Genomic DNA, 144,179 nt, shown 5'->3' with positions numbered 1-144,179 from the left:
GATGGGCGAACAGGCTTTGCATACACACATGCATGGTGCAGTGAACTCCACTCACAGCCAAACAGCTGCAGTGTCTTCACTGATGAATTGATGGCCATTAAACTAGTCCTTAGCCATGTTTGTTCTTGGACTGGTAAAAGTATCCTAATCTGCAGTGACTCCCTTAGTAGCCTTCAGCTAATAGACCAGTGCTACTCTCCTCATTCACTGTTTATGGCTGTCCAGCATGTCACCTCTGACCTCCATCAAGCTGGATGGTCAGTCATTTTCACTTGGACTCCCATTCATGTTAGGATTTCAGGAGAAAGAGAGTCCCAGAACCAGACCTTTGTTTATTTATATGCCATCAATTGTTGGAAGTCTGGAACTCAGAATAGTCTGCCTTGGTCCCCCCAAACAAACTGAGGACACTTAAGAAGTCACGATCATGTGGCAGTCTTCCTCTGCACGCTTCTCGCAGGGAATCCACCGTCCTCTGTTAACTTCACATTGGCCACACTTAGCTGACCTGTGGGTACATTCCACTTACTTATTGACTGCCCTAATTTGGCTGTTTTGAGGTGGCCTCTTAATCTTCCTGACACACTAGCTTTGGTGTTAGCAAATGACACCAAAGCAGCTGACCTGGTGTTACGATTTGCCCCGCGAAGGTGGTTTCTATTCATCCCTGTAAGATGGGGCTTTTTGGCCTCATTGATTGCCTGAGGGATTGGTGGGGTAACTCTCTCCTGCTTCTCCCCCCAAGGTCCCCTGGGAGTTCTTGCTTGGTGGCCCAGGCTGGCCTTTACCCTTCCCACCTTTCGTTTCTCTTTATTATTTCTCATTTCTCAGTTTTAATGCCTTGTATTAACTGATCATTTAATGAATTGTCTGTGCTGTTTTTCTCTGGGCTTTTATCTTTTTATTTTTATGTATTTATTTCTTGAGCTAGTTCCACAAAGGCTTCCCAGGATTTGCATTTCACCTTGTTTAACACTTAACTGATGAAAGGACTGATGGTCTAGCAATTTAGTCCCTTTCACTCCAAACCTCCCAGCCACATCGTGTGATGAAAATTGGTTTTGCACTAACAGGGGTGACCACCATTGCTGAGTATTGTGGGACCTAGACAGAACCCATTCCTCCAATGCTTAGGAGAGCCACAGCATTTAGCTGAGCCACAGCAGTGTTACACTTCGAATGATATAGTGGGAAGCCATCGGTTCTGACTTCAGGCCGAGGCTAGTAGTGACTGACAGAACTCTGATGGCACAACAGACATCCTGCATCCACATGTGTCATCTCTCATGTAACAGTATAGTAGTGCCATTTATCAACAGGATATGTTCACCCACACATGGCACATGCCTCTGTAACCTGTTTTCTCGATGTTGAGGTACTTCTGTGGACAGCAAAATCCCAAGATCTGTTTGTGAAAGAACATGTATGGGACCAGCTTGGACATCAACTCCACCCCAGTGCCAGTATCCGTGATAATGAGTACTGTTTCCCATATTTGTGTGTCATGATGCCTCAGGAGAGGATAAAACACCTGTATGACACACTTCCCAACTGTATCACTGCAGGCATCCAGGCCTGAGGGAGTGCAAATGATCCATGGAACAAGAACCCAACAAACAAATAATTTGCATATATACACTACTGGCCATAAAAACTGCTACACCAAGAAGAAATGCAGATGATAAACGGGTACTGATTGGACAAATATATTATACTAGAACTGACATGTGATTACATTTTTGCACAATTTGGGTGCATAGATCCTCAGAAATCTCTACCCAGAACAACCACCTCTGGCCATAATAACGGCCATGATGTGCCTGGGCATTGAGTCAAACAGAGCTTGGATGGTGTGTACAGGTACAGCTGCCCATGCAGCTTCAACATGATACCACAGTTCATCAAGAGTATTAACTGCTATACACATATTATTATAAAATAATACTTTGAGACATGAAGGAGCTAACTGGGCAGTTCAATGACCGCAACTGACCTCAGAAAGTGGGTTTAACAATCGACACACAAAAGAATATTACATCAGAAATCTCATTATCAAAATTACAATACATATGTTTTTCAAATTTGTAGTTATATGAACTGGCCATTTGAAAATCCCCAAACAAAATATTTACATACAGTTATATATAAACATGTTTGTGTTTGTTTGTGTGTCTATCGACCTGCCAGTGCTTTCGTTCGGTAAGTCACCTCATCTTTGTTTTTATATATAATTTTTCCCACGTGGAATGTTTCCCTCTATTATATTGATATTTACATACAGTGTTATACAATGGCACAAAATATCCATTAGTTATATTTTTAATAAAAATTAGAGGTCTTCATTGTAAGTGATGTCCTTTTTGGATAAACAAAGTTTACATTCTAAAACACATATCACTTTGTACAAGTTCAGTCCTGCTTCAAACAATAAATCATCATGGGTTGCCAAAAGTCAAATTGCACTGCACATTGCAGTTAATTTTCAGACAGAAAATTTCAATGTTTAGTATTTTGCAAAAGCACTTTCTCTCTTTTACTGAGTTTTAACACGTTTTTTCACCAAGATGTTCATTCCTTCATCAGGTCCAAGTGGCACTTATTAAGGAAATGCACTGCTATCAGTTTCCTTGGAGGTGGTTCTTCTCAGCCACAGTACACAAAAAAGTAAGACAAAATACCATATTTTAGTACACTCACTTTTACTTCTAATTAAGTATAAGGAAAAAATGTTTCACACTTATAGAAAATAATGCTCATTACTTTGTAAATAAATACATTACATAGTTCTCATAACGTCGCAATAATTTGGCACTAAAATTGACTGTAGTACAAAAGGTGGGGACTAGTAAAAATTTTAAAATCAAGTACACATTACACTGCAAAATGTTACTCTAGTTTATAACTCTGTCTGAAACTGGTTAAACTTGAAAGCTTTGGGTTTCTTTCCCATTTACAAAATGCCAAGTCCTGGTTTGAAATTCGCTTCACTTGTGGACTCCTATCACCTTAATCTCCAAAATATGGACATTACCTCTAGCTAAAACTCAAGATTTGCAGTAGTGTAGATTTACTAATCATTACATTATGAAAAAAAATAGTCACCATCACGTAACTTAATTACTACTCAATTCAAAATTAAGGGAATAGAAGTTGTACCAAATCATTGTCCTACTTCTCCACTCAACTATGAGAACTACTCTGATTCAGCCAGAAAAATAAATCCTCACAAAATGTTATCAAATAGTTGGCCCGTCAGGATATTCACATCACTTTAGCACCACAGTAATCAGTTAACCAGCAAAATTACTTTTCTTCATTCCAGTATTACCCCTTTAAGCTCATAGTTCTTCAGAACACAAATAGAAGTTTTCAGATAACATACAGACCCAATAGTGCAGCATTATATGAACTGTACCTCACTGAAATACTGCTCTTTCTGCTAAGCTCTCATTGCTAGCTGCAGCATCATGAATTTCACAATATACATAGTTTCCAATGTTGCCTAGTTCAAAATTAGATTGTCAATATAGTTACACACATTTGTTTTTATACAGTTATCTTTTTCATTAATCAATAATGTCTGTCAGCTCCATTATTTTACTGTGGAAATCTTATCTACTAACTATCCAACAGAAAGTGTGCGATAGACTGAGAGTACTAATTGGCCAAACATGGAGATTGCAGCCCTCCACTGTCCTTCACACATACAAAACCCAAATCCAACCTATCCTTTACCAAGCAAATGTTACACAGGTACTTGCTGCCCGAGTTCTGTAAGTTCCTTCATACCCTCGAACTCCGTGCCCTCAACCTTGCTTCTTTCTGCCTTCTCTGACACGGATCCCTTACCAACTCATCAAATTCCCACCTCTTCTCACTCACACAGATCAACCCTGAACAAACTACACCATCTGCAAACTTTACTCAAATAATCCTATAGTTTCTCATACACTTTCCAACCATAGTGTGCTGCTGCACCTCTACCAACACATCCCACCAACCCTACCCTACACACCCTCCACATACTTCCCCAGAGTAACTTCAACTGTTTTACCCTCCCAAATTATGAACTGTGTCCAGATAGTTACCCCTCCTACCAACTTTAAACCCACCCTACCCATTCCACATCATCAAGGCTACCTCTCCTCCCTTTCTCATACTTCTCCTACCCCCTTCTTCCCCTTCCACCCATCCTCACCAAGACCCTTTGCCTCATCAAATTTTAGCCTCAGTAGTACCTCCTGCTGTGGCTTGTCTTGATGAAGGAGACGGAGTGTGTGGAGGTGAAGAGAGGTAGGGATACAGCAACAGAGGTGCGGCAATGCGCGGGGGGTGGAGGGGACGGAGGACACCAGGGGGTAGGGGGCATCGAGCCTGCGGACAGTGTAAAGGATGCAGAGATGTTGGAGGAAAAGGAGGAGGTGTGGGAAGGGGATGAAGTCATACAGGAGTTGTATGGGGACAGAAGGCAGATACGGAAGGCAAGGCAGAGCGTGTGGTGTTCTAGAATTTCGAGGGCCTTACAAAAGTGGGAGGATAGGAGATCCAGGTAGCGCTGGGATGACAGGGGATAGCACGGATGAGGGATTTGTAGGTGTGGGGGATGGTGGAAGGGTGAAACAGCATTTCCGGCCAGACAGCAGTTTCAGGAGACAGAGGTGGGAATGGGCTTTCTGCTGGACGTTCGGGAGATGGGGGGTCTAGGTGAGGTGGTGGTCAAGGGTGAGGCCAAGCTATCTCAGGGTGAGGCTGAGCTGGATGAGATGACCATGAATGATTAGGATGAAGTCGTGGAGATGGAAGTAGCGAGTGGTGCGGCCTGGGTTTTGGAGGGGATGATACGATAGAAACACTGGTTGCACCAGGTGGTGAATTGGTCAGTGTGGGTTTGGAGGGTGTGTTGTTACCATTGAAGGGTGGGATAGAGAGCCAGGAAGGTGGTGTCATCAGCATATTGGAGCAGGTGAACAGGTGGGGGTGGCTTGGGCATATCTGCGGTGTGCTAGAGATAGAGGAGAGGGGAGAGGACTGAGCCATGGGGGATGCCAGCAGTGGGGTAAAAGATATGGGTGTTGGTATCATGGAGGGTGACATAGGCAGGATGGCATGAGAGGAAGGTAGTGACCAGACAAACAAAATTGATAGGCAGGGCATAGGTCTGGAGTGGATGTCATACCCAGCCGAAAGGAAATGTGATAAATAGTCCTATATATAGAAGACTCTACCACAAATACTGCTAGCTCTGAAGTATTCTCGTCATAAATAATTGGAAGAAATATGCATTTATAGCAGCAGACCAAAAACACTTGGAGCGAAGGTATTGTTTATTACTTGCAGCGTCTGCCTGCAGAATGAATTGCAAACAGAAATTGAATTTTTTAGCATGCAGCTCTGGAACACAGTGTTGCAAGATGTCACCGACATATGGTAGCAAGATACTATTCCTGAGGAAGTGCGGCGGGTCCCTCATTTGTTTTGCTTACAGCACGCAGCAGTCGGCAGCACCCCAATATTTCTAGCCACGCGAGTCTTATACTTTGCTTGTTTAAAACTCAGAGATGTGAAGTATTTTGGTAAGTTTCATGTTCGCTAAACCAAAGGAACTGCGCTTTTGACACTATGTGCCTCAGCTCTCTGAAAGTGAGAAATGCCTTAAGTTATAGTCTGGCCGACAGAAATATGCCTCTCCTCAACAATCCTGCAGAGCATCTCACCCTCAGCCTCTTCTTCCCCACCCTTACCGTCACATGTGCCACCATCTACATCCGCCCTTGTAACCCCCCCCCCCACACACACACACGATTTCCTGGCCCACATTTACCGCACCTTCTCCACCTGTGTGATTGCTGCAGACCTCAATATCCACAGCCGTGTTCCTGCCGAACTTCAGCGGTTCCATCGGTTTCTCACCACCCTACAGGGACACCCCATCACACCCGACCAGAGTCCCACACTCCAGCTGACGTGATCCTAGTCTCTCCCAACCTCCTTGGGCGTATCACTGCAGAAGTCCCTGACATAACTGGCAGCAACCACGCCCCGGTCCTCCTCACTATCTGTGACGATCGCCGTCCCCGTCCCGTTCCTCCCCTGACGTTCCTCCTAAACTTGTCCACGATTACTCCCACACCAGCTGGGATGCCTACCGATACTCTGTACACACCCAGGTCAAACGCGATGACCCTACCCTCCAATCTCCCGATGACATCTCACGATCTGCTGTCCTCCACTGGACCTCGTCTGACGCTGTAACCACCTGTATCCCTACCAAAGCCATTCAAACTCACCGGCCAGCCCTGCCCTCACAGGCCATCCTTCTCCTTTGTAAATCTCGTCGCCTCTACCGATCCTTCCTCCGCACACTCGTGACCGAGACACACTCACCCGCCACTGGCAATTACGATGTATCTGCAACGTGCTCACTGCGAAGAAACGCCGTGCCTGGCGACAGACCTGTGTACAACTCAATGCCGTGCTCTCAATAATCTCTTCCAAGTACTGGTCTGATTTCCACTGCCTTACTGGGAACCGCTCTATCCCGCACTACCTTCTCCTCCGTGATGACCGTCCCTTTCCTGACAACCTCAGTAAGGCCAACCACTTTGCCTCTCACGTATCCGAATGATTTTCGGTTCCTGTTGTTCCACAATTTGGTTTTCCCCCCTCCCCAACATCATCAAATGTCTGGATACCACCGCTCCTCCCCTTGCTCCTACCTTCCAGTACTTGGGACACACACCACCATCAGAACTTAACACCCCATCAGCCTCACACTCCACACTAAATGCAACACCACCCCTGGCCGTGACCACATTACCTACTGCCATGTCAAACACTGCCCTCCCTCCATCCTTGCAGTCCTCGCCACACTCTACAACGTAATCCTTGCCACCAGCTTCTACCCCGACCTGTGGAAAACCTCCCATATCCTAATGTTCTCCAAACCCAAAAAGCCTTTATCTGATGCCTTTTCCTGTCACCCTAAATGTCTCACCTCCATATTCAGCAAGCTCTCAGAATCCATCCTTACCCGGCACAGCCGTCACCACCTCCACCGACATCACCTCCTCCCCGACACCCAGTTTGTCTTTTGACCTACCACCTCTGCCGACGACCGAGTTCTACGTCTCACTCGTCACCTCTCCCTCCAGTTTAATTCGCGTCGCACTGTCATTTCTGTCTCTCCAGAGCTCGAAAATGCCTACAACTCTGTTTGGCCTCCCACTCTCCCATTTAAACTCCAGACCTACACCCTTCTTATCATCTGTATCCATCTGAATGCCTCCTTCCTCTCCTGCCGCCCCTCCTACATTACCATCCACAACAGATTCCTGCACCTTCTGCCCCTCTGCGGGTGTACCCCAGGGCTGTGTTCTCTCCCCTCTCCTCAACCTCGTGTACACAGCAGATATGCTGCAACCCCCCCCTCCCCCCCCAGTACACTTCCTGCAGTATGCCAATGACACTGCCTTCCTTGCCTCGCTCCTACCCTTCAACTGTCCAAACATCTTCTCCAGAATCACCTTGACCTTTTTGCCACATAGTGTAGCCAGTGGCTCCTCTAAATCAATCCTTGCATGGCTTAGGCAATCATTGTAGGTCAAACCACTCACTCCTTCCGGCTCCTTGATTTTCCCCTTACCATTTCTGTCCATCCTGTCCGTCTCTACACCCCCTCCCCCCCCACTCACCTACCTTGGACTCACCATTGACCATCTTCTTACCTGGATCCCTCATCTCTGCCCTATCCAATCCAAAGCCCACAACAGCCTTAAACTCCTCTCTGGTTGGATGTGGGCGTGGGCGTTGAACCCTCCACACGTACAAATCCTTAATCCGTCCCATTCTCTGTTATGCCAGTCCCGCCTGAATAACCCCCCTCCCCCCAAAAAAAATCTATAAGTCCCCTCCAGATCCTCGAGCACCATGCACTTTGCCTCGCCTTCCGTATACGCCTCCCATCCTCCACGTGGATCCTCTATGACTTGATTCTTTTCCCCCATCTGCTGCTTTTACTTGACCATATCCAAGGCCTCTTTACCTCCCACTGACTTGATGTCCCCCATCCCCTGGTTGCTCCTCTCCTCTCCAACCTCTGCCCGCTGCTGCACCTCCACCCTTGTGTCCCCCCTACCCTTCACCCCTACATCTCTTTTCCCAAAGTGGCTTCTGTAAACTCCCCCTCCCGGATGATGCTCTCTCTTCCTCCATTTGTCCCTCCTATCAACTCTGGCTGTCCCCTCCCCCCTCCCTCTATCCTTTTCCTTGTCTCCCTCACCCCTCCATTTCCATCCTGTTCCCTTTTTCCCCACCTACCCTCTCTCTGACTCCTTTCTCTCCCCTGACTACTTTTGGTTTCCCCTTCACTGCTTTCCCCACTCCTTCTCGCATCTGCCATGCCCCCTCCCCCCCTCTTTTACTGTGTCCTCTCCATCCATTGGCTCCCCCCTTTTTGCTATTCCAACCCTTCTGCCTTCTCTTTTGAAAGGGTCCACCCCCCCCCCCCCCCCCACAATCAGCCTTCGTCTCTGCTTTATAGTGCAGTGTTGAAGTGTTGTAGGTGCCGGTTTTTTTTATGTGCTGTGTACAGACAACATACTGTCACTAGATGTGTTTTTTAACTCTTCCGAACAGAAACAAGACTGTCGCCAGGTTTTTGAATTTTGCCTGTCTAATTACAATGTGGTTTAATCAGCCGGTTTATCGCCTGTTTTTATTGTTTATACTGTACTCTGTACTCATTATGTTTTTAAGACTCTTCTGTAGGCCGCAAAGCGGCATATTGCACTGCTGCCAGTCCCCCCCCCCTCCCCCCCCCCCCCCCATCCCACTGAGGGTGAATAAAAATAAAAAAAATGTAAATACGGGGAACATACAACAGAAGCTGCATCAACGAAGAATTTTTAACTTGAACTAATATGTGATGAAAATTGCCGCATAGTGTTGTGTTGATGAGTCGTCGCATTTAGTCGCGAGAAGTTGTTGGAATGATACTAACAGTAACGCATATGACTGGACCAACAGATAGTAAAGTATCTAGTCCCTGAAATATGCTTTTATTATTTGTTTATTTGCGTGTACTGTATTATTACAGGACACGTGGAATTGTAACAAGACATGAAAACTATAACAGACATGCAAATGTAATGTGAATAATATTATCGATTTTTTTTTTAATTTCTCGTTATTTTATAGCTGTTTTCATACTACAGTAAAATGCGTCAAGTGCAAATAGTAGTACAACACGCATGTACAATGTTCATGAAACGTATCAAAATGCATCACATCTCCTATTTTAAACAAGCGAAGTATACGACTTGTGCGGCTACAAATATTAGGTAACTGCCGATTGCTGTGTTAGTAAAGCAAATGAGAACCGCCACACTTTCTCAGCCAGCGTATCAGGGTGCCATCTGTCGGTGGTGTCTAGCAACACTGCTGTCGAGAGCTTGACTCTAAATCATTTGAATAATTCTTCATATTTGATTTCAGTTCACAGTTAGAAGCTCTACAGGCAGGTGTTGGATAAGCAATTAACTCGTTTCATCTGTTTTTATTCTGCTCTTATAAACGCATTTATCTTCCAATTCTTTATGACGAGAATCATCATCTCTCTCTATTCGTTTAGTCGGTTCCGACTCTTCGTGACCCCATGAACCAAATCACGCCACTTTTTCCTGTCTTGCACTTTCTCCCGTAGACCTTCCAGGTTGGAACACATTGCTTCTGTGATGCCATCGATCCATCTCATCCTCTGACGTCCTCTTCTTCTAGTTCCTTCAATCTTCCCCAGCATTAATGTTTTTTCCAGCGAGGCATGCCTTCGCATTGTGTGTCCAAAGTAGGTCAGCTTTTGTTTTAAGATTAGACCTTCCAGGGAGAAATCTGGTTTAATTTGCTCCAAAATTGATCTGTTGGTTCTCTTTGCACTCCATGGAACTCTAAGAAGTTTCCTCCAACACCACAATTCGAAGGAGTCAATTCTTCGCCGTTCAGCCTTTCTAATGGTCCAGGTCTCACATCCATACATCACAACTGGAAAGACCATAGCCCTCACAATACGGATCTTTGTTGCTAGTGTTATATCTCTGGACCTTATAACCTTGTCAAGGTTTGACATCGCCTGTCTACCGAGCAACAGGCGTCTCCGGATTTCATGGCTGCAGTCACCGTCAGCAGAGAACTGGGAACCGAGATAACTGAATATGGTCACTACTTCCATGGTTTCTCCTGCTATATCCCACGAATTGGTAGGTGTAGTTGCCATAATTTTCGTTTTCTTCACATTCAGCATAAGACCAGCCTTTTCACTTTCGTCTTTCACCTTCAGTAAGAGTGTTCTCAAATCTTCTTCACTTTCTGCCAATAGGATCGTATCATCCGCGTACCTGAGGTTGTTTACATTTATTCCAGCTATTTTAATTCCTGTTTCTCCTTCATCTAGCCTTGCATTCCTCATGACATGTTCTGCATACAGATTGAATAAGTACGGTGACAGTATGCAGCCTTGCCGGACCCCTTTCTGAATCCTTATCCATTTCGTTGTTCCATACATAGTTCTCACCGTGGCTTCTTGGTCAAGGTATAAACTCCGTATCAGATGAATGAGGTGATCTGGTACACCCATGTTTTTCAGTACGTTCCATAATTTGTTGTGATCGACGCAGTCAAAGGCTTTGGCGTAGTCAATAAAGCAGAGGTACACATCTTTCTGGAATTCTCTCGCTTTTTCCATAATCCACCGAATGTTAGCAATTTGATCTCTAGTTCCTCTTCCTTTCCTAAATCCAGCTTGTTCTTCTGGCAGCTCTCGATCTAGATATTGGCGAAGTCTATTTTGTAAGATTTTCAACATAACTTTGCTAGCATGTGAAATAAGTGCGATTGTTCGATAATCTGAGCATTCTTTAGAACTTTTCTTCTTTGGAATGGGGATGAATACTGATCTTTTCCAGTCTTCTGGCCACTGCTGCGTGATCCATATTTTTTGACATATTGAGTGCAGCACTTTCACTGCATCCTTTCCAGTGACTTTAAACAATTCTGCTGGTATTTCATCATGTCCACTAGTTTTGTTATCAGCCATATTTTCAAGGGCCCACTGGATTTCGCTCTCCAAAATATCTGGCTCTAGTTCTAAATTAACATTAACATCAGCAGTAGGAGCCCTGTCATGATGCAGTTCTCTCTTGTATAGGTCTTCTACATATTCTGCCCATCTTTCCTTAACATCCTCCGCTTCACTCAGATCTTTCCCGTTTCTATCTTTTATCATTCCAATTTTTGCCTGGAATTTTCCTTTAATTTCTCTAATTTTCTTATAAAGATCTCTTGTCTTCCCCATTACGTTACTATCTTCAACTTCCTTGCACTGTTCATTAAAGAATATATTTTTATCTCTTCTAGCTAATTTCTGAAAATCTTTATTTAATTCAAACATAGCTGATCTATCTCCCTTGATTTTTGCTTTCCTTCGTTCTTCTGCAACTTGCAGTGCCTCAACTGATAGCCATCTAGCCTTCTTACTGTTCCTTTTCTTGGGAATGTGTTTCTCTGCTGCCTCCTTGACAGTATTAGCTACTTCTGTCCACATCTCTTGCGAGCTTTTGTCCTCCAGCTGTAATACATTAAATCTGTTTTGTACCTCTGCAGCATAGTCGGAGGGTATAGAGTTAAGGTCGTATCTGCAAGTTGGGATACTTTTTGGTACATTCTGAAGTTTCATCCGAAATTTTGCAATCAGGAGCTCATGATCTGATCCGCAGTCAGCACCAGGTCTTGTTGTAGCTGACTGAACCGCGCTCTTCCACCTCTGATTACAAAGTATGTAATCAATTTGGTTCCGGTGTTGGCCATCTGGCGAAGTCCAGGTATATAGGCGTCGTTTTGGTAGTTGAAACAGTGTATTAGTAATTATCAATGAATTTTCTTGGCAGAATTCTAGGAGTCTCTGTCCAGCTTCATTTGTTGTACCAAGACCATATTTCCCTGTTATACCTTCTACAGCTTCATTTCCCACTTTTGCATTCCAATCTCCAACTATGAAGACGATATCCTTTTTTGGTGTTGACAGTAGTAATTCTTGTAAATCTCCATAGAACTGGTCAATAATTTCCTTTTCAGCATCGGTTGTTGGTGCATAAACTTGAATTACTGTGATGTTGAGGGGCTGACCTTGAAGTCTGATGGACATCATTCTATCATTTTTATATTTGCATCCCATCACAGCTTTTCTCACTTTATCACTAACTATGAAGGCTACTCCATTACTTCTGTTGTTATCGTGCCCAGAATAATACACCATATGGCCATCCGAAGCAAATTCACCCATGCCAGTCCACCTCATTTCACTTATTCCCAATATGTCGATGTTAATTTTCTCCATTTCTCTTTTCACTATGTCTAGTTTTCCTTGATACATGGATCTTACATTCCATGTTCCTATGCAGTGCTTCTCTTTGCACCATCTTACTCTTCGTGAAGCTCCTCTCAACCTGGTTCCCCCCGGAGATCCGATCGGGGAACTTGAAACTCCGGAACATTTTGAGCTGAGCGAAGCCATGGGGTTTTCTTGGGATAGTTCAGTGGTGGTTTCCCGTTGCCTTCCACTGTCCTCCAACTCCTATCTGCTCACCGACTCAGTTTCCCGCTGGGGTTGGTTACCCAACCTTCCGCTGAGTTGCTCGGCTTAACAGGGGCACCACGTGTAGGTAGGAAGTTGGAGAATTGAGGTGACAGAGGCTGTGAGAACTCTCTTGCTGAGTTCTTGTAATCGCATATCACCCCCATTTTATGCCAGAGTCTCATGATGTCTGCAGAGACCCCCCAGGTCATTTCCTGGGCCCGAGAATCATCATACTTAACAATATTTGTGGTAAAATGTTCTACATAGTAAACCATTCGCGCTGTTGATTCGTGTGTGAGTCATATTTAATAAAAATTAAGGCTAAGTGTATGTTCATCAAAGGAGTGTAATGATTGGTGTTGCAGTTCACGAATTCGCTAGCAACTTTTATCCCTGACGCTCTCTTATTTCGGCGATTTCTGCTATTAATCACCGTAGATGTTACACGGTCATTTGTCGCAAATGAGACTTGTCCACAGGCAAAATTTCAACGAAACAATCAGTATGAAGTATGTATTACTTACGTCCTTCCTTTGGCTTTACTTTAAATTGTTAGTTTAGTTTAAATTAATAGTGTTATGTCGAGAATCATAACAGCAATTACCACACTGGTCCATAGGAGTTCATGTTTAGAATGTGTTCTGAACACGTTTTTACGCCTTCACAAGTACCTGAACCACAATGTAAGTCAGTCGATGTAGCGATAATTCAAAATATCAGTGATAACAGAACTGGAAAAGTTGTCACGTCGGCCTTACACCGTCTTCGACAGAAGTAAGGTTAGTTTCTGTGTTTGTGAATGAACTTACACATCATTTGTGCAAAGTGTGAAACCTCCCCACACTAAAGTGCTTTCATTACCAGAAATATTAGCAGTTGAATAATGTGAATTATATTGCTAGTGATTAGTAGAAGTTTAATAATCCTCGTGATTTTCCAGACACAGTTCCCATTTCGATTAGTGGATGCTTTATGTACCCAGCCACATCTAAAAGAGATAATCACGAAGATTGAAAATGACTCTTCAAGAATTACCAGCCTAAAAGAGCCATAGTTGATAATAAACTGTGCAAAATGAGTATTGGTCCAGTGCGTAACTGAAGACGTTATGTGATGAGAAAGGGGTGCTAAATAAATGTGAACTATACTGTAATTGAATAACAAAAATTCCATTCTGATCTTTCATCCTATTCCCCAAAATTTTCTGCCATATATTTAATGATAAAGGCCTGCTAGATTCTCATACTCATCACTGTATCCCTCCCACCTTTAATGTTGGTTGTGATGACAGACTGACCTGTAGCTAAGCCCAAGGTCTAGGTTAGGTCGGAAACTTGCTTGTTTTAAGATTGATGATGTGCACGTCAAAACAGTGGAATGTACTGATCTTACTGTTACAGGTTGAAATTGGAAATTGTACTAACGGAAAATTTTGAGATACAGACAAAAGTTTAGCTGAGTATTGTACTGTTGCAAAAAATATCCGCCTTTTGAATACAGCTGTTAAACATTTGGTAAAAGTTACGTAGTAGAGACCAGATTGAATATTTTTGTAGTTAATGGATGATATATGTGTGTAATACGCATGAAAATACTCGTAAGAGGCTTATCTATAATCTGTTTTCGAAATGACCGTGCAATTTTAGCCTTTATGATGGAGTGTGTTTAAATATCTGTCTATAACCACAACCTTTTTATTTTTCTTTTATTCGGTTTCAAATCCCCCCGGAATGGGTCGGGCTGGCAGTAGCTTTGTACGCTGCTCTACAACCTACAGAATTTGTAAAACATAATAAGAAGATAATAAGTAATAAAAGCAGGCGATTAAAACAGGTGACTTTTCAATTGTAAAATGGCAGAAAGTTGTGGAAGTTAAAATATAAAACAAAGGGTTGGTGCTGCTAATTAAATACACTGGAAGAAGACAGGTACACTAGTAGACAGACAGTTGAGAAACACTGTGACAGTCTGGTTTCTGTTCGCAAGAGAGAGAAAAATCACACCCAGCAACAGTACGGTTTCTGTTCGCAACACTTCGGAAAAGACACACAACAGTTATCACCCGTTTAAAACACTGCACTAAAAATTAGGCACGAAGAAGACACTGCACAGTCTCGGGCAGATGGGGTTGGCATGGACAGAAGAGGGGCGGGGGGATGAAGCAGCTGATGGAGGGAGAGTACTCATAAGGGGTGGGGCGGCAATGTCTTTGCAGAACTAGCTAATCATATTAATTGTAAATATATTCTTAGACAACTTACATGCGAGTGTGTCAACATGTGTGTCCCACTTTAGATTGCTTTGAATTGTTAAATCAAGGAATTTTACACTAAAGTCTTTTTTACTAATTCATTCCCTTTGTATACTTTAATTTCATCATTAAAACTACTGTTGTTAAACTCCATGAGTCATGTTTTACTACCACTTACATTTGATGGATTTCATTAAAGTACTGTGCAATTTCATTTGTCACGTTATTACAATGGGTCTCTAGTTTATTAAATGATCCCTTTTTCCACACAATGGACGTATAATCTGCATACAGAACTATTTTGGAATTCTGAGTGCAACATCTTATGTCATTTACATAAATTAAAAACAGAAGAGGACGCAATACTGAGCCCTGGGCACTCCATTTTTTATATTAGTTATTTTGGATTTGTGAACACCTCTTTCAGCTTTGAGCAGTACAAACTGTTTTCGGTTACTCATGTAAGATTTTATTATGTAATGAGAAGTGCCTCTGACTCCAATATTCCACGCTTTTCTAACAGGATTGTGACGCTCACACAGTTGAAAGCTTTCTCAACATGGAGGTATATACCTGCAACATGTTGCTTGTTCTCTGTGTCACTTGTTATCTCTTCAATTAATTGAGCAGGTACTCTGCTGGTTGATTTACATATTAAGAAACCATTTTGATTTACAAACATTGGGTAGTGCATCCGGAGAGAGCTCATAATTCTGCTGTATATGACTTTTTCAACTATTTTGGAAAAGACTGGAAGTATTGAGGTGGGTCTGTAGTTTTGAATTTTGAGTTTGTCCCCTTTTTAAAGATTGGTGTTACTTGAGCTATTTTTAGTCTGTCTGGGAAGGTGCCTGATTCTGTTACATTATTTACTGCTACAGACACAGTTTGTCTGCACGCTTTTAATACATTAATACTGAGGTCATCATGCCTGTGAAATGGGAAGATTTTAGAGAGCTAATGATGTTAATTATTTCTTTGCAGTTTGTGGGGCTAGATGTGTGTTATGCTCAGATGGATTTCCTTTAAAATTATACTGCAGGTTATTATGTTTGTCATTGATAGCTTCCCCCGCCGAAGAAGCATGTTCATTGAATATTTTAGCAATTCCAAGTTCGTCTTTTGTTACCATCCCATTGTGGTCAATATTAAAGTCGATACACCTTTTGCCTTGCCTGTTATAAAATAGATACTCGCTCCCAAGACACCAGTAGTAACACTGTGTGAAGCCTGAAGCTTGTTTGCAACATAGCTGCTCCTGGTCTGTATCAATAAATTTTTATAGTATTCTTGGTAAGTTTTGAAAGCCTCCTTTAGCTTGAAATTTAGTCTGTTATTCAACATTGCTCTCTGGAATAATTTTAATTTTTCCCTTGCTTCAATGACATCATTATTTTTCCATATACTTCTGTTTATAGTTTTAGTTTGTTCAACTTCTGTGGCTGCAAGGGGGCATGTTGCATCAAAACAATAGTAGAACTCAGCAGCAAAGCCATCACAGGCAAACCTATTGTTCTAAAAATCATGATATGTGTGCTAATATGCAGTTCAGTCTATTGATGTTTTCATTGTACATTATTCTTTTTCTGACATATAGTTTCCTTTTAGTGGCAAACGGCATCTAATTTGCCTCCAGTTGAAGCTGTACTGCGTTTTGATCAGAGATGGCTAGTTTTTAGAACAGCTGTTCTGTAGGTAATATAGGTCACATTTATTATTATACACTACTGCCAATTAACATTGCTACACCAAGAAGAAATGCAGATGATATACGGGTGTTCATTGGACAAATATATTGTACTAGAACTGACGTGTGATTACATTTTCACACAATTTGGGTGCATAGATCCTGAGAAATCAGTACCCAGAACAACCACCTCTGGCCGTAATGAAGGCCTTGATACACCTGGGCATTGAGTCAGAGCGTGGGTGGCGTGTACATGTACAGCTGCCCATGCAGCTTCAACACGATACCACAGTTCATCAAGAGTAGTGACTGGCATATCGTGACGAGCCAGTTGCTCGGGCACCATTGACCAGACGTTTTCAATTGGTGAGAGATCTGGAGAATGTGCTGGCCAGGGCAGCGGAAGAACATTTTCTGTTTCCAGAAAGGCCTGTACATGACCAACATGCGGTCGTGCATTGTCCTGCTGAAATGTAGGGTTTCCCAGGGATCGAATGAAGGGTAGAGCCACATGTCGTAACATATCTGAAATGTAATGTCCACTCTCAAAAGTGGGGTCAGTCCGAACAAGAGGTGTAACCAATGGCACCACATACCATCACGCTGGATGATACGCCAGTATGGCAATGACGAATACACGCTTCCAATGTGCATTCACTGCGATGACGCCAAACACGGACTCTACCATCACGATGCTGTAAACAGAACCTGGATTCATCCAAAAAAATGACGTTTTGCCATTCGTGCACCCAGGTTTGTCGTCGAGTACTCCATTCCAGGTGCTCCTGCCTGTCATGCAGCGTCAAGGGTAACCGCAGCCACGGTCTCTGAGCTGATAGTACGTGCTGCTGCAAGCATCGTCGAACTGTTCGTGCAGATGGTTGTTGTCTTGCAAATGTCCCCATCTGTTGATTCAGGGATCGAGACGTGGCTGCACGATCCATTACAGCCATGTGGATAAGATGCCTGTCATCTCGACTACTAGAGATACGAGGCCTTTGGGATCCAGTACGGCGTTCCGTATTACCCTCCTGAACCCACCGATTCCATATTCTGCTGACAGTCGTTGGATCTCAACTAACGTGAGCAGCAATGTAGCGATATGATAAACTGCAATCGCATTAGGCTACAAAGTCAGAAACATGATGGTACGCATTTCTCTTCCTTAACGAGGCATCTTAACAACGTTTCATCAGGCAATGCCGGTCAACTGCTGTTTGTGTATGAGAAATCGGTTGGAAAGTTTCCTCATGTCAGCACGTTGTAGGTGTCGTGACCGGCGCCAACCTTATGTGAATGCTCTGAAAAGCTAATTATTTGCATATCACAGCATCTTCTTCCTGTCAGTTAAATTTCTCATCTGTAGAACGTCATCTTCATCGTGTAGCTATTTTAATGGCCAGTAGCGTATTATCCAGACATGTTTTACTGTTGGTAATCTCTCTAGTTGGTTCATGGATAACTCTCGTCAAACTGAAACTGTCGAGTAGGGGGTGTAGCTTTTTGGTGTTGGCATCATTAGTTAATAAGTCTGTATTAATATCCCCTTCTATCATAGTATTTATATGGCCATTTAATACAAAAAATGTACTGTCTGTGTATATCAGCAAGTTAGAGAGATTCTTGAAAAATGTATCCATACATGCCCCAGGTGGCCTATAGACACCGAAAATTGCTGTATTTTCTCTGGCAACCCATTTTAGATTCATTGCGGCAAATTCTGCGATTACTTTTGCACAGAATGTACAGGGTGACACAGAAAAATGGGAACATTTCCATATTCCAATAAAACAAGAAGTGATGAATGAAAGGAATTGCATTCATAGTAGTTGAAAGCTTGCAACTTTGCCATTTACAAAACACTGATGGCATTTATCATTTTTTAGAAATTATGTCCTTTAGATTGTGTCATTCTGTATGAATATGTTCGTGAAATCTGCTGTTGAAATTACTCATTGACCTCTGCAATAACACAGCTGGGATACTGTGAATAGCATCCCGAATACTCTGTTTTAACTCACAAGGGCTCTTGGTAAGTTGTATAGACGTTGTTCTTGAGGTAGCCACAAAAGAAAAAAATCACAAATCGGTAAATCTGGCCATCTAGGTGGCCAGAGAATGTTACCAAATCGTAAGATCACACGGTTGCCAAACAATTCTTGCCCATATGCCATTGATTGCCGTGCAATGTGTGATGTCACTCCGTCCTGTTGAAACCATATATGAAAGCATATGTTTCTTAAAAGAACACGAGGAATTTTCTACATTAAACAGAGAATTTCACAACTACGAAACAAGGAATAGGAATGATTTCCACAGAGAAATTCATAAAACAGCTATGTATCACAAAAGTGTACTATACCAACCCAAAATCCTCTACAATGCTCTCCCCAAAGAACTAAAAATAATACCAAAACTGTACATATTTAAAAGAGAATTAAAAAACATGTTATTGAGCAATAGTTTTTACAGTATCGAAGAGTTTGTGAATCGTTGACAATAAAAGCGCAGTTAATATTTCCCTGACATAATGAAAATGTGTAATTGCTCACATTTAAATACTTGCTGTTTCTATGAAAGTGTGAAACTGTTAATGTAAGAATGTAAATAATCTTTGATGTGAGAATCACTAACCTTTTTTTTTTTTTTTTTTTTTTTTTTTACGTTGTTATCCTACTTGTATATTTTTATGTTAATGTTCTAAAAGTACTATTAAAATTGTAATGTCTAAGTGACAAGTAAATTCAATTCCAAATTTTCATGTAATTGTATTTTAAATTGTAATGTTTATTGACAAGTCCTATATCATTTCAATGATACTACAAGGACGCTAATAAATTGAATTGAATTGAACCAGGCATCTTGAACGTTTGGAAAGTAATTCAATGCAGGTGTAATGAAAGTTAATGTCATTCCACGTAACGGTAATGGAATCAGTATCCAGATAAACCACCAAAACATGCCTTATTTGCCTCTTGACATTCCCTGTTGGCTTCCTCTGGTGGAACGTCGTCATCCATGGAGTCACTACTAACGTCGATATTAAAGCCATTTCAGATAATTCTAGATGAGTAAAATTTACACTAAATTTTTTACTTACCTTCTTTTCTCACACAGTTTGCTCCAGTTCTTCATGTCTAGGGTTCTGATTCTTGAAGCAGAAATTTTCACATTTTAGGTTCTCATGGTTCCAATTGGTGTAAAAGATTTAGAAAAATGCCTGCACAGAATTTTGTTTCTTTTTGGAATTTATTTGCTCCACATTTTACTAGATCACACTGTCTTTTGAATTTTAACATTAACAAAGCTGAAATTACATTGTTCCTCCAAAATACAGAAACATGTCTGATCACATTAGAGGCATGCCCACTACTATCTTCTCACCCTGTGGTAATAACAATACTACAAATGGTTTATAAATTTTCTTGGCAAATGAATTTCTATTAATGTATAAATGAATTATAAAATAAACATAATAAACAGTACCAAATTGCGTAATTAACAATAGAAATTTTAACTGAGCCAAATATTTCATAATTTCAAATGTGTCTAAAAAAATAATTTTAACTTTAAATGCAGAGCTAGTACATATTGATTGTAACAATGAACAGAATTTTACATGGAGGAAACTCAACATTCTCAGAAATAAATGAGGGCTTGTCTAGTATTAAACATGATTTCAAATTGTGAAAAACCTGTTGAAGAATGTTGTAAGCTCTTCATAATATCCCCAAAATCACTGACATAATTTATGCAACTGGTATGATTCTTACAACAATATGTTCTAAACTGTCTACCAATCTCTCTGGTGTATCTTTCTGCAAGATTACTCGAAGGACGGTACAATGAGGTTAGAATATGGCTTACTTTTGTGTGATCAATAAAATCTTTCCAAGCTTGTGATGTAAACTGTGACCTGTTGTCAGATAAAATAGTTTTAGGAATACCCAACTGAAGAAAACATGTTTTCAAACTTAGAGATGATTTGCTTACTTGTAGCTTTCTTAAGAGGAAATGCTTTTATGAACTTTGAAAATACATCAACCACCATAAAGACATAACAAAATTCATTTTTAGAATTAGACAAAAGTCCATAAAAGTCCACAGACACGGTATCTAAGATAAGATAGATAAGATACTGTATTGTCACATAACATTTTTATACAGTCATTCGATTGAGAACATTGGTGACTTGTCAGTCTTTAACATCAGTTGTTAAGAGTATTTTATATGCTACAGGAAATATGTAATACATTCATTGCTTATTATAATAAATATACAACATTAAAATTTGAATCTTTTCGTAACTCATTGAAACATTCCCATAGCCTTCACACACCTATATGACGTATGGATGTACTGGACGGACTACAAAACACCATTCAAACTATAATTCTATTTATAAACATGAATATACAGTGAACGTGTATACTTTGTATCTATAAGGCTTTGAAAGTATACCATTTGTACTTGTATCCTTACTCCCTATTCCTATTTATAAATTCTTCTAAATCATAATATTTGATTTTTATTCATATAGAAAGTCTTCTAGACTATAACAACATTTGCTTTTTAGGTTTGTGCCAATGGTCTCCATTGTGGATTCCCCAGATGTTGACCTTACCTTATTTCTGACCTTCAGAGCCATGTAATATGGAGTATTTTCATATAGTGTGAGTCTGTGACAAGGTAGGATGTATTTCAATTTATGTCTAGTTTCATAGGCATGTGTGAATGGATTTCCTTCAGACAGATGCAAGTTTTTCTGATCAAAGAGAAGTATTTCATAGATGGAGATGGAAGGGATTGTCATGAAGTCCAGGCTTTCGAATAATGGTTTGCATGAATGTCTACTATTAGTTCTTGTCATTGCTCTTTTTTTGTAGAAGATTCGAAGGAAGTTTGTCTTTTCAACACCCCAAAAAGTTATTCCATATCTTATAACTGTTATGAAATACGTGTGGTATACAATTTGCTTCACTGTTAAATCTATTACTCTGTGTAGTACCCTCATTGTATAAACTAAATTATTTAATCTCTTCAGTAAACTGTCCACATGGTCGGTTCACTGCAACTTTTTATTTAAAGTTGTCCCAAGAAATTTTACAGAATCAACTGTGGTTAGTTCTTTTCCTCAATATTCTATTTGCGATATACATTCAGTAGTTTGTTTGGTCCTCAAGTGTATGATTTGGGTTTTTTCAAGATTTAATTTCACAGCATTATTTTTTATCCATTGTTAAATTTCTTGTAGAGTTTGTTTCGTGGTCCATACTAATTATTCAGTGTTTTTACAACAGACTACAGCAGTTGAGTCATCTGCGTAAAGTATTGTATCTGTATTTACTTTGATAGGCATGTCATTTATGTAATATAAGAACAGAAGTGATCCTAATATTGAGGCCTGGGGCACGCCTGCTTGTATTTCTCTCCAGCTAGAGCAAGTTTCCTCTCCCTTTTGATGTATCACCCCCCTTTGGTGTCTGTTTTTGAGATAAGATGAAAACCATCTTATAGATTTTCCATGGAAGCCATAGGTACCCAATTTTTGGAGCAGTAGCTTATGGTGACCTTTGAGAGCTCACAAAAAATACCAGATACACTTTGTTTCTTGTTGAGGCATTTACTTACTTTAGAGATTAGTTCATTTACAGCTTGTAAAGTGGTTTGTCACTTCCAAAACCCATATTGGTTATTGAGAATAATATTACCTTCTTTATTGTACTTTTCTAATTGATTACATACTATTCGTTCAACTATTTTAAAGAAAACTGGGAGTATAGACACTGGGTGGAAATTTACTAAATCATCTTGTTTTTTCCCTTTTTGTAGATTGGACAAACTTCAGCATATTTCAGTCTGTCTGGAAAGCAGCCCTCATCAAATGATTGGTTTATTATTTTACAGAGTTGAGGTGCAATGCTGTCACTTCCTGCCTTTATGATATTTGTTGGAATTTCATCCCAGCCCACAGATTTAAGATTTTGTAGGGATTGTATGATATTAGCTACTTCCTGACATGATACTGCAGTAAATTTAAACTCTCTTGATTCCTGCAGTACTGCATCAGGTCTTATTTGTGGAAACAAGAAGCTATGAATTTTGTTTGTGGTTATGATGTACCTATTAAATTCTTCACAGATGTGCCGAGCATTAGTAACAGTATTCCCACCAATTTCTAGTTTGTAACTAAAATGTTTGGTTTCTTCAGTACCTGTTTCTTTCTTGACAACCTGCCATACTACTTTTGATTTATTTGAGGCATTAGCTATATATTTACTGTTTGCCATTTGTTTTGCTTGTTTAACTACCCGATCAAATATTTTTTGTACTTGATTTTGTACCTAATAAAGTCAGCATCATGGTTAGTTTTCGCTTCCTTATGCATTTCTCTCTTTCTAATACTAGAGATCCTGATACCTTCTATAATCCATGTCTTACTTTTATTGTATTTATCATGTGTTAATACGAGGGGAAAGAATTTGTTGAAAATGTTCTTGAATTCAGATATGAAAGGGTTGTAATTATTGTTTACTGAACACTGGTTGCTGAAGGTCCAGTGGGTTTCCTTTAATTTCAAGATAAATGTTTTTATATTTGGCTGGCTGAAATTTCTGACCAATTATACTATGGGCCTATATGTTTTGTCTATGTATGGCAATGACATAAAAAGTGCTGAGTGATCAGAGATTCCTAATACTAAATACATGTTTTTCTGTATTTCCATAATTTTTCCTGCTCACTATATTAACAATGATTGTGGCAGAAGTGGCTATTACCCTGGTGTACTCAGTAAAATTTATTGTTAAGCCATTGGTAGCCAACAAATCCTTCAGAGTGGTAACAAATCTGTTTTCGTCTCTTATATCTATATTAAAATCAGAACAAATTACAATCTTTTTATATAGTTTCCCTGCCTGCAACCTACTTAGCAATGTTTCAAATTTCTCTAGAAATGCCCTCGTAGCCCAATATTCCGGGATGTGATATATGCTTGTGATTAGTAAACCGTATTCAGACAGCTCAATGCAACAGCTTTCGAATACCTGTTCCTCATTTAAACAATCAAAAGTTGTTTTAGCTTTGAAGTTTTGTGTCTGTTCAACTAATATACATGATCCCCCATACCCCTTTTTTCTGCAAAAACTCGATGCTAACTTGTATCCTGAGAGTGAATTTAGTAGCTTGACATTGTCCGATTTAAGCCAATGTTCATTCAAACATATGACTTTTACAGAGTTTATTTGCCTAAGAGTATTTCGAAGTCATATAGTTTGTTCTTCATTTCTCCTGACACACCACCTACATTTATGCGCATTATGAAGCAATTTTTACTGACTACAGAACTTACAGTATCTATTAAACTGTCGGCAAAGTTCACACGTATGTGGATTTTTACTGCAAATTTACAGTCCCTCGCTTCATTAGTTCTTTTGGACCTAATTCCATAGGCATTGGTCCACCATCTTAGTTTCCTATGAAGGAGCTTCCATTGCAATAACAGGTCTGTTATCGTTATCGTGAGATATCTCTTCACGTACATCGTTAATGCACGCAGCTAATCTTTTCCTACCCTGTTTGTTGTGATGCATTCCATGGCGTGTAAAACAGTTTCTTTCATAAGTTTCAATATCCATGAGCTTTACATTTACAAATTTGGCACAAAAGATTTTTAACTTGGAATTCATTCATCGAATTTCTCTGTTAACACAGGACCAGTCCGGAAGATCGTACCTTTGTGGGAGTGTTCTTACAATTACGTTTGTGAAATGCAGGAACCGCAGCACTGCGATCAGCTTCTTAACAAAAGCAGTGGCTTCATTTCTGTAAACATTGTTTGCACTTCCTATTATCACCACACTGTCTTTTTTTTGTGAGTTCTGAGCAATCTTCATTAACACTTTTAACCAAGAGGACGGCATCGTCATTTATCTATACAGTAAAGCTGCATGCCCTCGGGGAAAAATTAATGCCGTAGTTTCCCCTTGCTTTCAGCCGTTTGCAGTACCGGCACAGAAAGGCCATTTTGGTTAGTGTTACAAGTCCAGATCAGTCAATCATGTAGACAGTGGCCCCTGCAGCTACTGAAAAGGCTGCTGCCCCTCTTCAGGAACCACACGTTTGTCTGGCCTCTCAACAGATACCCCTCCGTTGTGGATGCAGCTACGGTACGGCTACCTGTATCACTGAGGCACACAACCCTCCCCACCAATGGCAAGGTCCATGGTTGATGGGGGGGGGGGGGTGAGTAGTATTAACAAAAGCAAATGATGTGTGGCATTATCACTAACTGGATATTGCGAACACACTGTAAATGAAGTGACATAAGTTTTCCACATGTAACAATTGCTGGTGAGCCATTCATATTTACAGAAAGCTGCTGTGTGGATAGTAGGACTACATGGAACTGTTTCAACAATGTGTTGTGGGTTACTGAACTGCACAATCAGAAGAAAAATGGGAATTTGGAAGAATACCTGTTTTGCACAGTTTCCTGAAAACTCTGGCACACACACTATACAATCGGGAATTTGAAGTGTCGGAAAGCCACAATTGTATCCTTAGACTGCAGCAGGAGCACTACAATCGCAGAAGCTGTAAATATATACCACATCTGTGCATTCATTGTCTGTGTAGATACGTTGTATTTTAGCAAGCGTGTGACCGACAATTGTCCCTCACACTACTTCACACACATCACACCGTGGATAATTGCATTGTTTGACGCTTTGTTTAATGGCAGAAAGACATCGTGTGCAGAGAGGTTGAAAGCAGTGAGATACATTGGGCTAGAATGTAATGTCAAGGAGGCCAGCTGGGTAAGGCATGTATGTGCGCACAACTCGCCTAAAAACAAAGGTACATTAAGTGTGCTATTCTGAGTAGAGAAAATGCCAGTATGAAGTTTTTTGTTTCAAATAAACATTGCTGTCATATCCCTGAAAACTGACACTCTTCCTCATGAGACACACTATACATATTAGGCTATTGAAGATGTTTCTATAAATTGATGCCACAACCTTATAGCATTTCAGGTGTTTTCAATGTAACTGTTTCTTCAAACGTGGGGTTATTATATCTGTATGAAAACTGACCATGTACTTTCTATGCTACTATTCTAGACTTTGTCACCAAAACTGTAAGAACTCTCTTAATTCAAAAGACATTATCTCATTTACATCACATTTTAGAAATAGATTTGCACATCATTTACTATTGGTTTTGTGTGATATATTTACTTCTTCTCTCAACACTTCAGTAATTAAAACTAATTTACTGTGTCAAGCTTCCACATGCAATATCAATATGCATCTTAAAAATTCATTAGCTTCAATTCCACCACTTTTCTTTTATTGTTACAACTGTTCTGTGCACGGAGAGGGCAGTACGGTGAATGCTCTGAATACTTATTGTCACGTCCAACCAGGTATTTCCTCTCGCTAAGTCACCGGATCAGTGTCCTGTGGTAGATGTGTGTATCATTCTTCAGTACACTTCACCACACGCACAGCAGAAATAAAACCACCACATAGAACCTGCCGATTCACATTAGGCATATTATTTTATATTATTATATACTCACTATATGAATTACTTTCGTTGCAAGTGTCATTTGTCAGTAAGGAGAGGTAGGTATACCCACCACTCACCTGGAGTGGTACGTGTGCTCTTATGTAACCAGTTTACAAAGATTCAATGACTGTAACCACAATGGACGTTGTCGATGGGAGACAAAACTCAGCAAATCATCCGTTGGAAAATGGAGGGAGTAAATATCAAGGCTGCGGGCAATAACATAACTAAACGCAACAGTTTTCTTGATGATATCTGTCTGAATTACAAGAAAATGAAATGTAAAAAGTAAATAAGTACATGGAACACTGATACATTTGGAATTTCAGGAAGAAGTTCAATAGTTTGGCACAAAACTCTGTACCAAGCAAGGTGGCTTATTGTTTAGGACACTGTGTTCATATTCTGAAGGTCAACAGTTCAAATCTGTGTCTGGCCATCCCTGTTTAGGTATTTTGTGATTTTCCTAAATTGCTCCGACAAATGCTGGGATGCTTCCTTTGACAGGACACAGCTGATTTCTTTTCCGTAGTTCAAACGAGCTCAACTTATGCTCTGTCTATACTGATCTCATTACTGATGGGATACTAAAACTAAATCTTCCTTCCTTTTTAACTTTTACAAAACACCGTAGATGAGAATAGAACACCAATGAGAAATGAAACAGACAATTGGGAATAACAGTGTGTCTGGCTGTGTGGAAGTTATAAATGTCGTGTAAATGCTTCCTTGTGTGGTTGATCAGAGCTTATAATGATATGCAGATTGAAATTTGAGACATAAAACTATTAGCAATATCTGCTTAAACTACAGCCGAGAAAGCACTGGAGCTGACATTGGCTCAAATTTGAAAACATACAGCCATCATGTTGTTTATGAGCAGCAGTTACCCATTAGGTTACTCCACTGAGCACATGAGCAAATGCTGTAGGGCAGTGGTCAAAATGTGCACAAAAGTGGAATTGTCAAGTGGGTAAGTCACCCGGTAACACACGGAGACTTGTATGTGTTTTTATCACTACACACCTGTAACTAACTAGAACGTTTGCCAGACAAAATTGAGAATTATGGAATATTATGAATTCCATGTCATACAACTAAAATCTGTGCAGGATTTTTACTCTGTGACTTGAGGTGTTCATATTATACTTGGCCCATCATTTCCCTCCGTGCAGTCATTTTACAAAAGTCAATTTTTTTATGCCTTGCTTTTACCTCTCTCTGTTGTAGATTATTGCTGAAATTCTGTATACCTACCCTTTCACATTATATTGGGAATGGACTTAGTTTTAGTTGGAGATGTTACTTTACTCATCCACAGGAGTATTTTCTATTATCATATCAGTTAATGCATTAAAACCATACGAGTGGTGCTTCCCGAACTGCTCCAACTTACTGCCCTTTTGTCTGACGGAAAACTGCTCAGCACCAGTTGGGAGTAGGATACAGAGTTTTAAAGGGTATACATTTGTTGAAAATAATAACCTTCTCATAACAACTGAACCTTGTAAATTTATCATTTTTCTCCATATGAAAAGCACACTTTCTAAATCACGTTACACTAGAGTGATAAGATTGAATGTTAGGGAAAAAAGATCTGCATCCTAGTGGTCACATTTTCAGACTATGTTTCTCACACGGAGCACATCATGTTTTATTATTATTATTGTTATTATTATTATTTCCTTCACTTTCTCAGACGTTAAGTCCGGTTAAAAATGGAGTGACGCGGACCTTGATCAAGCGTCACTTCCTTTTAACTGTGTTATATTGCATTTAGGAACTTTCGGGTAATTGAACATGTATCAATAATTACGGGTTTCTGTAGTTGTATATATATGTTTGGATGTAGCTGTATTGCATTGATGTACTGGTGGATATTGTGTGGTATGACTCCTGTAGTTGATAGTATAATTGGTATGATGTCAACTTTATCCTGATGCCACATGTCTTTGACTTCCTCAGCCAGTTGGATGTATTTTTCAATTTTTTCTCCTGTTTTCTTTTGTATATTTGTTGTATTGGGTATGGATATTTCGATTAGTTGTGTTAATTTCTTCTTTTTATTGGTGAGTATGATGCCAGGTTTGTTATGTGGCGTTGTTTTATCTGTTATAATGGTTCTGTTCCAGTATAATTTGTATTCATCATTCTCCAGTACATATTGTGGTGTATACTTGTATGTAGGAACGTGTTGTTTTAAAAGTTTATGTTGTAAGGCAAGCTGTTGATGTATTATTTTTGCGACATTGTCATGTCTTCTGGGGTATTCTGTATTTGCTAGTATTGTACATCCGCTTGTGATGTGATCTACTGTTTCTATTTGTTGTTTACAAAGTCTGCATTTATCCGTTGTGGTATTGGGATCTTTAATAATGTGCTTGCTGTAATACCTGGTGTTTATTGTTTGATCTTGTATTGCAATCATGAATCCTTCTGTCTCACTGTATGTATTGCCTTTTCTTAGCCGTGTGTTGGATGCGTCTTGATCGATGTGTGGCTGTGTTAGATGATACGGGTGCTTGCCATGAAGTGTTTTCTTTTTCCAATTTACTTTCTTCGTATCTGTTGATGTTATGTGATCTAAAGGGTTGTAGAAGTGGTTATGAAATTGCAGTGGTGTAGCCGATGTATTTATATGAGTGATTGCCTTGTGTATTTTGCCAGTTTCTGCTCGTTCTAGAAAGAATTTTCTTAAATTGTCTACCTGTCCATAATGTAGGTTTTTTATGTCGATAAATCCCCTTCCTCCTTCCTTTCTGCTTAATGTGAATCTTTCTGTTGCTGAATGTATGTGATGTATTCTATATTTGTGGCATTGTGATCGTGTAAGTGTATTGAGTGCTTCTAGGTCTGTGTTACTCCATTTCACTACTCCAAATGAGTAGGTCAATATTGGAATGGCATAAGTATTTATAGCTTTTGTCTTGTTTCTTGCTGTCAATTCTGTTTTCAGTATTTTTGTTAGTCTTTGTCTATATTTTTCTTTTAGTTCTTCTTTAATATTTGTATTATCTATTCCTATTTTTTGTCTGTATCCTAGATATTTATAGGCATCCGTTTTTTCCATCGCTTCTATGCAGTCGCTGTGGTTATCCAATATGTAATCTTCTTGTTTAGTGTGTTTTCCCTTGACTATGCTATTTTTCTTACATTTGTCTGTTCCAAAAGCCATACTTATATCATTGCTGAATCCTTCTGTTATCTTTAGTAATTGGTTGAGTTGTTGATTTGTTGCTGCCAGTAGTTTTATATCATCCACGTATAGCAAATGTGTGATTTTGTGTGGGTATGTTCCAGTAATATTGTATCCATAATTTGTATTATTTAGCATGTTGGATAGTGGGTTCAGAGCAAGGCAGAACCAGAAAGGACTTAATGAGTCTCCTTGGTGTATTCCACTCTTAATCTGTATTGGCTGTGATGTGATATTATTTGAATTTGTTTGGATATTAAGTGTGGTTTTCCAATTTTTCATTACTATGTTTAGGAACTGTATCAATTTAGGATCTACTTTGTATATTTCCAATATTTGTAGTAACCATGAGTGGGGTACACTATCAAAAGCTTTTTGGTAATCAATGTATGCGTAGTGTAGCGACCTTTGTTTAGTTTTAGCTTGATATGTCACCTCTGCATCTATTATCAGTTGCTCTTTACATCCTCGTGCTCCTTTGCAACAGCCTTTTTGTTCTTCATTTATAATTTTGTTCTGTGTTGTATGTGTCATTAATTTCTGTTTAATGACTGAAGTTAATATTTTGTATACTGTTGGTAGGCATGTTATGGGGCGATATTTAGCTGGGTTCGCTGTGTCTGCTTGATCTTGAGGTTTCAGATATGTTATTCTGTGTGTAAGTGTATCATGGAATGTGTATGGGTCTGCAATGTAACTGTTAAATAATTTAGTTAGATGTGAATGTGTTGAGGTGAACTTCTTTAATCAGAAATTTGCTATTTTATCATTTCCAGGGGCTTTCCAATTGTGAGTAGAATTAATTGCTTGGGTGACTTCATGTTGCAAAATTATCACTTCAGGCATTTGTGGTATCATCTTGTATGTGTCTGTTTCTGCTTGTATCCACCGTGCATGCCTGTTATGTTGTACCGGGTTTGACATATGTTGCTCCAGAAGTGTTCCATGTCTGTAATTTTTGGTGGATTGTTTATTTTAATATGTGTGTTATCTATCGTCTGGTAAAATTTCTTTTGGTTTGTGTTGAATGTTTGGTTTTGTTTCCTTCTATTTTCACTTTTTTTTTTGTATCTTCTGAGTTGTTTGGCTAATGCTTGTAATTTCTGCTTCTTTTCGTCTACTTGCTCTGTCGCCTCTTGTCGTGAGATTTTACCTAACCTTTTTCGTTTTTTTTTCCGAGATTTCATTTCTTATAAATTGTGTTAGCTGTCCGATGTCTTTTCTCAGTTTTTCTATTTTGATCTGTAGCCTGTGTTGCCATGCTGGTTTTGTGGGTTTCTTCTGTGTGTTGGTTGGTTCTGATCTCTGCCTAGTGTGTATATTTAGTGTAGTGAGTGTTCCTATATAAACCAGTAGTTGTAACTCTTCCATAGTTGTGTTTTCATTTATTTTGTTGTGTATGATTGTGTTGATAGTTTTTATTGTTGTTTCGACTTGTGGGTTATTTGGTGGTCTATGCAAGAATGGTCTAATGTCTGTATTTGTGTCTTTGTATTCTATATATGTTAGCTGAAATTTTTCTTCTATATCTAACATCTGTGTCACTTCGTGTTCTATTTGTGCTTGTTCTGGTGGCTGTCTTAAGATTTCGTTTTCCTCTGATTGTTTAATTGGTGCGTGTTGTTCTTTGTTTGTTTGCTCTGGGATGTTTGAGTCCATTACTGTATTTTCCTCTTCTTCTGATTGCACATTATTTTGTTCCAGTATTTGTTGTACTTGTTGTTTGATGTTTTCTAATTCTGACTGGGGTATCCTGTTATTTTTTTATTATTACACGAATCTGATCAGCTAGTCGTTGTTCTGTTAAAAATTTTAATTCTGGGTATCTGGTAATAAATGTTGTGTATACTTGTGATCTGTATCCAGTTGTGTTGGTTCCTAGGTTTGTTGCTTGGTAATAACAGAACATGAGGTGTCGATTAACTTCATCTGACCATCTCATCCTCTCTCTTTGTTTTCCTTCTAGGGTGGTTGCAGGAAGCATATCCTGCAAAACACCTCTATTTGAATTTAAATCATTTTCCAGTTGGCTAGCAGTGTCGTTACGATTGTGGGCGGGCATAGGGTTCAAGTGTCGTCCCCGACCATGACGGCGCTTGTCCGAGGCTTCTTTAGTTCTGTCCTGAACCAACTAATCACACTAAAAGGGGGGTTAGCCCTATTAGTGGTTTGTTCTTTTCGTCGCCTTTTACGACTGGCGGAACACACCGGAGGCCTATTCTTTTCCCGGGCCTCCACGGGGATTATTGTTATTATTATTATTATTATTATTATTATTATTATTATTACTACTACTACTACTAGCTTAGCGCCGCTGCTTTGCCCATGTAGACTGTATGGCCTGCAGAGAATTTTAGTTTTTATTTAATCAAATTTTTATGTTGTTCGGAAATTGCAACAATTTCTAAGCTTTCTTTCCACACTAATGAAGACTATATAAGCATGCTCTTTTCCAAATGTAATGGTGACGAAAACGTGATTCTGGTAGCTGGAGTCCAAATTTTTTTGTTAATCGTGCCTTTTACTTTGTTGTGGACGTATGTCTGTAGCATTTATAATCCCCTAACAGATATTTACTTTCATCTAACTGAGAAGTGAAACACCAATTTTCATAAAACTGACTTAATATTTTTTTTATTGTAAAAACATATTTTCTTAAAAATATTCACCCCCTGTTGTATTCCCTTAAGGAGTTAAATTTCCAGAAACAATGAAAACTTTATTTTTTTAATTTCTAACCAGTTGTCACAGATATAGCCTTAAAAAATCTGTTAGTAGTTATTTATTTTCAAAAATAACTTTCACCCACTATATTACCCCGATAGTGGTTGAATTCCCATAGAGTTGAAATATGATTTTTTTTTTTGCAACAGAGAAATCATAGTCCCTTAATAGTGACGTACTTTCAAAAATGCTTTCATCCCCCATTTCACCTCCTTAGAGTCGAATTTTGGACAGTCCATTCTTCAACGGTGTCAACAGTAAAAGATCCACATCCTCTTCCCTTTTCTACTCTTGGCAGTTTGGGTTGGGCAATGAGTAGTTAGTCATGACATTGCCTTTTGTGTATAGAGATTATTATTAATTGAAAGAAGCTTTTTAGCATTCTTTAACAAACTTTATTGTTATTGTATGACTTAGGTTTTGGCTTATAATGCATTTTTTTAGTGCACAATTAATCACACTTTGGAATCAGTGGGGTACCACAAAAGGCATCCAATAAGTAAGTTTCCTTGTTTTATATTAAAAAAACCTTACTGATTTTGTCATGTTGAAACAATTTTAGTGACATAATGGAAAGCATTTGCAACTTTTCTACATAATTGCCATTTTTCTATAAGCATTGTTGGTAACGTGACACAAACCAGTGGATGCTGGGTCGAGTCCTGTGCTCGTAAGTAGCTGTTCACTGGTGATGTGACTTCAGATTTCAGTGTTGGCTCTGAAGGACTTTGCTCCAAAATGACCTTTGAAGGGGTGGAACAAGTAAAACTCACTTGGGACAATATTTGGTGAATATGGAGAATGCAGGAAGACTTCACAGCTGAATTTTCCAAGCCAGCATTGAACCATCTGAATGCTCATTCAGCCTTCCGCATAGACAGAGGTGAACTCCTGGTGGACATCAGCAGTAGACAGCTCTTTTGGTGCAAAAAGATGGATGTGAGAGCCGAACCCGCAAGTGGACACATTTTGTAGCAGTATCACCGTGCTAGCTGGCAATAGTGTGTATTCGACTGACCCTAAACCACCGCCAGTTTTGACGCGAGTGGTGTCGAGTGAAAACTCGCTGGAGGGCGGGGTGAATCACTGTTGTGTTCTTGATGGAGGCCGGCTGTGCCTCGGGGCCAGCGATAGCCACTTGTTTGTTATGAGGACAGTCGGGCGTCTGCAACCAGTGTGTCTGTGTGCTAGACCCAGATTTCTTGTGACAGCAGGAGCACTCTCTCTCTTATCCCGGGCACCATGGCTGCAAAATATTATGTCAGCCTAGTGATTCCATCTGTTGTGCTGCCATCGGTGGACTGCATTCCAGGACATGTTTTCCAACAGTATAACACTTGCCCACATACTGGTGTGGTAACGCAACATTCTCGATGACAAGATCTGTCTGCAGTTGAGCACATTTATGACGACAATTCAGGCATCGTCCACAAACATCGTTAACCATCCCTGTACTGACCGACCGAGTGCAACAGGCACAAACTGACATATGGCACCAGTGCAAGACAATCGTGCACTGTGCAGTGGAGGACCAAACTAGTAGGAACGTGCAGGACTGAGACGAGTCCGCTCTGCACCTCGCACTTGCCCTCTGTCGGCCACTGCCCTTACTACGTGCGGCTACGGTGCTCACCACTGTTAGCAGCTGCTGCCCTCTCATGTCACTCTCTTTCACTACGTGGAGATGGTGGAGTGTCCCCACCATTAAAGCTGGTTCACAGTAGAGCGCGGCAACGGCAGTGGCAAGCATTTTCCGCTTTGACGCGGCAGCTCCCGGAATTGGCGTTGCCATCTGGAAGCGGCAGACCCTCGCAGTAGCCAATGACGGACAGCCACTGAGGTACGAGGCAGGACCAACTGAAATGCCCGGTGTGTTTGATTAACTATATCTTACAACTACATGAAGGAAAGACGAATCTGGGTAAAGACATACCAATTTTTCATTTTCTGTCATCTCTGGCAGTAATTCACAAGAATACCACCCTTCGATTGTGACATTTGGTCACTAATCAAAGCGATAGGTTTTTGCAGGTGCCAGCCAGCCAGCCAGCCAGCCAGCCAGCCAGCCAGCCAGTGTTCCTGCCTGCCAGCCAGGCGGGTCACCCCCCGCCAGCAGCAGCAGAGTGGGGCTTCAGCCCCAGTCTTCTTTGTTGCTCTACATACTTTTTCTTCTGTTTTTGGACTGCTTGCCCATCTCTCGTTTGCCTCTGTCCTTTTGTCCTGTCCTGTGTCTTTCTCCTTGTCACAATGTCGACCCCCACCATGACTACTACAGCCACCACCACTGCCATCATCTACACATCTCCCTCCCCGCTGCCACCACTATCACGTGGTGTGCCCAATCACCCCCACTCCTCAGTCCATCCTCCCACTCCTCATTCTCCCGTCTCCCTCACTTTTTTTGCCCCATCCCCGGCTCCTCCCTGCCGCGCCCCCTCTGATCCCTTCCCTCCACTCCCCCCCTCTGCTCCTTCCGTTTCCGCGGCCCACGGCACACGCTCCACTTTCACCTTCGCCCTCTTTGTCGTCTACGTCGTCGCCACCACCCTCACCCTCGCCGTCTCCGGCTCCGACTCCAGCACCGGAACCTGCCACTCCACGCCACCTTCTAGTTGCTCCCATCCCCCACACCTCCTCCGCCATCGTCAAACGCCCCAGTGGCACCCGTGCCCCCTCTGCACCTAAAAAGGCTCCGCCTCGTTCCCCTTCCACTGCCCAGGATGTCACGGATGTCTCCCCGCCTGTCCCTGCCCCCTCCTCCCCCCCCCCCCTCTACCTGCCTCTACCTCCTCTCCCGTCCTGATCCCTCCCTTCTCGAGGCCTGGAACCTCACCCTCTTCATTTGCCAGGTTTTCCTGGTGTCCCCATCTCCCTCCTCACTCCTTGCCGTGACTCGGTCCTTCTCTCTTCCACCAGCCCTACCCTTCACACCGATGTCCTTTCCCGCATCCCCGTCACACCGCTTTGGCCCTAACGCCTCCCTCACCCCTGCCCCTTCCCCGCCTCCCTCCCTGCCAACCCCAGCCCCCGCCTCGCCTGCGGGCCCTCACTGCCGTTATCACTCAGCTCAGTCCGACGATCACGGAGGGGGAGGTGTTGGCGGAGCTCGAGGCGCATCCCTATCTGGAGGTGCGTGCAGTTCGCCGCATTCAAAACTCCGCCAACCCCACCTTCCTTATGTGGGTTTTTTCCGAACACTCCCCCTCCATAGACCGCCTCCTGAAGGAAGGTGCCCTCCACTTTAACCGATGTTACAAGGTTGACTCCTCTTGTTCCCCTCCTCAATACTTCTGCTGCCAGAGGTGTTTGCAGTACAACGCACTCCCAACATCTGAGTGCCGCGAGGCCCCCACCTGCCCGCACTGTAGGCAAGCCCACTTTTTACGGCAGTGCCCCAATCTCCAATCCCTCCCCCCCCCCCCTCCCCCCTCATGTAATACCTGTAACCTCCCTCATCCTATGTACTCCCAGAAATGTAAGGCCCGACCCCCTCCTACCACTCCTGAACTCACCATCCCTGTCTGCCCTCTTGACGCCCCCACCCCTCCTGGCAATTCCCTTCGTCCCCCCCCCCTCCCCCCCTACCGCTGAGGACACCATCAGATTCCTTACCATCGTACTCCATCATCAGATTCCTTACCATTGTACTCCAAAATGTTCACCCTTTCCAGCGCCCCCACACCCTATAACAGATAGCCCTCGCTGCCCGTTCCGTCTTCCACCTTAAAATGTATGCCACCTACTCCCACAACCAGGCCCATTTCACCTTTTCCCATCTCGACACAATTGTTTAAACCCTTGTCATGGCGCGACAGCACCGGATCCTATTCAACAACATCCGCTCCCTCCCCGCCAACAAGACCCTCTTCCTGCACACCCTTGCCACCCATTGCATGGATGCCTTCCTCCTAAATGAAACCTTCCTCCAACCCCACCACACCATCCACACTTCGCCCTACCTCCTTCACAACTCTGATAATCCCTTCCCGATCGCACGTGGCAGAGTTGCCATTGGTCACCACCGCCAGATCCCGGTTCAGCGCCAACCTCTCCTTTCCGACCCCACCGAACACCTGATCCTTAGTATCTTCTTCCCCGGCCTTACCGTCACCTGCGCCACCATCTATGTCCATCCCTAACGCCCCTATTCCTTTCGACTTCCTCTCCCACATTGACCGTACCTTCTCCTCCTATGTGATCGCCGCCGACCTCAACATCCTTAGTCGTTCCGCCGCCCAGTTATGGCGGTGGCATCGGTTCCTCTCCTCCCTCCGAGGCGACCTCATTCCCATTCCGCAGCACACCCGCCCCGAATCCAACTCCACTCCCGATGTCATACTCTCCTCCCCTAACCTCCTTGGCGGCATAGCGGTGGATGTCCTGGACCCCATTGGTAGCGACCACCTCCCTGTCCTCCTCACCGTTTCAGACGGTCGTCGGCCCGCCCTGACCCTTGTAATGACCCTCCCCCGAAGTACGTCCATGATTATTCCCGTGCTGACAGGAATGCCTACAGAGATATCCTCTCCACACAGGTTGATAGCCACCCCTTCACCTAACACCACCCTGAAGATATTACCCATGCCGCCTGCTTTCTCCAGCAGACCTTGTCTGAGGCCGTGGAGGCCCACGTCCCTACTGTTGCCATCCACCCCCACCGTCCTACCTTGCCCCCACAGGCCGTCCTCCTCTTCCGTGAATCCCGCCGTCTTTACCGTGCCTTCCTCCACACGCGTGACCCGGACACACTACGACGCCTCCGGCAACTCCAGCGACACATCCGAAACTCGCTCACGGCTAAGAAACGCCAGGACTGGCGACAGACGTGCACCCGTTTAAATGCTACCCTACCTATAAACACGTCCAAGTTCTGGTCAGCCTTCTGTCGCCTTACCGGAACTAAACCCTCCCCCTACTATCCTCTTCTCCATGATGATCACCCCTTCCCTGACAACCTTAGTAAGGCCAATCACTTTGCCTCCTACCTCTCCAATGTCCTTACCATTCCTGACGATCCCCAGTTCGATTACGCCCTCTTCCCGGATGTTTGCGATCAAACTGACACCTCTGTCCCCCCCCCCCCCCCCCCCCCCTTGCACCTAGTTTCCAGTACTTGGACAACATGGTACACACAGAACTCAATGCCCCTATCACTACACAGGATCTCATTGCTACACTCCACACAAACCGCAACACCACTCCTGGTCACGATCAAGTCACCTACCGCCACCTTTGTGAAGCTCCTGTCTCTTTCCTCTCCACCCTGGCCAGGCTCACCAATGTCGTCCTGCCCACCGGCTACTACCCCGACCTACGGGAAACCTCCTGTATCCTGATGTTCCTTAAACCCAGTAAACCGCCGTCCGCCGTCTCCTCCTACCATCCCATCAGCCTTACCTTGGTCTTCAGCAAGGTCCTGGAATCCATCCTCACCCGCCGCATGCACCAGCATCTCCACCACCACCACCACCTCCTTCCCGTTACCCAGTGTGGCTTTCGGCTGTCCTTCTCTTCCGATGACCTTCTCCTTCACATCACTCATCTCCGTTCCAAACAGCTTAATTCCCGTCGCTCCGCTATCTTCCTCTCCCTGGACCTCGAAAGTGCCTATGACCGCATATGGCATTCCAGTCTCCTCTTCAAGCTCCAAACCTTCGCCCTTCCTATTAACTATGTCCGTCTGATCGACTCCTTTCTCTCCTAACGTCCTTCCTACACCTTTTTTCCCTTCGACAGTGTGCCCCAAGGCTCCGTCCTCTTCCCCCCTTCTGCACCTTTTATATACGTCTGACATGCCGCCGCCATCACCCCCCGTCCACCTCCTCCAGTTTGCCGATGACACAGCCTTCCTTGCCCTCGCCCCCACCCTGCAGTGTTCCCAACACCTTCTCCAATCCCATCTTGACCAGTTCACCGCTTGGTGCAACCAGTGGTTGCTTAAGGTCAATCCCTCCAAAACCCAGGCGATCATTGTAGGCAAAACAACCCCTTCCTTCCACCTCCTCGATTTCTATCTAACCATCTATCTAACCATCCTATCGCCCTCACCCCCACCCTTAAGTACCTTAGCGTCACCCTCGACCATCGCCTCTCCTGGACCCCCCATCTCCGGACAATCCGAGCCAAGGCGAGCTTCCGACTCCGTCTCCTCAAGCTCCTTTCCGGCCGTACGTGGGGCCTGGACCCCTCCACCATACTCCACACCTATAAATCCCTCATCTGCCCTATCCTCTGTTACACCCATCCTGCCTGGACCTCCGCCCCCCCCCCCCCCCCCTACCTTTTACAAATCCCTTCAGATCCTTGAACGCCATCCTCTCTGCCTCACCTATCGCATCTGTCTCCCCTCCCCCACACGGATCCTGTATGACCTCATTCCGTTCCCCCACCTCCCTCTTTTCCTCGAACTGATACGGATCCTCTACACCTCCTGTAAACTCGATCCTCCTCACCCGCTTGTCTCACCCATCCTCTCCCAACCCTGCCCGCAGCCGTACCTGTATCTCCACATCCCACCTGCGCTCCATCTCTCCACCCTCCTTACGCTCTCCCAAGGTGGCTTCCGCCAGCTGCCCCTTCCTGATGATGCCCTCCTCCCCTCCATCTACCCCTCCTACCAACTTTGATCCTCCCTCCCTATTCCTGTGTTTGTCCCTTTGGGCACCCTCCCTCCCTTCTCTCCCCCTTCCCTCCCTCCTCCCTTTCTCCCCACCCCTCCCCCGGGCTTCCCCTACCTGTGTCCCTCCACTCCTTCTTCCATCTCCTCTGCCATTTGGCATCTTTGCTCTCCCCTCTCCCTCCCCCTCTTGGCAGGTCCCCGGACTTGCACACGTTACATGGAAATTCACGCGCCGGAGATTATCGCCACCCGTTTCTAGTGTGTGCCGTCGTGTTTTGTGTTTAGTGTTCACCGTTCCGCTCCATCGTTCACATGTGCCATTGACATCGTCCGTGTTTGTGCGTCGTGTCAACAGTTTGTAGTGTAGATTGTCGTCGAGTGTGAACGGCTTCCTGTTTTTTATGTTCCTGTGTCTACTATTTTTTACCTGCCAATTGTTCAAACTCATGTGTCTTCTATATGTTTTATCATTGTTCATTCTTGGGCTGAAGAGCGGCATAAGGTGCTGCTCCCAGTCTACCTGTTGTAGTATGGGTATCAAAATCACAATAAAGGAAAAGAAAAAAAAATCATTTTCTGTAAAATGTACTTTTTCACATATTTCATTATCGTGTTTTCTCATTTCATCATAAACAGATTTCACGACTACCGTTCATGATTGTTCACTATCTCCTAACACACTGAAACAATGTACGACAAAAGAGATTATTCAGATAGTTAAGCGAGACAAAAATTTAAAATGTGATTTGGTAGCAGGTACAGGAAAACCGTAAGAATGCAAAGGCTTGGGGGGGAAGTGAAGAAAGTGGAAGTCACCTGATAGAATTTCGCACAGAGCATAATGTAATCATCGTCAGCACCTTGCTTAAGAATCATGAAAGACTAATACATATTTGGAACAAAGTTTTCGAAACCAGATTTTAAATTATAAGACATTTCCCAGTGCAGACACAAACCTACAATACCTTATTGGTTACGAGCTGCAGTTTACAACTAAAGAGACAGTAAATGGTAGCAAATTAAGGAAATGGAACTTGAATAAGTCAAGACCCACAGTGTTTTGATAATCTAAAGTTACCGTAGTGCAATGACTGATTGAAACAGAGGAAGGAATCCGCTAGAATACGAATGGATATCTTTGAGAGAAGATGTGGTGAATGCAACAAAGTATGTGAACGGGAAGAAGGTAGAGTAGAAATCGTTAGATAAAACGTGATATATTAAATTTGACAACAGGGAAAAATATAAAAATGCAGCAAATAAAGTAGGACATGGGAAATAGAAATGTTTAAACATGACGTTGACAGAAAGTCGAAAACTGCAACGCGATTTTGCACTTGGAAAACATAGGGGAATGAAAATGAGAAAGAACAAAGAAAACTTTGCTCAAAGGAGAAGCAACTGTCAAAAACTCATTTGGCAAGCCAGAACTAAGCAAATAAGAGAAGGCTAGAAAGTGGAAGGAATATGTAGAGGGGGAGGGGTTGTACAAACTAACATAAGCACAATGTTAGATTCCTGTGAGATGTCTGAACACTCAAGGCAATACTGATCCTACCACTTAGCTAAGTAGACACACTGAAGAACTGCGAGAATGTGTTCATAGAATTTCCATGTTTAGAGAAAGGTTTTGACAATCTTAATTAAAACATTCTTTGAAGCTCTGGAGATGTCATCCATAAAACACAGAGCCATAAGATTATCTACAACTTGTACGGAAACCAAACTGCATTTCTAAGACTTCAATGACTTGAAAGGGAAGCAATAATTGAGAAGGCAGAAGTAGAGAGGATATAAAATGAAGAATGTGAATAGCAAGAAAATCGTTCTGAAAAAGAAAATTTGCTCACATCGAATATAAATTCTAATGATTGGGTACTATTTTACAAAGGTATTTGTGTGGAGTGCAGCCTTGTATGTAAGTGAAATGTTGGCGATGAACAGTTCTGTCAAGAAGACAATGGACACTTTTAAAACGTGGTGATCAATAAGAATGCTGAAGATTAGATATGAGGATCTTGTAACTAAAGAAGAGGAACGGAATTAAATAGAGGAAGAGCAAATTACGGCACAACTTTGACTACAAGAGGGGTAAGTTGAAAGGACATATTATGAGGCGTGAAAGAGTGAGGACAAAGGGGTTGGGTGATAGTATTCTGATAATAATCATCTGTTAAAATGCTATTCTACTATTTTATCTATTAATGTAAGCAGTGAAATTACTCTTCCATGCACTCCTCCACAGAACATTTAAACTAAAACTGAAATCAGCTGAACACCAAATCTTTGAACCACTGTCTGACTACTACTGCATTCATTTTCAACTTTCTATAACTATCAATGGCTAGCCACACACACATACAGATATAAGGAGAACAGAAATAAACAAACATTAGTTTTCAGCACATAATTATTTAGGTTGGCAACATGTACATAAACAAACCAAACAGGAAGGAACATGCGGTGAACACACTGTAGTTACGACTTCAAATCAGTGTTTTCGGTAAAATGTCTACAGCTAGTGACAAAAGAAAAAAGAGCGAATATGAAATTGTTCTTATGTTCCATAATCTAAGTTTTAGTTCAACCTCCAGCATGTGACCAGGTGAGGGGAAATGCAGATGTCCGCCAAAAACTCGATTCACTGTAAGTAATCAGTTATTCACGTAAAAAAAGATGTGAACTGTTTTATAATCTGCAAGTATCACATATCAAAACAAAACTGAATCATTGAAGATTCCACCGACGATGCCTTAAAGTAAAAGGCGAAACGCGTCTTGAAACAATAAAGTACAGTGGATAAAGAAAAAAACGTTTGTTACTTCCAAAGGAAATAGTCAATAGCTGTAGATACTTAGCAAATTACATCTTATGACATACCAGCAAATTAGTCTCGGTTTAACTTCTCATTCCACACGCTGTTAAATGCCGTTTAAAAAGATTCATCTATCCCTTCCGAAAAACTGTAGTTTCTTTCATATCTCGGTAGATAAACGGATTTTGGATATTTATCATGTGACGAAATACATGACTTTTTTCAAGTTATCGTTAGGAAAAAAACACGTTTCGATTTCTTGAACCGTTTGCGAAATTTGCACACGGTTTACGACGAGCAGGACGAAAGTATCGTCCGCCGACATATCATTCAGTATCTCGAGAACGGTGATAGCTATCGTTCTGCTCTCAGCTTTAAAAACAATTTCGATATGTCGACTAAATTTCATACGCAATCATGTATTACCTAAAGTGAACTGTACGCAAAGTTCAGGCAATGAGTTTTTACCTCTGCACACTAATTAAAATTTCGTGTAAAGATTTACGTAAGTGCGATACAGCAAGTAACCACGACGAATAACGAAAAGAAATTCGGTCCTTTATCGAGAGAAGATATCAGGCTGTAACATACCCAAAAATCAAGTTTTTCTACCGAATAGTTTCCTCGGAATCGGATGATAAGTATTTTATAGCTGCCGCCGCGCCAGCGGTTCGGCGAAAGTTGGTGTGGCCCGGGGTTCCGTTCCCGACGTCACGCTCAGCGCGTTCTGTGATTGGCGGCGCGCACCTGGAGCGCGGCGCGCGCCAGCGGAAGTGGTTCGACATGGGCAAACCGCGACGCAGAGCCCGTCGCGCCGCGCCGCTGACGACGTTTCCATGGCAACCACACTGCTGCCGCGATCCCCGTAATTCTATAATCTTAAGTAGCCAGCATTACCAAGTTGCCAATAACAACTGGCAGGTGAGCAGTCTGGATTAATAGCTTCAAAAAGCAAGCAGAGAATACACCCACTTGAGAAATAGTATTAACTATTTCACTCTTCCTTTCGTTCACCGACAGCATTATTATTGAAAGCAATGAATTTCAACGCTAAAAAAAAAAAAAAAAAAAAAACACATTAAGTGCAGAAAATTCATACTAAATATGGTACTTACAAATACTTCAGCCTTTCGCTCGTCCACAACACAGTACGAGGACACGTTGACACAGGACATGCATACACATACAAACACAATAGTCAGTAGTGACTAACAAAATTTCGCGCGCGCCTGATGCACAGCACTTTTACATTAGTAGTCATCTGGTGGCTCCTTATTGGTCGCTAGCTACAGTGCTCAGACAGTGTGGAGGGGAGATGGCTAGACCCTGGGTCAAGTCAGTACTCGCCGCGGCAGCCCTAGTGGGAACCGGCCTTTACACCTCCTGCGCTGTTCTTCCCGCCTGGGTCTTCACTGCTAAACGCGACGACCGCACTGCTATGACTGTGCATAATAAATAATAATAATAATATAAAAATTACCTTCTTGTCATCATAGCAGGAGCGAGGGAAGACTGACTCCAACCAGTTCGAGTAAAAATAGAAATTAATTACACTTGACATCATTAGCTGACAGCGAGTTTCATTCGGTGAGACGAAACAGGTGAAATAATTTTATGCCAAGCAGCTTCCTTTCCACTGTGTTGTTTGCAATCTAGAGCACAAAAAAACATGGAAATCGAGGTATGAATCTAAGCTACTAAGTTTGAAAGTATGCTTGTAATGCAGTTTCACCGAGACCAAAAGCAATGTACAATGCTCAAATTGATGTATGTCATAGAGGATAAGGCCATTTTTATTTATTTATGGTAACTGAAGATGATGAATGTTTTCTAATTTAACACGCACTTGCTAACATCACGTTTATTTTAACTATTGGCATGGATCACATGATCCTCGCCCTCCAAAAATTGCTGTTTCATTTTCACACTAAATTACAATGTAACTATTCCTGGTGCTATATGTAACCAACACATGTACCACAAGAATTGCTGGGTATGAAATATTCTCTTCATAAAATATCACGAAATAGGGGCGCTTATAGCTTTTTATTAACGAAGTAGAAATAAGTAATTGATATAGCTAAGGAAATGTTGTTGTTAACACCATTTTCCTTGTACACGTATTGTTGTGTAATAAAATAATTGTTACCAAAGCACCAGTGTTGCTTGGCGTCGCCAACAGAAGCCAGCACGAATCACCGCTTGGCGAAACCCCTCGACTCTTGTTGCTGTCTGAAGTTCGTAATAGGTAGAAATCGAGTCGTTATAGAGGTGGGCCAAACGGTTATTCTGGAGTGACCGTTATCACAGTTCCAGTTATTCTTTGATAACCGTTGCTTTTAACGGTTATTAGTAACTGTCAAGTTATTTTTCACTAGCGAATACCAAATACTCCAACGTGGCTACAGTTAAATAACGACATAGTTGGAATCCATCAGTTTAGTTAATAGTTATCACTGATAACTTATCAGTATAACTGCGAGTACCGAGTAGTGTGAAATGGCAGGAATGTCGTATGAATCGTGTCATAACCTTAGCTAATTAACTCCGGGTATATTTTAGTTGATGTTAGAACGATTATTAGTGTTTCATATTATATGTATGTAGGTTATCGGTCGCTATTAGAAATATTATCCTCGCAGCTGCAACAGAAAGTTAAGGTTCTGTAATCCCATAAGATATAAAGACATGCAGATCGAAGAGATTGACAGTGTTAAATTTCTGGGATTATAACTCGATAATAAATTCAGTTGGGAAAGGCTTACCACAGAATTGCTAAAGCTCCTAAACAGGTCTGTAATTGCAGTTAGAATGGTGTCAGATGTAGGAGAGACAAATGTAAAAAAGTTTACATACTTTTATTGTTATGTCATGAGGGATCATATTCTGGGGTAACTCATCAACGGAGCAAAAGTTTTTGGCATGTAAAAGCGTGTAAGTCTAATAAAAATCGTTTTTGGTATAAATTCAAGAACACTATGTAGAAACCTGTTCAAGGAATTTCATATTCTAATCACTGCTTTATAGTATATTTATTCCTTAATTAAATTTGTTGCAAGTATTTCCAACCAATAGCACAATACATAGTATCAATACTAGGAATAAGAACAGCAATCTACATAAAGATCTAAAATCACTTACCTTGGACAAAATTTCCTTTCCTGGGGAATGCTTTATCTGTGGATTCCACGTTTTGCTTTTTTTCTGTCTCACACCGAGGCAATAATATGAATCCTTTCGAAACACTTCATCTGTCAGTGCCAGCTGCCTGCTTTGATCTTTTTGCAGTTTAATATCATGACAGTTAACTGTCTGAATAGGTAGGACTAATTAATGAACAAGACAAGATGAGCACTCAAAATGATGGGCTAAGTCTTGCATATAACAACCTCAACATAGCAATGAATGCACCTAACAGAGTTTTTCAGTGTTGCTTAACATAATAGAAAATGAACTGACTTGAGCTCTTTGAAAACAAAAAAGCATATTTTATTCAAAAACGTTCATGCAGTATGCGCAAGTGCTAATAGGCCCAAATGTAAGTAAATCTATACTTTTATTTATCTAAAAACACAGATGATGTGACTTACCGAATGAAAGTGCTGGCAGGTCGATAGACACACAAACATACACACAAAATTCAAGCTTTTGCAACAAACTGTTGCCTCATCAGGAAAGAGGGAAGGAGAGCGTGTGTTTTTAGATATATTTTTCCCACGTGGAATGTTTCCATTCATATACTTTTATTTAAATACACTGACAAAGTATCCGACATGATTATTGTTGTAATCATATTGTATTCATGCCAAATATACCTCCGTGAAGTGCTTCAGTTGCAATACATATGTTTGAAGTGTACACTGGACAATTTTCCTGCATAAAAGTGATATGCTCAAAACTATGTATAAAATGTTTCAAAGTCAATGGCCAAAAACTAATTAAACGAAAAAAAGCCTATTTGCAATGGATGTGTACAAATTGAGAAAACTCATTTTTCTCTCGCTAATGCCACAAAGCTAAGTTTCACCAAATTACATTAAGTTTCTTTGTATTCAAGTTGACCTGATACAGCACTGGCACTTTTTCATCATGATGCTACCAAGCATTAGTGATGGGGTATACTTGGAGAAGATACTCAACTATGTTCCATTTTTAGATCACCTCCAATACTCAAGGCATTTCAGTAAGTTTAAAATCCCTAGAAAGTATTAACATGTTGCATACACACTACTATATTTCATAGCTTTCCATACTATGTATGAAACAGCAAGTGTTTGTGTTCACAGTAGTGCCACAAATTTTGAGACATTTCTTGAGAAGGTAGGAGATGTGATACATGTATCACTTGAGATGAGTTTCCTATCCTGCCCCAAAATTAACAAAATATATTCTTACAAGATTACTGCACAGCTGTTTAATTTCTGTATGTTCTATGTAAGACACCTATGTTCATGAGACAGTAATATCACCTCAACAAAGACACATTACCATGCCACATGAGAGATTACCATATTTGTATGTAAAATATATCTTAAAATGGTAGTAAGTGCTCGTCTTTGAGCTCATGGGTTTTCAACAAATTACTTAGGAGTACAGGGAACAAAAGGAAGATAAGTTAAAATAAAAAATGGTAACCAACACAAATGTATGTAAATGTGAGATGATCAATTTCATTCTGACTTTTCCACAATGATATGGAACACAATAAAACATATTACAGCATTATAAAAAGAATGAATAAATAATTAACATGTCAGAGACTGAGCAGAAACTCAGACTGGAAATGGCAGGTACTCTGCCATGGCCTATTCAGTGGAACTAACAAAAGTATTTGCCTTAAAGGAATTTAGGGAAGCCACATAAAATGTAAATCAGGATGTTCAAACAGGCGAAGGATCCCAATGCACCCGAATGGAAATTCGGTGCCATAACCATTCTGCAGTTTTCTCAGTACTTTAACGTGTGACCACAAATACAAATATATAAACTTTTTTATTTCATCCAAGAATATCTCAACATAATGCAACAGTTGTCACAGCAATACAACAAACATCAATAATTCAAAATATGGGTATACACAGAATGTTTAAAGGATCTCTTTAAGGGCAGGACAGGTGGTCAGCCGTGGCCTCGATGAAGGAACCATCCCGGCATTTGCCTTAGTGATCCAGGAAAACCACGGAAAACCCGAATCAGGATGGCCAGACAGAGTGAACCCCATCCTCCCGAATATGAGGTCAGTGCTGTTAATAGCTACACTGCCTCATTCGGTTGTTACCTATTATACAATGTTCTGATTTACATGAAAATAGATCTTACAACTACCAAAAATAATGATTAAATATATGCACAATTACATATGCAATTACACTTTAACATTTTTCTTTATCACTTTACACAAACAGACCACACAACACTTTGTTCACGGAACTTCAATAAACTGCCAGAGGCTGCTTCAGCAGTTGCTGCATATATGAGTAGTTATCCGAAACAGAAGAACAGGAAACAAACAGCAGAAATATCCTTGTCTAAAGACACTTTAGAAACAACATAAAAACTTGCAGCAACTACTTAGCTGACTCACATTAGTAGTAAACATCTTATTCACTTAAGGCATGTCTCTAGCAATTAATTTAATATGTTCTTCAAACTTCTATATGTATGCTGATAACACTACACTGTAGAGTGTGACCACAATGAAACTAACAATATAAGGGATACCTTCTACACAAATTCTGGGATGTTAACATCTGAATAGCTGTTCTCTGCAAAACACTGTTTTTTATAGTTGGAGGGTCGAGCATGTGAAGCAAGATACTGAAACTTGTTTAAGACTTACTGAAATTTATCTTTTGATGCAGTTTTAGATTTGAAGTTAACATTTAAATACCTCAGATAATGACTGACTTTTTCAGTAAACAAAATTTCCATGAAAGCCTCTAATAATAAATAATTCCATGTCCCACAAGGTAATTGTATTTTTTAAAGAGTGGAGTCCCTCCACACTGCCACTAGCATGGCGACCATAACAAAAGTTCTACAATCACCTCTGCATTGGTTAGTTTTTTAATCAATACAGGTCCATCAGGAGATAGAAAAATGGATGAAAAATGTAACAAGAATTGAGATTTTAAGAGCAGAGGGTAAAACATGTCATGGCAAGCACCAAGGGAAAAAAATCCTCCGCAACAGTTGGACAGGCAGTAAGAGCAGTAGCAGATTTCTTGCTGTCTGCAACAGATCATGCAAGGGTAGGTCACATTAGTAAGTGGGTACCGTGCAGTTTGATACTAGTGTTATAACCACCTGCACATCGGTACAAATGCATGTTGGAGCACCTCAGTGGGGAAGGCCAGTTGCACCCTTTCTGTACTCCAACCTTACATTTAATGCCCGATTTAAAAAAAAAATTATACTCTTCCATTTCTGGCGCCCTTTCTAGAATACAAACTAGCAAAATTATGAGAATTTGTTGTGTTCCACCACAAAGATAGGAAAACTTCCGTGTTTTGCAAATGAAATTTATTATTCAGCACAAGATGTTTCACCAATTCACGTTTGGCATTTTCAGTGGTATTCCTTTTTGTCCTATTCAAGAAACCATTTCTTCCAGTAAATATTTCTCAGCAGGTAGCCTATACTGCAAGTTTGCATAGGCTGAAGTGTTGTTATCATTACAATAAAACAATTTCAGTTGACATCTGAGGAAAATAGCAGCATATATTAACAATAATATATGGATTAGTGTTAACACACATGAAACTGATGTCAGTATCATTTTAAGAAACTTGAAATTCAAAATAATTGAATGTCAGAATGGGCGCTACAGCTAACAATTTTTAAGTAAAGCAGAAAACAAAATGCTACTGTACTTACAACTTTGAGGTGCCACATGCCTTGACACAGGCTACCAATAACCCACAAGTAGTTTTGACATCTCATGCCTCACAGGTACTTAACTGGATTGCAATCTGATGATTGCTGCTATCAACATGAAAAAGAATATAGCTGTATCCAGTGACCAAATTTCAGAGCCGATACTGAAATTAAGTTGAAATTTACCTATACATCACTGGTAATCCATTTATGTGTCATAACATTAAACTCACTGCAAATGTACCTCCATTTTGAGTGAAAGGTCAAGTTTGCTATTGTATGCAAAACACTATTACCTCATACTTCAAGTTTGCCTCTATAGGACTGTGTAACATTTGCTGCTGCTGGAAGACTATCGGAGCCATAACTGGAACAAAGAGCTCCGAGTTACCACCTGCCAATATAAACAAACTTCAATTCTAAACTGAAGGTGAAATATGTCATATGTATCCAAACCACTACCACATTATTCTTCAAGCTTCTCGCATTATGGCTGTGTGACGTCTGCTGCTGCTGCTCCGACTGACTTCTGGAGCTGTAACAGGAACAAAGAGCTTTGAGTTACCATTTGCCAGTATACTCTTAAGGACTGTAACTGTACCTACATTTTAAGTGAAAGGTGAAATTTGCCAAATGTGTATCCAAACCACTAGTAGCTTATTCTTCAAGTTTCCCATTTTATAACCATGTGACATCTGCTGCTGGTGACTGACTTCTGGAGCTATAACTGGAACAAAGTTCTGTGTGTTACTGACTGCCATCGTTACAGGAAATGAGATTATAAAGGCATGGAAATGCAAATATAATGGCAATAGTAGACCTACAGACTTTTTTTTATTTTCTCGGTGTTTTATAGCTCTTTATATACAGTACTAACGTAAGCAACGTTTTCTTTTCTTGAACTTAATTTAGAGCTGTTATGTAAGAAAATTAGTAGGGCTATATACGTGATATATGGGTAAGGAGTCATAGTGTATTATTCAGACACATAATGTGCATTGTATGTTACGATATTATCAGTCGTATGTTATTTTTTTTTTTTTTTTTGCTCTACAAATTAACATAAATTTTTCTTATGTTGTAGAAATGGAAAGTTGAAAAGATTTTGCGCTTCTCACGACAACAATCATAATGAGATACCCTGCTTGTAATTTGACTGATATCCAGAAATATTTGACTCCAGACCAAGATGATACCAACAGAAGAGGTGGATTAGCATATCTTACACCCAGTGTTGCACAGCCATTGTTATCACCATAAAAAACCATTTGTGTACTGTCTTATGTTATTGAGATTTTGTCTCCTTTATTGTTATTTCATAGCCCAGTCCCATGTGGGAATACATAAAAAATGGGGATAAAAGATATTTAGATATGAGAAGGGGAACAACAGAAATCAAAATTTACAAAAAAAGGGGGTAGTTTCACAAGGCACATTTACATAAATTACAGCTATAATTAAAATGACATTCGACAAAGACGTAGCACAAACACTGGTGGCACTAAGAGCACAATTAAAAATGGTCGTTTACAGTAATGTGAACCACATGGGACGATGACACTCGACACACACTTCACTTACGTTACATACACGGCGAACATCATTACACGACGAAGTAACTGGATTAAAATTGGAAGGAGCTGCCAAACAGAGGGAAGATCAGTGAGGAGGGAGAGAGGAAAGAAAGGTGTGGGTCAGTGAGGAAAGAAAGAGGGGGGGGGGGGTTATAATGACGGATGGGGGAAGCTGGTAGCACAGCAAGGGGCTGGAGGTGGAGAGGGTGGGGAGAGAGCAGCCGAGGAAGGAGGGGCAAAGGACAGGGGGGTAGGAGGGAGGAAACAGAGGATGGTGTGGGGAAGGGAGAGAACACTAGGGAGGAGGGGTGGGTAAAATAATGGTCGGAGGTGGAAGGAAGGGTAAATATCAGGACGAAGCACATTATCCAGAACAGAGAGATGATGTAAGTTTCTTTGGGAGAGAAGGTGGAGGGTGTGGAGGTGGACAGAAGGTGGAACACACAGGTAGAGGTGTGGCAGCAGGTGGGGAGTGGAGAGGAAGGGAGACGTCAGGAGCAGACGGAGAGCGAGGTGGTGGTCGGTGTAGGGGATACGGATGTGTTCGAGGAATAGGAGGAGATTGGGAAGGGTATGAGTTCGTAGAAGATCCTCATGGGGGACAGGAGACGGATGCGGAAAGTGAGGCGGAGAGCATGGGGTTCAATGATTTGGATTGCTTTTTAGAATTTTGGAGCGATGGAAATCCAGGCAACACTGGTGTAACAAAGGATGGGACGGACCGGGGGTTTGTAGGTATGAAGGCTGGTAGAAGTGTGCAATCCCCAGGTCCAGCTGGTCAGGAGTTGCAGTAGGTGGAGTCTACTGTGGGCTTTTCGTTGGATGCTAAAGAGATGGGGAGTCAGGTGTGACAGTCAAGTGTGAGACCCAGATATTTCAAGGTGGGGTAAGTTATATAGCGCGGTTGTAGATGTTCAGGTAGAAATCATGGAGCCGGAAGAAGTGGGTGGTATGTCCTATAATGATTGACTCGGTTTTGGAAGGATTGATTGAAATGAGTCACTGGTTTCACCAAGCAGCGACTGGTTTAGGTTGGTTTGGAGGGAGCCCTGAGGCTGTTGAACGGGAGGATAGAGAGCAAGGAAGGCAGTGTCCCCAGCATATTGAAGAAGATGGACTGGTGGGGGTGGTTTGGGCATGTCAGTGGAGTACAGGAGGTATAGGAGAGGAGAAAGGACGGAGCCCTGGGGCACACCTGTGGTAGCGTAGAAGGTTCAGGAATAGGTATTATGAATTGTGACATAGGAAGGACGATGGGAGAGGAAGGGGCAATGAGATGGACGATGGGAGAGGAAGGGCTGAGGTCTGGAGCTTGAAAAGGAGCACGGATTGCCAATGACTTGTGGTGTGATTAAGGAGTGTTCAATTTTGAAGGACAGTAACTCATCCAAGTAGTGGATGTTGGGTGCAAGTGGTGGACAGTAGTATCAGAGTGGTCACGACATAGGAGAAGAGGGAGTAATCAAAGTGAGGGTCATGTGGTATGGAAAAGTCTTTGGAGAGCTGGAAAGCAAAATGGTTAACTTTACAGAGGTTGATAGGGAAGGGGTTGTTGTTATGGTGGAGTAGTTAATGCGGGGGGTTGGGGCGGGGATGTCCAGTATCGGATCTAGGATACTTCCGAATGAGGGAAAAAGTTGATAGTGATTGCCCTCCCCCCCCCCCCCCCCTTCACCCTCATCGCAACTGTTTGAAATAGGATATAAAATATTTTAGAAAAAAATGGTCAGTTTGCAGCAGCACACATCTGTCTGAAGAGTTTGGTACATATAAAAAAATATGTTTGATCAAATGTAAGATATGTTACTTGCACTTAAGTGTACCAAAGTGCATTCATCTATAGCATGTCACTGTATTTCGCTCTGTGGAATGCATATCAGTGTATTTTGTAATGAAAGATATCAAACCTATATCCTGGACAGTAGAAACTGAGATTTTCAGTGGACCGTACAGCAGAGGTAGTCACTCATTGTGATGTTTCTGAGTTTCTGTTCCATCCTATGAGAGACTATTAAATAAAACTACTGTTCATTATAGAACCTAATGCATTCTGTAATTACTATCACCTTTTACGAATGTTTCATCCAGAAATCGTACATTAGTTTGTGGGATACGATATGGAAGTTAATCTTCGGTTCTGTTCTGAAATACATTTGTTACCTTAATTAAACAGAAATATGTTTTTTCTACTTTTAAGATGGCACTTGGGTCAAGATTCTGGGTTTCTCTTCAGGAGAATATACATCGTATCCCCCACACAGATACAGGTTTACCATAGTCTATGAATTTCCTTTATGTTATGTTCATAGTATTGTTAACAGTCATATGTCATATTGTTATCACGTGCTCAGGTTGAAGCGGTAATATTCTTAGAATTTCTCTGTAAACTAACTTTAAAGAATAATATTGCAAAAGTTGAGAGAGTTAGTAAATAGACGGTAAAAAAACTCTAATGCTTGGAGCAGATGCACCTGAATAATCTAAATGAAAATTAAAATACATTCACAACCACTGCAAGAATCCTCATGCAATACAACCCATGTGCCCGAGAAGTGTACCATTGCGGTATCTGACCACGACTGATTATCTATTGTGGGAAGTCCGTAATTGGCAGAAAAACTTTTAACCCACATACAAAAATTGTTAGAAAAATAAAACAAACCAAATATAGAGATTCCCTTAAACCAATATTAAAAACTCTCAGTTTAATACCCCTGCCTCTTTTACACATCTATGAAGCCAGATATTTACAAAAGGAAGTGCTTTAAAATAAGTAAGCATCTTCAAGCATAACTTTACTTTGCACCTTTATGATATTAGGTAGAACACATTGACACAAAAGTACAAACATTTGTAGGGGAGGAGCATATGATACGAACATTATGCTGTATAATATACCATCACACCTAAAACAGATATCAAATTTATACACGTTTGAAGTCAAACAGGAACAATTCTCCTTTGGCCACTACTGATATTCTGTCTGAGTTTCTGCAATGCCATTAAAATTATTGTAATTGTTCACATATTTTAACTATACTTATTGCTTTCAATAATCTTGTTTGTTTTCTAATTGTGTTACCAATATGCAACATTTATTGGCCTGTAAGATCTATTTAAAATTCATAGTGGTGGTATGTATAAATTGTATTTATTGCCTCAAACCTGATGGATCTTATATTATATGTGGAAACGACATACCATATCATTATGGAACCAATAAATAAATACAAATACTTTGGCAATAAGTGATATAAGAAAACATAAGTTAGGATGAATGAGAGTGCACAAGCCTTCAGCCTCCTGAATTTGAGGTTCGTGTCTTGACAAATGCAATACCTCAATCAGTTATTCCTGACATTCAGTTCTGTTACATTTGTACATATTTGGATCAAATGAGGTTAGTAACAAAAATAATTGTTTACTGCTCATTTAGTTTTTTCAGTGCACAGAACTTTGGATAGGAAAAGGGAGTGAAGGGAAAAGACCTGGTCAAGAATAAGGAAGGAATGTCGGTCAGGACCCTAGGACAAATGAAAAGGTGCAGTGTAGTATGAATGGAATGTGAAGGCAATCAAAAACAAAGTACCTTTGTCACTTGACTGTGTATTTTTCTGCTTGTGATTTCGTATTAGAAACACTGTCTTCAAAAAAATTTTATGAAAAGAATAGGTTGATACTGGCCCTATAGCGAAGATGTTGAGTCACAGACTGGCACAAGGAAAAGAATCAAACATGTGTTGACTTATTCTGACAAAGGTCTTTTTCTACTAAAATGCATTTGAACCACCAGCTGTTTATTTGTCCCATTAGTCATCTATCACTTTCAGTTATTAACCATCATCCAGGTTGTAGGGTACAACAGACTAGTAAAAGCATCCCATATCCATTTGAAGTTAAGCAATATAAAAATTATCAAGTGAAATTATACAAACACCTGACATAAGTTGTCTTAGTACATTGACAATCATATCTCATGTCAAATAGACAGACATTACAGGGTTTTACCTAATAAACAGCTGATGGTTAAAATCTATTGTATGAAATACTTTACAGCTGTTGAACCTCAAATTATGGAATCATTATGAAGGTCTTTTTGGCCAAAAGCTTACTTTCTGAAAGTATTTTTGTTGTGCCTGTGTGTGATCCATCATTTCCACTGTATGGTTAGTAGCAGTCTGTCCTTTTCAAAATATTGTCATTATTCCATCCTGGATTTTCCATTGTTTGTTTTAAACATTGTCTTTAATTTTATGCATATTGTTTGAAAATACTGGAACTGTAACAGGTGCCACAAATTTCCACCATTTCATTGACATCCAATGCGCATATCTCACACATTGATTTGATTCTTGTGTGGTGACCGAAAGTTGAGTAGGAGAATATCTCTGTGCAGCTCGTGTAAATTGCTTGGACAGAGTGGGCTTTTGGGTGAGTAATTACAGCTTTTTGCTTTAAATACTTGAGGAATGTACTTCTGTACAGCCCATATTTAAAGGATGACTTCAGAATGGAGTATTTACACAAGTAACTTTTCACGTTAGATCATCAGTGAGTAATCTTTAAAACTGCAGTGAATAATTTTCAGCGGTGGCTTTTGACAAAGCTCTGAATCACTGAAGGAGAAATTCCTTTCATTCCTCCTTGGACGTGGAGAATAGTTCTTAACTGTCATTTAGCATATTCATCTTCAATACATCTCCAGAAATTCCTCTTTTTGGAACAGCTCTTATTCTGGGGTGAAAACTTTATGGACATATTGAAGAAATGGTGATTGATGTAGTAACACAGTTGAGATAGCAATAAAGGCTTTTTTGTGTTTGACTTCTTTTGATAATGTAATGGATGTTACATGTTGCTTTCAGTGTTTACTGTAGCAGAATATTGTCAAATGATCTTTCACAGAACCCAAAAGAATCTGGACAAACGTAAATGGTGTTAGTGGCACCAAAGTTAGTGTCCATTCAATAGTGAATGAGACAGAAACTGAAATTGAGGGCAGCAAAACAAAAGCTGAAATGGTTAACTCCATTTTCAAATGTTCATTGACAAAGGATACCTAGGGGAATTGCCCCAGTTTAATCCTCATACCACTGGAAAGGTGATGAAATAAGTGTTAGTGTCAGTGGTGTTGAGAAATAGCTGAAATTGTTAAAATTGATCAAAGCTCCAGGACCCAATGGAATTCCTGTCATATTCTATACCGAATCTGTGCTGTGTAAGCTCCTTTTCTAACTATAAATTTGTCATTGGTCCTTTGAATAAAAATCTGCACAGTTTTTGAAAAAAAAAAAAAAAAAAAAAACACAGATCACACCTGCCTACAAAAAGGGTAGTAGAAGTGATCCACAAAACTACTGTCAAATGTCCTTGACATCAATTTGTGTAGAATCTTAGAACATATTCTGGGCTCAAAGCTAATGAGGCATCTGAACAGAATGGTCTCCTCAATGCCAGCCATGATGGATTTTGAGAACGTTGACCACGTAAAACCCAGTTCACACTTTTCTGACATGATGTACTGAAAGCATTAGATCAAGGCAACCAGGTAGATGAAGTGTTTCTTGATTTCCAAAAAGTTTTGACTCAATATTGAACCTACACTTTTGTTAAAAGTACAATCATATGAGGTATCAAGTGACATGTGTGACTGGATTGAGGGCTTTTGGCAGGGAGAGTCATCATCAGATGTAGAAGTAAATTCAGGAGTGTCACAGGTATGTGTGTTAGGACGACTTGCTGTTCACATTGTATAATAATGACCACCCAGATGATATTATTTGTAACCTCAGATTTTTTGCAGAGGATGCAGTTATGTGTAATGAAGTATTGTCTGAAAGAAGCTGCACAAATGTTCAGTCAGATCTTGCTAAGGTTTCAAAGTGGTGCAAAGATTTGGCAATTTTCTTTTATGTTCAAAAATTTAAAATTGTGCACTTCACAAAATAAAAGAACTGTAATATCAATGAGTCTCTGTTGGAATCAGCCAACTGGTACAAACACTTGGGTGTAACACTTTGTAGGGATATGAAGTGCAATGATCACATATGCTCAGTTGTAGGCATAGCAGGTGGGAGACTTTGGTTTATTGGTAGAATACTGGGAAATGCAATCAGTCTCCAAAGGAGATTGCTTAAAAGATCACTCATGTGACTGGTTCTAGATTATTGCTCAAGTGTGTGGGATCTATTCCAAATAGGACTAACAGGGTATACTGAACATAGACAGAGAAGGGCAGCACGGATGGCCACAGGTTTGTTTAATCCATGGGAGAATATCACGGAGATACTGTAGGAACTGAACTTGAAGGCTCTTGAAGATAGACTTAAACTATCCCGAGAAAGTCTATTAACAGACTTTCAAAACTGGCTTTAAATGATGTCTCAAGGATTACACAGCAACTCCATATGTATCACTCACATAGGAATCGTGAAGATAAGATTAGAATAATCACTGGATGCTCAGAGGCATTGAATGAATTAATCTCCCTGCACTCCATATGTGAATGGAACAGGAAGAAACCCTAATAACTGCACAATATTATGTACCCCTTTGGTGCACCTTACAGTGGTTCGCAGAATGTGGATGGAGACGTAGATGTAGATTACTAATGAACATCAGAAATTCTTTACTTGTTAATTTGTGTTTTTTCTATTTGTAATTTTGAAATTAAAAATATATTACAGTGTTTTGAAACTGACTGCACTAAATGTGTGTGCTGAAGTATATGCACTTTTTCCATTTGTGATGAACAGTATGGCTGCAGATGCCAGGAAACCTTTCCTGTGAGAAGTTGTGCTTGCACTGCGCTCGAACAGGGACACACCCACGAGTGGGGCAGATCTCATTTCCATCACTCTCCTTGCTTGTGCCTGAGCTATTCCTCTGCAATATCCCTTCTCCCAGGAGTGCTAATGCCCAAGGTATGCAGAACTTCTGTCATGTTTCGAAGGTAGGAGATAAGGTACTGGCAGCAATAAAGCTGTGAGGGCAGGTCGTGAGTCGTGCTCAGGTAGCTCAGTCGGTGGAGCAAAAGGCAAAAGCTCTGGGTTCGAGTCCCTGTCTGGCACACAGTGTTAATCCTCCAGGAACTCACCCTTTTCTGTACTGAGAAAGATTTATTTCGGACAATTCCGTCTTCCTCTTTCAGTATATGTATGAAGGTAAGTGGTATTGTTAGTTCCATTCTTCCTTTTCTTCACCAGTTTCCCTGTTCGACCCAACCCCACTGAACACCTAATCCTTACCCTCTTCTTCTCCAGCCTTACCATTACCTGCACCACCGTCTATGTCTGTCCTGCAGCCCCCATCCCATTTGACTTCATTTCCCTCATTGACCCTACCTTCTCCTCCTTCGTGATTGCCACCGGCCTCAACATCCGTACTCGACCCACGCCCAGCTCTGTCGGTGGCATCGGTTCCCTGCCTCCCTGCAAGGTGATCTCCTCCCCCTTCCACAGCACACCCACCCTGAATCCCATACCTCTCTCGATGTAGCCCTGGCCTCCCCCAACCTCCTTGGATGCATTACAGTGGACGTCCTCGACCCCATCGGTAGTGACCATCTATCCATCCTCCTTACTGTGTCAGATGGGCGTAATCTCCTCGCAATGACCCTGCCCCGAAGTATGTCCACAACTACTCCCGTGCCAACTGGAATGCCTTCCGGGGGGACACCCTCAATACCCAGGTTGAAAGCTTCCCCGTCACCTACCACCACCCTGATGACATCACTCATGCCGCCGCCTTTCTCTGGCAGACCTTGACTGAGGCTCATATTCCCACTACCGCCCTTTACCCACACTGTCCCACTTTACCCCCACATGCCGTCCTCCTCCTGCAAGAATCCCGTCATCTCTACCATCCTTCCTCCATACACGGGACTGGGATACACTCCGACACCACTGGCAACTCCAGAGACACATTTGGAATTTGCTTGTGGCCAAAAACGCCTGGATTGGCATCAGACCTCCACCTACCTAAATGCTACCCTACCTATAAACTCATCTAAGTACTGGTCAGCCTTCCACCGCCTTACTGGATCTAAACCCTCTCCACAGTATCTCCATCTTCATAATGAACAACGCTTTCCCAACAACCTCCAATCATTTTGCATCCTACCTTTCCAATTTCCTTACAATCCCCGATGATCCTCTATTCGATTACTCCCTCTTCCCCGACGTCCGTGATCGGACTGACACCTCTGCCCCTCCACTTGCTCCTAGCTTCCGATACTAAGACAACATCCCACACACGGATTATAACAACCCCATCACCACTCAAGACATCATAGCCACGCTTCACTCAAAATGCAACACCACTCCCGGTTTTGTCCGTGTCACCTACCATCATCTCCACAAAGCTCGCGTTTCCTTCCTCACCATCCTGGCTACTATCTATAATGTGGTCCTGTCCTGCGGCTACTAACCTGACCTGTGGAAAACCTCCCGGATCCTGATGTTCCCCAATCCCACCAAACCACCCTCTAACGTCTCCTCCTACCGTCCTATCAGTGTCACCTCGGTCTTCAGCAAGGTCTTGGAATCCATCCTCATGCGACGAATCCACCAGCATCTCCACCTGCACCACATCCTCCTCCCCACTCACTGTGGCTTCTGACCCCCCTCCTCTATCGATGACCTTCTCCTGAAGCTCACTCACCTCACCTCCTCTCCGAACAACTCAATTCCCATCGCTCTGCCATCTTCTTCTCCCCCAATCTTGAATGTGCCTATGACTGTGTATGGCATTCCGGTCTCCTCTTCAAGCTCCAAACCTTCGCCCTTCGTATTAATTACATCCATCTCATCGCCTCCTTCCTTACTCATCGCCCTTCTTATGTTACCATCCACAACACCGATTCTGCACCTTCTACCCCTCCACCAGTGTGCCCCAAGGTTTCGTCGTCTTCCCTGTTCTCTACCTTCTGTATATGGCGGACATGCCGTCACCCCAACCCCCCATCCACCTCCTCCAATATGTCGATGACACTGCCTTCCTTGCCCTTACCCTCACCCTTCAACGCTCCCAATTCCTTCTCCAATGCCATCTTGGCGTGTTCACCACTTGGTGCAACCAGTGGCTGCTCAAGGTCAGTCCTTCCAAAACCCAGGCAATCATCGTATGCCACACTACCCCTTCCTTCTTTCTCCGGGATTTCTACCTTACAATCTATGGCCACCCCATTTACTTTGACCCCACCCTCAAGTACATCAGCGTCGCCCTCGACCGCCGCCTTTTCTGAACCCCCCCCATCTCCGGACAGTCCAAGCTGAGGCACAAACGCGTCTCCACCTCCTGAAACTCCTCTCTGGCCGAACATGGGGTCTGGACCCCTCCACAATCCTCCACACTTGTAAGTCCCTCATCCACCCCCTCCTTTGTTATGCCCACCCTTCCTGGATATCTCCCCCCCCCCCACCAATTTTAGGCTGTTTCAAATCCTTGAACGCCACGCACTCCGCCTCATCTACCACATCTGCCTCCCATCCCCCCGTGCAGATCTTTTACGACTTGATCCCTTTCCCGCACCTCCTCCTTTTCTTCGACCAGATACGGCTCCCACAAGTTCGATCCTCCCCACCCACTTGTCTCTCCCATCTTCTCCCACCCCATCCTGCTGCCGCGCCCATAATCTTGCATTGCACCTGCTCTCCATCTTCACATTCCCCACACTCTTGCCCAAGATGGCTTCTGCCAACTCCCCCTTTCTGATGATGTCCTCGTTCCTTCCATATACCCCTCCTATCAGCTCTAACCCTCCCCTCCCTTTCCTGCCTTCCCCTTTTTCTCCAGAGCTACCTTTCTCCCTCCCCCTCCCCTCTCCTAGTTCTCCCCCTCCACTCCCTCCCCCCCTTGGGTTTCCACACCTGACTCTACCCTCTCCCCTACCCTCACCCTTCCCTTCTCACAGTGGCTTCTTCACCCCCCCCCCCCCCTCCTACCCCCTGCCCGTCCCCTGCACCCAGTGTGTTCAGTGTGCCAAAGATCGTCACTCTTAATCTATGTCCATCAGTGCTTTCTTCTGTGTGCTCCTTCATTCGAATGTAAAACTGTTTGTCTGTGTTTATGTGCACTGTAGAACTTGCTTGTAAAATCAGTGGCTTCCACAAACGCCTTCATTTCATTTCTTCTGTAGATCTCCTGTTTTTACCATTCATGTATATTTGTTTTTCTAACTCCATGTTTACTATCTGTTTTTATTTTGGCCAAAGAGTGGCATATGTACGTCACTTTTTTTCAGCTTACTTTCGAGCGGTTACGTAAGTAAATTAGTACATACGCGATAGATGGAGACGGATTCACAGTGTGTTATCCAAACACATTATGTAAATTGTGTGTTAAGTTGTTATCAGTAGCTGTCATTGCTGTCCATCGGGTGATGAGAAAGATCGATTCCTCCTTAGTAGCCAGACAACTCTTTTCTCACTTTTGATAGAGTGGTGCTTCCTTTCAAAATCAAAGCAGGGTATGAAATTATCACAGTCTGACTGTACATTCTGAACGCAATGCACTGTTCCCAGTGTCACACTAGAACATGTTATCGACACTCGGTCAAATGTCTAACCTGTGGTAGGGATGCACACGAGGGCGATTGTTCACCTCCTTCTACCCACTGTATCAACTGCAATGGCAGCCGTGCCATCTTCTCTCGAGATTGTCCTGTGTATCTCGATGAGCGGGCTGTCCAGGAGATCCGGTAAAGGAAAATGTGCGCTTGCAAGTTATTGGCTAGTTGTGAACCCTGAGTTCTAACGTCTTGCACTAACAGTCCTGTTCTTGCTACATTTTGCTCCACGAAGGACGTGGACATGCAGAGATGAGGCTTCAAATTCATCTATGAGGTTGTGAAATGCCCAGCGCCCAGGTAGCATCACCGTCCCCTTGACCAGCTGTGCAAAAAGCCACCAAGCCCTCTCCTCAAGGGGCGAAGCCCCTAGCTACACAACTGTCAGGCTGGCAAGCACAGAAGGAGTACTCCCATGAAGACTTGCTCCGTCTCTCCAGCCGACCGACACCTGAGTCTACTGCTGCTAACAGGAAAGACTCGAAAAAGTCCTACAGAAGCAAACGGTCTGTTCCTTCACCGACTCGAAGATCCCCTTCGACGGTGTCACCACGAGATACCTACACCCAGCCGGCCTCCATTTCGCCAGTGCACACCACCGACTGTTTTTCTGCATCGGACTCCACAGACTGACAGCACGAGAAAGCCATTGCTTCTGTGGACCTCACGGAGTAGGATCCTCTTGCTTCTGTGCCCTGTAGCAGTGAGTCTTTGCAGGTCGGCACTCGGCTGCTGCCGAGATGACAACTCTTAATTTTTTCTTCGTCACGATTCTCCCCCAATGGTACGTTCCCTTCAGGAACTAAAAATGCATCTTCGTGACCACTTTGAGCTTGTGCATTTCTTTCCGGTCTGTTTTGACCTTCCCCCTGAGGTAGGCATCCCATCTCACTGGGGTGTCATACTGCTCATACGGGACGACGTTCATAGTCGACCCATCTCCCTGACTTCAAGCTGTTGCAGTTCACCTATTCCTTCCTCACCTGACTTTTTCCCTTTGTACCATTTAGGACTCTCTGACATTTGCTGTCACCAGGACAGAGTTCCTTCAGTTTATTGGACAGATACCTCACCCATTTCTGCTACTCGATGACTTTAATATGCATCATCTCCTTTTGGGCTCTCCCAGGATCTGCCAGAGAGGTGCCCTCTTGACAGATCTGCTTAGCCACCTTAACCTCTTCTGCCTTAACACAGGAGCCCCCACGTTCCTTTCTGACTCCTCGCACAGCTATTCCCGTTTAGACCTGTCCTTCTGCACTGCCCAGCTTGCTCATCGCCTCGAGTGCTCTTTTCTTTCTGACGCCTACTTGAGCATCCATTTTCCATGTGCTAACCGTTTGCTGACTCCTACCCCACCTGCGTGCACACCCAAATGGCAGCTTACTAAGGCTGACCGGCAGCTTTACTCCTCCGTGGCGACCTTCGGAGAATAAGATTTCTCCAGTTTTCGTGACCGGGTGGAATATCTTACAAATGTGTACTTTCTGCTGCAGAACATTCCATTCCTTGCACTTTTTCTTTACCACACCATGTCCCAGTCCCTTGGTGGACTGAGGCATGCCACAACATAATTTGCGCATGCAGACACGCTCTCTGCATTTTTAACAATCATCCTACGATGGCAAACTGCATTTGTTATAAACACATGCGTGCACAGTGTCGTTGTGTTCTTCGGGTTGGCAAGAACACTAGCTGGATTTCATTCACTAGTTCTTTTAACAGTTCCACTCGTTCCTCTGTCTCGTGGGCCAGCCTCCGACAGTTCAGTGGGACCGAGGTCCGTACCCCAATTTCCAGCCTGACAGTAGCAGACAGTGTCATCGTGGGCCCTATTGCTATCTCCATCACCTTGGGTGGCCATTTTTAGGAAATTTTGAGCTCTTCCCACTATTACCCTGCCTTCCTCCATCGTAAATGAGCAGAGGAGGCTCGAGTCATACCTTTGTGTTCTCAGAATCGTGAGTGCTACAATGCCGCCTTTACTATGAGAGAGCTCGCTCGTGCCCTCAGTTCCTCCCGATCCTACACCCCAGGGCCAGACGTAGTCCACTTTTAGATGTTTCAGCACCTTTCTCTTGCAGGCAACCACTTTCTGTGTAATAGGTACAACTTCATCTGAGCAGAGGGCACGTTTCTCAGAAGCTGGTGTGAAGCCGCCATTGTACCCGTACCTAAGCCCAGTAAGGACAAACACCTTCCTTCTAGCAACAGCCCCATTTCTCTCACCAGCTGTGTTCACATGGCCGTGGAACATACGATTCAAGCCCAGTAAGTATGGTGGCTCAAGTCTCGAAATTTACTAACGACCGTACAGTGTGGATTTCAAGCACGCCGTTCTGCAGGTGACCATCTCGTCACTTTGTCCGCCCATGTCATGAATGGTTTTCTGCAGAAATCTCAGACTGTGTGCACGTTTTTTGATTTGGAGAAGGCCTACAACACCTGCTGGAGAACTGGTATCCTCCGCACTATCCACATGTGGTGCTTCCGTGGCCACCTGCCCCATTTCCTTCAGGAATTTTTAAAATATCTAGTTTTCGAGGTGCTTGTGGTTTCTGCCTTGTCAGATACCTTTATCCGGGATAATGGCGTGCCTCGGAGTTCCATCCCAAGCATAGTCCTTTTCGCTGTCGCCATTAACCCTATAATGGCCTGTATCCCGCCGCATCTCCGGCTCCCTTTTTGTTGACGATTTTGCCGTCTATTGCAGTTCTCCACGGACCTGTCTCACTGAGCGGCGTCTTCAGCAATTTGTTGATCATCTCTACTCCCTGAGCTTTGACAATGGCTTTCATTTCCCACTGACGAAAACATCTGTACGAATTTCTGGTAGCGCAATTGGTTTCTCGCACCACCTTCACATCCTGGGGTGTTGCCCTACCATTCACTTGAAGTACGAAATTCCTGAAGCTCGTGCTCTATAGGAAACTCTCTCGGTCCTCCCTGGTTTCTTACCTGGAAGCCCGCTGTATGCAGTTCCTTAAAGCCCTACATGTCCTCAATGGTACTTCCCGGGTGCCAATCGGACGACCATCCTCTGGTTGTACTGGTCGTTTGTACGTTCGAAATTCGACTAATGGTGCTTCGTCTACGCATCTGCACATCCATCCCTCTTACGCCATCTCAACACTATCCACCACTGTGGCATCCGTATGGCCACGGGTGCCATTTACACTAGCCAGGTTGAGAGTCTGTATGCTGAAGTTGCTGAACTGCCACTGTCCTACTGCTGTGACTTTCCCCTCAGCAGGTATGCATTCCACGTGTAACGACCCAGCCTATGCCTCCTTCTTCGACGATTCCTTTGATCACCAGTACGGGTTGCATCTGTCTTCTCTGTTACCTCCTGGAGTCTGCTTTTGGCACTTGGGCTACAGTAGCTTAAATTCACACTACCTGCACCTTTCCCAGTGGGTGTGAACCCTTCACCACATTGGCCTCATGAAATGACCTGTGTTAACCTTGGCCTTCATTCGCTTCCTAAGGACACTACTCCATCCTCGACCTGTCCCTTTCAGCTTCACGACCTTCGCACGGACCTTTGCGATAGTACATTTGTGTACACTGACGGCTCTCGGATTGCCCGTGGGGTCTGGTGTGCCTTCGCCATTGCCACCCATGTCTTTCGATATCGGCTTCCGGCACACTGCACGGTATTTACAGCCGAGCTCTTCGCCCCGTACCAGTCCACACAGTACATCTGGTGGCGCAGCCTTTTCAATTGTATCCTCTGCTCAGACTCACTCCGTGCCCTTCATAATCTATGTGCGCTCTACATTGCCTGTCCCTTAGTGCACCAGGTCCAGGAAAACTGTCACTTGCTCACTCTTACTGGTGCCACTGTGACGTTTATATAGGTTCCTGGTCACGTCGGTTTGCCAGGAAATGAGGTTGCTGATGCTGCTGCCACAGCTGTAGGCCTCGTACCTCAGACCACTAGTTCCTATATTCCGTTTCGTGATCTCTCTGTTGCCATCTGTCGGGAGGTGGCGTCACCTCGGCATCGCCACTGATCCTCTCTTCGTGGGAATAAACTGCAGATTATTAAGCCTTTTCTCCCGACCTTATTAAGCCTTTCATCTCGACCCACCCTCCAAGAGAGTCATTTTAACTAGGTTACATATTGGGCACTGCCTTTTAGCCATCATCATTTCTTAAGTGGCGCTCCCCCACCACTTTGTACACATTGCGCACAAGTTTTAACTGTCCACCATTTCCTGACAGAATGCTCGTTTTTAACCACATACGTTCCCATGGGTGACTCGAATTCGAGTGTAGGAAAAGGGAGAGAAGGAAACATGGTAGGTGAATATGGGTTGGGGCTAAGAAATGAAAGAGGAAGCCGCCTGGTAGAATTTTGCACAGAGCACAACTTAATTATAGCTAACACTTGGTTTAAGAATCATGATAGAAGGTTGTATACATGGAAGAACCCTGGAGATACTAAAAGGTATCAGATAGATTATATAATGGTAAGACAGAGATTTAGGAACCAGGTTTTAAATTGTAAGACATTTCCAGGGGCAGATGTGGACTCTGACCACAATGTATTGGTTATGACCTGTAGATTAAAACTGAAGAAACTGCAAAAAGGTGGGAATTTAAGGAGATGGGACCTGGATAAACTGAAAGAACCAGAGGTTGTACAGAGTTTCAGGGAGAGCGTAAGGGAACAATTGACAGGAACGGGGGAAAGAAATACAATAGAAGAAGAATGGGTAGCTTTGAGGGATGAAATAGTGAAGGCAGCAGAGGATCAAGTAGGTAAAAAGACGAGGGCTAATAGAAATCCTTGGGTAACAGAACAAATATTAAATTTAATTGATGAAAGGAGAAAATATAAAAATGCAGTAAATGAAGCAGGCAAAAAGGAATACAAACGTCTCAAAAACGAGATCGACAGGAAGTGCAAAATGGCTAAGCAGGGATGGCTAGAGGACAAATGTAAGGATGTAGAGGCTTATCTCACTAGGGGTAAGATAGATACTGCCTACAGGAAAATTAAAGAGACCTTTGGAGAGAAGAGAACCACTTGTATGAATATCAAGAGCTCAGATGGCAACCCAGTTCTAAGCAAAGAAGGGAAGGCAGAAAGGTGGAAGGAGTATATAGAACGTCTATACAAGGGCGATGTACTTGAGGACAATATTATGGAAATGGAAGAGGATGTAGATGAAGATGAAATGGGAGATAAGACACTGCGTGAAGAGTTTGACAGAGCACATAAAGACCTGAGTCGAAATAAGGCCCCGGGAGTAGACAACATTCCATTAGAACTACTGACAGTCTTGGGAGAGCCAGTCCTGACAAAACTCTACCATCTGGTGAGCAAGATGTATGAAACAGGCAAAATACCCTCAGACTTCAAGAAGAATATAATAATACCAATCCCAAAGAAAGCAGGTGTTGACAGATATGAAAATTATCGAACTATCAGTTTAATAAGTCACAGCTGCAAAATACTAATGCGAATTTTTTACAGACAAATGGAAAAACATAGAAGTCAGCTTCAGGGAAGATCAGTTTGGATTCTGCAGAAATGTTGGAACACGTGAGGCAATAGTGACCCTACAGCCTATCTTAGAAGCTAGATTAAGAAAAGGCAAACCTACGTTTCTAACATTTGTAGACTTAGAGAAAGCTCATGACAATGTTGACTGGAATACTCTCTTTCAAATTCTGAAGGTGGCAGGGGTAAAATAAAGTGACCGAAAGGCTATTTACAATTTGTACAGAAACCAGATGGCAGTTATAAGAGTCGAAGGACACGAAAGGGGAGCATTGGTTGGGAAGGGAGTGAGACAGGGTTGTAGCCTCTCCCCGGTGTTATTCAATCTGTATATTGAGCAAGCAGTAAATGAAACAAAAGAAAAATTCGGAGTAGGTATTAAAATCCATGGAGAAGAAATAAAAACTTTGAGGTTCGCTGATGACATTGTAATTCTGTCAGAGACAGCAAAGGACTTGGAAGAGCAGTTGAACGGAATGGACAGTGTCTTGAAGGGAGGATATAAGATGAACATCAACAAAAGCAAAACGAGTATAATGGAATGTAGTCGAATTAAGTCGGGTGAAGTTGAGAATATTAGATTAGGAAATAAGACACTTAAAATAGTAAAGGAGTTTTGCTATTTGGGGAGCAAAATAACTGATGATGGTCGAAGTAGAGAGGATATAAAATGTAGACTGGCAATGGCAAGGAAAGCATTTCTGAAGAAGAGAAATTTGTTAACTTTGAGTATAGATTTAAGTGTCAGAAAGTCATTTCTGAAAGTATTTGTATGGAGTGTAGCCATGTATGGAAGTGAAACATGGACGGTAAATAGTTTGGACAAGAAGAGAATAGAAGCTTTCGAAATGTGGTGCTACAGAAGAATGCTGAAGATTAGATGGGTAGATCACATAACTAATGAGGAAGTATTGAATAGGATTGGGGAGAAGAGAAGCTTGTGGCACAACTTGACCAGTAGAAGGGATCGGTTGGTAGGACATGTTCTGAGGCATCAAGGGATCACCAATTTAGTATTGGAGGGCAGTGTGGAGGGTAAAAATCGTAGAGGGAGACCAAGAGATGAATACACTAAACAGATTCAGAAGGATGTAGGTTGCAGTAGGTACTGGGAGATGAAGAAGCTTGCACAGGATAGAGTAGCATGGAGAGCTGCATCAAACCAGTCTCAGGACTGAAGACCACAACAACAACAACAACAACGTTCCCACCTGGGTTTGCTGTCTAAGTTATCGGCCATTTTAGTGAACAGTGCTCCGGCTGTTGACCACGTTTTACTTTTTATCCATCGTAGCAATATGTTGAAGGCTATTTAAATTTTAGTTCTAGATCTCCGTTTCTGTATGGTGTCTTTCATAGCCCTTTTTCCACGTCTCTGTTTTTAGTTGTCTTCTCTTACATTAATCATTTTTAACTCCTCTCTGTCTTTGTGTTCTATAGCATTGAATTGGACCTGTGTGACCCCAGTTGTTTCTGCACCCGAAAACAAAAAAGGAAAAAAAACAAGCAAATCACTTATGCAACCACTTCTAGACTATTGCTCAAGTGTGTGGTACCCACACCAGATGGGACTAACGAAGGATATTGGACGTATACAGAGAAGGGCAGCACGAATGATTTGTTTATTCTGTGGGAGAGTGTCACAGAGATACTGAAGGAACAGACCTGGAAGACTCTTGAAGATAGACTTAAACTATCCCGAGGAAGTATATTAACAATGTTTCAAGAACGGGCTTTAAATGATGACTCTAGGAATATACAGGAATCCCATGCTTATTGCTCACATAGGCATGTGAAAATAAGATCAGAACAATTACTGCACACGCAGAGCCATTTAAACAATCATTCTTCCTGCACTCCATATGTGGATGTAACTGGCAGAGACCCTAATAACTGGCGCAATGGGACATACCTCTGCCATGCACCTCAGGGCTGTTTGCAGAGTATAGATGTAGATGTAGATGTATCATCTTCATGATAGCCAGTGTTCAGCTCTGGGCTTGACTCTTAGCGGCTGGTCAGATCTGATATCAATATTTGTAATGGTCTGTCTTCACTCACTTCCTCCATTGTACCATTCAGAGGTGTCAAGTGTGTTCATATTAGGAGGAGTAGAAGGGCGCATATGTGACCTTAGTTTGCATTTTAGGGTACCATCATGCTGTGTGCTCTAGCCCTATTTGTCTCATACAGTCAATTTATGGGCAGGGATGACCGCAATGTTGAGCACCCTAAAGAAGGAACAACATAACAAAAACAAATCACGACAGTTGTGTTTCTGGCCATGACTGTTGCAGTCGAGAAGCAATGCAACAACTGTGAACATATTGGAAGCAAAGCTAATCTTGTTCCTGGATGGTTGTTGCTATGCCAGCTCAGTAACTTTGTTATTGTGATCCTCGTATATGTAAAGGCTTCTGGTTTGTCCCACAATCTTATTAAATGACCCTTGTATGAAGTGGGCTTATAAACTGAAACCTAGTCATAAAATAATAATAAAGTTGGTGAAACAAGGCTGAAAAAATGTTTTGTTTGGTTAACACAATAAGCAGTGTTTCACTAAAAACCCACAGTTTAACCTGTTAATATTTTTTATTTGTTTTGGCATCTGAGCTGGCCTCACAGCTGTCAGCATACATATAAGATTTAACACATTAAAGAGAAGTATGGACGTTCAATTTCATACATTACATATCAAAAAATTGGAAGTGGACTTGTCTTCCAATGCAAAGGCACATAAAGGGCGATATATTCTGAAGTCTCAAGCAGAGCCATATGGTGGTACATATTGGCAAATTCCTAGTGATGGTGAACAGATACTGCAAGGGGTGCCTTGTAGCATTGTATCTGTTCGTGCAGCTAAGAAAGGTGGGAAGACATCACTCTGTCATAGAGGGCTGATTTTGCGAGCTCATCTACATTTTCTTTCCCAGATATTCCACAGTATGCTTTAACCCAGCATGTGGTAACTTCATGATTCTTATTTGTCACCTGTAACATCAGGCCTACTACAGTAGTAAAAGTTTATATGCCAACTAGCTGTGCAGATGACGAAGAAATTCAAGAAATGTATGATGAGATAAAAGAAATTATTCAGATATTGAAGGGAGACGAAAATTTAATAGTCATGGGTGACTGCAACTCGATAGTAGGAAATGGAAGAGAAGCAAACGTAGTAGGTGAATATGGATTGGGGGGGAGAAATGAAAGAGGAAGCAGTCTTGTAGAATTTTGCAAAGAGCATAACTTACTCATAGCTAACACTTGGTTCAAGAATCATAAAAGAAGGTTGTACACATGGTAGAAACCTGGAGATAGTGACAGGTTTCAGATAGATTATATAATGGTAAGACAGAGATTTAGGAACCAGGTTTTAAACTGTAAGACATTTCCAAGGGCGGATGTGGACTCTGACCACAATCTATTGGTTATGAACTGTAGATTAAAACTGAAGAAACTGCAAAAAGGTGCCAATTTAAGGAGATGGGACCTGGATAAACTGATTAAATCAGAGGTTGTACAGAGTTTCAGGGAGAGCAAAAGGAAACAATTGAAAAGGATGGGGGAAAGAAATACAGTAGAAGAAGAGATGAAGTAGTCAAGGTAGCAGAGGATCAAGTAGGTAAAAAGACGAGGGCTGGTAGAAATCCTTGGGTAACAGAAGAAATATTGAATTTAACTGATGAAAGGAGAAAATATAAAAATGCAGTAAATGAAGCAGGCAAAAAGGAATACAAACGTCTCAAAAATGAGATCGACAGGAAGTGCAAAATGGCTAAGCAGGCATGGCTAGAGGACAAATGTAAGGATGTAGAAGCTTGTCTCACTAGGGGAAAGATAGATACTACCTACCTTTGGAGAAAAGAGAACCACTTGCATGAATATCAAGAGCTCAGATGGACACCCAGTTCAAAGCAAAGAAGGGAAAGCAGAAAGGTGGAAGGAGTATGTAGAGGGTCTATACAGGGTGATGTACCTGAGGGCAATATTATGGAAATGGAAGAAGAAGTAGATGAAGGTGAAATGGGAGATACAATGCTGCGTGAAGAGTTTGACAGAGCACTGAAAGACCTAAGTCGAAACAAGGCCCCGGGAGTAGACAACATTCCATTAGAACTGCTGACGGCCTTGGGAGAGCCAGTCCTGACAAAACTCTACCATCTGGTGAGCAAAATGTATAAGACAGGCAAAATACCCTCAGACTTCAAGAAGAATAAAATAATTCCAATCCCAAAGAAAGCAGGTGTTGACAGATATGAAAATTATCGAACTATCAGTTTAATAAGTCACAGCTGCAAAATACTAATGCGAATTTTTTACAGACAAATGGAAAAACATAGAAGTCAGCTTCAGGGAAGATCAGTTTGGATTCTGCAGAAATGTTGGAACACGTGAGGCAATAGTGACCCTACAGCCTATCTTAGAAGCTAGATTAAGAAAAGGCAAACCTACGTTTCTAACATTTGTAGACTTAGAGAAAGCTCATGACAATGTTGACTGGAATACTCTCTTTCAAATTCTGAAGGTGGCAGGGGTAAAATAAAGTGACCGAAAGGCTATTTACAATTTGTACAGAAACCAGATGGCAGTTATAAGAGTCGAAGGACACGAAAGGGGAGCATTGGTTGGGAAGGGAGTGAGACAGGGTTGTAGCCTCTCCCCGGTGTTATTCAATCTGTATATTGAGCAAGCAGTAAATGAAACAAAAGAAAAATTCGGAGTAGGTATTAAAATCCATGGAGAAGAAATAAAAACTTTGAGGTTCGCTGATGACATTGTAATTCTGTCAGAGACAGCAAAGGACTTGGAAGAGCAGTTGAACGGAATGGACAGTGTCTTGAAGGGAGGATATAAGATGAACATCAACAAAAGCAAAACGAGTATAATGGAATGTAGTCGAATTAAGTCGGGTGAAGTTGAGAATATTAGATTAGGAAATAAGACACTTAAAATAGTAAAGGAGTTTTGCTATTTGGGGAGCAAAATAACTGATGATGGTCGAAGTAGAGAGGATATAAAATGTAGACTGGCAATGGCAAGGAAAGCATTTCTGAAGAAGAGAAATTTGTTAACTTTGAGTATAGATTTAAGTGTCAGAAAGTCATTTCTGAAAGTATTTGTATGGAGTGTAGCCATGTATGGAAGTGAAACATGGACGGTAAATAGTTTGGACAAGAAGAGAATAGAAGCTTTCGAAATGTGGTGCTACAGAAGAATGCTGAAGATTAGATGGGTAGATCACATAACTAATGAGGAAGTATTGAATAGGATTGGGGAGAAGAGAAGCTTGTGGCACAACTTGACCAGTAGAAGGGATCGGTTGGTAGGACATGTTCTGAGGCATCAAGGGATCACCAATTTAGTATTGGAGGGCAGTGTGGAGGGTAAAAATCGTAGAGGGAGACCAAGAGATGAATACACTAAACAGATTCAGAAGGATGTAGGCTGCAGTCAGTACTGGGAGATGATGAAGCTTGCTCAGGATAGAGTAGCATGCAGAGCTGCATCAAATCAGTCACAGGCCTGAAGACCACAACGACGACAACATCAGGCTCATAATGTCATTTTCTGTTGTGAGGTTGTATCTTGTTTTGTGCAGAATACATAATAGTTGCAGCACTGATCTGAAACTAGAAGGGGCCAAAGTATTACTTCATGTATTGAAGGGGTCGAATAGACAAAAGCTCAGCCGTCATAATCGTGACTTCCTCGGGGAGATTAAATTTCATTCCAATACGACTGCTGGTATTTCAGTAAGCACAACCACCTCCATCTTCATTACTTGAAGTCTTGGTGTACACGAATCATGCATTATGTTTGCAGAGAATTCCTTAAAAATGCAATTATATGAATATCTTGTTGAAAAGACACAAACATTCATCTTCAGCAACACATTTTCATTCTTCACACTGGATTGACAATGTGGACTTTTAGACGAAATCCAGAAGCCTGTGGACCAGTTAGTGCCAGTTCTGAGGTCGTGCTGCAATCTGGATACCGAGGAAGACAACTCACTGGGAAAGGAGGCCTCCATTTATTTATTTATCCATCGTGTTTTGTAGACCCGATAATGAAGAACCTTTAGTGCTGCAGTATGCGGTGTTACACATAGCTCCAGAACAGTGCTGTGTGTCCGTCCTTATACCTTACTAACGAATGATGCTTGAAACTTTATGAAAGTTATAAAATAAGGTGTTGAATGTAAGGTTATAAGTGTTGTGTGGGGTTGTTTTTCTTATTTGCATTGTCGTGTCATATCGAGTGTCCGTGCTTGTGTTCGAGGTGGAACAGTGACTGCAATAACTTTGCGAGAGGAACTGCGTGCCAGGACACTAGGCATACGAGCTCTGTTCATCACCGGCTTGTGTTGAAGCATTGTGTTGTCCGAAGAATAAATGCCCTTAGAGAACAATAGAAATAATCTCCGTAAAGCAAATGAATTGAACTGTCAATTTTCATTGTGTACTCTGTGTTTGTAAATAGTCTTTCTGGCTTTGAATATTGAAGAAAACTGTAAATCACTTTGAAGAATACACGAGAGATGTACGAAAAAATTAATATTCCCTTATTGAAGAAAAACAGAAATTGTTCTATGTCATTGCCTTCCAGGATATATAGCAGTATAAGCAGAAGTCCTGGATACTACAGCAAAGGCCACCTTCATCTAAGAAGAAAAGAAAACCAGAATGGTATTCAATCCCTGCTTACAGAAGTAAGTAGAAGCTCTTACTTTTAAATGTCATAAGAACACTATAGGAACCAGTCAAGGGACTCTTAGAAACCTTAGTAACAGTGAAGTTGCAGTATTTGTAAGACTTTATTACTTGTTAAAAATTATTAGTATTGATTGTAGTAAAACGTAATTACATTTCACCGATTTCTGGGTTCAGTTGACTAATAACAATTCTGATGTCGTGCCTACCTAAAAATAAGTATAATGTTGGCCATGACACCACTGTTGCTAAGTGTAACTCATATCGTGCTTACTAAAGAATTGCTGCCTGATCACAAAGTTGGCCATGTCATTACTGTGTGGACCTCACGTGTGGTAAAAAGTTGGCCAAAGCATGACTCCAGGCGTATAAAACCAACAGAAGGCTCAAAATAAACTATCGGTATACTGCTTTGTACTGTTTTTGCTTATGCCACCAAAATGTAGCTCAGTAAATTAGAAGGAAGTCCACTGTCTCAAACAGAGCTGAAGCCTCCTCAGTTAATTTTTTTTTTTTTTTGGCTCTTCTGTCATTTGAAAGGTTTTGATGTTTCAGGCCACAAATTCCTCTCCTGCAGCAACCAAATGTACAGGATGAGTCGAAAAGGGCCTTACAACTTTGAAACAATATAGAAATTTATTGAGATAACTTACAGATTTAATAGATGTATCGTTTTCTGGCAACCAAAGTTAGATTCATGTAGTGCGTCAGTACCTCATTCTGCCACTAGGAATGCCAGTATAGTGCACAGTTAAAATGTTGTATCAGATAGAGGATAATGAGACAGTCCTGAAAACAATACTCTTCAGTCAACATTTCATACCAATGGCACGGTGAAAACACCCTGGTGCAGGATACGAGGAAGCAAAGATACATATGCGACCCTGCAACATGTTCATGACAACCCCATAGTTAATGCGCTTTGTTATTGCGTTTTGTGCCCTTAGCAGACTGAAAGCGTATGACTATTTCTTCTTTGTGGAGACAGTTGTCACTGGTATTGTGTATCTGGATCTGCTCGAAAACTTTAATTCTCCACGTTGATGAAGATGACAGAGACGGGACGGTTTAACAACAGCAAGGCTTCCTCAATAATTGCTTCCAAGGTTGGTGGATTTCCTGTGAAGGGCCAATCGCACGACCAGCTCACTTCGCAGGAGAAACCCAGAGTCTTTACCCTAGTGCCACTTTAATAGTAGAAAACAGACATTTCAATCTCATTAAGTTAACAAATATATTTCAGACGAGAAACAAAGATTAACATCCATATCATATCTGATGAACTAATGTACGATTTCTGGGTGAAACATCTGTAAAAGGTGATAGTAATAACAGAATGCATTAGGTTCTATGGTGAATAGTAATTTTATTTAATAGTCTACCATAGGATGGAATAGAAACTCAGAAACATCACAATGAGTGACTACCTCTGCTGTACGGTCCACTGAAAATCTCAATTTCTACTGTCCTGGATATAGGTTTGATATCTTCCATTACAAAATATACTGATTTGCATTACACAGAGCAAAATACAGTGACACGCTATAGATGAATGCTGTGTGAAGAGGTATGGCACTGCACTTTGTTGCACTTAAGTGCAAGTAACATACCTTACACTTCCTCAAACATACATGTTTTATATGTACCAAACTCTTCAGACAGAAGTGCGCTGCAAACTGACCCTCATTCTGAAAAACCCTTTTTTCTAAAATCTTTTATCTCTTATACCATGCATTTGTGATGCTGGGGGTGGGAGTGCCGTCACTATCAACTTTTTGCAATTGTTCAGAAGTATCGTAGATCTGGGGCTGGACATCCCTCCCCCCCCCTCCTCATGCATTACCTACTCCCCCATGACAGCCGCCCCATCCCTATCATCCTCTGAAAAGTTAACCATTTTGTTTCCAACTCTCCAAAGACTTCTCCATGCCAAATGACCCTCACTTTGATTACTCCTTCTTACCCTATGTCGTGACCACTCCGATAGCACTGTCCACCACTTGCACCCAACATCCACTACTTGGATGAGTTACTCTCCTCAAATTTGAACACTCCTATCACACCACAAGTCATTGGCAATCCGTGCTCCTCACTTCATGTTCAGCAAGGTCTTCAGGACCATCCTCTCCAGTCACATCTATCATTATCTAACTCAACACCACTTCCACCCTCTTACCCAGTGTGATTTCCGACACTCCTCCTGTGCCGACGAATAGCTACTTAACCTTTCCTATCTCCTCCGCTTCCAACTAAACTCCCATTGCTCTGCTACTTTTTTTCCCCCTCAATCTCCAGAACGCCTGTGCGTGTGTTCCATCTCATTGCCCGTTCCTCTCCCATTGTCCCTCCTATGTCACAATTCATAATACCTATTCCTGAACCTTCTATCCCACCACAGGTGTGCCCCAGGGCTCCATCTGTTCTCCTCTCCTGTATCTCCTGTACTCCGCTGGCATGCCCAAACCACCCCAACCAGTCCATCTTCTTCAGTATGCTGAGAACACTGCCTTTCTTGCTCTCTATCCTCCCGTTCAACAGTCTCACGGCTCCCTCCAAACCAACCTAAACCAGTCACTGCTTGGTGAAATCCGTGACTCCTTTGAATCAATCCTTCCAAAATCCAGGCAATCATTGTGGGGCATACCATCCACTTCTTCTGGCTCCATGATTTCTACCTCACCATCTACAACCGCCCTATCCAACTTACCCCACCTTGGGTCTCACCCTTGACTGTCACACCTGACACCCCATCTCTTTATCATCCAACGAAAAGTCTGTGGTAGACTCCACCTCCTGACCAGCTGGACCTGGGGATTGCACCCTTCTACCAGCCTTCATACCTAAAAACCCCCGGTCTGTCCCATTTTGTGTTACACCAGTATTGCCTGGACCTCTCTCGCTCCTAAAATCTAAAAAGCAATCCAAATCACTGAATGCCATGCTCTCCGCCTCACTTTCCGTATCCGTCTCCTGTCCCCCACGAGGGCCTTCTATGAACTCATACCCTTCCGATATCTCCTCCTGTTCCTCGAACATATCCGAATCCCCTACACCGACCACCACCTCGCTCTCCGTCTCCTCCTGACGTCTCCCTTCCTCTCCACTCCCCACATCCTGCCACACCTCTACCTGTGTGTTCCACCTTCTATCCATCTCCACATCCTCCACCTCCTCTCCCAAAGAGACTTACATCATCTCTCTGTTCTGGATAATGTGCTTCGTCCTGATATTTACCCTTTCTTCCACCTCTGGCCATTATTTTACCCTCCCCTCCTCCCTAGTGCTCTCTCTCCTTCCCCACCCCATCCTCTGTTTCTCCCTCCTACCCCCCTGTCCTTTGCCCCTCCTTCCTCGGCTGCTCTCTCCCCACCCTCTCCACCTCCAGCCCTTGCTGTGCTACCGGTTTCCCCCATTCGTCCTTCTTGCCCCCCCCCCCCCCCCTTCTTCACCGACCCACGCCTTTCTTTCCTCTCTCCCTCCTCACTGATCTCCCCTCTCTTTCGCAGCTCCTTCCAATTTTAATCCAGTTACTTCGTCATGCAATGCTGCTCGCCGTGTGCAGTGTGTGTCGAGTGTCATCGTCCCGTGTGGTTCACATTACTGTAAACCACCATTTTTAATTATGCTCTTTGTGCCACCAGTGTCTGTGCTACATCTTCGTCGAGTGTCATTTTAATTATAGAAGTAATTTATGTAAATGTGCCTTATGAAAATACCCCCTTTTTTGTGAATTTTAACTTCCATTGTTCCCTTGTCATGTGTAAACATCGTTTATCCCCATTTTTTATGTATTCCCACGTGGCCTGGACTATAAAATAACAATAAAGGAGACAAAATCTCAATAGCATAACATAGTACACATATATAAATCAGAAACTTATAATGTATGCTGATGGCACAACAATCATTTGCGCAGCTGACACAAAGGAGGAGCTTGAGAAGGAAGCACTCCTGACTATTGAAAATGCAAATAACTATTTAACACAAAACAACCTGTTTTTGAATCAGTCTAAAACAATGAATGTAGTATTTCAGACCAAGCATAGTGAAAATTATAATATAAATGTTAATATAAATGGAAAGACTATTAAAGAAGTAACCAGCACAAATTTTCTAGGAACTATAATAGACAAACATTTGGCATGGGGGGAGCACATAGATGCACTGTGTAAAAAGATAAACAAACAGATCTTCATCATGCATAAAACAGCTAAGACTGTGGATGATAAAGTCCTCAGATCAATGTATTATGGACTTGTCTTCCCACATTTGTCTTATTCAGTTCATATATGGGGAAATGCACAAGCTGGCTACCTAAAAAGAATATTCACAGTTCAGAAAAGGGCAGTGAGATGCATTGAAAAATACCACCAAGACAGACCCGTAGGCAAGCTTTTGTACACTATAATATTATGACAGTATATTCACTGTACATATACCAAAGCATAATGGCGGTAAGGTCAAGTGATAAACACCTCCTAAATAAAGATGTACACAAACACGGTACGAGAAGAAATGAAAATTACTACATGATAAACAGAAATCTAAAACTGTCTATGACTGCCCCAGAAGAAGCAGGCAAAAGGTTTTTTAATAAACTCCCCAAAATCATTAAAAAAGAAACAGATCTAAAATGTTTTAAAAATTATTTGAAACGACATCTCACAGAGAAATGTATATACAGTTTGAGTGAATACTAAGATGGTGTTGAAATATATCATTACTGAAATGTTCCTTTAAAAATTATCATTTCTTAATGTTGTTTGGATTTTTGTGTACATATAATGTGAAACATGTAAAACCTTTGTATGATTATGGACTATTTCTGTTTAATTATTTGCTTCATTTATATATAATGAAATCAAGCTTGATGTTAATAGGCTATTGTGTGACACACCCAATACTCTCAGCTGGATTTTCAGCTGGAGTCCATGGGCAAAGAATAAATAAATAAATAAATAAAAACGGTTTTTTATGGTGATAACAATGGCTGTGCAACACTCTTCTGTTGGTATCATCTTGGTCTGGAGTCAAATAATTCTGGACATCAGTAAAATTACAAGCAGTGAATCTCATTATGATTGTTGTCATGAGAAGTGCAGAATCTTTTCAACTGCCCATTGCTATAATATTTATAACAAAAATTTATGTTAATTTGTAGAACAAAAAACATTTGTACATACGACTGATAATACCTTAACGTACAAAGTACATTATGTGTCTCAATAATACACTATGACTCCTTACTCATATCACATATGTAGGCCTACTAATTTACTTACATAACAGCTCTAAACTAAGTTCAAGGAAAGAAAATGTCGCTTACGTTAGTGTCTTATAGAAAGTGCTACACAACACAGAGAAATTAAAAAAAATCTGTAGGCCTACTATTGCCATTATATTTGCGTTTTCATGTTTCTTAAGCCTTTATAATCTTGGTCAATATCTCATTCCCTGTAAAGATACACAGAATGCATGTAAGCAAATGAGAAAATGGTGCTTATAGAACTGCACACTGCAAATGAAACTAGAACCTTACGTTCTTAGCCTGTTTAGTATACGTCACATAATCACTAGTTTCCCACTACTGTACACAAATAAAAACATCGATACTTTAATAATTTAGTCTTAGCATTACACAAATATGAAGCAATACCTGTGGATTGACGGCTGCAGCTTCTGGCCTGGAAAAGTACTGACGAAACCACAACACTGGGCATTATCCACCTCGAAATCTGCGAACATACACAACACTTACTATCTTAAACAAGCGACAGCACGAACAATGTAGCTGGAAACATTATGCGACTCGATTTTTACCTATTACGTACTTCAGACAGCGACAGAAGTCGAGTGTTTTGCCCAGCGGTGAGTCGTTCTGACATCTGTTGGCGATGCCAAGCAACACTGGTGCCTTGTGTAACTTTTTATTTTATTACACGACGAAGACGTGTAGAAGCAAATTAATGTTAACAACAAAATTTCCTTAGCTATATCAATTAATTATTTCCACTACATTAATAAAATAGCTATAAGCGCCCATATTTATTGTTATTTTACGGAGAGAATATTTCATACCTAGCAATTCTTGTGGGATATGTAGTGGTTATATACAGCACCAGCAATAGACGTAATTGGTTCTCACCGTCTATGGCCGTCCCATCGCCCTCACTCCCACCCTTAAGTACCTTGGCGTCACCCTCGACCGTCGCCTCTCCTGGACTCCCCATCTCCATGCAATCCAAGCCAAGGCACGTTCCCGACTCCGTCTCCTCAAGCTCCTTTCCGGCCGTACGTGGGGTCTGGACCCCTCCACCATCCTCCACACCTATAAATCCCTCATCCGCCCTATCCTTTGTTACGCCCATCCAGCGTGGATCTCCGCCCCCCCTACCTTTTATAAATCCCTCCAAATCCTTGAACGCCATGCTCTCCGCCTCGCCTATCGCATCCGTCTCCCCTCCCCCACGCGGATCCTGTATGATCTCATCCCCTTCCCCCACCTCCTCCTTTTCCTTGAAAGGATACGGATCCTGTACACCTCCCGTAAACTTGATCCTCCTCACCCGCTCGTATCCCCGATCCTCTCCCGTCCCCGCCCGCTGCCGCGCCTGTATTCCCACGTCCCGCCCGGTCTCCATCTCTCCACCCTCCTTACCCTCTCCCAAGGTGGCTTCCGCCAGCTCCCCCTCCCTGATGATGTCCTCCTCCCCTCCATCTACCCCTCCTTTCAACTTTGACCCTGCCCCACCACCCACTTCCGGTGTCCTTTCCTTTAGGCACCCTCCCTCCCTCCCTTCTCTTCCCTTCCCTCCCCTTCTCTTTCCTCTTCCCCCGTCGCCTCCCTCCACCCCTCTTCCCCACCGGGCTTCCCCTCGCCCTTCCTCCTTCCCCCCTTTCTCCCCTGCCCGTGGCATCTCTGCTCTCCCCTCTCCCACTCCCCTTCCTCCTCCTCCTCTCTTGGCAGGTCCCCGGACTCGCACACGCATAGTGAACATTCGCGCGCCGGAGATCATCGCCCTCGGTTTAATGTCTGTGCCGTCATGTTTGTGCATCAGTGTTTTTCGCCGTCCACGCTCCTTCATTCACATGTGTCGTCTAACTCGTCAGTGTTTGTGCATAGTGCCGACAGTTTTCTTGTTTGTTTCGTCGAGTGTGAACGGCTTCATGTTTTTTAATTATTGAATCTACTGTTTTTTAAGCCGCCGGTCTGTTACTTTTCTGTCTCCATTTCACTTTTATTGTACTACTTATGGCTGAAGAGCGGAGTACACTTTTCCGCTGCCAGCCCACCTTGTATGGGGTGTTCAAATTACAATAAAGAAAAAAAAAAAAAAAAAAAAAAAAATTAGACGTAATTGGTATTCATGATCAAAGCACATCTTTCAATTTTTGAACGGCGTGGAGCATGTGGGGTTGTGGTCCATGCCTTACTTACAAGTAAACATTTTTTAGCAAGTGTGTATTGCGATTTGCGTACGAAAATTTATGATGAACGCCGTGTATATTACGAATTTACTGTCACGTGTTTTCGAATGTACGGATGAAGTTTCTCTATCGATCTATCTGTATCCATTGTCTTACATACATGTACCGTCCTATTCCTATTCATTTCACGCAAAGCTGTAATTACTCCTACCACCCCAGTCTGCTCCCTGACCCATGCCTTTTTCCTGTCTTCCTCAGTAATTCACAATCTATGTCCACATAGTTCTCAAACCAACCCTCAGACTTCCTATAGCTCTCACGCATTTGAAATTCACGGCATTGTCTCATTGCTAATAGTCCAAACTGCTAATTGCTGTACTTCTAAACATACCGTTCGCAAAGATTGGCAGTTTGGTTTTGAAAACATTCATCAGTTTACAGTATAGCAGCCCAGTCATCTTCAGTTAGCATAAATAAATAAAAACAGCCTTATCCTCTATGACTTCCATCAATTTGTGCATTGTACATTGCCTTTGGTCTCGGTGAAACTGCATTACAAGCATACTTTCAAACTTACTACCTTAGGTTCATACCTCGATTTCCATGGTTTTTTTGTGCTCTAGATTGCAAACAACACAATGGAAAGGAAGCTGCTTGGCATAAAATTATTTCGCCTGTTTTGACTCACCGAATGAAACTCGCTGTCAGTTAATGGTGTCAAATGAAATTTATTTCTATTTTCACTCGAACTGGTTGGAGTCAGTCTTCCCTCGCTCCAGCTGTGATGACAAGAAGGTAATTTTTATATTACTATTATTTATTATTCAGTCATAGCAGTGCGGCCGTCGCGTTTAGCAGTGAAGACCCAGGCGCTAAGAACAACGCAAGAGGTGTAATGGTGGGGACACTCCACCGTCTCCACGTAGTGAAAGGGAGGGACGCGAGAGGGCAGCAGCTGCTAACAGTTGCAAGCACCATAGCCCCACGTAGTAAGGGCAGCGGCCGACAGAGGGCAAGCGCGTGGTGCAGAGCTGACTGAGTCCTGCACGTTCCTGCTAGCCTGGACCTACACTTCACAGTGCGACGTCCCGATGAAATGGGAGAGAAAAGCAAGCGTCCGGACGATAAATGAACGGAATTGTTTTTCGTTGTGTTGCCTTCACGACTGCAAGCATTTAACAGAAATCTGTTAGAGATTTTATCCCATTAATAAAAAAACACATAAAGGTCTGGAACAATGAAGTATGTACTTATTAACACCCAGCCACAAACAATTTCTTATTTTTCAGTAATGTGGGTAGAATGGGGAAGGCGAGCGATCTATCAGAGTTTGATCGAGGGTCAGCATGAGCATTTTGGAAACTGCTCGACATGTCGTGTGTTGGAGGAGTGCTCTGGTATATGTCTTCAACACGTGGCAAACTCAAGGTGAAACCATACCCAGACGCCATGGAGTTAAATGGCCACCCCCCATTACAAATGTCGGACTTTTAAGGCTGGACAGACTGGTAAAACAGGATAGGTGGCGAAACGTGGCAGAACTAAAATCTGACTTTAGTGCCAGCAGAGTACAAGTGTGTCTGAACGCAGAGTGGACCAAACTAATACTCCCAATGACGAGCCTCCGCAGTCGTCGACCCGTGCACGTGCCAATGTTAACGCCACGACATTGGCAACTACGATAGAAATGGGCACGTGAGCATCGGGACTGGACATTGGTGCAGTGGCTGAGCATTACACGATCTGACAAATTACAATACATTCCTCATCGTGCCAGTGACATGGCGGGAATCTGTCACCTTACAGGGGAAGAGTTCCTCGACACGTGTAGTGCTGGATGGAGACGAGCTGGTGGCAGCTCCTTTAAGCTCTAGGGAACATTCACTCAAGCAGCCGTGGGTCCAGTGGAGCTCGTGCAAGGCACCTCGATGGCCGAGGGGGTACCTTCACACTCGTTGCAGACCACATACACCCCTTCGCGGCAATCGTGTTTCCCGTCAACCGTGCCATTTTTCAACAAGGTAGTGTGCTACGTCACAAGATCAGGAGTGTGACAAAGTGGTTCAGGGAATACAGCGGCGCGTTCCAATTGATGTGGTGGCTCCCATCTCGCCAGATCTGAACCCGGCTGAATGCATCTGGGACGTGACTGAACGTGTCATCAGATCTCATCCCCCACCCCCGTCTCCCCTCCTGGTAACCTTTGGGTTCAAATGGTTCAAATGGCTCTGAGCACTATGCGACTTGACTTCTGAGGTCATCAGTCGCCTAGAACTTAGAACTAATTAAACCTAACTAACCTAAGGACATCACACACATCCATGCCCGAGGCAGGATTCGAACCTGCAACTGGAGTGGTCTGTCGGCTCCAGACTGTAGTGCCTAAAACAGTGCAGCCATTCCAGCCGGCGGAACCTTTGGGAATCTGGAGACTTGTGTGTGCAGATTTGATGCCACCTCCCTCCAGTGACCTACCAGGGCCTCATTGCTTCCATCCCATGACAGGTTCCCGCTGTTTTCCGTCCCAAAGGTGGACATTCTGGCTACCAGGTAGGTGGTATTATATTCTGGCTGGTCAGCTTATTCATGTCATTAACACTGCGAGATCACAGATTAATATAAGTCAGTGCAAGATATGCCATTGCAAATGTAATGCTCGTACATTAACAACTGATGTAACTTTCAGGATGTTGAATGGAAGCACGATTGTCTTGCAACGATACCATATGTCAGTTTGTGCCTGTTGCACTTGGTCGGTCAGTACAGGGATGGTTAATGCTGTTTGTACATGATGCCGGAATTGTCGTCCGAAATGTGCTCAACTGCAGACAGATCTTGTTATCGAGAATGTTGTGTTACAACAACGGTATGTGGACACGTGTTGTAGTGTTGGAAAACGTCCTGGAATGCAGTCCACCAATGGCAGCACAGCAAACGGAATCACTAGACTGACATAATATTTTGCAGTCAGGGTGCCTGGGGTAAGAGGGAGAGTGCTCCTGCTGTCATAAGAAATCTAGCACACAGACACACTGGTTGCAGACGCCCGACTGTCCTCCTCATAACAAACAAGTGGCTATCGCTGGCCCCGAGGCACAGCTGGCCTCCATCGAGAACACAACAGAACTCCACCCCGCCTTCGAATGAGTTTTCACTCTACACCACTCGCGTCAAAATTGGCGGTGGTTTAGGGTCAGTGGAATACACACTATTGTCAGCTAGCACGGTGATACTGCTCCAAAATGTGTCCACTTGCGGGTTCGGCTCTCACATCCATCTTTTTGCACCAAAAGAGCTGTCTACTGCTGATGTCCACCAGTTCACCTCTGTCTATGCGGAAGGCTGAATGAGCATTCAAATGGTTCAATGCTGGCTTGGAAAATTCAGCTGTGAAGTCTTCCTGCAGTCTCCATATTCACCAGATATTGTCCCAAGTGAGTTTTATGTGTTCCACCCCTTCAAAGGTCATTTTGGAGGGAAACCCTTCAGAGCCAACACTGAAATCTGAAGTCACATCACCAGTGAACAGGAGCACAGGACTCGACCCAGCATACCACTGGTTCGTGTCACGTTACCAAAAATGGTGATAGAAAAATGACAATTATATAGAAAAGTTGCAGATGCTTTCCATTATATCAGTAAAATTGTTTCAACATGACAAAATTAGTAAGGTTTTTTTATATAAAACAGGGAAACTTACTTACTGGATGCCCCTTGTGGTACACCACTGATTCCAAAGTATGATCAACTGTGCACTAAAAAAATGGGTTATAAGCCAAAACCTAGGTCATACAATAATAATAAAGTTTGTTAAAGAATGCTAACAAGTTTCATTCAGTTAATAATAATCTCTGTATATAAAAGGCAATGTCATGACTAACTAACTAACTAACTAACTAACTAACTGCTCATTGCCCAGTCCAAACTGCTAAGGGTACAAAAATGAAGAGGATGTTGATCTTTTACTGTAGGCACTGTTTAAGAAGGGACTGTCAAAAATTCCACTCTAAGGAGGTGAAATAGTGGATGAAAGCATTTTTAAAGTATGTCACTGTTAAAGGATTTTTCCGCCCCATGAACCATGGACCTTGCCGTTCGTGGTGAGGCTTGCGTGCCTCAGCGATACAGATGGCCGTACCGTAGGTGCAACCACAGCGGACGGGTATCTGTTGAGAGGCCAGACAAATGTGTGGTTCCTGAAGAGGGGCAGCAGCCTTTTCAGTAGTTGCAAGGGCAACAGTCTGGATGATTGACTGATCTGGCCTTGTAACACCAACCAAAACGGCCTCGCTGTGCTGGTACTGCGAATGGGTGAAAGCAAGGGGAAACTATGGCCGCAATTTTTCCCGAGGGCATGCAGCTTTACTGTATGATTAAATGATGATGGCGTCCTTTTGGGCAAAGTATTCTGGAGGTAAAATACTCCCCCATTTGGATTTCTGGGCGGGGACTACTCAAGAGGACGTCGTTATCAGGAGAAAGAGAAATGGCATTCTGCGGATCGTAGCATGGAATGTCAGATCCCTTAATCGGGCAGGTAGGTTTCTGCGGATCGTAGCGTGGAATGTCAGATCCCTTAATCAGGCAGGTAGGTTTCTGCGGATCGTAGCGTGGAATGTTAGATCCCTTAATCGGGCAGGTAGGTTAGAAAACTTAGAAAGGGAAATGGATAGGTTAAAGTTAGATATAGTGGGAAGTAGTGAAGTTCAGTGGCAGGAGGAACAAGACTTTTGGTCAGGTGAATACAGGGTTATAAATACAAAATCAAATAGTGGTAATGCAGGAGTAGATTTAATAATGAATAAAAAAATAGGAGTGCGGGTAAGCTACTACAAACAGCATAGTGAACGCATTATCGTGGCCAAGATAGATACGAAGCCCACACCCACTACAACAGTACAAGTTTATATGCCAACTAGCTCTGCAGATGATGAAGAAATTGATGAATTGTATGATGAGATAAAAGAAATTATTCAGGTAGTGAAGGGAGACGAAAATTTAATAGTCATGGGTGACTGGAATTCGAGAGTAGGAAAAGGGAGAGAAGGAAACATAGTAGGTGAATATGGATTGGGGAAAAGAAATGAAAGAGGAAGCCGTCTGGTAAAATTTTGCACAGAGCAAAACTTAATCATAGCTAACACTTGGTTCAAGGTTGGTTGGTTTAAGGATTAAAGGGACCAAACTGCAGAGGTCATCAGTCCCTTTTTCCAAAATACTAAAAATACCCACAGAGAATAAAAAATGTTCAACAGAATAGGAGACAGACGACACAGAACAAAAGAAACATAGACAAGGACCAGACAAAACGAAATAAAATCACACGGAGTGTGACGGTGGTTGGCCGACCATAGGAACAAAAAAAAGGGAAAAGCTAACAACCGAAAACACATTAAAAACTTAGTTTAAAACCGTAGGCCAAAGGCCAGAATCAACACGAAACAATAAAGTAAAACAGAAACACTCAGATTAAAGAATAAAAACTCCCTGCCCTAATAAAACGTAAAACTAAGGCAGCCATAACAGGGTCATCAGATAAAACGGCAGGGAGCATAGCAGGCAGCGCAAATGGAGGCAGGCCAACAGAATGTGGGCCACTGTCAAAGCCGCCCCGCAGCGACATACAGGAGGGTCCTCCCGGCGCAGTAAATAACTGTGTGTTAGCCAGGAGTGGCCAATGCGGAGCCGACAAAGGACGACTGAGTTCCTGCGGTTGGCTCGCATGGATGACCGCCACACAGTCATTGTCTCCTTAATGGCACGGAGTTTATTGGGCGTGATCCGATCGTGCCATTCAGCGTCCCAAAGCGCAAAAACTTTTCGGCGGAGGACTGCCTGCAAATCAGTCTCTGGGAGGCCAACATCCACAGATGGTTTACGCGTGGCCTCTTTCGCCAGGCGGTCAACATGTTCATTGCCCGGGATACCGACATGACCGGGGCTCCACACAAAGACCACAGAGCGGCCGCAACGCGCAAGAGTATGCAGGGACTCATGGATAGCCATCACCAGACGAGAATGAGGAAAACACTGGTCGAGAGCTCGTAAACCGCTCAGGGAATCGCTACAGATAACGAAGGACTCACCTGAGCAGGAGCGGATATACTCTAGGGCTCGAAAGATGGCGACTAGCTCAGCAGTGTAAACGCTGCAGCCAGCCGCCAAGGACCGTTGTTCGGAATGGTCCCCTAGAGTTAGTGCATACCCGACACGACCAGCAACCATCGAACCGTCGGTGTAAACAATTCCAGAGCCCTGATACGTGGCCAGGATGGAATAAAAGCGGCGGCGGAAGGCCTCTGGAGGGACCGAGTCCTTCAAGCCCTGTGCCAAGTCGAGCCGAAGGCAAGGGCAAGGAACACACCACGGGGGCGTACGCAGAGGCGCCTGGAAAGGGAAAAACCAAGCCCGGTCCGGCAGATGGACGACCGACTGCGGGAACAGGACACGGTAATTTGGATGCCCGGGCAAGCTAAAAACATGGGCAGCATAAGCAGCCAGTAATTGTTGGCGTCGCACCCGCAGTGGAGGAACACCTGCCTCAACAAGGATGCTGTCCACATGGCTGGTGCGGAAGGCACCAGTGGCAAGTCGGATCCCGCTGTGTAGTATTGGGTCCAGCACTCGCAACGCAGAGGGGGATGCTGAGCCATAAGCCAAACTCCCATAATCCAGACGGGATTGGATTAATGCCTGGTAGAGCCGCAACAGGGTAAATCGGTCGGCGCCCCAGCGGGTGTGGCTCAAGCATCTCAGAGCGTTTAGATGCCGCCAACACGCCCGTTTAAGCTGCCGGATATGAGGCAGCCAAGTCAACCGGGCATCGAAAACCACCCCCAAAAACCTGTGTGATTCCACCACTGAAAGAAGTTCGCCGGCAAGATAAAGCCGCGGCTCCGGGTGGACAGTGCGTCGCCGGCAGAAATGCAAGACGCAGGACTTGGCTGCCGAAAACTGGAACCCACGAGCTACAGCCCAAGATTGCTCCTTGCAGATAGCACCCTGTAGCTGACGTTCAACAGCTGCAATGCCAGTAGAGCTGTAATAAAGGCAGAAGTCGTCAGCATACAGGGAAGCAGAGACAGAATTTCCCATGGCCGGAGTGAGCCCGTTAATGGCTATTAAAAACAGGCAGACACTTAAAACAGAACCCTGTGGCACACCGTTCTCCTGGACGTGGGTGGAACAACATGAGGCTGCGACTTGCACGCGGAAGGTACGATACAACAGAAAATTTCTGATAAAGATTGGTAGAGGGCCCCGAAGACTCCATCCATGAAGCGTAGAAAGGATGTGATCACGCCATGTCGTATTGTACGCCTTCCGCATGTCGAAAAAGACAGCGACCAGGTGCTGACGGCCGGCAAAGGCAGTACGGATGGCCGACTCCAGGCTCACCAGATTGTCGGCGGCGGAGCGGCCTTTACGGAACCCACCCTGAGATGGAGCCAGAAGGCCCCGAGACTCCAGTACCCAAGTCAAGCGCCGGCTCACCATCCGTTCGAGAAGCTTGCAAAGAACGTTGGTGAGGCTAATGGGGCGGTAGCTGTCCACCTCCAATGGGGTCTTGCCTGGTTTCAGAATGGGGATAACGATACTTGCCCGCCACTGCGACGGAAACTCACCCTCGATCCAAATACGGTTGTAAAGGTCGAGGAGCCGTCGCTGGCAGTCCACTGAGAGGTGTTTCAGCATATGGCAGTGGATGCTATCTGGTCCAGGAGCGGTATCAGGACAAGCGGCAAGGGCACTGCGGAATTCCCACTCACTGAATGGAACATTGTACGATTCTGAATCGTGGGTGCAAAACGAAAGGCTCCGACGTTCCATCCGCTCTTTAATGGAGCAGAAGGCCAGGGGGAAATTCGCAGAAGCGGAACTCATAGCATAATGCTCTGCCAAGCGGCTTGCAATGACGTCGGAGTCTGTACAAACTGCTCCATTCAGTGAGAGCGCAGGGACGCCGACAGGTGGCCGATAGCCGTAGACGCGTCGAATCTTGGCCCAGACCTGCGACGGAGTGACATGGAGGCCAATGGTGGACACGTATCGCTCCCAGCACTCCTGCTTGCTTTGGTGGATAAGGCGGCGGGCCCGCGCACGCAGCCGTTTGAAGGTGATGAGGTGTTCAATGCAGGGATGTCGCTTGTGACGCTGTAGCGCCCGCCGGCGATCTGTAATCGCTGCAGCGATCTCAGGCGACCACCAAGGCACAGTCCGCCGCCGAGGGGACCCAGAGGAGCGGGGAATGGCAGATTCGGCGGCAGTAACGATGCCGGTGGTGACCGATTGAACCACCGCATCAATGTCGTCATTAGAGAGAGGCTCAAGAGCGGCAGTGGAGGAGAACAAGTTCCAGTCAGCCTTATTCATAGCCCATCTGCTAGGGCGCCCAGAAGAGTGACGCTGTGGTAGTGACAGAAAGATCGGAAAGTGGTCACTACCACACAGGTCGTCATGCGCACTCCATTGGACAGACGGTAAGAGGCTAGGGCTACAGATCGAAAGGTCAATGGCGGAGTATGTGCCATGCACCACACTGAAGTGTGTGAAGGCACCATCATTTAAAATCGAGAGATCGAGCTGCGACAATAAATGCTCAACGATGGCGCCTCGACCTGTTGCCACTGACCCACCCCACAGAGGGTTATGGGCGTTGAAGTCGCCCAATAGCAAGAAAGGTGGCGGCAATTGGGCGACCAGTGCAGCCAGGACATGCTGCGAGACATCACCATCCGGTGGAAGGTAAAGACTGCAGACGGTAACAGCCTGTGGCGTCCACACCCGAACAGCAACAGCCTCTAAAGGTGTTTGGAGAGGGACAGACTCGCTGTGCAGAGTTTGAAGGACATAGAGGCAGACGCCACCCAACACCCTTTCATATGCTGCCCGGCTCTTATAATAACCTTGATAGCCACGGAGGGCGGGGGTTCGCATCGCTGGAAACCAAGTTTCCTGAAGAGCAATGCAGAAGAAAGGGTGAAGGCTGATAAGTTGTTGGAGCTCAGCTAGATGGTGGAAAAAACCGCCGCAGTTCCACTGGAGGATGATGATGTCCATGGCTGAGAAAGGCGTGAAAGGACTGGGAAGGCAATTTACGCCGCTTGTTCACTCACCGCCACCGATTCAGTACCCGTACTAGAGGCATCCATGGCGTCTGAGGGACCAGCGAGATCAAGGTCCTCAGCGGACGCTAGAATCTCGACTTCATCCTCAGACGCAGAGCGCGAAAGGTGCGGTGGGGTTGGTGCCACCGCAAGTTCTTTGGCCTTAGAGGTCTTTCTCTTGGACTTCTCTCGCTGAACCTTGGGTTTCACCGGCTGGGAAGGCTTCACCAATTCAGTCTCCGGGACAGAGGAGGATTGTGAAGCCCTACGGCCAGCCGCTGGCGAGGACTTATGCCACTGGCGGCCGTCATCCTTCCCGCTGGTGGAATCCTGGGAAGGGAGGGTCCCAAGGGAACTCTTACGGGCGAGAGTAGCTGAAGAAGTTAGACGCTTCTCCGGCTGAGAAGTGGGGACGGACGTTCCCGACGGGTGTGAGGAGGTTGCTCCTGAGGTAGGTGGTGCAGGAGCAACCGGTTGGGTAGAGCCCCCCACGGGCAAGGGGGCAGGAGGAGTCTTACTGCTTATCGAGCTGGCTGGAAGTCTCGAAACTGATGGGGCTAGCACAGTTGTTGTAGCAGCTGCATAAGAAGATGTCATTCGCACAGGATGGAGTCTGTCATATTTCCTTTTGGCCTCAGTATAGGTCAGCTGGTCCAGGGTCTTATATTCCATGATTTTGCGCTCTTTCTGAAAGACTTTGCAGTCAGGCGAGCAAGGGGAATGATGCTCTCCGCAGTTGACACAGATGGGAGGCGGGGCACATGGAGTATCGGGATGAGATTGGCGTCCACAATCTCGACATGTGAGGCTAGAAGTACAGCGAGAGGACATATGCCCGAACTTCCAGCACTTAAAGCACCGCATCGGGGGAGGGATGTAGGGCTTGACGTCACAACGGTAGACCATCACCTTGACCTTCTCCGGTAACGTATCACCCTCGAAGGCCAAGATGAAGGCACCGGTAGCAACCTGATTGTCCTTCGGACCCCGATGAACGCGCCGGACGAAATGAACACCTCTACGCTCTAAGTTGGCGCGCAGCTCTTCGTCAGACTGCAAAAGTAGGTCCCTATGGAAAATAACACCCTGGACCATATTTAAACTCTTATGTGGTGTGATGGTAACGTGAACATCCCCCAACTTGTCACAAGCAAGTAACCTGCGTGACTGGGCGGAGGATGCCGTTTGTATCAGTACTGACCCAGAGCGCATTTTGGACAAGCCCTCCACCTCCCCAAACTTGTCCTCTAAATGCTCGACGAAGAACTGAGGCTTTGTGGATAGAAAAGACTCCCCATCAGCTCTCGTGCAGACTAAGAATTGGGGCGAATAACTATTACCTCCATCCTGAGACTTACGCTCCTCCCACGGCATGGCCAGAGAGGGGAACGTTTTCGGATCGTACTTTTGAGCATTAAATTGAGCCCGAGAACGCTTAGAGACTGCTGGCGGCTGGCCGCCAGCGAGAGATGATGTACCACGCTTCATTGCGGGTCATCCGCCCTGATGCCACCTACTCCGACCAAGGGCCCTCCCCACGGGCGCTACCCAGCCGCAGCAATAGCCACCTGGCAGGATGTCCATTGCCGGGAGTCCTGATGCCCCAGGGAGACGGGCATCTACTCCTTGGCATACGTGGGGAGTTAACGGCGCAGGCATCAGTAGAGCGATCCCTGTGTTGTCAGGGGGCTACAACCAATAGGGTACATGGCGGCCCCACCACAACGGACTGGCTACCGTGCTGGATCTTAGGTGCAAAAATGTCCAAGGTCGTCATCGCAGTTAAAAGCAACACTGCAGAGTGCAGTGTGGTAATCGCACCCGGTGACGTATCCCCGCCCAAGAGACGGAAAACGAGCGGTACACCATTGCAACGACGAAAAAGTTGGCTAAAGGTCTCAATGCACGACGGATACAGTGCACCATGTAAGGCACCCTTCCCCAATTGGCTCGTTCTTTGGAATAATTTAGAAAGATGGAGGTCAAACCCGAGAGGGGACCATCACATAAGGCTGAAACATTTGAGACTCCTTTTAGTCACCTCTTACGACAGGCAGGAATACCGCGGGCCTATTCTGATCCCCGAACCCGCAGGGGGCCTTGGTTCAAGAATCATAAAAGAAGGTTGTATACATGGAAGAATCCTGGAAATACTAGAAGGTATGAGATAGATTATATAATGGTAAGACAGAGATTTAGGAACTAGGTATTAAATTGTAAGACATTTCCAGGTGCAGATGTGGACTCTGACCACAATCTATTGGTTATGAGCTGTAGGTTAAAACTGAAGAAACTGAAAAGGTTAGAATTTAAGGAGATGGGATCTGGACAAACTGATTAAACCAGAGGTTGTACAGAGTTTCAGGGAGAGCATAAGGCAACAATTGACAAGAATGGGGGAAAGAAATACAGTAGAAGAAGAATGGATAGCTCGGAGGGATGAAGTAGTGAAGGCAGCGGAGGATCAAGTAGGTAAAAAGACGAGGGCTAGTAGAAATCCTTGGGTAACAGGAGAAATATTGAATTTAATTGATGAAAGGAGAAAATATAAAAATGCAGTAAATGAAGCAGGCAAAAATGAATACAAACGTCTCAAAAATGAGATCGACAGGAAGTGCAAAATGGCTAAGCAGGGATAGCTAGAGGACAAATGTAAGGATATACGGGCTTATCTCACTAGAGGCAAGATAGATACTGCCTACAGGAAAATTAAAGAGACCTTTGGAGAAAAGAGAACCACTTGTATGAATATCAAGAGCTCGAATGGAAACCCAATTCTAAACAAAAAGGGAAAGCAGAAAGGTGGAAGGAGTATATAGAGGATCTATACAAGAGCGATGTACTTGAGGACAATATTGAGTATATAGAGGGTCTATATAAGGGCGATGTACTTGAGGACAATATTGAGGACAATATAAATGGAAGAGAATGTAGAAGAGGATGAAATGGGAGATACAATACTGCGTGAAGAGTTTGCCAGAGCACTGAAAGACCTGAGTTGAAACAAGGCACCGGGAGTAGACAACATTCCATTAGAACTACTGACAGCCTTGGGAGAGCCAGTCCTGACAAAACTCTACCATACGGTGGGCAAGATATATGAGACAGGCGAAATACCCTCAGACTTCAAGAAGAATATAATAATTCCAACCCCAAAGAAAGCAGGTGTTGACAGATGTGAAAATTACCGAACAATCGGTTTAATAAGCCACAGCTGCAAAATACTAACGTGAATTCTTTACAGACGAATGGAAAAACTAGTAGAAGCCAACCTTGGGGAAGATCAGTTTGGATTCCGTAGAAATATTGGAACACGTGAGGCAATACTGACACTACAACTTATCTTAAAAGAAAGATTAATGAAAGGCAAACCTACGTTTCTAGCATTTGTAGACTTAGAGAAAGCTTTTGACAATGTTGACTGGAATACTCTCTTTCAAATTCTAAAGGTGGCAGGGGTAAAATACACGGAGCGAAAGGCTATTTACAATTTGTACAGAAAGAAGATGGCAGTTATAAGGGTCGAGGGACATGAAAGGGAAGCAGCTGTTGGGAAGGGACTGAGACAGGGTTGTAGCCTCTCCCCGATGTTGTTCAATCTGTATATTGAGCAAGCAGTAAATGAAACAAAAGAAAAACTCAGAGTAGGTATTAAAATCCATGGAGAAGAAATAAAAACTTTCAGGTTCGCCAATGACATTGTAATTCTGTCAGAGACAGCAAAGGACTTGCAAGAGCAGTTGAATGGAATGGACAGTGTCTTGAAAGGAGGATATAAGATGAACATCAACAAAAGCAAAATGAGGATAATGGAATGTAGTCGAATTAAGTCGGGTGATGCTGAGGGAATTATATTAGGAAATGAGACACTTAAAGTAGTAAAGGAGTTTTGGTATTTGGGAAGCAAAATAACTGATGATGGTCGAAGTAGAGAGTATATAAAATGTAGACTGGCAATGGCAAGAAAAGCATTTCTGAAGAAGAGAAATTTGTTAACATCGAGTATAGATTTAAATGTCAGGAAGTCGTTTCTGAAAGTATTTGTATGGAGTGTAGCCATGTATGTAAGTGAAACACGGACAATAAATAGTTTGGACAAGAAGAGAAGCTTTCGAAATGTGGTGTTACAGAAGAATGCTGAAGATTAGATGGGTAGATCACACAACTAATGAGGAGGTATTGAACAGAATTGGGGCGAACAGGAGTTTGTGGCACAACTTGACAAGAAGAAGAGACTGGTTGGTATGACATGTTCTGAGGCATCAGGGGATCACAAATTTAGCATTGGAGGGCAGTGTGGAGGGTAAAAATCGTAGAGGGAGACCAAAAGATGAATATACTAAGCAGATTCAGAAGGATGTAGGCTGCAGTAAGTACTGGGAGATGAAGAAGCTTGCACAGGATAGAGTAGCATGGAGAGCTGCATCAAACCAGTCTCAGGACTGAAGACCACAACAACAAGGGATTTTTGAAGCTAAGACTATGAAAACTGACATTTGATTTCTCTGTTGGAAAATAAAAAACTCGTGTTCCAACTCTTGGGAATTCAACCACTACGGGGGTAAAATAGTGGGTGAAAGTTATTTTTGAAAATAAATAACCACTAACAGATTTTTAAGGCTACATCTATGACAACTGGTTAGAAATTAAAAAAATAAATTTTTCAGTGTTTCTGGAAATTTAACTCCTTAGGGAATGCAACAGGGGGTGAATATTTTTAAGAAAATATTTTGTTACAATAAAAAAATACAAAGTCAGTTTTATGAAAATTGGTACTTCAATTCTCAGTTAGATGTTAGTAAATATCTGCTAGTGAATTATAAATGCTACAGATATACGTCCACAACAAAGTAAAAGGCACGATTAACAAAAACTTTGGACTCCAGCTACCAGAATCACTTTTTGGTCACCATTACATTCAGAAAAGAGCATGCTTATATGGCCTTCATTAGTGTGGAAAGAAAGCTTAGAAATTGTTGCAATTTCTGAACAATAAAAAAATCTGATTAAATAAAAACTAAAATTCTCTGCAGACCATACAGTCTATAAGGGCAAAGCAGCGGCGCTAAGCTAGTAGTAGTAATAATAATAATAATAACAATAATAAAACATGATGTGCTCTGCGTGAGAAACATAGTCCGAAAATGTGACCACTAGAATACAGATCCTTTTTCCCTAACATTCAGTCTGATCACTCTAGTCTAAAGTGATTTAGAAAGTGTGCTTTTCATGTGGGGAAAAATGCTAAATTTACAAGGTTCAGTTGTTATGAGAAGGTTATTATTTTCAACACATGTATCCCCTTTAAAACTCTGTATCCTACTCACAACTCGTGCTGAGCAGTGCTCCATCAGACAAAAGGGCAGTAAGTTGCAGCAGTTCGGGAAGCACCACTCGTACGGTTTTAATGCATTAACTGATATGATAATAGAAAATACTCCTGTGGATGAGTAAAGTAACATCTCCAACTCAAACTGTAAGTCCATTCCCAATATAATGTGAAAGGGTAGGTATACAGAATTTCAGCAATAATCTACAACAGAGAGAGGTAAAAGCAAGGCATAAAAAAATTGACTTTTGTAAAATGACTGCGCGGAGGGAAATAATGGGCCAAGTATAATATGAACACCTCAAGTCACAGAGTAAAAATCCTGCACAGATTTTAGTTGTATGACATGGAATTCATAATATTCCATAATTCTCAATTTTGTCTGGCAAACGTTCTAGTTAGTTACAGGTGTGTAGTGATAAAAACACATACAAGTCTCCGTGTGTTACCGGGTGACTTACCCACTTGACAATTCCACTTTTGTGCACATTTTGACCACTGCCCTACAGCATTTGCTCATGTGCTCAGTGGAGTAACCCAATGGGTAACTGCTGCTCATAAACAACACGATGGCTGTATGTTTTCAAATTTGAGCCAATGTCAGCTCCAGTGCTTTCTCGGCTGTAGTTTAAGCAGATATTGCTAATAGTTTTATGTCTCAAATTTCAATCTGCATATCATTATAAGCTCTGATCAACCACACAAGGAAGCATTTACACGACATTTATAACTTCCACACAGCCAGACACACTGTTATTCCCAATTGTCTGTTTCATTTCTCATTGGTGTTCTATTCTCATCTACGGTGTTTTGTAAAAGTTAAAAAGGAAGGAAGATTTAGTTTTAGTATCCCATCAGTAATGAGATCAGTATAGACAGAGCATAAGTTGAGCTCGTTTTAACTACGGAAAAGAAATCAGCTGTGTCCTGTCAAAGGAAGCATCCCAGCATTTGTCGGAGCAATTTAGGAAAATCACAAAATACCTAAACAGGGATGGCCAGACACAGATTTGAACTGTTGACCTTCAGCATATGAACACAGTGTCCTAAACAATAAGCCACCTTGCTTGGTACAGAGTTTTGTGCCAAACTATTGAACTTCTTCCTGAAATTCCAAATGTATCAGTGTTCCATGTACTTATTTACTTTTTACATTTCATTTTCTTGTAATTCAGACAGATATCATCAAGAAAACTGTTGCGTTTAGTTATGTTATTGCCCGCAGCCTTGATATTTACTCCCTCCATTTTCCAACGGATGATTTGCTGAGTTTTGTCTCCCATCGACAACGTCCATTGTGGTTACAGTCATTGAATCTTTGTAAACTGGTTACATAAGAGCACACGTACCACTCCAGGTGAGTGGTGGGTATACCTACCTCTCCTTACTGACAAATGACACTTGCAACGAAAGTAATTCATATAGTGAGTATATAATAATATAAAATAATATGCCTAATGTGAATCGGCAGGTTCTATGTGGTGGTTTTATTTCTGCTGTGCGTGTGGTGAAGTGTACTGAAGAATGATACACACATCTACCACAGGACACTGATCCGGTGACTTAGCGAGAGGAAATACCTGGTTGGACGTGACAATAAGTATTCAGAGCATTCACCGTACTGCCCTCTCCGTGCACAGAACAGTTGTAACAATAAAAGAAAAGTGGTGGAATTGAAGCTAATGAATTTTTAAGATGCATATTGATATTGCATGTGGAAGCTTGACACAGTAAATTAGTTTTAATTACTGAAGTGTTGAGAGAAGAAGTAAATATATCACACAAAACCAATAGTAAATGATGTGCAAATCTATTTCTAAAATGTGATGTAAATGAGATAATGTCTTTTGAATTAAGAGAGTTCTTACAGTTTTGGTGACAAAGTCTAGAATAGTAGCATAGAAAGTACATGGTCAGTTTTCATACAGATATAATAACCCCACGTTTGAAGAAACAGTTACATTGAAAACACCTGAAATGCTATAAGGTTGTGGCATCAATTTATAGAAACATCTTCAATAGCCTAATATGTATAGTGTGTCTCATGAGGAAGAGTGTCAGTTTTCAGGGATATGACAGCAATGTTTATTTGAAACAAAAAACTTCATACTGGCATTTTCTCTACTCAGAATAGCACACTTAATGTACCTTTGTTTTTAGGCGAGTTGTGCGCACATACATGCCTTACCCAGCTGGCCTCCTTGACATTACATTCTAGCCCAATGTATCTCACTGCTTTCAACCTCTCTGCACACGATGTCTTTCTGCCATTAAACAAAGCGTCAAACAATGCAATTATCCACGGTGTGATGTGTGTGAAGTAGTGTGAGGGACAATTGTCGGTCACACGCTTGCTAAAATACAACGTATCTACACAGACAATGAATGCACAGATGTGGTATATATTTACAGCTTCTGCGATTGTAGTGCTCCTGCTGCAGTCTAAGGATACAATTGTGGCTTTCCGACACTTCAAATTCCCGATTGTATAGTGTGTGTGCCAGAGTTTTCAGGAAACTGTGCAAAACAGGTATTCTTCCAAATTCCCATTTTTCTTCTGATTGTGCAGTTCAGTAACCCACAACACATTGTTGAAACAGTTCCATGTAGTCCTACTATCCACACAGCAGCTTTCTGTAAATATGAATGGCTCACCAGCAATTGTTACATGTGGAAAACTTATGTCACTTCATTTACAGTGTGTTCGCAATATCCAGTTAGTGATAATGCCACACGTCATTTGCTTTTGTTAATACTACTCACCCCCCCCCCCATCAACCATGGACCTTGCCATTGGTGGGGAGGGTTGTGTGCCTCAGTGATACAGGTAGCCGTACCGTAGCTGCATCCACAACGGAGGGGTATCTGTTGAGAGGCCAGACAAACGTGTGGTTCCTGAAGAGGGGCAGCAGCCTTTTCAGTAGCTGCAGGGGCCACTGTCTACATGATTGACTGATCTGGACTTGTAACACTAACCAAAATGGCCTTTCTGTGCCGGTACTGCAAACGGCTGAAAGCAAGGGGAAACTACGGCATTAATTTTTCCCCGAGGGCATGCAGCTTTACTGTATAGATAAATGACGATGCCGTCCTCTTGGTTAAAAGTGTTAATGAAGATTGCTCAGAACTCACAAAAAAAAGACAGTGTGGTGATAATAGGAAGTGCAAACAATGTTTACAGAAATGAAGCCACTGCTTTTGTTAAGAAGCTGATCGCAGTGCTGCGGTTCCTGCATTTCACAAACGTAATTGTAAGAACACTCCCACAAAGGTACGATCTTCCGGACTGGTCCTGTGTTAACAGAGAAATTCGATGAATGAATTCCAAGTTAAAAATCTTTTGTGCCAAATTTGTAAATGTAAAGCTCATGGATATTGAAACTTATGAAAGAAACTGTTTTACACGCCATGGAATGCATCACAACAAACAGGGTAGGAAAAGATTAGCTGCGTGCATTAACGATGTACGTGAAGAGATATCTCACGATAACGATAACAGACCTGTTATTGCAATGGAAGCTCCTTCATAGGAAACTAAGATGGTGGACCAATGCCTATGGAATTAGGTCCAAAAGAACTAATGAAGCGAGGGACTGTAAATTTGCAGTAAAAATCCACATACGTGTGAACTTTGCCGACAGTTTAATAGATACTGTAAGTTCTGTAGTCAGTAAAAATTGCTTCATAATGCGCATAAATGTAGGTGGTGTGTCAGGAGAAATGAAGAACAAACTATATGACTTCGAAATACTCTTAGGCAAATAAACTCTGTAAAAGTCATATGTTTGAATGAACATTGGCTTAAATCGGACAATGTCAAGCTACTAAATTCACTCTCAGGATACAAGTTAGCATCGAGTTTTTGCAGAAAAAAGGGGTATGGGGGATCATGTATATTAGTTGAACAGACACAAAACTTCAAAGCTAAAACAACTTTTGATTGTTTAAATGAGGAACAGGTATTCGAAAGCTGTTGCATTGAGCTGTCTGAATACGGTTTACTAATCACAAGCATATATCACATCCCGGAATATTGGGCTACGAGGGCATTTCTAGAGAAATTTGAAACATTGCTAAGTAGGTTGCAGGCAGGGAAACTATATAAAAAGATTGTAATTTGTTCTGATTTTAATATAGATATAAGAGACGAAAACAGATTTGTTACCACTCTGAAGGATTTGTTGGCTACCAATGGCTTAACAATAAATTTTACTGAGTACACCAGGGTAATAGCCACTTCTGCCACAATCATTGTTAATATAGTGAGCAGGAAAAATTATGGAAATACAGAAAAACATGTATTTAGTATTAGGAATCTCTGATCACTCAGCACTTTTTATGTCATTGCCATACATAGACAAAACATATAGGCCCATAGTATAATTGGTCAGAAATTTCAGCCAGCCAAATATAAAAACATTTATCTTGAAATTAAAGGAAACCCACTGGACCTTCAGCAACCAGTGTTCAGTAAACAATAATTACAACCCTTTCATATCTGAATTCAAGAACATTTTCAACAAATTCTTTCCCCTCGTATTAACACATGATAAATACAATAAAAGTAAGACATGGATTATAGAAGGTATCAGGATCTCTAGTATTAGAAAGAGAGAAATGCATAAGGAAGCGAAAACTAACCATGATGCTGACTTTATTAGGTACAAAATCAAGTACAAAAAATATTTGATCGGGTAGTTAAACAAGCAAAACAAATGGCAAACAGTAAATATATAGCTAATGCCTCAAATAAATCAAAAGTAGTATGGCAGGTTGTCAAGAAAGAAACAGGTACTGAAGAAACCAAACATTTTAGTTACAAACTAGAAATTGGTGGGAATACTGTTACTAATGCTCGGCACATCTGTGAAGAATTTAATAGGTACATCATAACCACAAACAAAATTCATAGCTTCTTGTTTCCACAAATAAGACCTGATGCAGTACTGCAGGAATCAAGAGAGTTTAAATTTACTGCAGTATCATGTCAGGAAGTAGCTAATATCATACAATCCCTACAAAATCTTAAATCTGTGGGCTGGGATGAAATTCCAACAAATATCATAAAGGCAGGAAGTGACAGCATTGCACCTCAACTCTGTAAAATAATAAACCAATCATTTGATGAGGGCTGCTTTCCAGACAGACTGAAATATGCTGAAGTTTGTCCAATCTACAAAAAGGGAAAAAACAAGATGATTTAGTAAATTTCCACCCAGTGTCTATACTCCCAGTTTTCTTTAAAATAGTTGAACGAATAGTATGTAATCAATTAGAAAAGTACAATAAAGAAGGTAATATTATTCTCAATAACCAATATGGGTTTTGGAAGTGACAAACCACTTTACAAGCTGTAAATGAACTAATCTCTAAAGTAAGTAAATGCCTCAACAAGAAACAAAGTGTATCTGGTATTTTTTGTGAGCTCTCAAAGGTCACCATAAGCTACTGCTCCAAAAATTGGGTACCTATGGCTTCCATGGAAAATCTATAAGATGGTTTTCATCTTATCTCAAAAACAGACACCAAAGGGGGGTGATACATCAAAAGGGAGAGGAAACTTGCTCTAGCTGGAGAGAAATACAAGCAGGCGTGCCCCAGGCCTCAATATTAGGATCACTTCTGTTCTTATATTACATAAATGACATGCCTATCAAAGTAAATACAGATACAATACTTTACGCAGATGACTCAACTGCTGTAGTCTGTTGTAAAAACACTGAATAATTAGTATGGACCACGAAACAAACTCTACAAGAAATTTAACAATGGATAAAAAATAATGCTGTGAAATTAAATCTTGAAAAAACCCAAATCATACACTTGAGGACCAAACAAACTACTGAATGTATATCGCAAATAGAATATTGAGGAAAAGAACTAACCACAGTTGATTCTGTAAAATTTCTTGGGACAACTTTAAATAAAAAGTTGCAGTGAACCGACCATGTGGACAGTTTACTGAAGAGATTAAATAATTTAGTTTATACAATGAGGGTACTACACAGAGTAATAGATTTAACAGTGAAGCAAATTGTATACCACACGTATTTCATAACAGTTATAAGATATGGAATAACTTTTTGGGGTGTTGAAAAGACAAACTTCCTTCGAATCTTCTACAAAAAAAGAGCAATGACAAGAACTAATAGTAGACATTCATGCAAACCATTATTCGAAAGCCTGGACTTCATGACAATCCCTTCCATCTCCATCTATGAAATACTTCTCTTTGATCAGAAAAACTTGCATCTGTCTGAAGGAAATCCATTCACACATGCCTATGAAACTAGACATAAATTGAAATACATCCTACCTTGTCACAGACTCACACTATATGAAAATACTCCATATTACATGGCTCTGAAGGTCAGAAATAAGGTAAGGTCAACATCTGGGGAATCCACAATGGAGACCATTGGCACAAACCTAAAAAGCAAATGTTGTTATAGTCTAGAAGACTTTCTATATGAATAAAAATCAAATATTATGATTTAGAAGAATTTATAAATAGGAATAGGGAGTAAGGATACAAGTACAAATGGTATACTTTCAAAGCCTTATAGATACAAAGTATACACGTTCACTGTATATTCATGTTTATAAATAGAATTATAGTTTGAATGGTGTTTTGTAGTCCGTCCAGTACATCCATACGTCATATAGGTGTGTGAAGGCTATGGGAATGTTTCAATGAGTTACGAAAAGATTCAAATTTTAATGTTGTATATTTATTATAATAAGCAATGAATGTATTACATATTTCCTGTAGCATATAAAATACTCTTAACAACTGATGTTAAAGACTGACAAGTCACCAATGTTCTCAATCGAATGACTGTATAAAAATGTTATGTGACAATACAGTATCTTATCTATCTTATCTTAGATACCGTGTCTGTGGACTTTTATGGACTTTTGTCTAATTCTAAAAATGAATTTTGTTATGTCTTTATGGTGGTTGATGTATTTTCAAAGTTCATAAAAGCATTTCCTCTTAAGAAAGCTACAAGTAAGCAAATCATCTCTAAGTTTGAAAACATGTTTTCTTCAGTTGGGTATTCCTAAAACTATTTTATCTGACAACAGGTCACAGTTTACATCACAAGCTTGGAAAGATTTTATTGATCACACAAAAGTAAGCCATATTCTAACCTCATTGTACCGTCCTTCGAGTAATCTTGCAGAAAGATACACCAGAGAGATTGGTAGACAGTTTAGAACATATTGTTGTAAGAATCATACCAGTTGCATAAATTATGTCAGTGATTTTGGGGATATTATGAAGAGCTTACAACATTCTTCAACAGGTTTTTCACAATTTGAAATCATGTTTAATACTAGACAAGCCCTCATTTATTTCTGAGAATGTTGAGTTTCCTCCATGTAAAATTCTGTTCATTGTTACAATCAATATGTACTAGCTCTGCATTTAAAGTTAAAATTATTTTTTTAGACACATTTGAAATTATGAAATATTTGGCTCAGTTAAAATTTCTATTGTTAATTACGCAATTTGGTACTGTTTATTATGTTTATTTTATAATTCATTTATACATTAATAGAAATTCATTTGCCAAGAAAATTTATAAACCATTTGTAGTATTGTTATTACCACAGGGTGAGAAGATAGTAGTGGGCATGCCTCTAATGTGATCAGACATGTTTCTGTATTTTGGAGGAACAATGTAATTTCAGCTTTGTTAATGTTAAAATTCAAAAGACAGTGTGATCTAGTAAAATGTGGAGCAAATAAATTCCAAAAAGAAACAAAATTCTGTGCAGGCATTTTTCTAAATCTTTTACACCAATTGGAACCATGAGAACCTAAAATGTGAAAATTTCTGCTTCAAGAATCAGAACCCTAGACATGAAGAACTGGAGCAAACTGTGTGAGAAAAGAAGGTAAGTAAAAAATTTAGTGTAAATTTTACTCATCTAGAATTATCTGAAATGGCTTTAATATCGACGTTAGTAGTGACTCCATGGATGACGACGTTCCACCAGAGGAAGCCAACAGGGAATGTCAAGAGGCAAATAAGGCATGTTTTGGTGGTTTATCTGGATACTGATTCCATTACCGTTACGTGGAATGACATTAACTTTCATTACACCTGCATTGAATTACTTTCCAAACGTTCAAGATGCCTGGTTCAATTCAATTCAATTTATTAGCGTCCTTGTAGTATCATTGAAATGATATAGGACTTGTCAATAAACATTACAATTTAAAATACAATTACATGAAAATTTGGAATTGAATTTACTTGTCACTTAGACATTACAATTTTAATAGTACTTTTAGAACATTAACATAAAAATATACAAGTAGGATAACAACGTAAAAAAAAAAAAAAAAAAAAAAAAAAAGGTTAGTGATTCTCACATCAAAGATTATTTACATTCTTACATTAACAGTTTCACACTTTCATAGAAACAGCAAGTATTTAAATGTGAGCAATTACACATTTTCATTATGTCAGGGAAATATTAACTGCGCTTTTATTGTCAACGATTCACAAACTCTTCGATACTGTAAAAACTATTGCTCAATAACATGTTTTTTAATTCTCTTTTAAATATGTACAGTTTTGGTATTATTTTTAGTTCTTTGGGGAGAGCATTGTAGAGGATTTTGGGTTGGTATAGTACACTTTTGTGATACATAGCTGTTTTATGAATTTCTCTGTGGAAATCATTCCTATTCCTTGTTTCGTAGTTGTGAAATTCTCTGTTTAATGTAGAAAATTCCTCGTGTTCTTTTAAGAAACATATGCTTTCATATATGGTTTCAACAGGACGGAGTGACATCACACATTGCACGGCAATCAATGGCATATGGGCAAGAATTGTTTGGCAACCGTGTGATCTTACGATTTGGTAACATTCTCTGGCCACCTAGATGGCCAGATTTACCGATTTGTGATTTTTTTCTTTTGTGGCTACCTCAAGAACAACGTCTATACAACTTACCAAGAGCCCTTGTGAGTTAAAACAGAGTATTCGGGATGCTATTCACAGTATCCCAGCTGTGTTATTGCAGAGGTCAATGAGTAATTTCAACAGCAGATTTCACGAACATATTCATACAGAATGACACAATCTAAAGGACATAATTTCTAAAAAATGATAAATGCCATCAGTGTTTTGTAAATGGCAAAGTTGCAAGCTTTCAACTACTATGAATGCAATTCCTTTCATTCATCACTTCTTGTTTTATTGGAATATGGAAATGTTCCCATTTTTCTGTGTCACCCTGTACATTCTGTGCAAAAGTAATCGCAGAATTTGCCGCAATGAATCTAAAATGGGTTGCCAGAGAAAATACAGCAATTTTCGGTGTCTATAGGCCACCTGGGGCATGTATGGATACATTTTTCAAGAATCTCTCTAACTTGCTGATATACACAGACAGTACATTTTTTGTATTAAATGGCCATATAAATACTATGATAGAAGGGGATATTAATACAGACTTATTAACTAATGATGCCAACACCAAAAAGCTACACCCCCTACTCGACAGTTTCAGTTTGACGAGAGTTATCCATGAACCAACTAGAGAGATTACCAACAGTAAAACATGTCTGGATAATACGCTACTGGCCATTAAAATAGCTACACGATGAAGATGACGTTCTACAGATGAGAAATTTAACTGACAGGAAGAAGATGCTGTGATATGCAAATAATTAGCTTTTCAGAGCATTCACATAAGGTTGGCGCCGGTCACGACACCTACAACGTGCTGACATGAGGAAACTTTCCAACCGATTTCTCATACACAAACAGCAGTTGACCGGCATTGCCTGATGAAACGTTGTTAAGATGCCTCGTTAAGGAAGAGAAATGCGTACCATCATGTTTCTGACTTTGTAGCCTAATGCGATTGCAGTTTATCATATCGCTACATTGCTGCTCACGTTAGTTGAGATCCAACGACTGTCAGCAGAATATGGAATCGGTGGGTTCAGGAGGGTAATACGGAACGCCGTACTGGATCCCAAAGGCCTCGTATCTCTAGTAGTCGAGATGACAGGCATCTTATCCACATGGCTGTAATGGATCGTGCAGCCACGTCTCGATCCCTGAATCAACAGATGGGGACATTTGCAAGACAACAACCATCTGCACGAACAGTTCGACGATGCTTGCAGCAGCACGTACTATCAGCTCAGAGACCGTGGCTGCGGTTACCCTTGACGCTGCATGACAGGCAGGAGCACCTGGAATGGAGTACTCGACGACAAACCTGGGTGCACGAATGGCAAAACGTCATTTTTTTGGATGAATCCAGGTTCTGTTTACAGCATCGTGATGGTAGAGTCCGTGTTTGGCGTCATCGCAGTGAATGCACATTGGAAGCGTGTATTCGTCATTGCCATACTGGCGTATCATCCAGCGTGATGGTATGTGGTGCCATTGGTTACACCTCTTGTTCGGACTGACCCCACTTTTGAGAGTGGACATTACATTTCAGATATGTTACGACATGTGGCTCTACCCTTCATTCGATCCCTGGGAAACCCTACATTTCAGCAGGACAATGCACGACCGCATGTTGGTCATGTACAGGCCTTTCTGGAAACAGAAAATGTTCTTCCGCTGCCCTGGCCAGCACATTCTCCAGATCTCTCACCAATTGAAAACGTCTGGTCAATGGTGCCCGAGCAACTGGCTCGTCACGATATGCCAGTCACTACTCTTGATGAACTGTGGTATCGTGTTGAAGCTGCATGGGCAGCTGTACATGTACACGCCACCCACGCTCTGACTCAATGCCCAGGTGTATCAAGGCCTTCATTACGGCCAGAGGTGGTTGTTCTGGGTACTGATTTCTCAGGATCTATGCACCCAAATTGTGTGAAAATGTAATCACACGTCAGTTCTAGTACAATATATTTGTCCAATGAACACCCGTATATCATCTGCATTTCTTCTTGGTGTAGCAATGTTAATTGGCAGTAGTGTATAATAATAAATGTGACCTATATTACCTACAGAACAGCTGTTCTAAAAACTAGCCATCTCTGATCAAAACGCAGTACAGCTTCAACTGGAGGCAAATTAGATGCCGTTTGCCACTAAAAGGAAACTATATGTCAGAAAAAGAATAATGTACAATGAAAACATCAATAGACTGAACTGCATATTAGCACACATATCATGATTTTTAGAACAATAGGTTTGCCTGTGATGGCTTTGCTGCTGAGTTCTACTATTGTTTTGATGCAACATGCCCCCTTGCAGCCACAGAAGTTGAACAAACTAAAACTATAAACAGAAGTATATGGAAAAATAATGATGTCATTGAAGCAAGGGAAAAATTAAAATTATTCCAGAGAGCAATGTTGAATAACAGACTAAATTTCAAGCTAAAGGAGGCTTTCAAAACTTACCAAGAATACTATAAAAATTTATTGATACAGACCAGGAGCAGCTATGTTGCAAACAAGCTTCAGGCTTCACACAGTGTTACTACTGGTGTCTTGGGAGCGAGTATCTATTTTATAACAGGCAAGGCAAAAGGTGTATCGACTTTAATATTGACCACAATGGGATGGTAACAAAAGACGAACTTGGAATTGCTAAAATATTCAATGAACATGCTTCTTCGGCGGGGGAAGCTATCAATGACAAACATAATAACCTGCAGTATAATTTTAAAGGAAATCCATCTGAGCATAACACACATCTAGCCCCACAAACTGCAAAGAAATAATTAACATCATTAGCTCTCTAAAATCTTCCCATTTCACAGGCATGATGACCTCAGTATTAATGTATTAAAAGCGTGCAGACAAACTGTGTCTGTAGCAGTAAATAATGTAACAGAATCAGGCACCTTCCCAGACAGACTAAAAATAGCTCAAGTAACACCAATCTTTAAAAAGGGGACAAACTCAAAATTCAAAACTACAGACCCACCTCAATACTTCCAGTCTTTTCCAAAATAGTTGAAAAAGTCATATACAGCAGAATTATGAGCTCTCTCCGGATGCACTACCCAATGTTTGTAAATCAAAATGGTTTCTTAATATGTAAATCAACCAGCAGAGTACCTGCTCAATTAATTGAAGAGATAACAAGTGACACAGAGAACAAGCAACATGTTGCAGGTATATACCTCCATGTTGAGAAAGCTTTCAACTGTGTGAGCGTCACAATCCTGTTAGAAAAGCGTGGAATATTGGAGTCAGAGGCACTTCTCATTACATAATAAAATCTTACATGAGTAACCGAAAACAGTTTGTACTGCTCAAAGCTGAAAGAGGTGTTCACAAATCCAAAATAACTAATATAAAAAATGGAGTGCCCAGGGCTCAGTATTGCGTCCTCTTCTGTTTTTAATTTATGTAAATGACATAAGATGTTGCACTCAGAATTCCAAAATAGTTCTGTATGCAGATTATACGTCCATTGTGTGGAAAAAGGGATCATTTAATAAACTAGAGACCCATTGTAATAACGTGACAAATGAAATTGCACAGTACTTTAATGAAATCCATCAAATGTAAGTGGTAGTAAAACATGACTCATGGAGTTTAACAACAGTAGTTTTAATGATGAAATTAAAGTATACAAAGGGAATGAATTAGTAAAAAAGACTTTAGTGTAAAATTCCTTGATTTAACAATTCAAAGCAATCTAAAGTGGGACACACATGTTGACACACTCGCATGTAAGTTGTCTAAGAATATATTTACAATTAATATGATTAGCTAGTTCTGCAAAGACATTGCCGCCCCACCCCTTATGAGTACTCTCCCTCCATCAGCTGCTTCATCCCCCCGCCCCTCTTCTGTCCATGCCAACCCCATCTGCCCGAGACTGTGCAGTGTCTTCTTCGTGCCTAATTTTTAGTGCAGTGTTTTAAACGGGTGATAACTGTTGTGTGTCTTTTCCGAAGTGTTGCGAACAGAAACCGTACTGTTGCTGGGTGTGATTTTTCTCTCTCTTGCGAACAGAAACCAGACTGTCACAGTGTTTCTCAACTGTCTGTCTACTAGTGTACCTGTCTTCTTCCAGTGTATTTAATTAGCAGCACCAACCCTTTGTTTTATATTTTAACTTCCACAACTTTCTGCCATTTTACAATTGAAAAGTCACCTGTTTTAATCGCCTGCTTTTATTACTTATTATCTTCTTATTATGTTTTACAAATTCTGTAGGTTGTAGAGCAGCGTACAAAGCTACTGCCAGCCCGACCCATTCCGGGGGGATTTGAAACCGAATAAAAGAAAAATAAAAAGGTTGTGGTTATAGACAGATATTTAAACACACTCCATCATAAAGGCTAAAATTGCACGGTCATTTCGAAAACAGATTATAGATAAGCCTCTTACGAGTATTTTCATGCGTATTACACACATATATCATCCATTAACTACAAAAATATTCAATCTGGTCTCTACTACGTAACTTTTACCAAATGTTTAACAGCTGTATTCAAAAGGCGGATATTTTTTGCAACAGTACAATACTCAGCTAAACTTTTGTCTGTATCTCAAAATTTTCCGTTAGTACAATTTCCAATTTCAACCTGTAACAGTAAGATCAGTACATTCCACTGTTTTGACGTGCACATCATCAATCTTAAAACAAGCAAGTTTCCGACCTAACCTAGACCTTGGGCTTAGCTACAGGTCAGTCTGTCATCACAACCAACATTAAAGGTGGGAGGGATACAGTGATGAGTATGAGAATCTAGCAGGCCTTTATCATTAAATATATGGCAGAAAATTTTGGGGAATAGGATGAAAGATCAGAATGGAATTTTTGTTATTCAATTACAGTATAGTTCACATTTATTTAGCACCCCTTTCTCATCACATAACGTCTTCAGTTACGCACTGGACCAATACTCATTTTGCACAGTTTATTATCAACTATGGCTCTTTTAGGCTGGTAATTCTTGAAGAGTCATTTTCAATCTTCGTGATTATCTCTTTTAGATGTGGCTGGGTACATAAAGCATCCACTAATCGAAATGGGAACTGTGTCTGGAAAATCACGAGGATTATTAAACTTCTACTAATCACTAGCAATATAATTCACATTATTCAACTGCTAATATTTCTGGTAATGAAAGCACTTTAGTGTGGGGAGGTTTCACACTTTGCACAAATGATGTGTAAGTTCATTCACAAACACAGAAACTAACCTTACTTCTGTCGAAGACGGTGTAAGGCCGACGTGACAACTTTTCCAGTTCTGTTATCACTGATATTTTGAATTATCGCTACATCGACTGACTTACATTGTGGTTCAGGTACTTGTGAAGGCGTAAAAACGTGTTCAGAACACATTCTAAACATGAACTCCTATGGACCAGTGTGGTAATTGCTGTTATGATTCTCGACATAACACTATTAATTTAAACTAAACTAACAATTTAAAGTAAAGCCAAAGGAAGGACGTAAGTAATACATACTTCATACTGATTGTTTCGTTGAAATTTTGCCTGTGGACAAGTCTCATTTGCGACAAATGACCGTGTAACATCTACGGTGATTAATAGCAGAAATCGCCGAAATAAGAGAGCGTCAGGGATAAAAGTTGCTAGCGAATTCGTGAACTGCAACACCAATCATTACACTCCTTTGATGAACATACACTTAGCCTTAATTTTTATTAAATATGACTCACACACGAATCAACAGCGCGAATGGTTTACTATGTAGAACATTTTACCACAAATATTGTTAAGTATGATGATTCTCGGGCCCAGGAAATGACCTGGGGGGTCTCTGCAGACATCATGAGACTCTGGCATAAAATGGGGGTGATATGCGATTACAAGAACTCAGCAAGAGAGTTCTCACAGCCTCTGTCACCTCAATTCTCCAACTTCCTACCTACACGTGGTGCCCCTGTTAAGCCGAGCAACTCAGCGGAAGGTTGGGTAACCAACCCCAGCGGGAAACTGAGTCGGTGAGCAGATAGGAGTTGGAGGACAGTGGAAGGCAACGGGAAACCACCACTGAACTATCCCAAGAAAACCCCATGGCTTCGCTCAGCTCAAAATGTTCCGGAGTTTCAAGTTCCCCGATCGGATCTCCGGGGGGAACCAGGTTGAGAGGAGCTTCACGAAGAGTAAGATGGTGCAAAGAGAAGCACTGCATAGGAACATGGAATGTAAGATCCATGTATCAAGGAAAACTAGACATAGTGAAAAGAGAAATGGAGAAAATTAACATCGACATATTGGGAATAAGTGAAATGAGGTGGACTGGCATGGGTGAATTTGCTTCGGATGGCCATATGGTGTATTATTCTGGGCACGATAACAACAGAAGTAATGGAGTAGCCTTCATAGTTAGTGATAAAGTGAGAAAAGCTGTGATGGGATGCAAATATAAAAATGATAGAATGATGTCCATCAGACTTCAAGGTCAGCCCCTCAACATCACAGTAATTCAAGTTTATGCACCAACAACCGATGCTGAAAAGGAAATTATTGACCAGTTCTATGGAGATTTACAAGAATTACTACTGTCAACACCAAAAAAGGATATCGTCTTCATAGTTGGAGATTGGAATGCAAAAGTGGGAAATGAAGCTGTAGAAGGTATAACAGGGAAATATGGTCTTGGTACAACAAATGAAGCTGGACAGAGACTCCTAGAATTCTGCCAAGAAAATTCATTGATAATTACTAATACACTGTTTCAACTACCAAAACGACGCCTATATACCTGGACTTCGCCAGATGGCCAACACCGGAACCAAATTGATTACATACTTTGTAATCAGAGGTGGAAGAGCGCGGTTCAGTCAGCTACAACAAGACCTGGTGCTGACTGCGGATCAGATCATGAGCTCCTGATTGCAAAATTTCGGATGAAACTTCAGAATGTACCAAAAAGTATCCCAACTTGCAGATACGACCTTAACTCTATACCCTCCGACTATGCTGCAGAGGTACAAAACAGATTTAATGTATTACAGCTGGAGGACAAAAGCTCGCAAGAGATGTGGACAGAAGTAGCTAATACTGTCAAGGAGGCAGCAGAGAAACACATTCCCAAGAAAAGGAACAGTAAGAAGGCTAGATGGCTATCAGTTGAGGCACTGCAAGTTGCAGAAGAACGAAGGAAAGCAAAAATCAAGGGAGATAGATCAGCTATGTTTGAATTAAATAAAGATTTTCAGAAATTAGCTAGAAGAGATAAAAATATATTCTTTAATGAACAGTGCAAGGAAGTTGAAGATAGTAACGTAATGGGGAAGACAAGAGATCTTTATAAGAAAATTAGAGAAATTAAAGGAAAATTCCAGGCAAAAATTGGAATGATAAAAGATAGAAACGGGAAAGATCTGAGTGAAGCGGAGGATGTTAAGGAAAGATGGGCAGAATATGTAGAAGACCTATACAAGAGAGAACTGCATCATGACAGGGCTCCTACTGCTGATGTTAATGTTAATTTAGAACTAGAGCCAGATATTTTGGAGAGCGAAATCCAGTGGGCCCTTGAAAATATGGCTGATAACAAAACTAGTGGACATGATGAAATACCAGCAGAATTGTTTAAAGTCACTGGAAAGGATGCAGTGAAAGTGCTGCACTCAATATGTCAAAAAATATGGATCACGCAGCAGTGGCCAGAAGACTGGAAAAGATCAGTATTCATCCCCATTCCAAAGAAGAAAAGTTCTAAAGAATGCTCAGATTATCGAACAATCGCACTTATTTCACATGCTAGCAAAGTTATGTTGAAAATCTTACAAAATAGACTTCGCCAATATCTAGATCGAGAGCTGCCAGAAGAACAAGCTGGATTTAGGAAAGGAAGAGGAACTAGAGATCAAATTGCTAACATTCGGTGGATTATGGAAAAAGCGAGAGAATTCCAGAAAGATGTGTACCTCTGCTTTATTGACTACGCCAAAGCCTTTGACTGCGTCGATCACAACAAATTATGGAACGTACTGAAAAACATGGGTGTACCAGATCACCTCATTCATCTGATACGGAGTTTATACCTTGACCAAGAAGCCACGGTGAGAACTATGTATGGAACAACGAAATGGATAAGGATTCAGAAAGGGGTCCGGCAAGGCTGCATACTGTCACCGTACTTATTCAATCTGTATGCAGAACATGTCATGAGGAATGCAAGGCTAGATGAAGGAGAAACAGGAATTAAAATAGCTGGAATAAATGTAAACAACCTCAGGTACGCGGATGATACGATCCTATTGGCAGAAAGTGAAGAAGATTTGAGAACACTCTTACTGAAGGTGAAAGACGAAAGTGAAAAGGCTGGTCTTATGCTGAATGTGAAGAAAACGAAAATTATGGCAACTACACCTACCAATTCGTGGGATATAGCAGGAGAAACCATGGAAGTAGTGACCATATTCAGTTATCTCGGTTCCCAGTTCTCTGCTGACGGTGACTGCAGCCATGAAATCCGGAGACGCCTGTTGCTCGGTAGACAGGCGATGTCAAACCTTGACAAGGTTATAAGGTCCAGAGATATAACACTAGCAACAAAGATCCGTATTGTGAGGGCTATGGTCTTTCCAGTTGTGATGTATGGATGTGAGACCTGGACCATTAGAAAGGCTGAACGGCGAAGAATTGACTCCTTCGAATTGTGGTGTTGGAGGAAACTTCTTAGAGTTCCATGGAGTGCAAAGAGAACCAACAGATCAATTTTGGAGCAAATTAAACCAGATTTCTCCCTGGAAGGTCTAATCTTAAAACAAAAGCTGACCTACTTTGGACACACAATGCGAAGGCATGCCTCGCTGGAAAAAACATTAATGCTGGGGAAGATTGAAGGAACTAGAAGAAGAGGACGTCAGAGGATGAGATGGATCGATGGCATCACAGAAGCAATGTGTTCCAACCTGGAAGGTCTACGGGAGAAAGTGCAAGACAGGAAAAAGTGGCGTGATTTGGTTCATGGGGTCACGAAGAGTCGGAACCGACTAAACGAATAGAGAGAGATGATGATTCTCGTCATAAAGAATTGGAAGATAAATGCGTTTATAAGAGCAGAATAAAAACAGATGAAACGAGTTAATTGCTTATCCAACACCTGCCTGTAGAGCTTCTAACTGTGAACTGAAATCAAATATGAAGAATTATTCAAATGATTTAGAGTCAAGCTCTCGACAGCAGTGTTGCTAGACACCACCGACAGATGGCACCCTGATACGCTGGCTGAGAAAGTGTGGCGGTTCTCATTTGCTTTACTAACACAGCAATCGGCAGTTACCTAATATTTGTAGCCGCACAAGTCGTATACTTCGCTTGTTTAAAATAGGAGATGTGATGCATTTTGATACGTTTCATGAACATTGTACATGCGTGTTGTACTACTATTTGCACTTGACGCATTTTACTGTAGTATGAAAACAGCTATAAAATAACGAGAAATTAAAAAAAAAATCGATAATATTATTCACATTACATTTGCATGTCTGTTATAGTTTTCATGTCTTGTTACAATTCCACGTGTCCTGTAATAATACAGTACACGCAAATAAACAAATAATAAAAGCATATTTCAGGGACTAGATACTTTACTATCTGTTGGTCCAGTCATATGCGTTACTGTTAGTATCATTCCAACAACTTCTCGCGACTAAATGCGACGACTCATCAACACAACACTATGCGGCAATTTTCATCACATATTAGTTCAAGTTAAAAATTCTTCGTTGATGCAGCTTCTGTTGTATGTTCCCCGTATTTACATTTTTTTTATTTTTATTCACCCTCAGTGGGATGGGGGGGGGGGGAGGGGGGGGGGGGACTGGCAGCAGTGCAATATGCCGCTTTGCGGCCTACAGAAGAGTCTTAAAAACATAATGAGTACAGAGTACAGTATAAACAATAAAAACAGGCGATAAACCGGCTGATTAAACCACATTGTAATTAGACAGGCAAAATTCAAAAACCTGGCGACAGTCTTGTTTCTGTTCGGAAGAGTTAAAAAACACATCTAGTGACAGTATGTTGTCTGTACACAGCACATAAAAAAAACCGGCACCTACAACACTTCAACACTGCACTATAAAGCAGAGACGAAGGCTGATTGTGGGGGGGGGGGGGGGGGGGTGGACCCTTTCAAAAGAGAAGGCAGAAGGGTTGGAATAGCAAAAAGGGGGGAGCCAATGGATGGAGAGGACACAGTAAAAGAGGGGGGGAGGGGGCATGGCAGATGCGAGAAGGAGTGGGGAAAGCAGTGAAGGGGAAACCAAAAGTAGTCAGGGGAGAGAAAGGAGTCAGAGAGAGGGTAGGTGGGGAAAAAGGGAACAGGATGGAAATGGAGGGGTGAGGGAGACAAGGAAAAGGATAGAGGGAGGGGGGAGGGGACAGCCAGAGTTGATAGGAGGGACAAATGGAGGAAGAGAGAGCATCATCCGGGAGGGGGAGTTTACAGAAGCCACTTTGGGAAAAGAGATGTAGGGGTGAAGGGTAGGGGGGACACAAGGGTGGAGGTGCAGCAGCGGGCAGAGGTTGGAGAGGAGAGGAGCAACCAGGGGATGGGGGACATCAAGTCAGTGGGAGGTAAAGAGGCCTTGGATATGGTCAAGTAAAAGCAGCAGATGGGGGAAAAGAATCAAGTCATAGAGGATCCACGTGGAGGATGGGAGGCGTATACGGAAGGCGAGGCAAAGTGCATGGTGCTCGAGGATCTGGAGGGGACTTATAGATTTTTTTTGGGGGGAGGGGGGTTATTCAGGCGGGACTGGCATAACAGAGAATGGGACGGATTAAGGATTTGTACGTGTGGAGGGTTCAACGCCCACGCCCACATCCAACCAGAGAGGAGTTTAAGGCTGTTGTGGGCTTTGGATTGGATAGGGCAGAGATGAGGGATCCAGGTAAGAAGATGGTCAATGGTGAGTCCAAGGTAGGTGAGTGGGGGGGGAGGGGGTGTAGAGACGGACAGGATGGACAGAAATGGTAAGGGGAAAATCAAGGAGCCGGAAGGAGTGAGTGGTTTGACCTACAATGATTGCCTAAGCCATGCAAGGATTGATTTAGAGGAGCCACTGGCTACACTATGTGGCAAAAAGGTCAAGGTGATTCTGGAGAAGATGTTTGGACAGTTGAAGGGTAGGAGCGAGGCAAGGAAGGCAGTGTCATTGGCATACTGCAGGAAGTGTACTGGGGGGGGAGGGGGGGGTTGCAGCATATCTGCTGTGTACACGAGGTTGAGGAGAGGGGAGAGAACACAGCCCTGGGGTACACCCGCAGAGGGGCAGAAGGTGCAGGAATCTGTTGTGGATGGTAATGTAGGAGGGGCGGCAGGAGAGGAAGGAGGCATTCAGATGGATACAGATGATAAGAAGGGTGTAGGTCTGGAGTTTAAATGGGAGAGTGGGAGGCCAAACAGAGTTGTAGGCATTTTCGAGCTCTGGAGAGACAGAAATGACAGTGCGACGCGAATTAAACTGGAGGGAGAGGTGACGAGTGAGACGTAGAACTCGGTCGTCGGCAGAGGTGGTAGGTCAAAAGACAAACTGGGTGTCGGGGAGGAGGTGATGTCGGTGGAGGTGGTGACGGCTGTGCCGGGTAAGGATGGATTCTGAGAGCTTGCTGAATATGGAGGTGAGACATTTAGGGTGACAGGAAAAGGCATCAGATAAAGGCTTTTTGGGTTTGGAGAACATTAGGATATGGGAGGTTTTCCACAGGTCGGGGTAGAAGCTGGTGGCAAGGATTACGTTGTAGAGTGTGGCGAGGACTGCAAGGATGGAGGGAGGGCAGTGTTTGACATGGCAGTAGGTAATGTGGTCACGGCCAGGGGTGGTGTTGCATTTAGTGTGGAGTGTGAGGCTGATGGGGTGTTAAGTTCTGATGGTGGTGTGTGTCCCAAGTACTGGAAGGTAGGAGCAAGGGGAGGAGCGGTGGTATCCAGACATTTGATGATGTTGGGGAGGGGGGAAAACCAAATTGTGGAACAACAGGAACCGAAAATCATTCGGATACGTGAGAGGCAAAGTGGTTGGCCTTACTGAGGTTGTCAGGAAAGGGACGGTCATCACGGAGGAGAAGGTAGTGCGGGATAGAGCGGTTCCCAGTAAGGCAGTGGAAATCAGACCAGTACTTGGAAGAGATTATTGAGAGCACGGCATTGAGTTGTACACAGGTCTGTCGCCAGGCACGGCGTTTCTTCGCAGTGAGCACGTTGCAGATACATCGTAATTGCCAGTGGCGGGTGAGTGTGTCTCGGTCACGAGTGTGCGGAGGAAGGATCGGTAGAGGCGACGAGATTTACAAAGGAGAAGGATGGCCTGTGAGGGCAGGGCTGGCCGGTGAGTTTGAATGGCTTTGGTAGGGATACAGGTGGTTACAGCGTCAGACGAGGTCCAGTGGAGGACAGCAGATCGTGAGATGTCATCGGGAGATTGGAGGGTAGGGTCATCGCGTTTGACCTGGGTGTGTACAGAGTATCGGTAGGCATCCCAGCTGGTGTGGGAGTAATCGTGGACAAGTTTAGGAGGAACGTCAGGGGAGGAACGGGACGGGGACGGCGATCGTCACAGATAGTGAGGAGGACCGGGGCGTGGTTGCTGCCAGTTATGTCAGGGACTTCTGCAGTGATACGCCCAAGGAGGTTGGGAGAGACTAGGATCACGTCAGCTGGAGTGTGGGACTCTGGTCGGGTGTGATGGGGTGTCCCTGTAGGGTGGTGAGAAACCGATGGAACCGCTGAAGTTCGGCAGGAACACGGCTGTGGATATTGAGGTCTGCAGCAATCACACAGGTGGAGAAGGTGCGGTAAATGTGGGCCAGGAAATCGTGTGTGTGTGTGGGGGGGGGGGGTTACAAGGGCGGATGTAGATGGTGGCACATGTGACGGTAAGGGTGGGGAAGAAGAGGCTGAGGGTGAGATGCTCTGCAGGATTGTTGAGGAGAGGCATATTTCTGTCGGCCAGACTATAACTTAAGGCATTTCTCACTTTCAGAGAGCTGAGGCACATAGTGTCAAAAGCGCAGTTCCTTTGGTTTAGCGAACATGAAACTTACCAAAATACTTCACATCTCTGAGTTTTAAACAAGCAAAGTATAAGACTCGCGTGGCTAGAAATATTGGGGTGCTGCCGACTGCTGCGTGCTGTAAGCAAAACAAATGAGGGACCCGCCGCACTTCCTCAGGAATAGTATCTTGCTACCATATGTCGGTGACATCTTGCAACACTGTGTTCCAGAGCTGCATGCTAAAAAATTCAATTTCTGTTTGCAATTCATTCTGCAGGCAGACGCTGCAAGTAATAAACAATACCTTCGCTCCAAGTGTTTTTGGTCTGCTGCTATAAATGCATATTTCTTCCAATTATTTATGACGAGAATACTTCAGAGCTAGCAGTATTTGTGGTAGAGTCTTCTATATATAGGACTATTTATCACATTTCCTTTCGGCTGGGTATGACATCCACTCCAGACCTATGCCCTGCCTATCAATTTTGTTTGTCTGGTCACTACCTTCCTCTCATGCCATCCTGCCTATGTCACCCTCCATGATACCAACACCCATATCTTTTACCCCACTGCTGGCATCCCCCATGGCTCAGTCCTCTCCCCTCTCCTCTATCTCTAGCACACCGCAGATATGCCCAAGCCACCCCCACCTGTTCACCTGCTCCAATATGCTGATGACACCACCTTCCTGGCTCTCTATCCCACCCTTCAATGGTAACAACACACCCTCCAAACCCACACTGACCAATTCACCACCTGGTGCAACCAGTGTTTCTATCGTATCAACCCCTCCAAAACCCAGGCCGCACCACTCGCTACTTCCATCTCCACGACTTCATCCTAATCATTCATGGTCATCTCATCCAGCTCAGCCTCACCCTGAGATAGCTTGGCCTCACCCTTGACCACCACCTCACCTAGACCCCCCATCTCCCGAACGTCCAGCAGAAAGCCCATTCCCACCTCTGTCTCCTGAAACTGCTGTCTGGCCGGAAATGCTGTTTCACCCTTCCACCATCCCCCACACCTACAAATCCCTCATCCGTGCTATCCCCTGTCATCCCAGCGCTACCTGGATCTCCTATCCTCCCACTTTTGTAAGGCCCTCGAAATTCTAGAACACCACACGCTCTGCCTTGCCTTCCGTATCCGCCTTCTGTCCCCATACAACTCCTGTATGACTTCATCCCCTTCCCACACCTCCTCCTTTTCCTCCAACATCTCTGCATCCTTTACACTGTCCGCAGGCTCGATGCCCCCTACCCCCTGGTGTCCTCCGTCCCCTCCACCCCCCGCGCATTGCCGCACCTCTGTTGCTGTATCCCTACCTCTCTTCACCTCCACACACTCCGTCTCCTTCATCAAGACAAGCCACAGCAGGAGGTACTACTGAGGCTAAAATTTGATGAGGCAAAGGGTCTTGGTGAGGATGGGTGGAAGGGGAAGAAGGGGGTAGGAGAAGTATGAGAAAGGGAGGAGAGGTAGCCTTGATGATGTGGAATGGGTAGGGTGGGTTTAAAGTTGGTAGGAGGGGTAACTATCTGGACACAGTTCATAATTTGGGAGGGTAAAACAGTTGAAGTTACTCTGGGGAAGTATGTGGAGGGTGTGTAGGGTAGGGTTGGTGGGATGTGTTGGTAGAGGTGCAGCAGCACACTATGGTTGGAAAGTGTATGAGAAACTATAGGATTATTTGAGTAAAGTTTGCAGATGGTGTAGTTTGTTCAGGGTTGATCTGTGTGAGTGAGAAGAGGTGGGAATTTGATGAGTTGGTAAGGGATCCGTGTCAGAGAAGGCAGAAAGAAGCAAGGTTGAGGGCACGGAGTTCGAGGGTATGAAGGAACTTACAGAACTCGGGCAGCAAGTACCTGTGTAACATTTGCTTGGTAAAGGATAGGTTGGATTTGGGTTTTGTATGTGTGAAGGACAGTGGAGGGCTGCAATCTCCATGTTTGGCCAATTAGTACTCTCAGTCTATCGCACACTTTCTGTTGGATAGTTAGTAGATAAGATTTCCACAGTAAAATAATGGAGCTGACAGACATTATTGATTAATGAAAAAGATAACTGTATAAAAACAAATGTGTGTAACTATATTGACAATCTAATTTTGAACTAGGCAACATTGGAAACTATGTATATTGTGAAATTCATGATGCTGCAGCTAGCAATGAGAGCTTAGCAGAAAGAGCAGTATTTCAGTGAGGTACAGTTCATATAATGCTGCACTATTGGGTCTGTATGTTATCTGAAAACTTCTATTTGTGTTCTGAAGAACTATGAGCTTAAAGGGGTAATACTGGAATGAAGAAAAGTAATTTTGCTGGTTAACTGATTACTGTGGTGCTAAAGTGATGTGAATATCCTGACGGGCCAACTATTTGATAACATTTTGTGAGGATTTATTTTTCTGGCTGAATCAGAGTAGTTCTCATAGTTGAGTGGAGAAGTAGGACAATGATTTGGTACAACTTCTATTCCCTTAATTTTGAATTGAGTAGTAATTAAGTTACGTGATGGTGACTATTTTTTTTCATAATGTAATGATTAGTAAATCTACACTACTGCAAATCTTGAGTTTTAGCTAGAGGTAATGTCCATATTTTGGAGATTAAGGTGATAGGAGTCCACAAGTGAAGCGAATTTCAAACCAGGACTTGGCATTTTGTAAATGGGAAAGAAACCCAAAGCTTTCAAGTTTAACCAGTTTCAGACAGAGTTATAAACTAGAGTAACATTTTGCAGTGTAATGTGTACTTGATTTTAAAATTTTTACTAGTCCCCACCTTTTGTACTACAGTCAATTTTAGTGCCAAATTATTGCGACGTTATGAGAACTATGTAATGTATTTATTTACAAAGTAATGAGCATTATTTTCTATAAGTGTGAAACATTTTTTCCTTATACTTAATTAGAAGTAAAAGTGAGTGTACTAAAATATGGTATTTTGTCTTACTTTTTTGTGTACTGTGGCTGAGAAGAACCACCTCCAAGGAAACTGATAGCAGTGCATTTCCTTAATAAGTGCCACTTGGACCTGATGAAGGAATGAACATCTTGGTGAAAAAACGTGTTAAAACTCAGTAAAAGAGAGAAAGTGCTTTTGCAAAATACTAAACATTGAAATTTTCTGTCTGAAAATTAACTGCAATGTGCAGTGCAATTTGACTTTTGGCAACCCATGATGATTTATTGTTTGAAGCAGGACTGAACTTGTACAAAGTGATATGTGTTTTAGAATGTAAACTTTGTTTATCCAAAAAGGACATCACTTACAATGAAGACCTCTAATTTTTATTAAAAATATAACTAATGGATATTTTGTGCCATTGTATAACACTGTATGTAAATATCAATATAATAGAGGGAAACATTCCACGTGGGAAAAATTATATATAAAAACAAAGATGAGGTGACTTACCGAACGAAAGCACTGGCAGGTCGATAGACACACAAACAAACACAAACATGTTTATATATAACTGTATGTAAATATTTTGTTTGGGGATTTTCAAATGGCCAGTTCATATAACTACAAATTTGAAAAACATATGTATTGTAATTTTGATAATGAGATTTCTGATGTAATATTCTTTTGTGTGTCGATTGTTAAACCCACTTTCTGAGGTCAGTTGCGGTCATTGAACTGCCCAGTTAGCTCCTTCATGTCTCAAAGTATTATTTTATAATAATATGTGTATAGCAGTTAATACTCTTGATGAACTGTGGTATCATGTTGAAGCTGCATGGGCAGCTGTACCTGTACACACCATCCAAGCTCTGTTTGACTCAATGCCCAGGCACATCATGGCCGTTATTATGGCCAGAGGTGGTTGTTCTGGGTAGAGATTTCTGAGGATCTATGCACCCAAATTGTGCAAAAATGTAATCACATGTCAGTTCTAGTATAATATATTTGTCCAATCAGTACCCGTTTATCATCTGCATTTCTTCTTGGTGTAGCAGTTTTTATGGCCAGTAGTGTATATATGCAAATTATTTGTTTGTTGGGTTCTTGTTCCATGGATCATTTGCACTCCCTCAGGCCTGGATGCCTGCAGTGATACAGTTGGGAAGTGTGTCATACAGGTGTTTTATCCTCTCCTGAGGCATCATGACACACAAATATGGGAAACAGTACTCATTATCACGGATACTGGCACTGGGGTGGAGTTGATGTCCAAGCTGGTCCCATACATGTTCTTTCACAAACAGATCTTGGGATTTTGCTGTCCACAGAAGTACCTCAACATCGAGAAAACAGGTTACAGAGGCATGTGCCATGTGTGGGTGAACATATCCTGTTGATAAATGGCACTACTATACTGTTACATGAGAGATGACACATGTGGATGCAGGATGTCTGTTGTGCCATCAGAGTTCTGTCAGTCACTACTAGCCTCGGCCTGAAGTCAGAACCGATGGCTTCCCACTATATCATTCGAAGTGTAACACTGCTGTGGCTCAGCTAAATGCTGTGGCTCTCCTAAGCATTGGAGGAATGGGTTCTGTCTAGGTCCCACAATACTCAGCAATGGTGGTCACCCCTGTTAGTGCAAAACCAATTTTCATCACACGATGTGGCTGGGAGGTTTGGAGTGAAAGGGACTAAATTGCTAGACCATCAGTCCTTTCATCAGTTAAGTGTTAAACAAGGTGAAATGCAAATCCTGGGAAGCCTTTGTGGAACTAGCTCAAGAAATAAATACATAAAAATAAAAAGATAAAAGCCCAGAGAAAAACAGCACAGACAATTCATTAAATGATCAGTTAATACAAGGCATTAAAACTGAGAAATGAGAAATAATAAAGAGAAACGAAAGGTGGGAAGGGTAAAGGCCAGCCTGGGCCACCAAGCAAGAACTCCCAGGGGACCTTGGGGGGAGAAGCAGGAGAGAGTTACCCCACCAATCCCTCAGGCAATCAATGAGGCCAAAAAGCCCCATCTTACAGGGATGAATAGAAACCACCTTCGCGGGGCAAATCGTAACACCAGGTCAGCTGCTTTGGTGTCATTTGCTAACACCAAAGCTAGTGTGTCAGGAAGATTAAGAGGCCACCTCAAAACAGCCAAATTAGGGCAGTCAATAAGTAAGTGGAATGTACCCACAGGTCAGCTAAGTGTGGCCAATGTGAAGTTAACAGAGGACGGTGGATTCCCTGCGAGAAGCGTGCAGAGGAAGACTGCCACATGATCGTGACTTCTTAAGTGTCCTCAGTTTGTTTGGGGGGACCAAGGCAGACTATTCTGAGTTCCAGACTTCCAACAATTGATGGCATATAAATAAACAAAGGTCTGGTTCTGGGACTCTCTTTCTCCTGAAATCCTAACATGAATGGGAGTCCAAGTGAAAATGACTGACCATCCAGCTTGATGGAGGTCAGAGGTGACATGCTGGACAGCCATAAACAGTGAATGAGGAGAGTAGCACTGGTCTATTAGCTGAAGGCTACTAAGGGAGTCACTGCAGATTAGGATACTTTTACCAGTCCAAGAACAAACATGGCTAAGGACTAGTTTAATGGCCATCAATTCATCAGTGAAGACACTGCAGCTGTTTGGCTGTGAGTGGAGTTCACTGCACCATGCATGTGTGTATGCAAAGCCTGTTCGCCCATCAGGTGTTGAGCCATTGGTGACTATCACTTCTGAACCTGGATACATCTCAAGGACAGCCAGGAACAGTTGGTGAAAAATCATGGGGTCAGATGAATCTTTTGGACCAAAGGAGACTCTGAGACAAATTTTAGGTTGAGGCACAAGCTGTGGGGCAGATGCGGTGTCTCCCAGACTGCAGGTGACAGTGAAGGAAGTTCCAGTTCAAACAGAGACACTGGTGGCATGCAGCAGTTGTAAACTCAGTTCTCCTTGTTGTGGGAGGTGGAGATTCTTTCCAGGGAAAAGGACTCAGTAGCTGAGATGTTATGGGAAGCTGCAAATACATATAGTGTAATTCAGCAGCTGTTGTTGGCACCTGATGGGGAATGGAGGAACTCCATCCTCGACTTATAAGCTGTCCCCAGGGCTAGTTTGGAAGGCTCGTGTCACAAGTCAGACTGCACAGTGACGAATGGGATCCAGTATTGGCAATGCTGAGGGTGATCCTGAATTATGTGCAAGACTGTAAGACTCCTACAGTCGAGACGGGACAGATTCGGGGCTTTGTAGAGCTGCAAAAGGATAGAGCGATCTGCACACCAGCTAGTGTTACTAGAGGAGCAACAATAAAAAAACAAAAATCATCAGTATATACAGCATATAAGGAGGGCAATACCAAAGATCCCACAGCCACAGCTAGAGCACTGATGGCCACCAGAAAGAGGGGGAGCTCAGGACAGAGACCTGTATGACCCTGTTTTCTTGGATATGGGGGGATACTGACTGAAGCACCTTCTGGAACCCAGAATGTACGTGACAACCAGTTCTTGAGAAAAATTGAGAGTGGACCCTGGAGACACCACTCATGTAACGTAGTAAGGATGTGGTGATGCCATGTCATGTTATAAGCCTTCTGTAGGTCAAAAAAGACAGCAATGAGATACTGGTGACCTGCAAATGCCATCTGGACAGTGACCACAAGAGGAACCAAATCGGCAGTAGAATGGCCTTTGTGAAAACTGCCCTGAGATCAACCAAAAGGCCCCAAGACTCAATGGGCTAACACAGCCATTTGCTCACCATTCATTCATGGAACTTACAAAGAACGCCGGTAAGTCTCACTGGACAGTAAATGTCCATTGTTAGGGGATTCTTACCCAGTTTCTCGTCACTGAGATGGGAACTCCTAATTGTTCCAGATCCAATTAATTGGACAGAATGGTTGCTATTGGTGTGAATGATATTCAGAGATAGTGTGAGATAGTGAGCAGTGAATGCTGATTTGCAGTTCTTCGAGGGTAGTGGGGAGTTGAGTAACATTGGCTTTGCTCTTGCATTGTGTGGGCACGGGGCTTTTAGGATCTGATCTTCATTGGAGTCGGACAGCCTTGCGACATAGTCACAATTTTTCGGCAGAACTTAGAATTCTCGGACAGCGTTTGAGGCCAGGATTTGAAACAGAGTTGCTGCACAGCAGTAGTCAGTGCCTACATCATCAGAACACTGCATACCAATGACATGCTGCAGATTTCAGGACTGGTAAAGTATTTTGCTGCTCTGGCATTGTAGGACCTATCAATTTTATACTGAAGTCCTCAACAACACGTGCGCCTGATTTGATACAAGTCCACCTTGCTTGTTTCTCCATGTGATCCCATTTGAGCTCTCACTACTAATCGCGATACCGCAACATAGTTGGGGAAGTAATATTTGATTCATTAGGACCTCTAGTCATTATTGTCAATCTATTACATCACAGAGAGTAGGGGCCCTTTGTTCTCAAGCCAACTCTTATTCTCATAATAGTTCAGTATGACCTAACCTTTAGCATACAGTTTGTATTGACAATCAAGTACCTTTGTGTTCTGATTTATAATAAATCACATTGTAATATTTAATCCACATACCATTTCATAGATAGATTTAGAATCCCATTTCCTGTCATCCGTTATGATAAAATTCCCATTTTCTTTACTGAGTAGATAATGATTTTTATTGAATTATTGTGAGTGTACACTTCTTACTTTACCAACTGGCAGGGTCCACTATCAGTTCCCTTCTTTACCGTTGTGCACATAATCGATTAGGTGGTAGATAAGGAGGGGGTTGAGTGTGTGTCCAGTTCTGATGCAAAATTCGCCAGAATTAAAGAGGTACAAACTCTTCCTCACCCCGGCATATCACAGAGGGAGAGGGAGATTTGATAAGAACAGAGTCCCTGCAGGGGATAAGCTGGGTGATGGCGGCACTGGGGATGTATTTATGGATTTCGAGGGTTTTGGAGGGGTCGATACGAAGAAAACACTGGTTGCACTAAGTGGTGAAATCATCAAGGTGCGCTTGGACGGTGCATTGGGACCGTTAAAGGTTAAGATAGAGAGCCAGGAAGGCGATGTCATCAGCATATTGGAGGAGGTGGACAAGTTGGGCTGGCTTGGGTATATCTGCGGTGTAAGTTAGGAGTTTAAAGAGAATACTGGAATGCCATATGCAGTTTTTTTATAATTTTTCGTTATTGTAATTTCAGTCCCTTGCCCCATATGGGCAGGAGAGGGCTGGCAGTGATACAGTCCACTGCTCTTCAGCCAAATGGCTTTACAATAAATTCAGAAATGAAGACTCTTGCATAAGAAGGGGGAGAAAAAGGGGGACATAAAAAACACAGTAAATGGAGATGATGGGAGATAAAATATACACTAATACAGGGACGTGTACTGGGGGAGAGTTAAAAAGCCTACATAAATTTAAAAGAACATAGGTGGAAATTCAAAGTGCACTTAAAAAACTCTGGAGGCAAACACAAGTTAAAAGTCGGCCACATGATTAAAATCACTTAGTGTAGAACACATAAAAAACGATGGAGCACTTATGAAGAATAAAAACCGCTGGTAGGGACTGCCGAGGGACTAGAAACTGGAGAGGAGGGAAAAAGAGGGGAGGAATGTGTGGGGGGGGGCTGGGGGGGGGGGCAGGAGGAAGAGGAAGAAAAGGGTGGGCAGGAGGTGCACCAAGAGGCAGGAGATGGGTGGTGTGGCAAATGAAGAGGGAAGATAATGCAGGAGGGAGCACAGAGACACAGAACGGGATGGAGGGGAGGGCATGGGAGAGGGAGGTGGTGGGGGAGGTGGAAAACTGCTCAGGGGAAGGGGAAGGGGGGGAGAGGGAGCCCTGAGGAATAGGGGAGGAAGGTTGGGCTAGAGTTGGTAGGTGGGGTAGATGTCAGTTCAAAGCTCATCATCTGGGAGGGGTAGGTGCTCAAAGTTGCATTCGGGTAGGAGATGGAGGGTGTGAAGATGAAGAGAGGGCGGGGCACAATAGTAAAGGTGCAGCAACAGGCTGGGGATGGAGAGGAAGGGGGACACCAGGGGTTGGGGGGCATCGAGTTGGCAAACGACATACAGGATGCGGATGTGTTCAAGGAAAAGGAGAAGTTGAGGGAAGGTGATGAGGTCATAGAGTATGTGTGTGGGTGACAGAAGGTGGATATGGAAGGTGAGGGGGAGGAGACAGAGGAGAGGGGAAAGGATGGAGCCTTGGGGCACGCCAGCAGATGGATAGAAAGTATGGGAGTTGGAATTGTGGATAGTGACATAAGAGGGATGACGGGAGGAGAAGGAAGCAATGAAATGGACGAGATTGGTGGGGAGATCATAGGTCTGCAGTTTGAAGGGGAACATAAGATGGCAGACACAGTCGTAAGCGTTCTGGAGGTCAATGAAAACAAAGATAGCAAAGTAGCGGGAGTAACGTTGGGTTGATGGGTAAGGTAATGGGGCTGGATCAGTGTGGTGATGTGTGCGGTGATGGGAGTGTTGATGTCAGAGGGAGTAATTGATCCAAATACTGGAAACTAGGGGTAAGTGGCAGGACAGAGGTATGAGTGCTGTCAAGAATGGTGGGGAGAGGGATTAATCAAAATGGGGATCGTCAAGAATGTAGAAGACCTTGGATAGGTGGGAAGCTAAATGGTTAGCTTTACTGAGGTTGTCAGGGAAGAGGTGGATGGACTTTGGAGAGGCAGGTGGGTGGGAGGCTGCAGGGGTCCATGGGCAGAGGAGAGGGTGAGAAGGACGGGGAGGTGATCACTGCCAATAGGATCGAGAACATCCACCACGATATGACCAAAGAGGTTGGGGGAAGCGAGGATAACATCCAGGGTAGGGTTACTTTCGGGACACGTGTGTTGTGGGAGAGGAACGAGATCACCAGGAAGGATGGCAAGGTACTGATGGCACTGCTAAAGGGTGGCAGGGTCACGGCTGTGGATGTTGAGGTCAGTAGTGATCACATAGGTGGAGAAGGTATGGTCAACTTGGGAAATGAAGTCGTAGGGGAGAGGAGCTGCGGGATGAACATAGATAGTGGCACAGGTGATTGTGAGGGAGGGAAGAAAGATGATGAGAAGTTCTTCAGTCAGGTCATTGAGGAGGGGATGTGGCCGGGAAGGGAAATACTTGAGGTGGCCAATAGCAACCCTGCCTCACGCGAGGGGTAGGGGATTGTCAGTGCAATGAAGTAGATAGGGAGAGGTGTGGACGACATGGTGAGGTTGGAGGAAGGTTTCATTAAGGATGAAGGAGTCGACCTGGTGCTGGGATAGGGTATGCATGAAGAGGTATTTGTTGGCAGGGAGGGAGTGGATGTTTAGGTAGAGGAGACGATACAGTTGACATCCCAGGAGGTGGGAGTGGGGAAGGAAGTGGGACGAGGAGAGAGGGGCTTAAACGATGGTGTCTAGGTGGGTGAAGGCAAAGTGGGCCTGGTTGTGGCAGTAGGTGGCACAGGTATTTAAATGGAAAACAGAGCAGGCGGAAATGAAAATCTGCTGTAGGGTGTGGGGGTGTTGAAAGGGGTGGAAGTTCTGCAGGACAATGGTCAGGAACCATATGATGTCTTCAGCCGTAAGGGGAGGACAGAGGGAATTGTTGGGTGGGTGTGCTGGTCAGTGGGGTGAATAGGAACAGTGAGCTCAGGGTTGGTTGGAGAGGATTTGGCTTTGCATTTGGGGGAGTAGGTGGCATGGGATTCATTGCAGGTGTTGCAGACAGGGAGAGAGGCGAGATTAGGACACTGTTTAAGGAAGTGGTAGGCTTTACAATGGGGGCAGGTGGGAGGCTTCTTGCAGTCTTGGGTGAGGTTGTAGTTGCACAGGAGACGGCACTCGCAGCAGTAGGATTGATGAGAGGAATGGGACTGGTCAACAGGGTGGCAGCAGTTGAAAATCAGGGCTCCCTGTATGAGGAGGTGATTGATGGAATAGGCGGACTCAGTAATGATATGCATGAGGAAGGAAGGGCCAGAGGAGTTGGAAATATGGCGGGCCGATCATATTGCCAGGCCAGGATGGGCATTCAGCTCTGCCAACACCTCCGTCTCCGTGGTCACAGGGCTGAGTTTGGTGAACATGGTGGTGAGGGTTGACGGACGACGAGGGGGTTGGAGCTGATGAGGAGAGGAGGGGAGCCAAGATGATACGGGGAAGGCACCAGAGGAGATGAGTATGCAAAGAGGGAGAGGAGTACTTGATGAGAACAGAGTCTATGCCATGGGTAAGTTGGGTAATGGGGCACTGGGGATGTATTTTCGGATTTCAAGAGTGAGGGTGCGGACATCTAGGAATTTCGGATCAGGGTTGGCAACGATGAAAGTGTACAGGGCTGGGGCTGGGGAAATGGGTGAAGGGTTAGTATCCATGGTGGGATCTGAGGGAAGTGGGGCAGGCAGTGTTCCTTTGGAGGAGCGGTTAGAGATGATGTCGCCATTAGGGCGCTTGGGAGTTTTATTGTTGGTGTGGCCTGGGAGGAGGGGTGAGGGACTGAGTGGATGAGGAGGTGGTGGGAGGCAGGCCACTCTTGGGAGGCGGCGGCACTGGGAATGGAAGTGGGGCTCTCTGTGTTGGCAACTGTGGCGTGGCAGGCACTGCCTCAGGCGAGTGAAGTAGGAAGACTTGTAGTGGGGCAGGTGGGAAGGGGGGAAAAGTAATCTTGTTGGGCGATTGTAGATGGGAGGCCAAAAGAAGGGACAGAAGCAGGAACAGGAATAGGAGCAGGGGAAGAAGTAGGGGAAGGAGCAACATAGAGGTGGGAATACAGGGATGAGGAGGAGATGGAAGGGGAGGAGACTGTGAGGAGGGGAGGTGGAGTAGATGGGTTAAGCTCAGAGGAAATACTCCACGAGGGCACAGTGAGTGAAAGGGAAGGGGAGGTGGAGATGACGGTGGTAGTTAGGGCATCAATTATTGAATGTGGTGTCCACTGATGACAGGAGTTGCCGAAGAGGGAAAGGAACTAAAGAAGGAGCCGACGGCGGCGAGCACTGGGAAGTGGCAAACACCGGGGGGCAGCATTGGCAGCAGTGGCTGCAGCGATGAGCAACGGCCGGTGATGCAGGTGGCGAGCATCAGGCGGCAGCAGCGAGCACCAGGTGGCGGTGGTGACAGCGGGCACTGGAAGGCGCGGCGCTGGAAAGCACTGGATAGCATCGGTGACAACAGGCACTGGGTGGTGGTGGAAATGTTGGGCACTGGCAGGCACTGGGTGGCGGTGGTGACAGCGAGCACCAGGTGGCGACGGTGATGGTGGTGGCAAGCACTGGGATGCAGTGCGCACCGGGAGGTGATCTTGGCGACGACTAGGTGATGGTGGCGGTGGTGGTGACAGTGGCGAGCGCCAGGTGGTGAGCAGCAGCAACGGTGAGCAGACGAACAAAAGGATGGCAATGGCAGGCAGACAGACAGATGGCAACGGCTGGGGGCTCTTGCAAAGTTACGATTACACCCTGAGTGTAGGCCAGGCAACATAATTCTTCGACTTGGACGTGAGGGGATCCACCCCTCGAATCTGGGCCATTCAGAGTTGAAAGGAAGTGTGATAAGTAGTCGTATATATAGAAGACTCTATCACAAACATTGCTACTGCGAAGTATCATCGTCGTAAATAATTGGAAGATGTATGTGTTTATAGCAGCAGACAAAAATAGTGGGAGCAAAGGAGGTGTTTATTACTTCCAACTGATTGCAAACTGAAATCGAATTTTTTAGTGTGAAGCCCCAGAACCAACAGATGGCAGCCTGACATGCTGGCTGAGGAAGTGTGGTGGCTCTCTCCTTCTCTTTGCTTACAGCACTTGGCAATTGGTAGTACCAAAATATTTGTAGCCACACGAGTCTTATACTTTGCTGATTTAAAAATCGGAGCTTTGAAGTATTTTGGTAAATTTCGTGTTCGCTAAACCAAAAGTGATGTGCTTTTGACACTATGTTCCTCAGCTCTCCTGAAGTGATAGATGCTGTAAGTAACAGTCTGACCAACAGAAATACGGATTCTTGAGGATTGATCCCCTCGAGTCCGAGTGAGAAGATTATGCTGCCAGGGCTACACACGCGTGACGGAATCACGCATTTGGAAGAGCCCCCTGCCCTGGTTGCTGCCGCTGTCTGTGTGCTGGCAGTTCCTGCTGCCCCAGCCATCCGTCTGTCCGTCTTTCAACCGCCACCACCCGGTGATTGCCGCCGACACCGGCACTGCGCCCCAGCCGAGGATACTGGGCTACCACTTTTGCCATTGTTGCCCAGCCGCTGTCTCGAGGGATTTGCTGGACCACCTTCACTGCCTGTTAGAGTCATCACAGCCCCCCCCCCCCCCTTGTCACCCTTGTCACCACTGCCGCTGCTCCTGCCACCATTGATGCAGTCCTTTGCCACCACCACTGTCCTTGCTGCCACTGCTGTTTCTCGTCCATACTGCCATCGCCGTCAGCACCGTCACCATATTCACCCCCCACTAGCAGACCACAACCATGTCTCAAACTCCATCATTTTCACCTCCCCCTAAGCGACTCCAACCACCATCACATGGAACCCATCCACAGACTCCATCACCGTCCTCCCTTCCCTCCGTCCCCCCCACGACTCTCCCTCACCTTTAGCTGTCACCCCATCGCCAACTTCAGACTTCCCACCACTCACCACATCACCTATGCCAGGTTCCCAGCCTGCACGGATTACCACCCACAGTGCCACAGTCTCTGCGATGCCTGTGCCATCGACCCCTGCATCATCTGCCCTCAGTGAGGACTTGTCCCCCACCACCTTCCCCTGCAACTGATCCCTCAGCCCTCTTCCTACTCTGTCCTGTCCAAGAAACCTACTAAATGCCCTAATGTTGACCCTCTAGCCACCCTATCCACAAAGAAAACCCCTGATCACTACGACCCACCCACCCCCATGCACGTGACTCTGGCCCCACCCCTGACAAACCTTTCCATCCACACCATCGTCTTCTGCAATATTGATCCTCAAATCCTCGACACCCACACCCTCACCCTTGCAATCTGTAAATACTTCCCAAATGCCCCCATCTCCATTCTCATGCCTTGAAAACACTCGATTCTTATTAAATCCCTCAATGCTTCCTTCCACACCGATCTCCTCTCCAAAATCCCATGTATCCAATTTGGCCCATGAGAAACCCTTACCCCCTGCCACACCCAGTTGTCTCCCGTCAGTCTCAAACTCCCCAACATCCACTGACCTTCACCGCCATAATCATGAAGCTTAGCCCCGTGATCATGGAGGCTGAGGTGTTGGCAGAACTAACTTCCCATCCCGACATTGAAATCCACTCAGCCTGTCACATCTTTCATGATCCCAGTCAGACTTACCTTATGCACCTATTTACAGAATCCTCCTCTATTGACCGCCTCCTTACAGAGGGAGCCCTCATCTACAATATATGTCACAAAGTTGACCCCTCTCATTCCCTCTCCAATCCTACCTCTGCTAACGCTGCCTTAAGTACAATGACCATGTCGCTGCTGCCTGCAAAATCCCCTCTCCCTGTCTCCACTGCAAACATTCCCACTACTCGAAGAACTCCAACCTCCCCTCTGTCCCCTCCTGTAACACCTGTAATGAACCCCATCCTACCTACTCCTCTAAATGTAAAGTAAAACCTCCTCCCGTCATCTCAGAGCTCACCATCCCTGCCTGCCCCATCGACGACCCCATCCACCCCAACAACTCGCTACGCCCTCCTCCTACTGCAGAAAACATCATCCGCTTTGTCACCATTGTCTCCCAAAGCATCCATGCCTTCCAGCGCCCCCACACCCTTTCCCAAATCACCCTCGCTGCCTATTCTGACTTCCACCACACCACCTACGGCACCTACTCTCACAACCAGTCCCACTTCACCATCACCTCTCTGACTACCCTCATCTAAATCTCCCCTACCATTGCGTGACAACATTACAGTATCGTTTACCATAATATCCGCCCCCTGACCACACATAAACTCCTCTTCCTCCACACCCTCAATCGACGCAATGTGCATCACTTCATCCTAAATGAAACCTTCCTCACCTCAAGCACTTCCCTGTTTGGCTCCAAACTCTTCTCAGCTGAGCATCTCACCCACCATTACCGTCACATTTGCCACCATCTACATCCGCCCTCATACCCCCATCCCATATAATATCCTGGCCCACAATGACTACACCTTCTCCACCTGTGTGATTGTCGCAGACCTCAATGTCTACAGTCGTGCTCCTGATGAACCCCAGCAGTGGCATTGGTTTATCATCACCCTCCGTGCAGACTAGGTTCCCCACCCCCAGCACCCCCCTCCTCTACCTCCTCTACACAGTAGATATGCCCCAACCCACCACTCCAGTCCACCTCGTGCATACGCCGATAACACCGCCTTCCTTGCCCTCCCTTCTACCCTGCAATGGAATGAATGCCTTCTCCAGAATCAATTCTTCCAAGACCCAGGCAATCATCGTAGATTGTACCACTAGCTCCTTCATTTTTCTCTTAGCATCTGTGCCCATCTTGTTTGCCTCTCCCCCACACTCACCTACCATGGACTCACCATTGACCATCACCTCACCTTGATCCCTCATCTCTGCTTTACCCAATCCAGAGCCCACAATCGTCTCCATCTCCTTAAACTCCTCTCTGGCCAGACGTTGGGGTTGCCTCTCTCTACCATTTTACACACCTACAAATCCTTGTTCTGGCCCATTCTCTGTTATGCCAGTCCCACCTGGATATCTGCACCCCTCCCCCCCCCCCCCCCAAAATTTTATATGTCCCTCCGGATCCTTGAGTGCCATGCAGCCCACCTTGCCTTTCGTATATTCCTCCTTTACCCCAGTAGATCATCTATGACCTAACACCTATCCCCAATCAGTTCCGTTTAATCGAGCATATCTGAGTCCTCTAAACCTCTGGCCGACTTGATCCCCCCCCCCCCCCCCCACCTCCCTCACTGCTCCTCTCCTTTCTGATGCCCGCTCGCTGCCTTGCCTTCACTGTTGTGTCCCTCTTACCCTCCACCTCTACACCCTTCATCTACTTTCCCAAGGTGGCTTGTCAACCTTGCCTCCCAGATGATGCCCTCTCTCCCTCCATTTATCCCAGTCAACTCTGATCCTCACTTCCCCATCCCTCCCTCTGACCTTTCCCCGAGCTCCCACTCCCCCCTTCTATCCTGTTTATTTTCTCCCGCCCACCCTCTTTTTGATTCCTTTTCTCGCCCCTCAAACCCTTTTGCTTTTCCCTCCACTGCCTTCCCCACTCCTTGTCGCCTTCGCCAGCCCCCATTTTTTCTGTGTCCTCTTCCTCCATCGGCTCCCCCCTTTTGCCTTTCCTCTCCTCTCCCCCTTTACCCACTCTGCTGTCTGCCTGCCTCCCCCCCCCCCCCCCCCTCAACATCTGCTTTCTTGTCTACTTCATAGTGCGGTGTTTCAGTGATGTGACAGCATTGTGCATCCTGTTTTTACTTGTTGTGAACAGACCCCATCCGGTCACTGGGTGTGTTTTTGCGAACAGACACCAAACTGTCGCCATGTTTCTTTAATTGTGCCTGTCTAATTACTATGTATTTTAATCAGCATCGCCGACCCTTTGGTTTTTTATTTTAAGTTACACAACTTTCGCCCTATTACGGTTTAAACCCGTCACCGTTTTAACTCCTGGTTATATCGTTTATTCTTCACTCATTATGTTTTTAAACTATTTTGTAGGCTGCAGAGCGGCATATTACGCTGCTGCCAGCCCGCCTCCCCCTCTGAGGGGAATCAAATCGTGATAAAGAGGCACAAAAAACGGGGATTTGGGGAACAGAGAAGAAGCCACATCACATACAGTATTTTAGCTTGAACTAATATGCAATGAATCGTCACATTTGATCGCGAAAACTTGTTGGAATGACACTAAAATGTAAGGCATATTACTGAACCAACAAAACAGACTGTCTCTATCTATAGTAAGATATCTAGTGCAAGCAATACGCTTTCATTATTTGTTTACTTGCGTGCGTTGTATTGTTACAGGACACGTGGAATTGTAACAAGACATGAAAGCTATAACAGTTATGCAAATGTAATACGAATAATATAAACAATTTTGTTAACTTCTCGGCATTTTATAGCTGTTTTTATGCTACAGTAAAATGTGTCAAATGCAAATAGTAGTACAACACGGGTGTAAAATGTTCATAAAACTTTTCAAAATGCATCACATCTCCCATTTTAAACAAGCAATGTATAAGACTGTTGTGGCTACAAATATTCAGTAACTGCCGAGTGCTGAATGCAGTCAGCAAAGCGAGTGAGAGACCCGCAACACTTTCTCAATCAGCGTATTAGGGTTCCATCTGTCGGTAACATCTAGCAACACTGCGGTTCGGAGGTTCACTCCAAACGATGTGAATTCTTCATATTTCATTTCAGTTTGCAATTATAGGTTCTGCAGGCAGATGATGCATGTAATAAAGAAGTCCCTCGCTGTAATTGTTTTTATTCTGCTGCTATAAATGCAAGTATATTCCAATTAATTATGAAGTGAATACTTCATACCTAGCAATATTTGTGGTACAATGTTCTACATATTCAATCATTTCTGGTTGCAGTTCATCATATCACGCAGTTTAATATTAAGACATATTCAATTTTTGCAAGGCATGGCTCATGATGATCGTGCCTGCAAGTTAATAAACGTGGTACATGCTATCTTCATATCGTTATAATCGTAATGTTAATGTTGTCGACACTTGATGTTCAGTTGTTACGAAGATGTGCTAGCTAACAGACTAAATTTAGTTTCAACGACACAATGAGCATGAAATTCGGTTTACCTACATTCTTCAATTGGCTTTAGTTTAAATTAATGGAACAAGTGTGAAAGTATTGATAGTGCGACATTGAGAGTCTTATCGCAAATTACCACACAGTACCATAGGAGCTCATATTTTGAATACGGGTTCTAACCACGTTGTTGCGCCTTCACAAGTATCTGAACTACATTCATTGTAAGTCACTTGATTTCCGCAGCAGCTTACATCTAATACTTTCCCCTCTTTGGGGAAGTGTGAGGGGGAGTTTGTAGCCTTTCGGCTTTTACTCCCCTGTGTACTTGTGTGTGTGATTATTTCTGTACTTTTTTGATGTCTGTGAGATGTGATGTTTGTTCTGTGTGAGTCTGGTACTTGCCTGAGGTTTGGCGAGATAGTTGTAGTATTTTGGGTAGGAGTAGGATTTGGGAATGGGTATTGGGATTTTTCTCTTCGACTTAGTCGTCGAAGATCGTCATGGGGCGATTGTGTTTATCGCGGGACATGTCATACCGACCTAGGGAGTGGATGAGAGCGTTTCCCGACCTGGAAGTACCTTCATAGAAGGCCCTTGCCAAGTCTTGAAAACGCTCTCTCAGTAGTGGGATTTCCGCAGCGGCATGCAAATCGTCGATAGGGAATCCAAGGGGTAAACGCAGTGCCCTCCTGAGGGCGCGGTTCTGCAGCCTCTGGAGTTTGTCCAGGTGCTGCTTCGCCGCGTATCCCCAGACAGGACACGCGTATTCCATGACTGGCCGGATCAGGGCCTGGTACACGTTCACTCCTACTGAGCAGGAAAGGGAGCTGGATGAGTTGAGGATTGGGTACAGGATGGACATTCTGGCGCAGACCTTCCTATGGACCTCGTCTATGTGGGGTTTCCACGTAAGACGAGAGTCCAAGGTTACGCCAAGGTACTTGGCGGTTCTGCGCCAGGGGAGTTGGGTTCCGTTTAGGTGAAGGTGGAGGGGGGGCCGTTGAGGAGGTTCGCGCCTTCCGAGCCTACGGGTGATCAGCATCGCCTGCGTCTTTTCAGAATTGATGGTGATTCGCCAGCGACGGGCCCAAGTTTCCGTGTCATCTAAAACCCTTTGTAGCCTACGGATGACCAGATCCTTGTTCGCGTTTCTTGTGTAGAAGGCTGTATCGTCAGCGTACTGTGCAGTGTGCACCAGGGGGGCCGTTGGTGTGTCCACAGTGTACAGACTGTACAAAACGGGCCCCAGGACCGATCCCTGTGGCACCCCAGCACGAATACGCCTTCTGGTGGAGGTGGACGTTTCTACTTTGACAGAGAAAGTTCTGTTCGAGAGATAGCTTTTAATCTGTTTAACTATACTCCCGGGGAACCCTTGGGTGTACAACTTGTAGAGTAGCCCTCTATGCCATACTGAGTCAAAGGCCTTGGCTACGTCAAGTAGCACTACCCCGCAGTAGCCTCTGTGGTTGAAGCCCTCAGTGGCTGCTTCAACCACTCTCATGATCTGTTGTGGGGCAGAGTGGTTCTGCCGGAATCCGAATTGGAAATCCGGCAGAATTTGCTCTCTGGTGATGTGTTCTTGTATAGGTCTTAGCAGGAGGCGCTCGTAGATCTTGCTGAGAGTTGGCAAGAGGCTAATCGGCCTGTAGTGCTGCGGGAACAGAGGGTCTTTCCCTGGTTTGTGTATTGCGACCACTTCCGCGTGTTTCCAGCAAGCTGGGAACTCGCGGGTACGAGTAATCTCGTTGAAGACGTTCGCGAGGTGTTCGATCGCCGTGGGTGGGAGGTTTTTGACCAACTGGTTGGTGACATTGTCGTGTCCTGGCGCCTTTTTGGAGGGGAGGTACCTTATTACTTTTGCCACGTCTTCGGGGGCAAAAACTGTGGGTTCGTCTTCTGGGTCCTCCTCAGCATTGAGGAAGACAGCCAGTTGACGACGGACCACTCTTTCATGCTCATCATCCTGGGGTTCAGCCGCTTGGAACTGCTTCTCGAAAGTGTCGGCGAGGGCGTTGGCCTTTTCAGCATGGCTGTAGGCCATACCCCGCTCGCCATGCAGTGGCGGCATCCTAGCGCGTCTTCTTGTGAATTGTTTGGTTGCTTGCCAAAGTGTGTGATCGTCTACTTTGAGGGCTGAGAGGCGGTTTTGCCATTGCTGGTTTCTGTGCTCATTGAGCGCTACCTTCAGTTCTCTCTGTAGACGATTGAGCAGCCTCCTTGTGGCCTGGTTTCTGGTTATCTTCCACTCTTTTGCCACTCTGTTCTTATGTCGAATTTGAGCTAGCAAGTGTTCCGGGAGCTGTATTTGCGGCGGCGGGCCATCCCTTTGTGGAGGGGTGGCTTCTTCCGCTGCCTGCAAGATGGTGCCTGTTAGGTCTTGTAGCGCTTGTTCTACTGTTTCGGCAGTAGGTGGCGGGGCGCGAGCGATATCAGAGGCGACAGTTTCTCGGTATCGCTCCCAGTTTGTACGTTTGTAAGACGTCTGGTACCGTGGGAGTGCTACCCATTCTCCCACGTCGACCTCTAGGATCACTGGGTTGTGGTCGGAGGACATTCTGTTGATCGTCCTCGCGGTCACAAACCCCGTAATCCTCCTAGTGAGAGCTATGTCCAACACGTCGGGCCTGCTTCCATTTTTTGGAAAATGTGTGGGCTCGACTGGACCCCAGGTTTCGAAGTGGTGGTTGCGCGCTAGTTGTTGCAATCTGGCGCCTGCTCTGGAGGTTACTCTAGAATTCCAATCAGGATGTTTGGCATTGAAGTCGCCCCCTATTATGAGTTTGCCTTCAATTTGCCCTAGAGTAGCTATGTCTCCCTCATCTATCTGGTCTTGTGGGGGTCGGTAGATTGCAACGATTGTTAGGGGTCCAGTGGCAGTGGCTACTTCCACCGCCACTGCTTCGATTTTATTGGTAGCTGGTAAGAATACCTGGTGGTGGGGGATCCCTCTTTTTATGTATATGGCCACTCCTCCGCCTTGGGTTGGCCTGTCTTTGCGATAGCTAACATAGTTGGGGACTGTCGCTTTTATTCCCGGTTTTAAGTGGGTTTCCCCCATCATGCATATGTCGATGGAGAACTCCTTCATGAGTTCTCTGAACTCGACCTCTTGGTTAACAATGCCGTCTGCGTTAAAGACGCACATTGTCAGGCCATGGATGTTTGGTCGTCTATCCATGATGGGGTTTTGAAACTACTGAGGAAGTCGCAGAGGGGAGCGACTGCTGGACTGTTGCCTGGAGGGCAACGAGGATCTGTGTGTTCTGCTTCTGGGCTTCCCTGAATTCCTTCATCATTTCCATGACGAGGTTCATGGTCTGCACCATTACGCCTAACAACTGATCCATGGGGGGGGAGTGTGTGTGTGGTTCCCTAGAGCTTCCTCCGTCGTGGTGGACCTGGCCGTTGGTGCTGTGTATATCCCGGTGTTGTTCTCTTTGTTGTGTCTGGTGTTGTGGTGATTGGGCCACGCTTTCATGGTTCCTCGGGGGAGAAACCACTTCCGCATATGTCGCCCTCGGTGTGTCCGGCCTTGGTTTTACCCAGGCCTTGTCTGTGTGTGTTGTTGTATTTTGTTTTCTTGTGTGAGTGGTTGGGTTTGTGGTGTTCTGTCTGCGTGTGTGGGGGGCGGCCTTTGCGCCCTTTGCCTGCTGTGAGTGTCTTTTGTGGACCTCACAACCTTGGTAACCCGCTGTGTGGTTTTTGCCACACAGCGCGCACCTTATTTGTGGGTCCGTGTGCTGGAGTGTGCATGTCCTGGTGTCGTGGGCCTCGGCGCACTTCCTGCATCTCACTGGCATGTTGCAGTGCGCAGCGATGTGGTTCAGGCCCTGACACCTGAAGCACTGCACCGTCTTGTTTTTACGGCGCAGCGGCTCCGTGGTGACAGGGACTGCCAGGACCATCGTGATCTCCCTCTTGTTTTGTGGTATGTCTGGGAGTGTTACCTGGTACAGCGCCCACTTACTGTTTATGCTGCCCATTTGCTGTACCACCTTGACGACATACCCCCGGGCAGTCAAGTCTGTTTTGATTGCCTGGGGGGATACTCGTCTTGGTAGGTCTCTGATAACTATGTTTCTGTTTCGTGTCTTTGTTGTTGGGAAGGTGTAGTGAGGTATGCTTCTTGTGTTGAACAGTGCTTTGACTGTGTTGTAGTGTTCGAGTGTGTGTACTGTGATTTTAATTTTGTCTCCACCGGCGGGTTTTGCCTGGAAACTGCCTCCCCCGATTTCTGTCTTGAGCAACTCAAAGAGCTCCTCGTAGTTTTGAGGAAACTCTGCGACAATCGGGGGGAGGTGGTGGGCGACTTGATTCTGTGTTTGCGTTGTGTTTTCTGTTAACGCTGGCTCCTCAGCAATCACCTGGAATCTGTTTGGGGTTGGTTCCACTCCCCGGGCTGGCGGAAGCCTCGGCTGGCGAAACGTTTTCTTCGCCAGCACGAAACCATCCGAATCCTGCCCAGTTACATGGTTCCCTTCCAGTTCCGGTGTTTCCTGGTCCCCTCCCAGAACGACGACAGGTGCTGTCGGGGGCGCAGGCTCCTCGGAGGGTGTGGACGTGGTTAGGGTGGGGGTGGTGGATTGCTTCTTCCCCTTGGAGTGCTTCTCCTTCCTATCCTTCCTTACACGCCGCTGCTTTGTTGTGGTGGACTTGTGTGGGGGGGATTTAAGGTATTTGGAACGGGTGGAGGACTGAGACGAGGGGGTGGGTTTGGGGAGGATTTTGGTCGGCAGACGGGGCATCTGCTTGCCATTCTTCATGGACGTAAGGTACTCGGGAAGTGTGCCGGTGGCGTGGGCAAGCAGGAGCGGAGTTAGGACGAGGTTAGGAGGGGTAGGATTGCAAGTACTGACAATGTATGAGGATGTTGGTGTTTTGTGTAGGGTGGCGTTACTTGCTGTGTTATTTGCCACATCCGGTGCGGTGAGGGGGGGCGCTGCCAGGGGGGTGCCAGTTACAGCCGTCGTTGACACCGTTAGGTAGCCCGGCTGCATTGCTGGCCCTACTACTATAGTGGACGCGGAGGTCTGATCGGCGGCGGCGGAAACCTTCTCTGCGGTTCCGCGGCCGGCTCCCAGGTCCTGGCCCACATTTTCCCTAGCCTTTGGGGGGGGCAGAGCCTGGCTCTGCGGCAGCTGGGGCGCTCGAGACGGCCGACGACGCGGCCCGCGGCAACAACAAGACGCGCTTTTTGTCGACAGCGGTTGACCGCTTCGACCCCAAAGCACCACTGGAGCTCGACATCCCGCAGTTGAAAGAGGAAACACGACAATTCTGCTGTCGGGCGTCTCCAAAAATATCCTGCCCGCCGTAAGACCTTACTGCAGACCTTGACTGGGTCCCGCCGATGCTTTAATAAAAGCAAAGCCGTGGATTCCCCTGGTGTGTCTCCCGTACAAGCGGGGGCCTATGACTGACAGTGCGCGAGTCAGAGGAGCAAGCTCAACCCTTGACTGCCACTCAGCGAGTGTCACTTGATTTATCGATAATTCATAATGCCAGTGACAGCAAAACTGGAAAAGTTGCCACAGCGTCTTTACATCGTCTTTGTCAGAAGTGAGGTTAGTTTCTATGTTTGTAAATGAATCTGGGGGCATCGTTTGTGCAAAGTGTGAAACCTCCCCCCACTCAAGTGCTTTCATTACCAGAAGTATTAGCAGTTGTATAATGTGAATTATATTGCTAGTAATTAGTAGCAATATAAAATTTTAATAATCCTCGTGATTTTGTCAGGCGCGACTACTGGATGCTCTATTTACCCATCCACATTTAGAAGAGATAGTCATGAAGATTCAAAATGACTCTTGAAGAATTCGCACCGTAAAGGAGCCATGGTTGATTATTATCAAGTGTGCAGAATGAGTATTGGTACAGTGCGTAACTGAAGTTATTATGTGATTAGAAAGGAATGATAAATAGATGTGAACCATACTGAGACTGAATAACGAAAATTCCATTCACATTCCATTCCCCCACATTTTCTGCCACGTATTTAATGATAACGACTTGCTAGAGTGTGATACGGTACTGATCCATTTATCCTTGAATGTTGATTGTGATGACGGACTGACCTGTAGCGTAGCCCAATCTCAAGGTTAGGACAGAAGGTTGCGTGTTTTAAGATTGATGATGTGCACGTCAAACATTGGAAAGCACTGATCTTACAGATACAAGTTGAAATTGGGAATATTAGTAATGCAATATTTTAAAATACAGACAAAGGTATAGCTGTGTATTGTACCGTTGGAAATAATATCAGTCTTGTGAATACAGCTGTTTAATGTTTGCTAAAAGCTACCTAGTAGACACCAGATTGAATTTTTTTGTAGCTTATTTACAATATATGCGTGTAATATGCATCAAAGTACTCATCAGAGACTTAGCCATTATCTGGTTTTAAAATCACCATGCAATTTTAACTTCTTTTTCTTATATTGAGTTTCGATTTCCTCTGGAAGGGGTTGGGCTGGCAGCAGCTTCGTATTTTTATTTATTTATTTATCTCTTGTTCCGGTGATCCATGTTGTGACACTATCACAGGATATGGAACGTGTCAATTTTACAAGCTTTAGGCCAGAATTTATGGTAATACATAAAACAAAACAAAAAGCAGTAAACAGTAACTTAGGTCCCAATAAAAAAGTACATTTTAGAGATAGATAAAGATTACAAGACAATAAGTGTTACAGAGAAATAAATAGTGCAAAATACGTGTTTACAATAAAAATATTCCGTTTTACAAATACAAATTTGGGCATACATTTACAATTTACAATACAAGAAATGTTAAAATTGTAGTTCAGGAACTCTTCTTATGTATAAAATGATCCTTGCAATAGGAACTGCCTTCAGGTTTTTTAAATAGGAGATCATCATCTACCAAACACTTAATTCTTGAAGGGAGGGCATTAAAAATCTTACAGCCACTGAAATGGACTCCTTTCTGCACCATACTTAGATTTGGCTGTTCATAGTGGATATCATGTTTCCTTCTAGTATTGTGACTGTGATATGCACTATTCAGCTTAAAGATGGATTTTTCTTTCCTTATGAAGCACATCAACGAGAATATATATTGCGCAGTGGATGTAAGTATTTCAAGCTTCTTAAAAAGGTGCCTGCATGTGGCTCTAGGATGGACTCCACACATCATGCTTATGGCTCTTTTTTGTACACATAGCACTTTTTTAGCCAGTGGTTGATTTCCCCAAAATTTAATTCCATATGCCGTATTTGCATGAGAGTAACCATAATACGCTGACTTCATGGTTTCCATATTTCTATAAGAAGAAACAATGCGTATGTTGCTGAACTTAGTCTTTTGCACAGATCCACGATGTGGTTTGACCAATTCAGTTTGCTATCAATATGCAAGCCTAGGTATTTTGAGGAATCTACCCTGGTTATTGTCTGCTCACCTATCTTTACAAATATTTCCTCATCTTTGGATGTTTTGTGGAACTGAATGTAGTTTGTTTTACAGTAATTTAAAATAAGACCATTAATGTTGAACCAGTTCACCGTTTCATTTAAAACCTTATTTGCCGTTACCTCAAGTTTATCTTCTGAATTATCAATAAGTAGTGTAGTGTCATCCGCGAAAATGGTGAAACTACAATATTCTGTAGAAAGAGGAAGATCATTTGGGACACCATCTTGACTATCTACTACAACTTTTTGTTTCCTGTTTGACAGATATGAGTTGAGCCATTTCCCTGCTGCACCACTTATACCGAGATGTGCAGCTTTTTGTAAAAGAATTTGGTGATTTACACAGTCAAATGCTTTTGTTAGGTCACAAAATATGCCAATCACTTTGTTTTTTGTTGATAGATTCCAAGAGTTTGCCAGTAAATGCAAATATTGCATCTACCACTGACAAACCTTTCTGAAATCCAAACTGACTTTTGCTGAAGCTGTTGTGTTCACTGAGATGCTTAACTCTCCTGGCATGCATTAGTTTCTCTAAAACATTTGAAAAGCTTGTCAGTAGTGATATTGGCCTATAGTTAGCAGTATCCATCTTATCCCCCTTCTTATACAGCGGTTATAACAACTGCATACTTAAGCCTCTTAGGAACTATTCCTTGCTTAAGTGACGCGTCAAAAATGTGGCAGAGGACTTTACTTACATGGCTGGAGCGGTATGCCGCTCTTCAGCCTACACAACTTTTAAAACATAATAATAAGTAATAAAAGCAGGCAATAAAAATGGTGGCTTTTAAATTGTAAAATGGCGGAAAGTTGTGGAAGTTAAAATATAAAACACTGCGCTAAAAAGTTGGCATGGAAATGACACACCACAGCATAGGTTAGAGGGGGGGGGGGGGGTGTGAGGGGGAAAGAGGGGAGGTGTGGAAAAAGTAAAGTAAGAGAGAGGAGCCAATGGATGATGAGGACTCATGGGGGGGGGGGGGGGGGGGGGGGGGGGGGGGGGGGGGGGGGGGGGGGGGGGAGGGGGGGGGCCAGGGTGGACAAGAGAGGGTGTGGGGAAAGGCATAGAACGAAAAGCAAAAGTACTCAGGGGAGAGAAGGGACTCAAAAGAGTGTAGCCAGGAAGAGGGAAAAACAGGATGGGCTGGGAGAGGGAAGGGGGGCCTGGAAATAGACAGCAGTAGGGAGGGGGAGGTGAGGATCAAAGTTGAAAGGAGGGATAAATGGAGGGAGAGAGGGCATCATCTGGGAGTGGGAGTTGATGGAAGCCACCTTGGGAAAGGAGATGAAGGGTGTAGAGGTGCAGGGTAGGTGGGGCACAATGATGAAGGCACAGCTGTGGGTGTGGGTTCAAAAGGAGAGGAACATCCAGGGAATGGGGGGATCAAGTCTGTGGGAGGTGTACAAGATGCAGATATGTTCGAGGAAGAAGAGCAGATGGAAAGGAACCAGGTCATATAGGATCCGCATGGGGTGTGGGAAGTGTATACGGAAGGCTACCACAACCTTTATTCAGCTTTCACATTACTCGGCTGCCCAATTCTCACTGAGTATAAAATTTTTCTCAGAGAAAATCAGCTTCTTCGTTCATTTTTTCTACCATAGGCACGTAATACACCCATATTGTGAAACACAATAACAAACAAAGTACGGATGGAGGATAACAGATCGCATACGGCATCTAATGTTAACCGGTGATTTTAGTTGCTACTTGCGACTTCTACTTGCAACTTGTCACTGAAATCGCAACTAGACAAGAGGTTGAGAGAAATCTTGAGGGTCAGACTCCCTCATTTCCAGACCCCAGGATTACGCCACAGCCACTGCCACCCACTGCTCGCCGTTGCTGCCCGGTGCTCACCACCACCGCCCTGGTGCGGCTCTGCCCCACACCAGTTCCTGCCCTCTCCGGCGTCCTTGTTGCCCTCATCATTCAACTGCTGCCCAGAGTAAGTCACTGGACCACCGGCACTGCCTGCAGAGGGCTGCTGCCCCACCCTGGTGGAGTTGCTGCTGCCCCCCCACGTCGTCGAGGGCTATCTCGTCACTATTGCTACTGCCACTATTGCCGAGTTCTTCGCCGATGCCACCATTTCTCGTTGCTTCTGCTGTGACCACTGCTGTCGCCATTACCACTGTCACCATCTTCATCCCCCATTTGCTCACCACCACCATGGCCCACCCCTACCACCTCTATCATTTTCACCTCCTCTACCACTGCTTCCGACCACCATCACATGGAGTTCTTCAGCAGACCCCATCACCATTACCCCTTCCCTCCCTGTTCGTCCCACTCCTGTGCTGTTTACGCCCATCACTTCCCCGACTCTCCCTCACCTGTAGCTGCCACCCCATCGTCATCTCCGGACTTCCCACCACTCTCTGCGCCACCTACATCAGGCTCCCAGCCAGCACAAATCTCAGTATGCCATGCCACAATCTCTGCCACACCCACATCCCCCACCCTCTCCGTCACCTGACACTTAGGGAGGAACTTTCCA

The 144,179-nt window shown here is 43.3% G+C and overlaps 3 long non-coding RNA genes across 3 annotated transcripts; 1 reads left to right on the top strand and 2 right to left on the bottom strand.

Annotated features, from left to right (window-relative positions):
* The first annotated feature begins 12,934 nt into the window (after positions 1 to 12,934).
* LOC126426999 (uncharacterized) lies at positions 12,935 to 13,744 on the top strand. The gene is made up of 3 exons (XR_007576484.1): positions 12,935 to 13,134; positions 13,245 to 13,404; positions 13,566 to 13,744. It is a non-coding gene; the product is annotated as an uncharacterized LOC126426999 (long non-coding RNA).
* A 32,396-nt stretch (positions 13,745 to 46,140) lies between these two features.
* On the bottom strand, positions 46,141 to 48,904 carry LOC126426996 (uncharacterized). Its single transcript, XR_007576479.1, has 2 exons — positions 48,829 to 48,904; positions 46,141 to 48,733 (listed from the first exon to the last, which is right to left on the bottom strand). It is a non-coding gene; the product is annotated as an uncharacterized LOC126426996 (long non-coding RNA).
* Positions 48,905 to 48,996: 92 nt separating this feature from the next.
* On the bottom strand, positions 48,997 to 109,230 carry LOC126426997 (uncharacterized). Its single transcript, XR_007576480.1, has 4 exons — positions 109,031 to 109,230; positions 100,913 to 101,025; positions 78,389 to 78,467; positions 48,997 to 49,093 (listed from the first exon to the last, which is right to left on the bottom strand). It is a non-coding gene; the product is annotated as an uncharacterized LOC126426997 (long non-coding RNA).
* Between the last annotated feature and the right edge of the window lie 34,949 nt (positions 109,231 to 144,179).

Source organism: Schistocerca serialis, chromosome 11 (assembly GCF_023864345.2).
Source record: "Schistocerca serialis cubense isolate TAMUIC-IGC-003099 chromosome 11, iqSchSeri2.2, whole genome shotgun sequence".
Classification (NCBI taxonomy): Eukaryota; Metazoa; Arthropoda; class Insecta; order Orthoptera; family Acrididae; genus Schistocerca; species Schistocerca serialis.
Note: the sequence above shows the minus strand (reverse complement) of the source record. Positions and strands in the feature narration are given on the sequence as shown.